The 144,179-nt window shown below is 42.9% G+C and overlaps 1 protein-coding gene across 4 annotated transcripts; it reads right to left on the minus strand.

Annotated features, from left to right (window-relative positions):
- Positions 1–1,412: 1,412 nt before the first annotated feature.
- On the minus strand, positions 1,413–94,377 carry LOC140118723 (arf-GAP with SH3 domain, ANK repeat and PH domain-containing protein 3-like). Of its 4 annotated transcripts, none has more exons than XM_072136976.1 (24): positions 93,916–94,377; positions 91,442–91,514; positions 89,879–90,024; positions 89,210–89,284; positions 89,073–89,125; positions 86,565–86,661; positions 86,366–86,451; positions 82,194–82,269; positions 81,664–81,750; positions 79,715–79,818; positions 75,078–75,147; positions 58,423–58,510; positions 57,458–57,506; positions 51,164–51,324; positions 50,916–51,049; positions 46,587–46,678; positions 45,336–45,516; positions 45,156–45,241; positions 44,931–45,046; positions 28,474–28,541; positions 28,294–28,395; positions 20,307–20,496; positions 4,449–4,620; positions 1,413–4,371 (listed from the first exon to the last, which is right to left on the minus strand). In XM_072136976.1, exons 1-24 carry the CDS (start codon positions 94,039–94,041, stop codon positions 4,287–4,289), a joined length of 2,517 nt encoding a protein of 838 aa, XP_071993077.1. In that variant the 5' UTR covers positions 94,042–94,377; the 3' UTR covers positions 1,413–4,286. The 4 variants fall into 4 exon arrangements, with proteins under 4 accessions (XP_071993077.1, XP_071993078.1, XP_071993074.1 ...); XM_072136977.1 differs by having other exon boundaries at positions 4,453–4,623; positions 93,916–94,375; XM_072136973.1 differs by having other exon boundaries at positions 1,414–4,371; positions 4,449–4,623; positions 93,916–94,372.
- Positions 94,378–144,179: the final 49,802 nt, after the last annotated feature.

The following is a 144,179-nucleotide window of genomic DNA, read 5'->3' on the forward strand; positions in this document are numbered from 1 at the left end:
TGTCAATCATGAACAGAGAGCCATGCAATGCAATGATCACTGCATTTGCAAGACCCCATTAATATCATTGGACTCATGTCACAAAGTTTACAAACAAAACTTTTCAATTAAGTATTTATTTTGGGTGGGTTAATTAGAATGGCAGATTCTCTTTAACCCCTTAACGCTCTGCGCCGTAGCTCTACGGCGCAGAGGTATAAGGGATGTATGAAGAGGGCTCACGGGCTGAGTCCTCTTCATACAGAGGTGGGGGTTTTTGCATTTTGCACAAAACCCCCACCGCTAATAACCGCGGTCGGTGCTTGCACCGATCGCGGCTATTAACCCTCTAAACGCCGCCCGCAAAGTCGCGGGCGGCGTTTAAAAGACGGCGGCGCGCGGGCGCCGCCATCTTTTTTTCGATCGCCACGCCCCCGAACGTCATCGGGGGGCGGCGATCGGTTACCATGGTAGCCTCGGGTCTTCTCTTGACACGAGGCTACATGGTTTATGCAGGTTCGTTACAATGAGCCAGTGGCTCATTGTAATGTAAGACCTGCAAAAACGCCATATATTGCAATACTGTAGTATTGCAGTATATGGTAGGAGCGATCTGATCATCTAGGGTTAATGTACCCTAGATGGTCTAAAAAATAGTGAAAAAAAAAAGAAAAAAAAAAGTTTAAAAAATAAAAAAAATTAATAAAATATTAAAAGTTCAAATCACCCCCCTTTCCCTAGAACGGATATAAAACATAACAAACAGTAAAAATCACAGACATATTAGGTATCGCCGCGTCCCAAAATGCCCGATCTATCAAAATATAAAAACGGTTACGGCCGGCGGTGACCTCCGAGGCGGGAAATGGCGCCCAAATGTCCGAAATGCGACTTTTACACCTTTTTACATAACATAAAAAATGAAATAAAAAATGATCAAAATGTCGCACAGACCTCAAAATGGTAGCAATGAAAACGTCGCCTAATTTCGCAAAAAATGACCCCTCACACATTTCCGTGCGCCAAAGTATGAAAAAGTTATTAGCGTCAGAAGATGGCAAAAAATTTTTTTTCTTTTTTGTACACATTCGTTTAATTTTTGAAAATGTATTAAAACACAATAAAACCTATATAAATTTGGTATCACCGCGATCGCACCGAACCAAAGAATAAAGTAGGCGTGTTATTTGGAGCGAAGAGTGAAAGTCGTAAAAACTGAGCCCACAAGAACGTGACGCACGTGCGTTTTTTTTTCAATTTTTCCACATTTGGAATTTTTTTTCAGCTTCGCGGTACACGGCATGTTAAAATAAATAACATTACGGGAAAGTAAAATTTGTTACGCACAAAATAAGCCCTCACACAGGTCTGTACACGTAAAAATGAAAAAGTTATGGATTTTTGAAGTTGGAGAGTGAGAAATGAGCCGAAAAACCCTCCGTCCTTAAGGGGTTAAAGGACCTCTACCATCAGATTACCTGATGGTAGATGACCATTACGTACCACCCCATCCCTTCCCTTTATTTCTAACATCTTTGCATGGCCGCATTTCCGTAAAGAATAAGTTTATAATGGATGCAAATTAGCCTGTGGTGCTCTGCAGAGCCCCATCAGGCTCCACTGTAATATAATTTATGCTTGCCCCAGGACCGTGCCAGACGCATTCTAAGAGCTGGTGAGATTTGAAAAGAGAGCCAATGACTTCACCGGCTCTCAGTGGCTGGCATTATATTATGGTGGAGCCTGATGGGGCTCTGCAGAGCACCACAGGCTAATTTGCATAACGTACAGAATGTGGTCATTTAAAGATATAAGAAATAAAGTTCAGGACACAGGGGGATGAGGTACGTAATAGTCATCTACCATCTGATGGTAGATGTCCTTATAGCTTATGGTAGATGTCCTTAAAGCTTATCTGCACATGCAGCGGAATGGCTCTGGAATTTACATACAGGTAATTTGTCTGCAAAACCATCTGCTGATCTGAACTCAATGGGGCACACTTACTAACAAATTTGATAGTTCATTAAAAGTGCATTGTCTGTCCATAATGCTCTGTGCGATGATTCACTAAGATCGAAAATCATTAATCTGGCGCTTCCCCACACTGGTTCGAAAGAGTTCATCATCTTTTTTGTGGTGCAGTCTGTCAGACCACTGCCAGAATAATGATTTCAGCATGCATAGGGTGTGCAACATAATTTAATAGTTAAATATGGTGCTCGGACCGATTCAGCCGGTCGTCCAACGGTGCACGTTCTTCAAGGCTAAAACCTTCAGCCTTGAAGAACGTGCATGGTCAGACAAAAGTGCACCCTGCGACCCTTAGTAAATGTGCCCCAACATGTCAGCACACACTGCAGACTCACAGGATTACTCTATTATGTAGTCAGCAATCAGCTAGTCTAAAGTCACACCTCTGCATAGAGCATTTGCAATGATTTTTAAACTCTTTTTAGTGGAAGAGATATTTACAATGAGCCTTGCAACAATTCAGAACGTAACACATACTTAAAGTTAGTTGATACACCAGTACTGATAAATCTACTCAGTGGGGGACATTTACTATGGTGTTTCCGCCAGTTTTGAGGCGCTTTCACCGCATCTTCTGCTCTCCTACCTATTTATTAGCTGTCGGGGACAGAAAAAATGACTTTTTCCGTCTGCTCCGACTCTTCTCCGAAAAGGGGCGTGGCTTTGGCGGAGTGGAAACTCAGACACAATTAATATGTGTCGCAGCCCTTTTTGGGCGCTGTAAACTGGCGGAAAGTAGACCAAAAGAAAACTGGTCTAGCAGGGACTGTTGGACACATTTCTGGTGCTCGGGACAGATTTTGGTCCCAGGGACAGAAAATGGTCTCGGCGCCAGAAATGTCTCTGCACAGCTCCACAATATTAAATGTGTATCTTCTTTCCCAGAGCAGGTCGGTAACAAAGCCAATGCAGACACCGACACTTTAAGTAAATGTCCCCCACTGCGTATAAAGTAAACCCACTAAAATGACTCCTCAAGAACTTCAAGGAACAAAATTTATGTTGTGGGTTTACAGGAGAAGATAGTGATCAGTCTGATGGTGAGAAACGCCTCTAAAACCGCATTACTGGATAGATTTATAAGAATCTAAATGAAAAAATGACTTTGTTGCCTACAGCAATGAAACAGCACAGTTTTTATGGTTTTAACAGCAGAACTCAAACTAACACTGTCATGCACTGTTGCTATGGGTAACAAGACCGGTTTTCTTTACTTCATTATAAACATATATGAGACTCCAACATGTAAAAGGGTTATAAAGAGAACATTTAAAGTCTTCAGGTGATATGTTTTAAAATAAAATAGACAAACATATACTTCTCTATCAAAAGTGCCAGGGGTTTACAATCCCATTGCACTGGAATCGTTCACATTCACTGTACATGTTGCAGTTCAGCCATTCCCTGGCCTCAGCATCAGCCAATATGAATGACAGATGAAGCCAGCCATTGGCTCAGCAGTGATATAATGCACAATGGAAGTGGCATCAACACTTCTGGTCCAATGGGACTGGCAGTACTGTAGACCAAAAGTTATTGCTGGGGGGCTCTTGATAAGTGTGCTTTTTTAATCTTGTCCCCTACAATTCTCAGAATACACCTTCAAATGAATGCAACAAGAACCAAATAAGTCTAAGATTATAAAGTACATACATGTATAACATTTGGTGGTAACTTGAATCCACAGCATGTGGAAATGAAAATAAAATTCATTTGCAGCAGTCAGTGTGCAATCTTCACCAAAGTTTCCAGCCTGTAGGAAACATCATTTACTGATCAGAAGTGCATATACTAAAATTGTTATCCATTTCGGTGTCTTAAATTTTCCCTTTTCAAATGTCCTAGAAATGTGTCTACAGCTTATAAATAAAGGATAATAAAACTTTCCCCCTGCTGCTCATATCTTATTCTCCACTGGAGCATAGAGTTGTCTACTGGGAGGAATTTGGAGCGATGAAGCTGTGATAAGCTGATATCTTCATGATGAAGTCAATCTTAAGAGGCTGCAACTGAATACATTAAAAAAGAACCATATGATGCTGTAAAAGCAACATGCAGAGCATACAAAAAGATGCAAATATTAGATACTTTCTTTCATAGTCCCTTTTATAAAACTGATCCATCTGTTTTCGTCCCATAAAATACAGCACTCTGCATAGATTGCTCCAAAAAAACAGGTTTTTTTTTCCCACCGCTGGGTCCATGAGGTCCATTTTACAAGTCTTTACCATCCATACCTGTAATATATCCAAAATACTGCGAAATGATGGTGTCTATAGTAACGGATGTCTTGCTTGTGCTGAACTTTCCAAATTTTGAGAACATCTCACCCTTCTGTAAGACTTAACGCCATCCATGCTTAAAATAAAACCAAATATATGTGAAAAAAACCCCTAAAAAATCTATTAGTAAAATATTTTTAGTATGAACCTTACCTACTGTGTGTTTGGCTATAGGAATGTTCAGCTGTATATCGTGGAGGCTCAGATGACCGACGCTGCAAACCTACTTCTGATACTCCGTCCCAATCCTCTCCAGTAGTAGGACAAGAAGAAATGCTCAGAGGACGGTCCAAAGTAACAGGAGAAAGCAAAGAAAACTCATGACCTTCTGGAAAAGATGGAATATGACATGACATATTCATTAGAAAACCACAGTAAACCAATAAATATACAACAGGGTGTAACAAAATAATCACTGAATATACACAGCAGATAGAAAAAGATATACAATACCACTCAAAAGTTTGTAGTTACCGTATATACTCGTGTATAAGCCGAGTTTTTCAGCACAAAAAATGTCCCCTCGGCTTATACACGAGTCAATATACAACTTAAAAAATACTTAAAAAATAATAAACTTATAAACTCACCCTCCGGTGGCCCCGGTGTGCAGCGCTGCTCCCCCCATGTCCGCGTGGCTTGTCTTCAGGTTTCCGCGCCCGTCTTCTTTCTTCTGCTGGGCGCAGAAGACGGGCGTGGAATCCTGAAAACGAGCCGCGCGGACATCGGGGAAGCAGCGCTGCACACCGGGGCCACCGGAGGGTGAGTATATAATTTTATTATTTTTTAAGTATACTACTGGGGGCAGTGCTGTATACTATTTGGGGCAAACTGGGCAGGCTGTATACTACTGGGGGCAAGCTGTATACTACTGGGGGCAGGATGTATACTACTAGGAGCAGGCTGTATACTACTGGGAGCAGGCTGGCTGTATACTACTGGGGGCAAGCTGTATACTACTGGGGGCAGGCTGGGCTGGCTGTATACTACTGGGGGCAGGCTGGGCTGGCTGTATACTGCTGGGGGCAGGCTGGGCTGGCTGTATACTGCTGGGGGCAAGCTGGGCTGGCTGTATACTATAGGGGGCTGGTCGGCTATATACTGGGGGGGTCTGTGACCAATGCATTTCCCACCCTCGGCTTATACTCGAGTCAATATGTTTTCCCAGTTTTTAGTGGTAAAATTAGGGGTCTCGGCTTATACTCGAGTATATACGGTACTTGGAAATTTCCTTATTTTCGAAAGAAAAGCACATTGTCTTTCAATGAAGCGAGCATTAAAAGAATCATAAATACACTCTATGCATTGTTAAAGTGGTAAATGACTATTCTAGCTGCAAACATCTATTTTTTAATGCAATGTCTACATAGGTGTATACTGGCCCATTTCCAACAACCACCACTCCAGTGGTTTAATGGTACAAAGTGTTTTTCCAAGATTTTAGCTGAGTTGCCTGGAGTAGCTCCAAAGTGCAGGTGCATGGAGAAGCTGAGCAGAGTCAGTAATTGAAACATGAATAGAGAGGAATCCAGCATCCAAATAAATTTTAAAAAATGTTGTTCTTTAAAACTTCTGTTTATTTCATCTGGTTAAAAAAAAATATATTATACCATTTGCCTGGACGCTGGATTCCTCTCTTCATGTGTAAGAAGGCTAATGGATATTTAGAAAACCATTGTTCAAGTATGCTAACACAGCTGAAAACAGTTTGGCTGATTAGAGAGAACTTCCTATGAGCTGGTTGAGAATCTGGAGCATCTTTCACAATCTTTGTTGATGAGGGGGTGCTCAGGTGGTGGTTCTGATCATTTTGGTATCATGAAACACAACAGTCTTCTCTTGTTCTTAGAAATGAAGGCCATTCCATACATGTCATGCCATACCCTGTGGACAGCGCTTGTTTAGAGGATTTCATCTTACAATAAGACAATGACCCAAAGCACACCTCCAATTTATGCATGAACTATTTAGGGAAGAAGCAGGCAGCTGGTATCTATCTGTAATGGAGTGGCCAGTCCAGTCACCAGATCTCAACCCCACTAAACTGTTGAGGGAGCAGTTTTACCGTCAAGCCAATCCAACCCAACCTGTGGGAGGGGCTTCTGGAAGCATGGGGTGAGTTTTTATGGAAAACATTAAATTGTCTGGGTGACCCCAACACTGAACATTTTTTATATCCATTTGGATTTTCTGCAACAGCGCCATCTCTCAATGAAAATGACTTGTAAAATGGATTGAAACTATTTAATTTTTAACTGGGGAATTCAAATCTTCAATAAAAATGGGATAATATACTGTTAAACACCATTTATATAAATATATATATTGTAAGGGCATTAGGTAGCGGGGTCGTCGTCTCCTGGGGTTGACGGACACAGTGCTAGGCACAGCAATGACACAGTTCGTTTGATTCAATATATAATATATATATATATTAATTATTAATCTTAATAATTTTTAGTTATCAAAATTTGGGTTTTTGCACCACTATTTCAGTTTGATATATCTAATAACTGATGGACAAAGTAATATTTCAGGATTGAAATGAGGTTTATTGTACCAACAGAAAATATGAAATATGCATTAAAACTAAATTTCAAAGGTGAAAAAGTATGGGCACCTCAACAGAAAAGTGACATTAATATTTAGTAGATCCTCCAAGAGATATGGCTCTTTTGTTTGCTGCATCTGGCTCTCAGACAGATCTGACAAATAGTGATGGCTGCTACATGTCTTAGACTGATCACTGGACACAGGCATCGATGTTACCGCTGCCTACGTCCTTTGTATGACCCAGGTGCCATCGCCGCCATCGTCTAGGCCTGGGTCAAAGAGAAGAGCATGGGAGCAATGAGGATCTGGCTGCAGGGAGTGCTGGTAAGTTTATATTCATTTTTTTTGCCTGTGACTACCTATCTACTGGGGAGCGTGTTGTTGTGGCTACCTATCTACATGGGAGCATGTGCTGTGGCTACCTATCTACAGGGGGCATGTGCTGTGGCTACCTATCTACTGAGGCATGTGCTGTGGCTACCTATCTACTGGGGGTATGTACTGGGGCTACCTATCTAATGGGAGTATGTGCTGTGACTACCTATCTACTAGGAGGCATGTGCTGTGGCTACCTATATACTGGGGGGCATGTGCTGTGGCTACCTATATACTGGGAGTATGTGCTGTGGCTACCTACCTACTGGGGTTATGTGCTGTGGCTACCTATATACTGGGGGGCATGAGTTCTGGACCACCGCGGACTATGATGTAAGCAGACACCTGGGACCGGAATCTAAGTGGCACCCGGTCTTCACCAGAGCCCGCCGCAAAACAGGATGGTCTTGCTGAAGGGTGGTACTACCAGGTCGTTCCACAGGCGCGACTTGTCCACTGTGGCAGCCAATGTTGAGGTACAGGATCACTAGGCACGCATCACTCGTGGTCATGAACAGGCATTGATGCAAGGTTGGGGGCGGAGCAAGAAGTCAGGGCTGGCAGCGAAGGAGCAGAATCAGGAACAGATCCAGGGCCACAACGGTAGGTCAACACTTGGGAAGGAAACACTGTGGCAAGCTTCCGCATGAAGCACTTAGAGCCTTCGGGGAATGCTGGAAGCCGCCAGTCTTTATAGGAACCCGGTAAGTGGGTAGCGGCAAGCAGCGGCGCACTGGCAATTTAAATCCACGAGTGCCAGCGCACGCGCACTGGCCAGCCGGGGTGGGAGCAGGAACGTGGATAGGTGAGTGAACTCGGAAAGGGGCGCTGCCACGGAGAGAGGCACAGCGGTGCCTGCGATCCGAGACGTAGATCACAGGGGTACCTGTGGGGGGGGGGCATGTGCATATTGTATGGCTCTTACAGAATAACATTTTAAAATATGTGGCGATCATGGCTCTCTCGGCCATAAAGGTTCCTGACCCCTGCTCTAGTCGCTTCCTGTAGCTTTTAATGAGTTCCTGGATGAAGATATTTTTGACTATTCTTCATTATAAAACAATTCCAGTTCAGTTAAGTTTGATGGTCGCCCAGCATGGACAGCCCGCTTCAAATCATCCCACAGATGTTCAATGATATTCAGGGACTGGGTCTGGGGACTGGGATGGTTCCTCTGCATGAATGCCTGGGTAGATTTGGAGCTGTTTTTTGGATCATTGTCTTGCTGAAATATCCATCCCCGGCGCAACTTCAACTTCGTCACTGATACTTGAACATTATTCTCAAGAATCTGCTGATACTGAGAGGAATCCATGCGACTCACAACTTTAACAAGATTTGTGGTGCTGGCATTGGCCACACAGCCCCAAGCATGATGGAACCTCCACCAAATTTTACAGTGGGTAGCAAGTGTTTTTCTTGGAATGCTGTGTTTTTTGGCCGCCATGCATAACGCCTTTTAGTAGGACCAAACAACTCAATCTTTGTTTCATCAGTCCACAGGACCTTCTTCCAAAATGAAACTGGCTTGTCCAAATGTGCTTTTGCATACCTCAGGCGGCTCTGTTTGTGACGTGCTTGCAGAAACGGCTTCTTACGCATCACTGTCCCATGCAGCCTCTCCTTGTGCAAAGTGCGCTGTATTGTTAACCTATGCACAGTGACGCCATCTGCAGCAAGATGATGCTGCAGGTCTTTGGATGTGGTCTGTGGATTGTCCTTGACTGTTCTCACCATTCGTCTTCTCTGCCTTTCTGATATTTTTCTTGGAATGCCACTTCTGGGCTTAACAAGAACTGTCCCTGTGGTCTTCCATTTCCTTACTATGTTCCTCACAGTGGAAACTGACAGGTTAAATCTCTGAGACAACTTTTTGTATCCTTCCCCTGAACAACTATGTTGAACAATCAGAATTTGAGAATTGTTTGCTTCAAGTATTAAAATGTTGTTGCTATAATAGTAAGTTAGTTAGAAAAGTAAAATAAATAAATATATCAATGAGTAAATGGATAAATATATGATAGAAGGTGATGAAATTCATAATGATGCCGGTAAAGAGTTTTACATGTAAACTTATTAGATTGGTTGATGGATAATAATGAGAGTAAAACTGATCTTTGATACATGGAAATACATATATGGATTAATAAAAAATAAAATAAATATATAGAATAATAAATAGATACATCAATCTTGATAACAGGTTCATATAGCAGGTTCATACAGTAATGCACAAATAATGATTGCAGTTGGCGTATCATTCAAATAATAGATAGATCATTCAAATAATAGATTTCATTGTAGGGATGTCATGTTTTATGGGCAAAGATTTTCTTACCTGCAGCGTGGGAGAGTCATTTCCCAGAGCTGACAGGCGGCTTGATCGCAGTGGTGTTAATAAGTTGTGGTCAGTGGGCTTGGCTCGCGCCTGAAACTAGGGTTAGCACATGCGCAGTGTGAACTCCAATAAAATGTCAGCTGGGATTAGTGGCGACATAGTGATGTGAAGCGTGTACAGTACAGCTCTATGTTTGTTCGGAGGAGATGTGGAATGTAGAAGTGGGGATGAAACACGATTATTAGGGTTACAATTGAGATATCTGTACATAGGGGAGAAGTAATGAGTGCTGATTGATAGTATTAGTGGAATGTATTGAAGGGGGAGAGGGATGGGCATTTGGTGTGTGTAGTGGGGGGTAATACAGAGGATGGGGAGGGGGATGGGTTTGATGGCAATATTTTGTGCATATGGTGGGGGGGGGATTTATATATGAAAAGGGGAAATGAACTGGTGAATCTATATATTTATATATGTCTACTTACAGGTGTATATGGAAAAGATTGTGTGGATATGGTAGCGGAAAATGTAAATAATTGCATAATAATTACAGTAAGTAGTTTATTGTAAAATGAAATATGTGGGGTCAATATGAGTATGAATTACTAATGGAATGGTTGATGTTAGAAATGGTTTTCTGGGGGGCGTGGCCAGCAGCCAAGGAGAGCGGTCGAATGTAGCCTGAGCTCCGCTCCCGCCAGACACCTGCTAACCAATCCTGCTGAAAATATACGGTCATCCTACTGGGAAACAAGGTGGGACGCCGATTGAACCGCAGGAAGACCGCCATGAGCAAAACCAGAGCATCAGGTGCCACTGCAAAGCTCCGAGAGTTCGCGTGGCATGGCTCACAAGATAGCACCAGCACCTCCACCATATCCACGCCTGAAACAGCGCCTGAATCATCACCTGCAGCTCAGGAACCGGAGCCCACATTGAAACGCAATACAAGCCTCTACTACCTCCCTCACCACCAAAATTGAGGAGATACGTGTCGATGTAGGCCTGCTGCGACATGATTTTCAACAACTGCGAGAACAGGTCAAAGAGACCGAGACCCGCACCTCTGAGGTAGAGGACACGCTAGCTCCAGTACCTGAGAGGCTGCAATCCCTAGAGAAAGCGGCTGCAATGTGGGCCCAGAAATCCGATGACTTGGAAAACTGGCTCCGCTGGAATAATATCCGCATCTTAATCCTACCGGAAAGAGCCGAAGGCAACGATCCTGTGGCGTTCTTTGAAAAATGGTTGCGTGACACCTTGCCGGCCGCCACGCTTTCTTCAGCATACTCCGTAGAGCGGGCTCACAGAGTTCCCGCCAAACCTCTGCCACCGGGCGAACCAGCAAGACCTTTCTTGGCCCGGCTCATTTGCAGCAAAGATCGAGATGCCTTATTGCAAGGAGACATGGCACCATCACTTACCATAATGCGACTGTTTCACTATTCCCGGACTTTTCTGCCTCTCTACAGAAGTCCCGAGCCTCATTTATGGGAGTGAAGCGACAGCTGCGTGAGCTCCAGATTTCTTACTCAATGACATACCCGGCGAGATTACAAGTGATCTTCGAGGAAAAGACTTTGTTTTTTGACAACCCCAGCGAGGCTGAAACATGGCTAAACACCCGCAAGCGCCCGCCACCGCGTTGACATCATTGCTGGACTATGAGCAATGGATCCTGTCCTCTATGCCGAAGTCTCGTTATCATTACCTGGTTTTGATAAGTATAACCTTCCTTCTGTTTCACATAGATTATAAGTTATGCAGTTGGCATACAGTATTTGCCTACCAACACTGTCTTCCTTATTAACGATTTATGTATGTGTGACACTAAGGGGTGATGTTACCCACATACCCACCTTCCCCCTCAGTCCATTTATCTTTCTTGAGCGGATACACCCGCTCTGGTTATAGGATACATGTATATGATTTGTAAATGGTGCTGGTCTGGAGGAGCAACAGTCCGCTGAAATTACACCTACACGCGCAGACTTCACCCGTATACTTAGATAAAGCAAAGCGGTGCTGGACTAACCACTTGCTGTCCGATCAGGTCCTCATTGGTTAGGAGCCTTCAGTGGGTTTCACGACGTGCCCCCGGGTGGACTCCTACTTTTGGAGAACCTGCCTACTTACGAGTGCCCGAATTAATACGGGCTTTGTCACCTCTTAAAACCCCTTCCCCCCTTTTCCCTTCTAGATTCTTTGTTACCTAGTTGTTGTTATTTAATCTATCTGTACCTGAGGCGGTATGCCTTTCACAACTATCACATGGAATGTTAGGGGTATGAACAGTCCTCACAAGCGCAACGTGGTATTCTCAAGACTGCATAAACATAATCCCTCTGTCATATGCTTGGTAGAAACTCACAATGTCTCCTGGCTGCAGAAACCATGGGTACAATGGTCTGCGAATTCTACTTACTCCACGCACTCTCGCGGGGTATCACTGCTAATACACAGAAGCCTAAGATGGGAGGTAACGGAAAAGGTGGTGGACCCAGATGGGAGATTTCTGTTTGTTAATGGCGCTATAGATTGCCAACAATATGTTTTTCTATGTTAATATGTACCTCCCCCCGGGCACCCTCACCATCCTGTATGAAGCTACTCAATTTGCAACCCGTTTCCCCAGAGCCACCATAATATGCATGGGCGACCTTAACTCAGTGGTAGACCATGTACAGGATAGAGACCCTGGATGCTCCCATCACAGCGGCAGAGCTTGAAGAGGCCCTTGAGGATCTATCCAAGGGAAAGGCCTCTTGACCAGATGGCCTGCCCCTTGAAGTATATGCTAAGTACCAGGAGGAGATGCTACCGGCTCTGCTTAAAACCCTACAGGCATCCTTTGAAAAAGAGGAGCTCCCTGCCTCGTTCTATGATGCCAACATTGTAGTTATCCTAAAACCCGACAAAGACCCCCAAGATTCTGCCTCCTAAAGGCCTATTTCGCTATTAAACACAAACTACAAATTACTCACTAGGGTCATGGCGACTAGGCTAAATAAGATCATCACGACACTTATACTTCGAGACCAATCTGGTTTTATACCTGGTCGTAGTACAGCAGATAACTTGAGGAGGACTCAGATCCTTATGCAGGTGGGTAAGGAAAGAGGGGAGGAATGGGCCTTGGCCTCATTAGATGCAGCCAGGGCGTTTGATTCCATTGAATGGCCGTTTTTACTGGGGGCTCTACGCCGATTTGTGTTTGGCCCATCATTTATTAAATGGGTATCCAGTATTTACAAGAGGCCAACCGCTGGTATAGCACTTAATGGGCAGCACACAAATAGGTTCCACCTTGAGAGAGGTACCCACCACCCCTGGCGGTGCAGATTCGTGCAGACGAGGTATTTAAAGGATTTCGGCATGGAGGAGTGGAGGATCGTTTGGCATTATATGCCAATGACCTCCTGCTTTACATGTCAAGTCCGGAGACTTCCCTACCCAGAGCCATGCAACTTATTGACAGTTTTGGCGATCTCTCAGGACTACGCATGAACTGGGACAAATCCTGTATTATGTACTTGCCGCAAGCTCGGGTACCTGACGCGCAGCTCCAAGGGGGACTGAGGGTGGTCTCACACTTCAAATATTTGGGCATAATTTTATCCTCAGACCCGTTAACAATGCAGGACAACAATGTGACCCCGCTACTTACTCTTTTTAGATCTAAATTTGAACTATGGGCTAAACTACCCCTCTCAGTGGCCGGGAGAATCAATCTTATTAAGATGGTCATCCAACCCAAGTGTCTATATGTCACCACCCACTTCTTCTACCCCATACCCAGAACTTTTTTTACTTCTCTAGAGTCACTCATGATCCCTTTCATATGGGGGTCTGGTAGATTAAAGCTCCAGCTGGCTAAATTACAGGGACCCAAATCTCTACCCGACCCTCACCTTTATTACCTTGCTGGCCTGCTGAAATTCTTGCAATCCTGGCTATCTGCGGGAACCCCACAATACCCCGAAATCCACCTAGCCTCATACTTAGGAGTAGACTCCCTATGGCATGCCTTGACCAATCCTACTTGGAAAGGCCCTAGACTCTTACCGGCCTACACAGTTGCGCGGGTAGCTTGGAGACCACATCAGTTCCACTGGAAACCCCACTTTGGGGAAATCCAGACCTCCCACAAGTGACAGATGCCCTTGACCCTCAATTCTGGATAACACACGGGGTCCGTACTATTAAAGATGTTTGGGAAGACTCCTCCATACTCCCTTATGATCGGATGGAGAGTAAGTTCCAATTACCTCGACACAGCTTCTATAGATACCTACAATTGCGCCACACACTTCAAACCCAATTTCCCCCAAATGAGACACCTCTATCAGACACCCCACTAATAGGAGTTACCCGTTCACAGGGCCAAGGTGGTTTAATTTCACTTATTTACTCTCACTTAATCTTCGCCAGAGCGGAGTCTGACCCACAACGGGCACTAGAGGAATGGAAGGTATTAATTCCATCCTTGAGCGAGGACGAGCACACAGAGCTCCTATAATCACACAAATATGTATCCCCTGCAATTAATAATAAGCTTATCCATGTATATATTATTCATCATAGCTATTTGACTCCCATTAGACTACATAAGATGGGCCGCCTCCCTGATCCGGGTTGCCATAGGTGCAGACACCTACTGGCAGGATTCTGGCACATGATTTGGGAATGTCCTGTGATACATGCATTTTGGGGTGAAGTAACCTCCTTTCTATATGATATAGCAGAGTGCCTACTGGCTCAAGACCCAAAGATTTGTCTATTTGGGATACACGATGAAGAAACCTGGCCTCATTACACCAGAATATTCCTGAGGGAAACATTGTTCCTCGCCCGTAAGGCCATAGCGCTTCGATGAATGGACACCCGTTCACCCTCCATTAACCAATGGAAATCCCTGATTAATACTATTGTACCACTTGAGAAGGTGCTATATAAGCACCGTGCTCGACCAGACAAATTTGATAAGATTTGGGGTAAATGGTGTGATTCTCCTCTAACTCAATATAGCTCCACTGCGTTCTCGTCTTAGCCCGTTAACCCCTCTGTCACCGAATGATACCATACAAAAGTGAGAAGTGACCTTTACAAACTAAAGATGCCCTGGCCCGATGGGTGATCATATCTGATCAACACCAATGTATATGTATGACTGGATACCGTCCTCAGGTGACAAAGTTTGTTTACTGTTTTATTTTCTTTGGAATAAGATATAACATGTCCAACTGTGTAAAATCATGGCTCGCCTTAAGGTTGGGCGGCTATCTAAATGAGCAAGTTTCAAGGCTGCGGGTTGGTATATAAAATGAGACTGCTGGGAATAGAAGAAATTCTGTGTATTTGGGTAAGTAATTGGCTTAGTGATAGAAAACAGAGGGTGGTCATTAATGGCACATTCTCAGATTGGGTTGATGTTACAGGGGTCAGTATTGAGGCCACTTCTTATATTTTTATTAATGACCTTGTAGTGGGTTTACACAGTCAAGTTTCAATATTTGCAGATGATACTAAGCTGTGTAAAGTAATAAATACTGAGGTCAATAGTTTAGCATTACAGAGGGATTTGTGGAAGCTTGAGGAGTGGGCAGAGAAATGGTTGATGAGGTTTAATGTAGATAAATGTAAAGTTATGCACTTGGGCCATGGAAACAAAAAGTATAATTATGTTCTAAACGGTCAATTACTTAGTAAAACTGGAGCTGAAAAGGATTTGGGGGTATTGGTGGATGGTAAACTTAATTTTAGTGACCAGAGCCAGGCGGCTGCTGCTAAAGCAAATAAAATTATGGGATGTATCAACAGAGGAATAGATTCTCATGATAAAGACATAGTTTCGCCCTTATACAAATCCCTGGTCAGACCACACATGGAATATTGTGTACAGTTTTGGGCACCAGTGTATAAAAAGGATATAGTAGAGCTGGAACAGGTGCAGAGGAGAGCAACCAGGATTATTTGGGGAATGGGGAACTAGAATACACTGAAAGATTAAAAAATTTGGGATTATTCAGTTTAGAAAAAAGACGACTGAGGGGAGACCTCATTACAATCTACAAATACCTGAACGGACAGTACAAGGATCTCTCCAAAGATCTTTTTATACCTAGGCCTGTGACCAGGACAAGGGGGCATCCTCTCCGCCTACAGGAGAGGCGATTTTACCATCAACATAGACAAAGGTTCTTTACTGTAAGAGCAGTGAGACTATGGAACTCTCTGCCGCAGGAGGTTGTTATGGCGGACTCTATGTACATGTTCAAGAGAGGACTGGATGCCTTTCTGGAATTCTTAAAGGTTGGACTTGATGGACTTGCGTCTTTTTCTAGCCTTATATACTATGATACTATCTGTGCCCTCCTTCCTTAAAAGAATAAGCCAAATTTCCATGTGTAATCCTTATGGTAATGTATAACAACTGCACTCTGGAATGACTTTGCACACTGTTTGCCCAAACCTTGTACATTATGTATGGATATGTATGTTTTTACTTCTCAATAAAACTGAGTTTCAAAAAGAAATGGTTTTCTAAGGATTCATTAAGGCCGTCAGGAACAAGGCAGTTGATCTTATAAATCCAGAACATTTCTCTTTGGCATAGTTTGTTTAGGCGGACTTTTCCCTCTGGAATTTGTTCGATGGTGTTATGGAGAAGGTTGTGAAATCCTTTAGGTGATGTGTAAGTCCATGCCTTGAGACATTGGGGCACATGTATCATAGTTTTAGCTAGGCAAATTGTCGTTTTTTGCGACTTTTCTCGTTTTAGCGACTCTTTTTTGTGACTTTTGTTGGCGCTCTTCAAGTGCACCTCGGTCTTCAACTTTTGCAGTGTCCCTCATGTATCTTAACTTTCCAGATGTTCCGTGCGACTTTTCGCCTTTTTTGCGACTTTTTAGGTGCAAATCTGCACCTGGTCCAGGGCAGGTGCAAAGGAAATTTTTTTTCAGGGACCAGATTTTAACGTTTAAATAGGAATCATTTCACATGCTTTAACGGTTTAACATTTTGCACAGTAACCTCTTTCGACATAATTCTTCATTTGTTGCATTTTTTTTAAGCGGTTACTTCTAAGGGTGAGGTCACACTTAGAGGTCTAATTGCGTTTTTAATGCATTTTGAATTACAACAGCTTAGGAGAGGTGATTTGCCTTATTTCATTACTGTAAACATTTGTGTTTACAAAACGCAATTTAAACGCTGCGTTAATGCATGCGTTAACATTGCGTTTACTATGCGTTTTATAAATTCAAATGTTAAAAGTCATGAAATAAGGCAAATCATCTCTCCTCAGCTGTTGTAATTAGTTTCAAAATGCATTAAAAATGAAACATGTTAAATCCCAAAAATAACAGTAGTGTCCACTCCTGTATATAATCCCCCTCACATGACTTATGTCCATGTGGATTTGAGACATTTGCAACTAAAGTCTCAAAAAGAAGCCAAAATTTGCACCTGCCAGGATAGGAAAAACGGAACATGTATGACAAGTAAAAAGACAGGATCATACATAAGGTGCAAAAACTAGCAGCCAAAAGTCTCCAAAATTTACCTCGAGGAGGGACAAAACTATGATACATGTGTCCCATTGTGTTTTGTTTACCGATTTGTGGTATTGCTTAAGTTATTGGAGGCATTCTAGCAGATATATGACGTAAATCGAGGAGCAATTCATAAAGCTCTTAATGAGGAAGACCTTCTTGCTGGTGCATGTAAGTGCATTGTCTTGCAACACAATTAGAATGTTAACCCCTTAATGACCGCCCTATCGGGATTCTACGTCGGTCATTAAGGGTACTTCTTCTGATGCGACGCCTTTCTACGGCGGCGCATCAGAAGAAGATTTCGGGACATCGGGTTATTATAGTGCCGGTGTCGGGCTGTGATATTACAGCCCAGACCCGGCACTAACACCCGGGATCGGAAAAACTCCGATCCCGGGTGTTTAACCCCTTGCACGCCGCGGTCAAGCATGACCGCGGCGTGCAAGTGTGTCCCCCGTGGATCGGACCCCCCCCCGGTGTGCTTACCGGGGGATCCGATCCCTCCTGCCGCTGCCCCGGGTTCCGACGAGTGACCCGGGGCTGTCGGCTCCTCTTCTCACCGGGTCCTGCCTTCCTGGCAGGACCCGGCTGTAAGTAACTGAGCATGCGCGGCATGCTCAGTTACTTACACTATACACTGCAATACAAGTGTATTGCAGTGTAAAGGCTTGAATAAGCGATCGGATGATCGCTTATTCAAGCCAAGAAGTAGAAAATGTAAAAAAGTAAAAAAAAAAAAAATTAAATCTTTTTATAATATAATTAAATAAATAAATAAAATAAAAGTCCCATAATCTCCCCAGTAACACATAAAATGCAAATAAAGTATATAAAACACAAAACACGTACATATTTGGTATCACCGCGTCCGTATTAATCTGTACAATAAATCTAAATCAATATTGAACCCGCTCGGTGAACTACGTAAAAAAAAAACTCGAAAAACTTCCCATAGTATACAATTTTTCATCAAACACCATCACAAAAAATGTTCTAAAAAGTGATCAAAAAAAGTTACGGTACCTAATATGATACGACTGAAAAGAACAACTGTTTTCGCAAAAAATAAGCCCTCAACCAGATCTGACAACAGAAAAATACAGAAGTTATGGCCCTGAAAAGTTGTCAATAGTAAAAACAATGCGATTTTCTCCAATATTGGTTTTGCTCAGGAAAATTGAGCAAAATAAGAAAAACTATATAAATGAGGTATCACCGCAATCGTAGTGAACCAGAGAATAAAGATAAAATATTATTTTTACGTTACGGTGAGCGGGGGGGGGGGGGGGGATGCTCACAATCCAAAATAAAAATTGATGATTTTGTTTGTGTCCCCCTTGAAATAGTTAATAAAATCTCATGAATAAGCTTTAGACTCCCAAAATAAATTATTTATACATTGTATCTCATCCCATAAAAAATAAGCCCTCATATGATCGCATTACCAAAAAAAATAAAAATTTATGGGTCGTACAATGTGACAATACAAATCTGCTGTGGACGGCGCCTCCATTCATTCTATGCTCGGCCGTGCGCCCGTACAGCAGTTTACCACCACATATGGGGTATCAGTAAACTCGGGAGGAATTGGGCATCAAGCGTTGCAGTGCGTTTCATCATTTAATTTATTCTGAAAATGTCAGTTTTGGCCTAAATGAATGTATTTCCAAAAAAATTCCATAGTTTCTAAATCGCAGGTCCATATTTTTTAACCCATGTGAAACACTTAAAGGGTTAATGAACTTAATAGAAGTTGTTTTACATATGTTGAGGGGTGAAGTTTCTATAGTGGGGTAATTTATGAGGTTTTACTATTATTTAGGCCTCTCAAAGTCACTTGGAAGCCGAGTTGTCCCTCAAAATGTGAGTTATGGCAATTTTCATGAAAATAAGAAAAATCGCACCTAAAGTTCTGCGCCTCATAACATCCTAGAAAAATGACCGGAAGCATAAAATATCATCCCAACATAAAGCAGATATTCTGTAAATGTTAATTATCAAACTTTTTGGGTAGTTTTACTTCCTGTCTGGAAACCAGAACATTTCAAACTTGGAAAATGAAGAATTTTTACAAACTTTTGCCAAATTTTCACTTTTTTTCAGAACGAAACGCAAAACTTATCACTTAAATTTTATAACTAACATGAAGTACAATGTGTCACGAGAAAACATTCTCAAAATCACCAGGATATGTTAAAGCGTTCCGAAGTTATAACCAATTATCGTGAGACATGTCAGATTTGAAAAATCGAGTCTGGTCATTGAGCTGAAAACTAGTGTCGGTGATAAGGGGTTAAATACCACGCTCAGTCCAAATCAGTCAGACTGTCCAATGGCACGCCCTCTAATCTGTGTTGCATGGAAGCAAGCGCAGCTGTGCCACAAAAGTGTCACGTGCACCACGATCCAAGCGCACACACTTCGTAAATACCTGTGCAAGCCATTTCAGCCCAATAAAAGGTGCGCAGTCCGACAAAGTGCACAGTTTGACCCTTTGTAAATGAGCCCCATTGTATATCAAAACGACTGAAGCAAAATAGAGAATTCATTAATAATGCTCATTTTAAGTTAATTTAAAAATACAAAAAGGATATGTGCACTAAATTACACTCAAGCCCCTTAGTCACTAAGGGGTTGAAGGAGAAGTCCAACACCATATTAATGTTTTAATCCTGAAATTATATCTAAAAGCAAATATTGTCCCTAGAGGCTTACGTATCCACTTCAAAACAGATTCCCTTTTCTCTAAAAATTGGGCTGATTTTCTTCTCTCATGCGCCCATGGTCTCATGGAATGCATATAGGCTAAAAATGAGAAGATCATTAGAAACCTCACATTTGACATCAACACGTCACAACCTTGTTAGTCATCACCATAACCATCTAGAGTTTTTGAAATTTGACAGAATGGTCACAAGCAGGATCATCAATTTTTACATTGTCACTGAAAGAGACGGTCAAAGACAGACACTGAAAGAGACGGTCAGAGAGACACCCATGATAGGTAGTTTGCATTGTATTGTAGATTATTCAATGATAGAAATGTTGGAATGTTTTAGGGCTAGCCACAGACATTAAAATCTGAATGCTGATTTCATCAATATCTGTCAACTATCTATAGTATGAAGCTGAACACAGTTCCTATATCTACTATAAAACCCTTTTTAATAAAAAAAAAAAAGTACTCACTACGATTATGTGTTTTGGCAGGTAGAGGTGGTGGCATCTCATCACTCCAGGATCTATGAGGGGGCGGTGGTTTAGCGTGAATAAGAAAGGTCTCATAGGTTTTGTTCGTGATGTCCACCCCCATGGACGTCTGTCGTTGGTAGGATCTTACTGCTGCGGGTAAAGTAGGATTCTGGGGTAATGGGCTGAGCTACAAGAAAAAAGGAATCAATAGCTAAGAAATCCACCCAATAGAATTTTCTTACACTTCTCATCATAGAAACAAAATCGGAAACATGATGAAAGGTTCCCATTTTTATTTGACTACATTATCATTGTATTACTGAATGCCTTTTATTGGGAACCATTGTCACTAAAAGGACTCAATACATGCATGCTATAATAGAGGTCCTACTGTATTGCCTGCAGATTACTTTGGGAAGTAAATAATAATGCAGACAAAAATGCACAAACAATGTTCTAAACATCATAAAACATTTGCCAAGGACAATGTTATTGTTTAGTTAGAGTTAAAGGAAACCTACCACTTCTGATGATAGGTATTAGAGCTGGTGCCGGAGCTTACCTTAGCTAGTGTTTTAAACCACTATATCGCGGTTTAAACACATTTTGATTTACAGCCCCGAGGTAGCTTCGGCGCTGCGCGCGGCCATGCGCACGTGACGCCTCCGGCACTTCCTATGGAGGCGCGCGCGTAGCCGAAGCTACCTCGGGGCTGTAAATCAAAATGAGTTTAAACCGCGATATAGCGGTTTAAAACACTAGCTAAGGTAAGCTCCGGCACCAGCTCACCCTGAGCTGGTGCCCGGTGTTTACATCTAATACCTACCATCAGAAGTGGTAGGTTTCCTTTAAGAGAGCCTTGTATGCAGAGGTATTAGCAGAATATTATTTCCATTATAATACAGTAATACATACAGCAGAAACCACATGAAATGCATTGTGTTGCAACCATACAAATGTTTTTTATTGATATTTTGATATTGACATTTTAGGTTGGATGTAGGAAGACAATACAAAAATATTAAATGTATATTTTTAGGGTGCATTCACATCATGCATTTGCATTGCATTTTGAACACATTGCAAATACATTGGGCAAAACATGTTTTAAGACACATCATTGTTAAGCTCTTAGCGCTACGTGCCAAACTATTACGGTGTTGAGGCCCGCTAACGACGCTCCACACTGTAATAGCACGTCATGAAACTGATGCCGATTCAGCTAATAATTTTTTAGCAATAGCAACCTCAAAATAGTACCACTGAAAAATTCATCTCAACCCACAAAAAAATAAGCCTTAACAAATAACAAATTTTAAGATAGGTTTTTTATTTTTGTCTTTTATGAATGTGTATATTTAGGGTCTAAATGAACATATTACTGATGGAATCAGACTTTTCTAAATTTCACCTCCATTTTGTTTTCATTGCTGTGAAAGGGTTGAAAATCTTCCTAAAAGCTGTTTCTGATGGTTTGATGGGTGCAGATTTGAAAATAAAGTGATATATAGGGGGTTTCTATTTCAAATTAAAAACAATAATGATCCCCCAAAAAGTCTTAAAATTACACAATGGTCAATTTGTAAGATGTAATATAAAATATCCAGACGTTTTAAAAATTATTGAAACAAGCTTTATTGACATTATATATCGTAGCAGCTAGAGCTTAAAATGTGTACAATTAAAGATGTTTTTCCTCATCAGGTATAACAATGAACCTTTTCATATGTCAATAACTTTACAGGGAACCAGTTAACAGTTGTGTCCCTGTAAAACTGCAGATGGTGTAAAGGAGCAGCGCGGAGAGCTGTGTATCCATACCTTAGTGAGTATTGTTAGCAGCAACAAGATCAGTTCACTGAACCCTTTCCCTGAGTAACTGCTGTAGTATTTAAACAGAAGCTGCTACAGCTGTAGCTTAGAGGGAAGGGGCTGTGCTTTGCTGTAAGATCTCAAATACCAGTGCCCAATAATGCTCCAAATATAGCTACAATCCTGGAATCCTGGAAAGTGCACTTATTAAAGTCCTGCTGCCAATTAAACACACACCAAGGAATGGTAACATAGAACTTGAATACCGAACAATGGGGGTCATTTACTAAGGGCCCGATTCGCGTTTTCCCGACGTGTTACCCGAATATTTCCGATTTACCCCGATTTTCCCTGAATTGCACCGGGATTTTGTCGCACGGGATCGGATTTTGGCGCATTGGCGCCGACATGCACGCAACGGAAATCGGGGGGGCGTGGCCAAACGAAAACCTGACGGATTCAGAAAAACCGCTGCATTTAAAAAAAAAAAATGTGTCGCGAAAATTGCACTTACCTTCACTCAGCCCGGCTCGGTGTTTTCCAGTGCGTTCCGGGGAACTTCAGCACAGCAGCGCCACCTGGTGGACGGCGGAGGACCTACCTTAATAAATCCCGAATCCAGCGCAGAGGACGCGCCGCTGGATCGCGAATGGGCCGGGTAAGTAAATCTGCCCCAATGTCTGCAGGAAGCACAGATCACAGCAATGTAAGAACAAACGCCCAGTATAGATGTGTTTAGGATGTGACACGGAAATTAAAAGTACCAGGCTGATTTTGCTGCCACAATAAAATTAGCCTTTTTTAGGAGCCTCACTTTTCAAAATAGCATTATTGTTGTCATCTCATCGCCCTTGCTTGTTTGTCATTGCAACTGGTGGCATGGGGTTGCTCATGAATGTCAGCAGAGGAGACGGCACTTTGGGGTTTTAATTGATGCGGGAAAGCATAAGCAGAACATTGTTGGATATGAAGTATTACAGTGAAGGGGCAACCAGTCTACCAGTGGGCAAACACCAGCAGATATTGAGACCCCTGTACAAAATCCTAAAAAGTATTAGTAAATCAAACCCTGTATATTTTTATTGTACACAGGAAAAAATATTTGTTGTTATTTGTAGCAATATGGTACCTAGAGTAACTGGAAACACCTGAAGAGATTGTAAGGTGGAGCAGCACCACGGTATAAGGGTTTAAAACCCAAGTCCTGGTGCAATCCTCAACATTCCCGGCTCACAGGAAAGCATATGGAAAATCCAATGAAATACTCATGAGGCATCACTCCTCAGTGGAGCTATTTTCATGAAAATAAGTACGGTTATACTTTTTAGTATAAGCTTTAGTTTAAGCATGAAAATAAGTACTGTTATACTTTTTAGGGCAAAACATACACATGATACCTATAGCATGAATAAATCACTACTGCAACACACACACAAAAAAAAACGACAAGGAATTATCATGAAGGCAGCAGACTCATGGATAATCCATTAGCATTCAGTCAGGTTTGAATAGGCTGGCATAGTTTCTAATCTTTCTCCTCATTTGATTTGACCCATTTGTTTCCAGCTTTTTGTTTGCCATTACTAATTCTATTTTCATCAATACTTTAATAAAATGAATGAATCATCGATAACTTTTCTTTCAGCGTAAACAAGAGACTTTTTTTTACATGAAAGACCGCAGCTTCTATTATACACTTTGAGAACATTCTCTATCCCATTGTATTTTCCATATAAAACATGCTATCTGTGTTTCAGTAAAAACAATTCACTACCGGTATGTGTTTTAGTGTGTTTTTCACCTACATCTCTTAAAGGTCTCTTGGTGAAGAAAAGCTATTGTACACAGGTATCCATGACAACACGACTATGAAAAAGACTGATACAAAGATTCACCAGAATCCAGGAATTAAGTAGTCAAACACTCAAAACTTTTTTTGTTGTCCCCAGCATGCATTGAAAGGAGTGAAAACTTACCCTCTGGAGTTACTGCTGTCTGTTTGCCCAACTTTAAAAAGTAACTCCATGCAAAACATATAAATGGCCTATACATATGACAGGTCATTAAAGCGGTATTCCCTCAAAGACAAGATTCTTAAATATACACAGGATAACAAAATAACACATTCTCTAATTCACTGTTATTAACAAAAATGCACTATTTCACATATATAATTCCAACCTGTCTCTATCAGTCCTGATGTTTATATTTTGGTTGTCCCTGGATACGACCATATGGTGGGGCAGAATCCTCTGGCATCAATAGATTCTTGTGTACTGCAGGGGGAGGAGCAGGAGGTAGAGAGCACTACAGACAGAGGCACTTCCTATCCAGCAGCAGCAACGTTCAGAGACCTGCTCTACAAACTACAGACAAGATAAGCTCCTGATCCAAGGGGAGGGTAGATAACAGTGCAGATTGTGTGTTTTATAGGTGAGGTAGCAGAGCTGAGTGTGTCATTGTGTCCTATTCCCATATCATGACTCTGATTGGTCTCATCTCTCTATATGTTCCCAACTCAGAACAAGGAAGAGCCCTGTTCTCATTTAATGACTGCCGGGGAGAACTTTAGGAGTGGGTAATGGTCCTTGAGGGATATCTCCTCTAGGGTCTCTTAGCTTTCAGGTTTGGCCATAACTTATATTTGCTGCACATTACATGACCATAAACTTGTTGATGTCAGGCAATTAACCCATCAATTGGTTAAACACTATAGTTTTACTAACCTCCCCATGACATATCTTCATGTTCAGATAGTTTATCAAGCACCAGCAACTTACGGTGTTCTGGGACTCGGAGACTGACAAAATCTCGTTCTCTGACCATGCCCTTACCACTGCTACCCTCTCATTGTATATCTCTCAGTAGTGGCAATTAGGCTTAACCCCCTGATACTTGAAGATGCCCTAGCTTTGGCTGATATGAAACAGGATGCAGCTGCCCACTTAGCTCAGAACGCTGATGACCCTTCCATTGCAAGGGAGGCCTATAAGATTTTGAGTCGGGACCCTTATTAGTCGCAGCACCAGGCTCACAAAAGGAAAAGGCAACCAAATTTGTGTCCTTGCTCAAATGCATCCGGGGCCTAGAAACACGCTAAAATCATACTCTAGACTCTGAGCTACATGCTCAGTTGATGCAAAACCATTACAACTGTCATAAATTATGGGTCCAGATAAGATAACGTAATTAGCACTTGGAACAACTCCTCCTACCCCCCTCTGTGATTCCCTTTATTCCCTCTTATCAAAAGAAATGTTAATTGGTTTCCTGTGTCACTTGAATGGAATATTTGTTCGTCTACAGAGAATGCATTGGGCAGGACTTTCCATGTTTTTTTCATCAGTTTTCTCCACCACGGATCTCTATGCCAATCCAATTAGTAAGAGTAATGTTTGCTGTTATGTATGTCTGTTATTTCAACATTTTTGTAATTATTAAGCACTGTGCCTTTTTTGTACATGAAATAGTCCTTTGATAAGTTTTTCCTTGTGCTCTATACATTCCCTTAACTCTGGAGAGGTGAAATACCGCCAAGCCTTGTTACCTTGTGTGTGTTTATATGCTAAGAGAAGATACAGATAGTGTGGTTACAGGTGATATGTACGGCATCTAGAAGAGTGTGTATCTGGGTGTATGTGTGCGGTCCTGGTGTGGGCGTCTCATGAGTTATAGTTACGAATGGTGGCAACGACAAGTTGTATGGAATAAACGGGTGTCTGTATCAGGGTGCGGAGTGGCTCTGTGCAGTAGCATTCCATAGGTACGTAAGTGGTAGGGGGGTACATAGTGTGGTTGTGCACCCCCTGGGCTGTGCGTGCTTGGTGTGTAGTATCTGGGATTCGGATGAGTTTGGTTTCGCTGACATGTGAATTGAGTTGTACTGTGTGCTAGGGGAGTAGGCATTTTGTGTGAGTGGGTGGAGCCTAAGGGCTAATTTGTATGGTGTAGGTGTACACTGTGTTTGAACTCAGGTGAGTGGGGTTCTAGCCTCTTATGAATTTGGCAACAAAAGCAACAGGGACCTGGTGAGAGCCCTTTGGGCTCAAAGATCCATTACCAATGTATTCAGGTCTTCCTATGGATATTGCTGTGGCATTCCATGAGTATTATGCCATGCTATTGTCAGTAGATAGGTCTAATCAGACACTTTGCGACAAGATTTTGACTCTCGGGTTCAGGAATACTTTGCAACCTCTGGTCTCCCCACCCTCCTAGATAGCGACCTTGATTTGCGGCAAACTTGTCCTCTAATATGTTCAACCCACTTACTTACGCCTCTGCTCTGCCCTTCAAGCTAATAATAATAATTCCTTTATTAATATAGTGCCAACTTATTACGCAGCACTGCACAGAGCTTGCCAATTCAGTCCCTGTCCCCGTGGGGGCTCACAATCCAATAAACCTACCAGTATGCTTGGAGAGTGGGAGGAAACCGGATCACTTGGATGAAACCCACGCAAACACGGAGAGAACATACAAGTTCTTTGCAGATGTTGACCTGGATGGGACTTGAACCTAGGACCTCTACGCTGCAAGGCTGTAGTGCTAACCACTGAGCCATCTTGGTTCTCCCGAAGCCTGGTAAACATCCCGCACAGTGTCTCAGCTACAGACCCATTTCACTTAAAGTAGACACTAAATTATTTGCCAAGATACTTTCTACCCGTCTCATGCTTTTAGTCACCAAAACTGCATACATGCTGACAATACATACTGACTTCCTTATTGTTTGCAAGGCCAGAGACAACATCACAAGGGCTATAAGTCCGATTTACTTTGCCATTACACATTCTAAATAAAAGACATTGATAGGACAAATGGGTCTTCCTGGTTGAGAGACTTCATGGTATAGGCTTGAAATCCAACATGATCCAACATGTCTATCTACTCCACAACCCCTCGGGCATGGTGTGTGTCAACGGAATCCTCTCTAACGACTTCCCAGTTTGTAACTGGAACCTGTCACCCCTGATTTTCGTCCTCTTCCTCGAGCCTCTGCTCCATCTTATCAGAGCAGATTCTGATATCTCTGGTGTGGCCCTGTAGGGCAGAGAATTGAAGGTTGCGGCTTACACAGATGACCTTTCATTACCCACAGATCAAGTCTCCTCATTTGCTCACTTTGCCTCCTACTGACTCTGGGACATGGCCTTTCTCTCATCTACAGTATACCACAGAGACCAGATACTCAAGCCCCTCCTCAATTTCTCTCATAGTGGGAATTACACCTTCAGTTGACGTGTGTTTACTCTTGCCCACAAAATTTCCATTAGCTTCTGCTTTCAGGAAGGCAACTAGAAAATGTTGGCTTCATTCTATATATTCCCCGAGACTGTTCCGAGTTTCTGGAGGTGTGCTTTGGAGGAAGGAATGTTCTTCCCCATCTTTTGCTCCTGCCCAGTGTTAACACCTTTCTGGGATGCTGTTCAGTCCATCATCAGGCAGAAAGTTGCCCGACTACACCTGGCCTCTTGCCAAGGTCCTATTCCTTCTTCAGCATTTTGATGGCAGTATGTTCATGTATTCCACAATGGTGGTGTCAAAAGAATGCTCTCTGCACTTTTGAAAGATTTCACTCAACTTTTCTCCCATGGACCCAGTTCAAACAGTGTAATGCATATATGAATTTGCATATGCTCTTTTGACTCACAGATTCACCTGACCTTTCACACCCTTCTGTCTCTATCACATGGACACTCTAGCTACACTGATGGTCCCCCCCAATCACTTCCATCCTGGGGTGAGAGAGGGGTCACCTGGAACTCAAAGCCCTCTTTTTGTTATTTCTTTCTCACCTACATTTCTGCTCCACTCCTCCCCTTCTTTAGCTCTGTTCCATTTTCTTCCTTTTCTTTCACTGGCTTTTGTACCATCCAGTGAAAAAGGACTGGGTATGTTGAATTTCATCCTAACATCTGCCAAACAAATGTTGGCTGGACACTTCATACACTTTATATTGTGAGCCAGTCCTATTGAAACCTTACTTTTTAGAAGACTGCAATACACTATTAAACATAAGGATATAGTATCAGAGAAAAGGTTAAACTTTTTGCAGGAGAAACACCTGAACACTTATTACAGATCTATTTTCTATGTATAAAATGTAATGAATGCATTCTGTAGATTCATATATGTTTCATTTTTTGAAGAATTTTCACATTGTACTTACTTTCTCTCCATCTTCTTCATCACTATTGCTTACTTCTTCTTCTATATGAAACCAGTCAAAATCCAATTCACTATTAAAATTGCCATCTCCTGCTCTTTCCAGCTGTAACCAATTAAAAACATGCTGTAATATGAGTTATTTCTGACAGAAATAAAAAGATTAACTCTTGTGACAACTTACCAGCTCTTCACATTCTAAGTGTCTAAGACTCTGAGCCAACATCAAAGGAGTTAATCCTGCTTGATTGACTGCCAAAAGACAACAGGCATATGAGTTAAGCAATTTAGTAAATATGTTGATAAGGTAATAATTACTACTTAATACTCAGAAAGCAACATATAGTCAAGTGTTCTGCAACCACCTTGTCAGCCTATCAATATGCAGTTGCCAGCTCCCAACTAAAATTGTTGTACTACAGATCTGGTCAACACACATCTTGGGTTAAAACCTTGAAAAAGTCTCTTCTAGCCTCTTTAACAGTTCCAGACATGTGGGCCTTAAAAAATTTTCACACAGCCATGTGCTTGGCCAAGCATACAGCTGCACACTATTGGTATCCATGTAACAGTAAATACAAATGCTGCAAAAATCCAAAAATAGCCAATAAGATTTACTGGATAGATGGTATAGTGCCAATTTGGCACCTCTTGCAGGTCCTGGACACTTACTACATTAAATTTAAGGGAATAAGAAAAGGTAGAAGACAAGCTGAAGCACTCTTAGAATCTTCCTGCAGTTCCAAGCAACTTAAAAGATGCTGCTTTCAGTCATATATTAAAGTGATACGTACTTCGCTACTTTGGGTATGTAGGAAGAGGGAGAATGAGTAGACAGTCACAAATTATCTTTGGAAGACCTTCTGCTGGCCCCACAATTCTCTGTGCACAGAGGGACACTGGAAAGAAGCTTAAATTATGCAAATTATCCATCTTGTCCTCAGGAGGCCAATTTGATCGAACGTTGTTGAAGAACAGTAAGCAATAAGTTACTGCTTTAATTTTTAGTTGGCACCTGGCAATAAATAAGGGGGGGTTTGGGTTGCAGTTTGGGCACTCGGCCGCTAAAAGGTTCGCCATCACTGCCATAGGGTGTTGCCCTTCAAATGGATCATCAGAATTCAGTAGCCAGGCTGGTGTGGATCTCAATATAGTAGAATAGAAGTCGGTCTTGTTTGGCGCACACCAGTAATCAGTAAAAAGTACGTTAAACGCTTGTTTTATTTGGAACAGTTTTAATTTTGTCTCAATGTCATAATGCATTTTGGGGTCACTTGGGGCCTCTTTTTCATGTGAAAGTGATGCCCGATGTATCCTTACAACGTAGAGCTAAAACAAGGTCAGAATGTAGCACCGGTTAAAATGGATTTGGGGAAAACAAATTCTATGTAGCAGAAGAAACAGGTTAACTGTGGCTCATTCGAATGGAAACCTGTGGGTGGTATAGATATAAGGGTGTACAGGAGGTGGCTTAGGAGGGTAAGTTGGAGATACTGGGAGAAGAGGCTATGTAGCTACATTCTGCACTGATGTAGAGGAGCATTCTCAGCTGAGTCCTATGTGTACCAGGCACATTAGCAGCACACATCTCTCTGTATGTCTAAAGAAACAATAGATTTCTACAGTAGAAAAGTCTAGTGCCCAGGTAGTTTAGCTATGACAAAAAAAATATAATTTATTTCAAAGTGGATTTAGTTAAAGTGATTGGGGCACATTTACTTACACGGACCATTCGCGATCCCAGGGTGCGTTCTCCGACGTTGATTCGGAGCTTGCCGGGATTCACTAAGGTCGTGTGCCCGATATCCACTAGGTGTCGCTGCTGCGCCGAGGTCCGCCAGAGTTCACCTTCTTCGTCCCAGTGTATGTGAGTGCTATTCTAGCGACCCTTTTTTTTTTTTTTTTTAATTCCGCGGGCTTTCCGAATCCGTCGGGTTTTCCGGCGGCCACGCCCCCGATTTCTGTCGCGTGAAAGCTGGCGGCACAATCCGATCTCGTGCGCCAAAATTTATAATGACTGAAGGGGAATAAATAAAATAAAAAACTGGGAGCGTATATATAAAATGGAGGAAGGAGGGGACTGTATATATAAAAGTAAATGAGATGCTGGCTGCATATATGAAATTAAATGAATGGGGAGGCTGTTTATATAAAATTAAATGAGATGGGGGTGATTGTATGAAACTAAATAAGTAGGGGTATACATATATTAAATGAGGAAGTGGCTGCATATATTAAATGAACAGGGGCCTGTATATATTAAATGAGGAAGGGGGTGCATATATTTAATGAACAGGGGCCTGTACATATTAAATGAGGAGGGGGCTGTACATATTAAATGAGGAGGGGGCTGTATATATTGAATGAGGAGGGGGCTGTATATATTGAATGAGGAAGGGTCTATATATATGAAATTAGACGAGGAAGGGGGCTGTATATATGGAACTAAATGAGGTGAGGAGGGGACTGTATATATGAAACTAAATGAGGAGGGGGGCTGTATATATGGAACTAAATGAGGACTGGGCTGTATAGATGGAACTAAATGAGGAGGGTACTGTATACATGAAACTAAATGAGGAGGGGACTGTACAGGCAGTCCCCGGGTTAGATATAAGATAGGGTCTGTAGGTTTGTTCTTAAGTTGAATATGTATGTAAGTCGGAACTGTATATTTTATCATTATAATCCCAGCCGGAACTTTTTGGGGTCTCTGTGACAATTGGATTTTAAAAATGTTGGGTTGTCATTAGAACCAGGATTAACAATAAAGCTTCATTATAGACACATGTGATAACTGTTAGAGCTGATTATTGTAGCCTAGCACTAAAGTACAATAAATTACCAATATCCAGTGGTCCGTTTGTAACTAGGGGTCGTATGTTAGTCGAGTATTCTTAAGTAGGGGACCGCCTGTATATGTGAAACTAATTGAGGAGGGGACTTTATAAATGGAACTAAATGAGTAGGGGGCTGTATATATAAAAGGAAAGGAGAAGGGAGTGTATATAAAATGAAGGGGGGGGCAATGTATTTTTAATCATTTGGAGGCACATATACATTCAGGGTGCGGTTATTTATAGTATAGATTGTTACAGACGTGGCAATAGCAAATGTGTGGTGTTTGGGGGGACTTTTAATGGGTTACTGCATGTATGTAATGGTGGTGTTGAGGGAAATTTATCTTTCTTTTAAAAAATATTTTTTAATTCACTCAGTTACCTCTCGGCTTTGTGTTGGCACCATTTTGGCTAGCAAGATTGGTAGTATTCTCCTCTGCCATATGTATACACTGCTGAAGCAGGAGTTCGAGGGTGAATACCGCTGCAACAGATGTGCCCATATTTTTCTACTGGAAGCTCGTGTTAGAGATCTGGAGGAAGATATTGCATGTCTGCAAGCAATTGACAATCTTGAGAGGAGCATGCTGCTCACTGAGCAAGCAATAAGCAAGATAGAAGTGGAGGGTGGAGAGGAAAGCCAGCAGGGCCAGGTGGGTGTAAGTAGAGGGGGTAGAAAGGGGTCCAAGAAAAGGAAGGCCAATTCCGATTTTGAACATCCAAGCAAAATTGCAAAATTGTGCAATGATGTAAGGACATCAGTGTCAGAAATGGCAGCCCTAGCGGATCCTGCTCTCCCTCACAGCTGGGGGAGCAGACCAGCTAGTAGTAGGGTGGATGGGAGTGCAGGTAAACCAAAGCAGCTAGTGGTTGTAGGGGACTCTATAATCAGGAAGACGGATAGAATAATTTGTCACCAAGACCGCCTTAACCGAATGGTTTGCTGTCTCCCTGATGTGGTGGAAAGGTGGATAAATTACTGGGAGGGTCTGGGAATGACCCAGCTGTCGTGGTCCATGTTGGTACCAATGACAGAATAGATGGTAGGTGGAGGAGCCTGAAGAATAGTTTTAAAGAATTAGGTTCAAAGCTTAAAGGAAGGACCTTCAAAGTAGTATTCTCCGGAATTCTACCTGTGCCATGCGCTACACAGAGCAGACAGCGGGAGCTCAGGGAGTTAAATGCATGGCTCAGATCCTGGTGTAGAGCAGAGGGATTTGGGTTCCTAGAGCACTGGGCTGACTTTTCATAGATAATTTCTGCAGATAATTTGCACCTAAATGGAAGGGGGGCTGCTGTTCTGGGGAAGAAGATCCTAGCAGGGGTGGCATAGTATTTAAACTAGGATCAGGGAAGGAGGAAAAGGAAGACACAAAAGGGGTAGACAGGTTAGAGAGGGGACAGGTTATGTGAAGGTTAGGTGAAGTGGGCAGCGTATGGGGGGACAAAACAATAGTGCGGATATATATGCTGGTAAAATTACTTTAAATCAGATAAATAACTGTGGTAAAATTAAAGTGTATGTTCACAAATGCCAGAAGTATCACAGGCAAAATGGGTGAGCTTGAGACTCTGGTATTAGAGGAACAGTTAGATGTTGTTGGTGTAGTGGAGACATGTCTCGATGCATCACATGATTGGGCTGTTAATATTCAAGGCTTTACTCTCTTCCGGAAAGACAGGGCAAATAGGAAGGGAGGTGGTGTATGTCTGTATGTCAGAAGATACTTAAAAGGGTATTCTCGTCTGGGCATTCACATTCAATTTAATTAATCTGAAATATTTAAACATTTCTTCAATTAGATGTTATTAAAAAAAATGTTCCTGTGTGAAGATAATTTCTCATAAATGTTGTGATATGGTCCCTTAGAAACAAGAATGTGTCCCTGGATACAGCCACCTCTGGTGGAGGGATTGCACAAATAGAAAAAAGTTTTTGTATATGAAATGTCCAGGAGTTACTTCAGGTCCCACAACCGTCCTGTAGAATGAACGCTGAAGCCAGGAGGTCCGGCAGGACTCAATAGCACATGTCTGGCCACTGCTGCCAAAGTGTGAGGTGGTCGTAACCGAGGAAGCCATCTCGTTTCTAAGGGACAACATAGCTACATTTATGAGAAATTATCTTCACACAGGAACATTTTTTTTAATAACATCCAATTGAAAAAATGTCTATATATGGCAGATTAATGAAACTGAATGTGAATGCCCAGATGAGAATACCCCTCTAAAAGCGATCGTGAATAAGACAGTGGCCTCAGAAGAGTGTGAGGAGGCTGAAACTTCTTGGGTTGAAATTCAAAACCAGAAGAGCGTTGAGAAAATTATTTTTGGTGTAATTTATAGACCCCCTAACATCTGTGAGGAAATAGAGGGTCACCTATGTAAACAAATGGAGTGGGCTGCAAAGGAGGGGACCGTAGTGATAATGGGAGACTTTAACTTTCCAAATATAAATTGAGGTCAGGGATCTTCTTCATCTGTGAAGAGGAGACATTTTATCAACTTTCTACAGGATAATTTTATGGTGCAGCTTGTAGAAGTACCCACAAAAGGTGATGCATTGTTGGACCTTGTGATTTCTAACAATGCGGAGATTGTCCAAAATGCCAGTGTCCGGAAAACCCTTGGGAACAGCGATCATAACATAATAATTTTTCTCTTAAACTGTAAAAAAGCCAAAACAGGTGGGAAAATAGAAAACTTTGAATTTTAAGAAGGCGAATTTCCAGAAATTCAGGGCTGCATTACAGGATATAGACTGGGATCAGATACTGTCATGTGATGATACTAATGTTAAATGGGAGAAATTCAAATCTATCTTAGGTCATTATACTTCTAAATTTTATTCCAATAGGTAACAAGTATAGACGGGCTAGTTTACACCCCATGTGGCTTACAGATACAGCCAAAAGAGCAATTAATGATAAAAAGAGGGCAATCAAAAAATATAAATCTGACAGTCTAAAATCTTCAGAGATCCCGTAATGTCTGGTGTGGTGCAAGGCAAATGAGGTGCCAATATATAAAAAGGGCTCTAGAACTTCACCAGGCAATCACAGGCCTGTAAGCTTAAAGGGGTATTCCAGGAATATGAACGTCTGACACAAAAAACCATGATGATATAAATAAATGAATACAATAATACTCAATGTCATTAGTCACAAAACGGAGCTAAAATAATATGAATTTATGATTTACAAAATTTATGGCCTCTCTAAAGTAGGTGGAGTTATCACTAAGATGGCCGCCACTGGAAACTACAAGTTCCATGATCCTTTAATTCTCAGTAACTCCTCCTACCACTTATGCTCTGCTAACAGTGATGATGTAACAGGTTTTCTTGCTCTGTTACCATAGTAATGATGTGTAACTGCCATCACCACAACACTGGCCATACTGGATGCACTGCAACCAACCGACTACAGCCAAACGTAGTGGTGATCACATGACCCTGCCCAGGCAGGTACAGGACATGTGATGTGGACATGTGATCAGCGGCCATCTTCTTTTCTGCAATGGACCGTGCGGAGGAAATTAACGGACTGATTAAAGGGCCAGTAGCATTTTAATTCTTCATTACAGTCTATGTCATCAGCATTTTCTGCTAAGGGGAGCAAAATTTTAAATAACAACTAATTACACATTAGCTTATATTTTGAGTGCCCACTTGTATATGAATTATGCTGATTCCTGGAATACCCCTTTAACTTCCATTGTGGGGAAAATACTGGAAGGGTTAGTAAAAGACTATATACTGGAGTATGTGACAACAAATAGTATAATAAATGACAGCCAGCATGGGTTTACTAAGAATAGAAGTTGTCAAACTAACCAGATCTGCTTTTATGAAGAGGAGAGCAGATGCCTGGATGGAGGAGCAGCTGTGGATATTGTGTTCTTGGAAGGTATTTCACACTGTCCCTCATAGAAGCCTGATGGGTAAAATAAGGTCTATTCATTTGGAAGGAATATTTTGCAATTGGAATGAAAACTGGCTGAAGGATCATATCCAGAGAGTTGTGGTCAATGATTCCTACTCGGAATGGTTACCAGTTATGAGTGGTGTACCTCAGGGTTCTGTGCTTGGCCCACTACTATTTAATAAGTTATTAATGATATAGAGTTAGGAATTAATAGCACTGTGTCTATTTTTGCAGATGACACCAAGCTGTGTAGTGTTATACAGTCTATGGAGGATGTTCATAGGCTGCAGGGTGACTTGGAGAAACTGAGTGTTTGGTCATCCACTTGGCAGATGAGGTTCAAGGTGGATAAATGTAAGGTTATGCACCTGGGGGGATAATAATTCACAGGCAAAATATGTCCTTGGGGGAGGAAATCTGGCAGAGTCCCTTGCTGAGAAGGACCTGGGGATATTAGTAGATCATAAATTGAATAACAGCATACAATGTCATGCCATGTATCAAAAGTGGTATGGACTCTCGGAATTGTGATGTATTATTTCCACTGTACAAGGCATTGGTTTGGCTTCACCTGGAATATGCCATCCAGTTCTGAGCACAGTTCCATAAAAAGGATGCCCTGGAGCTGGAGAGGGTTCAACGTAGAGCCACAAAAATGATAAAGGGTATGGAGGACCTCAGAAAGATTGAAACAACTAGATTTATTTAGTCGGGAATACAGACAACTGTGAGAGGACATGATTAATTTATATAAATATATGAATGGTCCATTACAAAAAATATAGTGGTAAGTAGCTTCAGTTTAAATCAAATCAAAAGACGAGGGGGCACTGTCTCTGTCTAGAGAAATCAAGGTTTAATCACCAGAGGTGACAGGGCTTTCTTACTATGAGAAATGTCAATCTGTGGAATAGCCTGCCTCAGGTGCTGGTCAAAGCAGGGACAGCAGAGCGCTTCAAGAAGGGTCTAAATGTTTTTTTACACCTAAATAACATTGATGGTTAACATAGAAGTTTCCCCTAAATCCCTTCCTCATCCAATCCCTTCCCTTCCTTGGTTGAACTTGATGGACATGTGTCTTTTTTCAGCCGTATAAACTATGATACTATGATTTTAAAAGTGTCCTTTTGTTTTATTACGAAGCTAGAAAGATCACAAATCGAACAGCAATTTTCAAGAAAATTTTAGAGCTAATTATTTTAGGGACCATTTTATTTCTATAGGGGTTTTTGAAGTCGTCTTAATAGGAACACCCAACAAATCACCCCATTCTAAAAGCGTTACCCCTGAAACTGTTCAAAACAGCACATAGAAAGCTTGTTAACCTTTTAAGTATTTTATAGAAATGAAAACAAAATGGGTTGAATGGAATTTTCTAATTTAGCCCTAAAATGTAACCACTGAAATAATGTAGAAAATGTATGAGTATGAGTATACCCACCTAGGTGAACCTGCAACCTGGGTACATGGTGGATGCAGAAGGGGAGCACTATTGAGCTTTTGTAGGGCAGATGAGCCCATGGAGGTACCAGAAACCCATTCACCCCAGTGAATGACAGCACTTTGTAAACTTTTTATCAAGGGGTATAGGGCGCATTTTAACCCCTTGCTGCCAATGGACTTTTTACATTTTATGTTTCTATTTTGTTCCCTCCTTAAAAAATCCATACATTTCTATTTTTCTGTGTACATAGCTAAATAAGGGCTTGTTTTCTGTGTAATAAATTGTTCTTCCTAGTGACATAGTTACATAGTTTATACAGTTGAAAAAAGATATATGGCCATCAAGTTCAACAAAGGAAGAAAAAGATTGAATGAGGAAGGGATTTAGGGGAAACAATTCTATACAACATAACCATCAATGTTATTTAGGTGTAAAAAGTTATCTAGACCCTTATTGAAGCTCTCTGCTGTCCCTAGTGTGTCCAGCGCCTGAGGCAGGCTATTCCACAGATTGACAGTTCTCAAAGTGACGGTATTTTATATTCCATGTCGTGTACTGGTTAGTGGGAGAGAATTCCAAACGCAGTGAAATTGACAAGAAAATGCATTTGCCTCATACTCTTGGTTTTTCAGCTTTCACTGTGCACCTCAAATGACACATCTAACTTATTCCAAAATTATACAAAATAACCAAATTTATATAGGTTTTATTATGTTTATGATAGATGTAAAAAAAATGTAAACAAAATCTTCATCAAGTTATGCCCTATCCACAGGATAACCTGCTGATCGTAGGGGTCATGAGACCCCCAGAGATCAGAAGAACGGGGGTCCAAGGTACCTCCGTTGGACCCATCATCGCTCCCTGAGATGAGTGGAGCATGTCTGTCCTGCTTCATTAATCTCTATGGAGCTGATCTCTAGGAGCGATGAGGGGCCCGAAGGAGGTACCTCTGACTCCATGAGACTCCCCGTTCTCGTGATCTGTGGGGGTGTCATCACAGACCCCTACGATTAGCAACTTAGGCCCTATCCTGTGGATAGCCTTACTTGTTTTGTGGGAAAACCCCTTTAATAATCCAGATCGGCAAGTTAGTGGATAGGGCCTAAGTAGCTTTGTGGGAAAACCCCTTTAAAAATCCAGATGTGGACGTCTGAGAAAATTGCTAATTTTTGCACAATCGCAGTGAAAAGTTGCACATTTTTGCGCAAATAACCTCCAGTCCACAGCAGGGATAGGCAAGGGGTTGCTTCAACATTTGTGCGACTTTACAGACTCATGGGATAGAGCCTAAGAAAGGGGCATCTACAGTGAATCTCCTTTTCCAGCCTCTATAGGGACTTATTCAAACGCTAGTGCTTTATAAGTAAAGCACCCGATTTCACTTCTAAGACGGAATGCTAGAAAAGGGTTTTCATACCCTTCCTTTGGGTATTGACAATTTAGTGGATTAAAGTCTGGTATACGTCCCTTTTAATAAAGGTCAGTTAATCTACTTTGTGAAAGGAAAATGGTGAATAAGTACATAGCAAACAACCACATATTTCCATAAACCTGATACTTCTATTTGCTTACAATTTTAACAAGCAATCCACCCATCAAGTTATAATACTCAGCTATCTTTACAGTCTGGTTATTTACATAGGTTTCATGCTTAGGTGTGCATACCTGTGTACTTTTACCTATGTGTGATTAGAAATCTGTTTCCTAAGGCACAAGCTAAAGAGCCCTCTATTGCTTCTATATAATATATGCCAGAATTGCGGAACATACTAAATCTATAAATCCCTGCCTCTTGCTGGCATTATCACACCTTCACAGGCTAACTTTATCAGTTTTTGGACATGTTCTGGGATTATAAGCATAGTTGAAGACACTGCTGGAAACCAAGATAGAGATGGATCCAATGTTGCTTCCTCAAAGGCTCCCATCTGATGGACTTGGGAAGTGGAGGGCAAAATTGTTTCTTCAAACCCTTGTGGCAAATATGCACACAATACTGCCGCTTTACATGGCTGGTTGGAACACATCAGTATCAGTGATACTGATATAATTATACTGCTGATATAATGATACTTATAACTGCCCTGACCCCGGATCCCTGGGAGTTAACCTTTATTCCCCATTGTTGTATTTTGCTTTTAGGTTTTCTTTTTTTCTATTCTCTCCTTCATTTACACATTTTCTTTTTCCAAGAAAGTACAAGTGTTGCAATGTTATGTTACCTCCTATTGTGCTGGTACTACATTGCTATATTCACTCCATAATCGGTTGTGCTCTACCTTTGTCTTAACTATACTACCTACATTCTTTTTAGGGCCCTGCATGGTCTAAATTTAATATGAATTTTGTTTTTCACTTTATTTTTTTTTTATTATTTCTTTGGTTTAAGGTTGAAAACTTTGATAAAAATGTAAATTGAAAAAAAAATGCAGTGGACTTGACTAGACAGCTGTGGCCAAGGCAAATACCATATGTACTCGAGTATAAGCCTAGTTTTTCAGCACAAAAAATGTGCTGAAAACCCAAACTCGGCTTATACTCAATTAAAAAATATATATATCAAAACTCATTCGGCTTCCCCCGCTGCTGGCTATATACTGGGGCAGGAGGCTGGCTATATACTGGTGCAGGGGGCTGGCTATATAATGGGGGATATGGGCTGGCAGGCTATATACTGAGGGCCGGTGCTGGCTATATACTATGGGGCAGGTCCGGCAGGCTTTATACTGGGGAGGCTGTGACCAATGCATTTCGCACCCTCGGCTTATACTCGAGTCAATAGGTTTTCCCAGGTTTTTGTGGTAACATTAGGAGTCTCGGCTTATATTTGGGTCAGCTTATACTCAAGTATATATGGTACATTTTGAGTAATTATCGAGGGATGCTCATAATGAGGTCTTCGTTTACACCAAACATGGAAAATTGTGTACAATTTTGGGCACCAGTTCATAAAAAGAATATACCTGAAACAGAGCAGGTGCAGAGTTGAGTGGCCAAGAAAATCAAGAAAATGGGTCATTTAAAATAGAAAAGATAAGTTATCAAACCGAAAGAAATTGCTAATTACTATGTACAAATGCCTAAATTGGCTGCACAGACACATTTCAGATGCTCTTTTTAGACAAAAGCGTTAGACCTTAGCCACACATCAGTGTGCTATCCATGACCTCCAAGGACAGCATTCTGACTGTTTCCAGGCAGTTGATGTTTTGTCAGTATTGTATCCGCGATCACTTCCAAATGGCATTCTTTCATCAGTTTTATTTTACATTAACTTAATGACAGAGCCTGTTTGTAAGTTAATGCTTAGTCCTTTTTTTAAAAAAATTAACCGGAAAACGCTTTAAGATATCCTTGTGATTTTGAGATTGTTTTTATGAGACATTGTAGTTTATGTTAGTAATATCATTTTGGTGATCAGTTTCTTTTTTTGGGGGGGGGGGGGGCAAATTCAATAATTTTGGAAAAATTTGAAAAAAATGACAATGACAAAAAACTTTTTAGACGAAAAAGTCATACCACAAATTTTTTTTTTGTAGAAACCTTTTGCCATTTGTCTTCTTTTTATTTCCATAATTTGTTTTACATTTCAATTTTTTTTTACGGCTCTGAGAAGGTTTCAAGTTTTAGTAGCAACTTCAAGAGATTTGAAAAGTGCTAAATTTTTAGTGACCAATTCAGTTTGTAAGTGCCCTGTAAATGATTATGTACTATATACCCCCACAAGTAACCCCATTTTATGAACATAACATCTCAAACTATTCAAATCAGCATTTGAGAAGTCTGTTAATCCTTTAAATCTTTAAATGGATTGAAAATTTCAAAATTTAAATTAAGATTATTCTCATTGAGCCCTAAAATGGACACATTCAGAAGGAATTTGAGGTAAATATACATCCCACAATTTTTGCCCTGCTTCTTCTGAGTACAGCAATACCAGACATGTGGATGTCAACTGCTGTTTCATCGCAATGACCAGAACAGAGTTAGTGCTATTGGGTTTTTGGAAGGCCAATTTGGCTGCAAATGTTTTGTGGTGCCACAGTGTAATTGAAGAGCCCCTGAAGTAACAGTACAATAGAAAACTCCCAAAGATGTCACCATTTAGGAAACTAGACCCCTCAAAGAATTCATCTGGGTGTGTGGTGAGCATTTTAAGCCCCAACATGCTGGTCAAAATCTAATGCAAAGTAAATGGTGCAGAGCAAAAATTGCATTTTTATCTCAAAAATGTTATTTTAGTGCCTAATACATTGTGTACCACCCATGCCACTTTAGACCAGGGGTCCCCAAACTTTTTACATAGGGGGCCGTTCACTGCCCCCCTCAGACCGCTGGAGTGCCGGACTAAAGTTTAAAAATAAATAGCGGTACATGTGACCGCATCCGTAATACACTGGTACCCCCCTCAATTAATTATTTAATATACTGCACCCCCTTGTGAACCAATTTATATATTGGCCCAATTAATTAATTGGGCCAATTAATTATTAAATATACTGGGACCCCTCTACATTAATTATTGAAAATGCCTCCCCCATTAATTACTAGACTGCCCCTCATAATTAATTATTTCCTATACCCCCACCATTAATTATTTCCTATGCTGCTCCTCCCCCATTAATTATTTCCTATTCTGCCCCTCCCCCATTAATTATTTCCTATGCTTCCCCCACAATTAATTATTTCCTATGCTGCTCCCACATTATTTCCTATGCTGCCCCCACCATTAATTATTTCATATGCTGCCCCCACCATTAATTATTTCCTATGCTGCCACCCTATTAATTATTTCCTATGCTTCCCCCACCATTAATTATTTCCTATGCTGCCCCCACATTAATTATTTCCTATGCTGCCCCCACCATTAATTATTTCCTATGCTGCCCCCACCATTAATTATTTCCTATGCTGCCCTCCCATTAATTATTTCCTATGTTGGCCCCACCATTAATTATTTCCTATACTGCCCCTCATAATTAATTATTTCCTATGCTGCCCCTCATAATTAATTATTTCCCATGCTGCCTCTCATAATTAATTATTTCCTATACTGCCCCTTATAATTATTTCCTAAGCTGCCCCTCATAATTAATTATTTTCTAAGCTGACCCTCATAATTAATTATTTCCTATACTGCCCCTTATAATTAATTATTTCCTAACTATTTCCTAACTATTGTCCCCCAGTCGCCACAATCTTTTTACTGCCCTTTTTGATAAAAAATAAAAACCCTGTACTCACCTAAGTCTTCTATCTCCTTGCTGCGTCCGGACAGGAAGGGGTGCGCGGCCGCAGGATGACGTCATCGCGCGGCCGCGCAACCTAGTTCATGGAGCAATGTGCGCCGGAGTTGTCTTCCGGCCACATCGCTCCAGTAATAGTGCTCGAGCGGCCCCGGGTACATGGCAATAATCTACAAGATGGAGACATGGCAGGGTTCGGAAGAGAATGGCATTTGGAGTACCGACATCTACATTTTTTTTGCCACCAATAAACATTTGTAGATGCCCTTAGGGATCAGTACAGTAAAAACCTCTGAGAATTAGAGGTCCCTACACATCCCTCCATGAATTAATCTAGGGGTGTAGTGAGCATTTTGACCCCACAGGTGGACCCCAAGGATAATGCATAATGGGTAGTGTATAGTACAAAATATCCATTATGTGATCTTGTGCCCAGCTACTGCCACGGGAGGCAGACACCAGAAAAATCATGATCTGTCTCTTGTCCTTGTACCTAGGCACTTCAGTAGTTCCAGGCACTCCAGCACTACTATGAAAGCGCCTTCTCGGGGGTTCCTCAGAGTCGCTTTATGAGGACGAGGTGCACGAACAAAACGTCCCCACACTCGTCCCCACTAGCAGACTCCATATCGGAGGCCATATAATTATATACCTCCAAGTCAGTATATGTCTTCTGGGACATGACGGGGGGACAGTACACAACCTACACAGAACAACACCTACTCCTCCACACAACGCCCGCTCCTCCACACAACCTATGCAGAACAACACCCGCTCCTGCACACAATGCCCGCTCCTCCATGCAACGCCCGCTCCTCCACGCAACGCCTGCTCCTCCAAGCTACGCCCGCTCCTCCATGCTACGCCCGCTCCTCCATGCTACGCCTACTCCTCCACGCTACTGCTACTCCTCAACTCTTCTACAACTCCTCCTCCACGCTACTACTCCTACTCCTAACAGATCGCACTTGAGCGGTTGTGGGGGATAGGGAAAACGAACAATGGGAGGGTTAACGTGTGTTTTGGGGTACAGTAAAGAGAAAGATCACTAGCACAACTCTGTCCAACACCACCAATTGGAAAATGGTGATGTTGGAAAGCGTTGGGCTAGAAAGATCTGCCCGAAAATTGTCACAGATCACTGGCATTCTGCATTGACTGGCCAATGGCATCGATCAACGTCACAGGACCAATCAGATTGGTCCTGTGATGTCATCAGAGAGGTGTCGTCTGGCGATGCCGACACCTCCCACCGAGGTGTCACCCTGTCTTGCGACAGGGTGCCGTCCAAAATGCAAGTAGCGCTCTCATCCGATGTATCGGACGCTGAGCGTTATGTCACTGCGCTCAGCATCCGTTATATCCGAACAGGTTAATAATTGTGTGTGTGTCCTTTTAACCTTAGGGGATATTTTCACTTTCAGTTACAGGGAAATGTCCACCTGTCACTGGGGACCCGGCAGTCACGTGACCGCGAGTCTATGGAGCCGGCGGCCGCGCTGCTCAGCTCCTCTATGCATCGCGCTCATTCAGCACGATGCACAGAAGAGCAGAGAAGGGAGAAGCGGTAATGAACCGCTTGTCCCTAGGGTCTCCGAGTGTCGCATCGCTTGTCCCTAGACAAGCATCAAGTTAATTAGAAGGCAAAACGTCTGGTTCCCAATAAGTGGTAATAAAACTGAATGAACACAAATATCATCATAGACTTCTTAGGGCATATATGATAGCCCCTCCACTGCATTTTCGCCTTCCACCTCTTGATGTATTAGGGCAGCCCACTGCGCAGCGTTTATTCTTCATATGAAAGTCGCCGGCAGCAGCAAATGCGCCGGCGCGGGGACAGTAACGTAGAGAGTATCCTTTTCCTAGCACTAACTATTGATTGGTACCTATCTACTTGTTTTCTATGTGGCAATGTTGCATGCCGGTATACATACTTGTCTACATATCATATCTTTTCTTGGACATACATACTTGTTCACTTGCAGCAATTGATTATAGAGTGTTTGGAAGGAATTATTGGGCACCATTGAGTGCTTTTTCCAGGTGTTGTTTCATGTACATTACATGTTTTAAGTGATTTTAAATGTATGTCTTACTGTTTCTCTGTTTGGATTTCAATAAAATTGATATTGTACTGTGATAGATGAGCTTTATTGGTGCATCTTGTCTTCTTGTTGGTTTGCTGATTATCGTTTATGCACCAGCTCAATTGTACCATTGGTTGTGCTACCCTCCCTATCGTTTAGGAAACTTTCTTGTATATCATTGATGGTGTTTTTAAAACATTTTGCTCTCAAGTCTAAAATCCATCCTGGTCTACCAACAACAGTATGCTATTCTATTATATACCCAACTTGACAATCATTTGTTTTACATAGAAGGGGGGTTTTATAGAATGCACAATTATTAAATTTGACACCTTGTGAAAAATGTTCTTTACACTAAGGCAGCCTTTTCACAGGGCACGAACAATAGACCAGTGCTCCATTGTTTGCAGCCCTTTTTTTATTAGTAGGGGAGCTCTGCTCATGTGCCAATGACGATGGAAGAGGACTGCTCATTGTCTTGTACATAAGCCATAGAAACTAAGGCCATGTGTGAGCCCATATAAATACATGGGGGGATATTTATCATACACTGGCGCACGAGCCCCGCCGCTGCAAATTCGCAGCCCGATACATGAAGAGGCTTCTGCCTCTTGATGTATCGGGCTGCCAGTAGCGTAGCGTTTATCCTAGATAAAAACACAGCCGGCGACTTTTCACGTATGAAAAGTCGCTGGCAGCAGCGAGTGCGCAGACGCAGGGACAGTAACGCCCCGCGCTGGCCCACTCCCATCCGGCCACGCCCCCCGCTTGGCCGGCTGCGACCCCCCTTTACGCCCCTTCACGCCCCACTGGCGTGAAGGTGGCGGATTGGGGAAAATAATCGCAAAAGCTAGCAATAAGCTAGCATTTGCGATTATTTCAGGGCCTCTGCGCCAATGGCGGTGCGCAAAGGTCCTGATAAATATGCCGCATGGAGTCATGTGCTAACCATTGAAACAGTGGCTAGCACATGGCCCAAAACAATGTTCATGTGCATGAGGACTAAAACAGATGTGTAAAGATGAGATAATATTATTAATACACAGTTCTGGACTATCCTGACATTGGAAGGAAAACAGTACATGTGCTTACCAGTATTCACAGATGCCTTTGCTCTCAGGAGAAGCCGAATGCAATCTGGTTTATTATATTTGACTGCATAATGCAGCGCTGTTTGTCCATCTGCTGTAACTTTATCCAGCACTCCCCTGTGAAAGCCAAGTAAACCAAATAGTGAAACAAAGAAGCTCAATATACATCCATAGAAGCTGTATTACTGAAATGGCAGTGACATGCTTTAGATGCATATAAACATACCCGTTCTGAATTAGCAAATCCACTATTGGGAGGGAATTCCTCTCACTCACACAGACAGCAAGGTGAAGGGGATACTCCACATGATCCTTTGAAAATAAGGACACCAATACAGTTAGAAATGGTTGTTAGAGACAGATCCCTGCATTCAGTTTTAGTATTCTAATAGGTGTCATTAAGTACCTGGTTGTCCATGGGATCAAGAGGTTTACCCAGGTCTGCCCCGATCGCTATGCAATGCAGTAAGGCCATCAAGTCATGCTGTTGAATTGCTTCTCTAATTCCATGAACAATTCTGCTTCTTTCTCTGTCCACAAATCTCCGTTCAACATATTTTGTAGTGATGTAATCTTTCCTGGAAGCCCTATTACGACACAGAGATAACTACAGAAGTCCTAACTTTTGCTTACTAAAAATGTATCATTAACGATCTGGCAAAGAGCTTGGACAGTTTTCTGAAGAAAAGACACACTGGGGAACATTTACTAAGGGCTTTGCACCAGTTTTCTGTCGGACTTTGCACATTCATTCTAACGCAAACTGCTTGCAAAGGTATTTAAGAAGTGTTTGCACCACAAATGTGTCGCACACAACAGATCTACTAGGCACCATGCAACACAAATTAGGTGGTGTTCTGGTGCTCCGTCGGGTTAGACCAGAAAAAAAGTGGTGCACTCTGTCGGCCAGTTCAGGAAGTGCCAGAAATCATGAATCTGGCGCACCCTGCATTATACACAGGCAAGCCACGCAGTGCAGTTTGCACCATTCTTAGTAAATGTGTCCCACTGGGTGAGATTTATCAGGACTTTTTCCATCTAAGTCCTGAAATAATCGCAATTTCTTGCAAAACGCCAGTAATTGCAATTATTTTATCCTTTACAACATCTTATACTTAAAAAAAAGTATGAAAAACACAATAAATCCTACATATTTGGTATTGCCGCATCTACAAAAAACCTGTGATATATTTTTCATCAATACCTTCACAAAAAAAATTCTAAAAAGGGATTTAAAAAACTACATGCCCCCTAATGATGCCACTGAAAGAGAAACACTTTTCACAAAAATAAGACCTCATCCAACTCAAAGAAAATCAAAAGAAAATTACAGAAGTTGGAGATACTAAATTTGATTTCTACAGTATTGTTTTTGTTCAGTAAAATTGGGCAAGCATAAAAAGCTACGGTGAGCGGCCCCAAAAACAGTGCTAAAACTCCCCCCCAAAAATTTTCATTTTCTGTGTCCAAGCTCCCTTATATTGAGCTTATGCCCCTTTACAGAGGACACGCCCTTTTAGGCACATCAGTCACTTAAGTGTCTACAAACTTTATGAAACCTTTTCTAGTGCACGGTTTTTTAGTCAAAATTTTGGCATAAATACTGACAGAATTCTGACATAAACAGACTGATCTTGAAAGGATTACTGGTACTCACATATCACTGCTGGGTTTGGGTTTAGGACTCGGTGCTGGGAGAACTTCTTCAAAAATGTCATTAAATTTGGTATTTCCAATTGAAACTGCAATCTGAAAAAAAGATTAATATTAGGACATAATGACATTCAGAATATTAAATATGAAAACATAAAAGGACATAACATTAAAGCGGACCTATTAGGGTCAATGACTGCCGAATGTCGCGCGGCAGTCACCGCTGGCCTATGGAGTTACTTTAGTAAGCGGCTCCCTGTATACATAAAAACAGATTCTGGCAATCTCTGTATATTCTTTTATTGATAACAATATCACTCTGGCTACTCTGGTATTCTGAGATAATGCCTCATTTCAATTAATTTTATACCAAATGATGGGGTCTGAGACATATTTCAGACATCTCTTCTGTGTTATTTTACATATATTTACTGCAGCCCCAAAAAGTTTACTGTCTTTTCTGAATGCCCTGCAGACAGCGATCAGGAACGCTGTGGTTTCTAAGGTAACTAAACTCCATATTTGTCACCTCCCCATCTGCTGTTGTCATCGTACTCCAGACACACTACTTCCTTGTCTAGGAAGTGTCTCGGGGTATCACATGATTGGTCATGGGAGGAGTGACCAATCGTGGCCAACTCTGGGTCAGCATTTAGTGTGCATGCTCTGGCGTCTTTTGCCATGAATTCCGCTCCACTGAGCACTCATGTATGCCATGCAGCTCACACTTGAGCTAACGGCTCCCCAGCAGAATATATTGGCGGAGGAGTCTTTCCAATTGGTGAATGTAGAGATTTTTCACTATAGGGTTGAAGTTTGCCAATGCTTTTTATTTATACATAGTGTTCCTTCTGTTTTGTTTTTGCATTGCAGCCCTCTGAAAAGTCTGTCTAATGCAGAGGTCCCCAAACTTTTTACATAGGGGGCTGTTTACTGTCCCTCTCAGGCCGGACTATAATTTAAACATAAATAGCGGTACATGTCTACATCCATAATACACTGGGCCTCCCCTCAATTAATTATTTACTATACTGCACCCTTTTGAAATATTTTATTTATTGTTATTTAATTATTAAATATACTGGGCCCCCTCTCCGTTAATTATTGAATATGCTGCCCCCCGACCCCATTAACCCCTTAACGCCGAAGCCACATTTCACCTTCCTGACACGGCCCATTTTTTCAAATCTGCCCTGTGTCACTATAAATGGTTATAACTTCGGAACGCTTTAACATATCCAAGTGATTTTGAAATTGTTTTCTCGTGACACATTGTACTTTAGGTTAGTTGAAAAATTTTGGTGGTATGTTTTGCATTTATTTATGAGAAAATCAGATATTTGGTGAAAATTTGGAAAAATTCTCGATTTTCGAACTTCAAAATGTTCTACTTTTTCCATACATAGTCATAACCGCAAAAAAACGTAATAACTAACATTCACCGAATGTTTACTTTATGCATTTTCTAATTTTTGTAGGATGTTATGGGCTTTTGAACGTTAGGTGCGATTTTTCACATTTTCATACAAAACACAAAATCCTGCTATTGAGGGACCTACTCAGGTTTCAAGTCCCTTTGAGAGGCCTAAATAAAAGTAAAACCCCATAAATTACCCCATTATAGAAACTACACCCCTCAATGTACGTAAAACAACTCTTATGAAGTTTGTTAACCCTTTAATTGTTTTACAGGGGTTAAAACAAAATTGGATACAATTTTGAAAGTAAAATATTTTTAAATTAATGTGTTTTTCAAAAAATCTACAAATTTTCAGTGGATAAAATACCAAAACGCTGAACAAAATTTGATAAGCAATCCCTCCCGCGTATAACAATACCCCATATGTGGTGGTAACCTGCTGTATGAGCACACGCCAGGGCATCGAAGGGAAGCTGCGCTATTCAGAGCAGATTATGCATTGTCACTTTCTATTGGCTATACAATCTTTATTTTTTTGGCAATTTGGACATATAAGGGCTTATTTTTTGAGATGCACTTTACAAAATTTCATTTTTGTGGGTCATTAGCTTATTGATGAGATTTTATTAACTCTTGAATGTATGGGTGAAAAGAAAATTGTCAATTTTGGTTTCCTTTCTTTTTGTAATTTTTGGGGGTCATACACCGTACACTAAAAATATTATATTATCTTTATTCTACAGATTACTACGATTACGGTGATACCTCATTTATATAGTTTTTCATTTATTTTTACAATTTTACTGGAAAAAAAACTAATATAGAGGAAATCTCATTTGTTTTTGCATCGCCATCTTTTTGGAGACATAACTTCAATATTTTTTGGTTGACAGAGCTTGTGTAGGGCTTATTTTTTACGTGAGGAGTTGTCCTTTCAAGTGGTAACTATTTTTGATCACTTTTTAGAACATTTTTGTGAATGGATTTCATGAAAAATTTTCATTTTTGGTGAGTTTTTCGTGTTTTGTTATTACGGCGTTTACCGAGCGGGCCGAATAATGTCTCTGACTTATTGTACAGATTGTTACAGTTGCGGCGATACCAAATATGTGGGGGGTTTTTGGCGATTTTGTGGGTTTTTTACTTTATTACATGTGTATAGGGAATGTTTGTGTTTAGGGGACTTTAACTTTAATTCTTTTTATTTAAAAATTTTTATTTTTATTTAATGTTTTTAACAGTTTTTATTCCCTTTTACAGGTTAGCTTGAACAAGCGATCCACTGATCGCTTGTTCAAGCTATTCTTCACTTTACACAGTGTAATATAGAAGGCAGGGACCCGGCACCCGGAAGAGGATCGCGCAGCCCCGGGCACTGGCAGTCCTGGGGCTGTGATCGGAGCAGCGGACCCCCCGGTAAGCGCCACGGTGGGGTCAGATTCTTGTCAAATGTCCCTAACACGACTCAGTGAACGCGACCGCAGCATGTTAGGGGTTAACATCCACGATTGGAGAAATCTCCGATCGCGGGTGTTAGAGGCGGGTGTAGGCTAATATATATAGCCGACACCCGCAGCTTCTGGTGCCAGCTCTGTTCAGAAGCTGGCGCCAGAAGATTTACATAATAGTACTGCAAATTGCGGCAACACACTTCCCGCGATGCAGTACTATTACGTCAAATGTCGAGAAAGGGTTAATTACTAGACTGCCCCTCATAATTAATTATTTCCTATGCCCCCCACTTTTAATTATTTAATATGCTGCCCCTCCACCATTAATTATTTCCTATACTTTCCCCCACCATTAACTATTTTCTATGCTGCCCCTCATAATTAATTATTTCATATGCTGCTCCTCATAATTAATTATTTCCTATGCTGTCCCTGCACCATTAATTAGAAACGGTCCACAAGCCGTAGTTTTGGGACCCCTGGTCTACTGCATGACGAAACGCATCAGAGCATGCATAATAACTAAGGGACTACTAGGGCAGTCCGTTAGGGTGAGATGTAACGGGACCACCCTTTTAAGGGCGGGAGTTTATTCACATCACAGGGGGATAGGGACCTACCCCAAGGTGATCTAGGGTGAATAGTATCATTTTTGCCTCTGCCCACTTCATCCGACCATTTTTAATTATTTACAGCTACAGAAAATGGAACCCTGTCCGATCAAATAATTGCGATAACGCTACACACATGAAAAAATCATGGAAAATGAGTAAAAAACACGTGTCATGTAGCAAAAACCGAATCTAATTTTTATTAATGAAAAATATATACACACAAAGAAAAGAAACATCACATGGACAGATATAGAAACAATTAAAAAGTGATGCAGACCAACTGCACCGCTATACAAAAATCACAACAGGCTTCTGGCACCTCATAATGACCAGTACATCTGTACACGGAGCTCCTAAATGCAACACTACAAAATTCCTCAAATATAATATCCACAGCTAAGCAGATTAGCATAGAACATGATATCCATAACATATGATCTTCTCCATGTGAGGAAAACTATTATGACAATCAAATAGCAAGAACATTGGGGGAAAAAAATAAGCACAAACACGGAGACCTACATAATTGAGGATGATAAACATCTGCTAAACAAAAAAAATTCACTATCATACGAACCGTGGTGTACAGGAGTATCGCCTCAGGGGAGGAAGCCGCATTTGGTTTCTAGTGATTTTTAGGGCCACGCAATAACTTTCTAGTTTCATCACCTTATTAAACTTTGTTGGCAATAAAACTTAAAGTTTATCTCATGGCTGTGCTTTAGCTAGTATGCATTTACTCCCTTTGAGAATATATTTCATTCCTGAGCTAATTGTTTGAAAGTGGACAACCCCCTCAAGGTACATCTCTTAAAAACAGATATTTTCAAATTCAATGTGATTCTTACCAACAGTTCTGAAGTGCTCAGTAAGTCAAGAGTCAAAGACTGGACTCGTGAGTAGCGCACTCCTAAATCACGGTGAATCCCAGAACACTCAATGCAGATGACAATTCCTAAGTTTGTGGATACCCAGGATGGATCTTTAAACGGAAGAACAAAACAAAAAGTCAGAATAAAGTATACATAATAGTATGCAATATACATAAATAAAAATATTTACACCATAAAATGAGAGAGATCAGAAGGGAGATTACCGGGAGCTCCACAGTCACAGCACACTTGGTTCCCAGGTAAGGACCTAATCTCATTAATGATCTGCTTTGCCAGTTGGTTCGAGTTGTCATTTGACCCCATATTTCCACTAAAGGCTGCATTTAAGGACTCATCTTTACTGTTCTGAAGCACTGATATCCATCTAGATGAAAAAATGAAAATGAGGCCTAAAAATCTGTGTTGCAGTAGGTATAGTACCATGATCAACCCTTATTAAATTAGAAGGTGCAACATTTGTTAATTACAATATGCCGACAATGTCCTTCTGTGTGCAACTTTCTGTTTAACTCAATTCCCATTATTAGATCATGACATTGAATATAAGTCAACACATCAAAGCCACATCAACATATGCATACATTATACACTCACCGGCCACTTTATTAGGTACACCATGCTAGTAACGGGTTGGACCCCCTTTTGCCTTCAGAACTGCCTCAATTCTTCGTGGCATAGATTCAACAAGGTGCTGGAAGCATTCCTCAGAGATTTTGGTCCATATTGACATGATGGCATCACACAGTTGCCGCAGATTTGTCGGCTGCACATCCATGATGCGAATCTCCCGTTCCACCACATCCCAAAGATGCTCTATTGGATTGAGATCTGGTGACTGTGGAGGCCATTTGAGTCCAGTGAACTCATTGTCATGTTCAAGAAACCAGTCTGAGATGATTCCAGCTTTATGACATGGCGCATTATCCTGCTGAAAGTAGCCATCAGATGTTGGGTACATTGTGGTCATAAAGGGATGGACATGGTCAGCAACAATACTCAGGTAGGCTGTGGTGTTGCAATGATGCTCAATTGGTACCAAGGGGCCCAAAGTGTGCCAAGAAAACATTCCCCCACACCATGACACCACCACCACCAGCCTGAATCGTTGATACAAGGCAGGATGGATCCATGCTTTCATGTTGTTGACGCCAAATTCTGACCCTACCATCCGAATGTCGCAGCAGAAATCGAGACTCATCAGACCAGGCAACGTTTTTCCAATCTTCTACTGTCTAATTTCGATGAGCTTGTGCAAATTGTAGCCTCAGTTTCCTGTTCTTAGCTGAAAGGAGTGGCACCCGGTGTGGTCTTTTGCTGCTGTAGCCCATCTGCCTCAAAATTCAACGTACTGTGCGTTCAGAGATGCTCTTCTGCCTACCTTGGTTGTAACGGGTGGCGATTTGAGTCACTGTTGCCTTTCTATCAGCTCGAACCAGTCTGCCCATTCTCCTCTGACCTCTGGCATCAACAAGGCATTTCCGCCCACAGAACTGCCGCTCACTGGATGTTTTTTCTTTTCCGGACCATTCTCTGTAAACCCTAGAGATGGTTGTGCGTGAAAATCCCAGTAGATCAGCAGTTTCTGAAATACTCAGACCAGCCCTTCTGGCACCAACAACCATGCCACGTTCAAAGGCACTCAAATCACCTTTCTTCCCCATACTGATGCTCGGTTTGAACTGCAGGAGATTGTCTTGACCATGTCTACATGCCTAAATGCACTGAGTTGCCGCCATGTGATTGGCTGATTAGAAATTAAGTGTTAACGAGCAGTTGGACAGGTGTACCTAATAAAGTGGCCGGTGAGTGTATATATAACATATGTACATTATAAAACAAGCATCGTAAAAGAGTTTCTGACAAAATTAGACATCCATACAATGAAAATAGAACCATTTAAAAGGTGTCTGTCTGCAGAGGAAATAACTAGTTAGATATTTTCAACCAAGGTTTTAGACATGTTTTAAAAACTTTTTGGTCAATTTTAACATGTTTTCATGTTACTATTAATATGTAATAAAACAGCCGATATTCTGCTAATTTTTATTTGGGCCAATAGGCCTGATAGATGCTAATTCTATAAGGGTTTTCTATACAGCAATCACCTCATGTAAATCATAGTTACAATACAAAATAACATCTATAAAGAAAAAAACATAATTGCCTGTAATACTGATGATAGAAGATGTGACAGCTTATTCACACCTCTTATTTTCACAAAAAAATCCTAGAAAACTCTCCATAGACCTAAATAAATTGGTTCCAGAACCTTGTCTCCTATAGTCATGAGGCTGCGGTAAAGTATATAATTAAATGCTGTTAGAGCTTAGGCAACATAACAGCCTAGAAAATAATGAAAATAACATAAAACTAAATCTCAAAAAGTAAAAAGGGGATTTTAAAATGTAAAATTTTCTGAATTTAATAAGTCAAAATATCAATTGGCCATACAAATTGCATGTCTGGGGTGAAGCCCACTCCAGCATGTCAGCTAAAGACACAATCCAGGAGGAGCTGCAAAAGACACTTTGAAAACTGCATGTACCCTCTGGACCTGTCTCTGAACCTGGAAAATGGTGATCGATTGACACTGAACATATTTATAACATATTTATGTTTATATAATCTTACAGCTTCTTAACCCTTAACCCTTTACATGTGGTGTTTACATTGCATTTTGAGATTTGCCTCATTACATTGCTGTTAACATTTGATGTTAACAAAACACAAATGTTTACAGTAATGTAAGTAGGCTAATCTCCTCTCCTCAGCTGTTGCATTTCAAAACGCAATTTAAACACCACATGTGAATGCAGTCTTCCTGACACAACCCTCTGTCACTTTATGTGGTTATAACTTTGAACATTTTAGCATATCCAAGTGATTTCACTTGAGCTATTGTGCTTCATGTTAGTTGAAAAATTTGGGTGATTTTTTTTTTATTTAAGACAATGGAAATTTGGTGAAAATTCGGAAAAATTATCTATTTTCATAATTCAAAATGTTCTGCTTTTCAGACTGACAATCATACCACCAATATTACTTGCTAACTAACATTTACAGAATTTCTACTTATGATGGTTATTTGTTATGGCAGCATAGAGCAGGTTCAATCAGATGCCCAATGATTAAATTACTCTAAGGGGGAAAAAAGTTCAAATCAACCCTTTCCTTTGTACAGATTTAAAATTAAGTATACAATAAATATCATAAACATGTTAGGTATCAACGCATCCCAATCTATTAATATATTAAACAGTTATCCCCAGCAGTGAACCCTATAATGGAAAATAGCAGCTAAATGTCTGAAACGCCACTTTTTTGTCATTTTGGAAATTCAAATAAAAAGTGATCAAAAGGTCGTACAGACATCAATGTAAATGTTTTCACGTTCTGCAACAAATGGCAGTCTACACAGCTCCGTACAGGAAAGCATAAAAAAAGCTCAGAATATGGCAAATTAAAAAAAATATAATTTTTCGTCTATAAGGTTTTCCTTTTTTAAAACCTAACAAAACCTATATAAATTTGGTATCCCACCAATCGCTCCGACCCAAATAATAAAGGGAAGGTATGGTTTGAAGAGCACTGTGAAGGTCATAAAAACAGAGCCCACAAGAATATGCTGCCAAAGCAAAAAAGAACTTTGTTGGGAAGAGATTAAAGAGAACAGAACTGCAAAAATTCACCTGGACATTTAGGCCCCTTCCACACTAGCGTTTTTCACACGCAAGTTCTGCGCGTGCTTTTGACGCGCAGAACTTGCATTGCACTCTGTCCCATTGTTTCCAATGGGCCTTTTCTCATTTGCTTTTTTTTTCACGCGCGTGCTTGCGTTTGTTTTGACGCGCGTCAAAATCGCAACATGCTCTACTTTTGTGTTTCACGCGCGTTTCACGCGCCCCATTCAAGTCTATGGAGACGCATCAAAAACGTATTGCCCTCGCAAGCAATGCAAGTGCAATGCGTTTTAAACGGATGGGTTGCTAGGTGACATGAATAATTCCCCTGCTCGAGATCGAGCATTTAATTTAAAAAAACACAGTGAAGAACAGTGAAGAATAGAATAAAAACAGTGAACACAGGATTATTTAAGTGAAAAACACAGTGAAGAACACAGTGTAGAATAGATTACAGATGTTCGGCACATCTGCTTACTTGTCGGGAGATACGCGCGGAACGGTGCCAACAAAATAGCATGTGATGAACAATATATATGTGTGTAAAGAAGACATTGCAGATGTTTCCATACATCTGCTAACTTATCAGAAGACATTCTTTTTCAATTAAATAAAACATTTTATTCCTGAACCATGGTCCCTTTGAAAAATGCTGGAGTCTCCCATTTACTTAAAAAACGTGCGTGAAGAACGCACCGAAAACGCAAAAAAAACCGCGAACAACACGCGAGTGAAAAACGCAAAAACGCTAATGACTCCAAGGAAAAATGGAACAAAAACGCAGCCAAAAACGTCAGTTTTTCAATCATTGCACCCTGACGTGCAATGTGTGGAAGGGGCCTTAGGCACCAATGACCCTTGGTCACAAAGGGGTAAAACTAATTGCCCAAGGTCCCTCTAAAATGTCAAAAGAAGTTGAATATATATGAACATTTTTGTTTGCATATGGTGCTCTTTAAATGATAATAAAGGTGGTTTTCCTACATAATATTATGGCAGGTGGGGGTATGCCCATTTGTAATGATTTTATAAACAAAGCGAGTGAGGTTTTTTTATACAGCCGCCAAGCATATGGCCAAAAGTTCTACAGGAACCACAGCTCTGTGCAGGTTAATGGTGCTGTGCCACAGTTCTCTGAATATTGGCATTATGCAGGGGATAATTCTGAGAAAACCTTATAGTCTGAGGAACAGAAGGGGTTCTGTCCATCCCAGCAGCCCACCAAGAATCAAATTAAGATGGCATAATCTACCCAATGTCATTCCTCATAATAGTGGGAAACCTCTGTAAACATCCCTCCCTTGAAATTCCTCTACTTGTGCCTAAACCACACCTGGATGCTTGGGCCATAAAACCAGTATCCACTAGAACCATATCCTATCATAAAACCTAATGGTCAAAGGGGGGGGGGGAGTGTTGATTCTAGTAACATCCATTACAGAGGTAAATAAGAGCTAATTCCCTGTATGAAATAAATTTGTGGAATGATTCATATTTCAGCCACATACCTCCATCCAGGTCTCTGCTGTTACTGTATCAAAAGCAACAGGTAGCAATTAAATCATTCCCAAATCATTGCTAATGTTATCGTCATCTTTAGTATGCATGTGTGCGGGACATTATGAGGGAAAAGATGGACGCAGATTGATTGTTTTTATCTGCTTCCCTAGGCACCAGACTTATAACATCACATAATGTATTCAGTTGTTTTTATCCCTTTTATTTTATGGAACAGTTTATTTTAGCATTGCATGTCTGTTTATTTTATGATACCCTTTTGTATATTTTGTACATCAAAACTTCACTTTTATAAGAGCCTTAATGTGTTTAACCCCTTAACGCTCTGCGCCGTAGCTCTACGGTGCAGAGGTACAGGGAATGTATGAAGAGGGCTCACGGACTGAGTCCTCTTAATACAAGGGTGGGGTTTGTTGCATATTGCAGCAAACCCCCACCGCTAATAACCGCGGTCGGTGCTTGCCTTAACCCCTTCATTGCCGCCGGCAAAGTCGCCGGCGGCATTTAAAGGACGGCGGCGCGTGGGCGCCACCATCTTTATTACGATCGTTGCTCCCCCGAACGTCATCGGGGGGCGGCGATCGGTTGCCATGGTAGCCTCGGGTCTTCGTTTGACCCAAGGCTACCTGGCTTTTGCAGATTCGTTACAATGAGCCAGTGGCTCATTGTAATGAATGAGCTGCAAAAATGCCATATACTGCAAAACAGTAGTATTGCAGTATATGGTAGGAGCGATCTGACCATCTAGGGTTAATGTACCCTAGATGGTCTAAGAAATAGGGGAAAAAAAAGAAAAAAAAAAGATTAAAAAATAAAAAAAAATTATAAAATATTAAAAATTTAAATCACACCCCTTTCCCTAGAACTGATATAAAACATAATAAACAGTAAAAATCAGACACATTAGGTATCGCCGCGTCCAAAAATGCCCGATCTATCAAAATATAAAAACGGTTACGGCCAACGGAAGAAGAAAAGACCTCCTGGGGGTGTCTCAAAGGTGAGTTTTTACTTTATTTTTTTTTTCTTGACTCAAGTATGTTCTTCAGCACAATTTTTTCTGCTGAAAAAACCTGGGTTATACTTGAGTATATACGGTAATTAGTGAGTGTAATATTGTATTTGGGCATTGTCTATTTGAGCAGCTGAAATAGCTTCGGTTTTGGAGGGTGGATAGCTGTCAGAGAACGGTCCAGTGTGACCATGCAGGCTCCCTTCCTGAACCTAAGTTCATGACAAAGCATCTTCGACAATCCACTTACAAAAAGGAAACATATACACAGATAAGTATCTGCTTACACAAATGCCTCAGCTTCATCCTCTGCCTGAAAATGGTATGTTCTGTTATCTGGAAGAAAAGATGTGGAAATTATGTAGTAATGCACACTATTAGATCAATTACCATGCATGAAAATGTTACCACAAAGTCTCCTAGACAGGGCAGTGCTTGTTACAAGCTAAAAAACAGATTTGGAGCTTCATGGTCAAAATACACTCCAAACAAGGCAACCTTATACACATCTTTCTCCCCTGATTCCTAATGACTTTATTAACTTTTGAATAAATAAAGAAGATGAGATCCAGCCAGAGATCTGCATGTCTGTGTGTTAGGTTCACAATAAATGACCTGGTGATAGGTTTGACTTTGCACTGGATACAACTTGCAAACTGCTTGCACTTGTATTTATGAAACGTCTGCACCAGTTTTCAGGTGTGACTGCATTGTGTCTGCCGTGCCGAAAACTTAGGGTGTTCACAAAGGGGTACACAAAGGGGTGTTCCGATGCAGAGTCTGACCGTACACCATATTTATTATTGCGACTCAACAGAATTGTGGCGCGCGTCCATTAAACTAATTGCACAAAAAAACCCATAAGCACTCCGTTTAAGTACGACTGGCGTGTGCCAGATTATTGAAGACCTTAAGCGAGTATTCAATAATCTGGTGCACTCTGCGCATTAGTGCAGTTTGCATTACTATTGATAAATCTGGGCCATTAACCTCTTAAATCCTTCATTCTTTATTGATCAATATGGCACTTGCTGGCCTATTGTGATCAGAATGGTAACATAAACAGCACAACTAAATCTCAACAGAAATGAAAATCACCTAATTGCATTAATGAAAACCATCTCTGTAATATAGATAAAATATGTTCTCTTTTTTCCTGTGACCTTTCTACCAAATCTATAAATGTTAATGCTTAATGTCGTTTACAGGTTCATATATGCTTAGATGAATAATTCCATGTTCCATAACTCACGTGTGATTAAGAAGAAGCTTCTTTTGTCCTCTACATTTGGCCTCACTTGACATGTCAGCAATTTAATTTTAGCTGGAGGTCGATTGATCTGAAAGTAATACAGGAAAAGGCCTTTTACAACAGTGATACTTCAAGCTAATAAGATTACTAAATGCACAAATAAGAAGTATTTAAAGATTTAAAGTCCATCAATTGTTTACCCGCATCCTCTCCGCATACTCTACATCCATAGAATAAAGACAATGTCCGTGATTGGTACACAACTTCCAGTTCATGGAATCAGCAGGAATTAATGGATATGTTCCCACATAGCAAATTTAGCAAGAATTTATGAAGCTGACATTCAATTTTATGCATCTGAGTAGGGTTGTTTTTACAGAATGTTCATGGGCTTAACCCCTTAAGGACCAAGCTCATTTTCACCTTAAAGGGGCCTTCTCATGAAGACAAGATTCCTAAATATACTTAGGATAGCAAAATAACACATTCTCTAATTCCCTGTTATTAAAATACAGCATTTCAGAGATATCATTCTAACCTGTCTCTATCAGTCCTGGTGAATACAATTTTGGTTTTCCCGGATACGACTGTAAATCTTCTGACTATGGTCGGATTCTTCTCATGAGTAACTTCTCTTGTCTGCACACTAGAGTGCTCTTTGCCTCCTGCACTTCCCTATGAAAGACCAGCTCAGACAAAGGCACTTCCTGCCAGCAAGCAGCATGCAGAGACTTTCTCTACAAGCTACAGACAGATAAGTTCTTTATCCGGAAGGGAGGCATGTAGCAGAGCTAAGAGCGCCATTGTGTTTTATAACCATCTCATGGATCTCATCATCTCTCATCTATCTCATCTCTCTTTTTCTATATATCAGATACTAGTAGAATGTTCAGAAGCTAAATTAAAGGTTAGATAAAACTGTACCCTGACAATTTAAGCACATTGTCAGCACACAGCATCTTTCCCCGCCTTTTCCCCCCATGATTGCCTCCCCTCCCCCGCGCGGGCCGTCTCAGGACCCCAGGGCTGCCGGCAGGCAGTGCCATTAAGATGGTGTCTATGACGTTATCTTAAAGGCACAGTGTCAGCCTATGCATGTGTATAGGCTGACACAGCCAAAACTCTGCAATACATATAAGGAGACATACACTCACCGGCCACTTTATTAGGTACACCTGTCCAACTGCTCGTTAACACTTAGGGGCAGATTTACTTACCCGGTCCGTTCGCGATCCAGCGGCGCGTTCTCTGCACTGGATTCGGGTCCGGCCGGGATTCATCAAAGCAGTTCCTCCGACGTCCACCAGGTGGCGCTACTGCGCTGAAGTCCGCTGGAATGCCTCGAAATACACCGGCCTATCCAGGATGAAGGTGAGTGAAATTTTCGCGACACATTTTTTTTTTTAAATGCGGCGGTTTTTCCGAATACATCGGGTTTTCGTTCGGCCGCCCCCCCCCCCCCGTTTTCCGTCGCGTGCATACCGGCGCCGATGCGCCAAATTCCGATCGCGTGCGCCAAAAACCCGGGGCAATTCAGGTACAATCGGCGCAAATCGGAAATATTCGGGTAACACGTCGGGAAAACGCGAATCGGGCCCTTAGTAAATGACCCACTTAATTTCTAATCAGCCAATCACATGGCGGCAACTCAGTGCATTTAGGCATGTAGGCATGGTCAAGACAATCTCCTGCAGTTCAAACCGAGCATCAGTATGGGGAAGAAAGGTGATTTGAGTGCCTTTGAACGTGGCATGGTTGTTGGTGCCAGAAGGGCTGGTCTGAGTATTTCAGAAACTGCTGATCTACTGGGATTTTCACGCACAACCATCTCTAGGGTTTACAGAGAATGGTCCGAAAAAGAAAAAACATCCAGTGGGCGGCAGTTCTGTGGGCGGAAATGCCTTGTTGATGCCAGAGGTCAGAGGAGAATGGGCAGACTGGTTCGAGCTGATAGAAAGGCAACAGTGACTCAAATCGCCACCCGTTACAACCAAGGTAGGCAGAAGAGCATCTCTGAACGCACAGTACGTCGAACTTTGAGGCAGATGGGCTACAGCAGCAGAAGACCACACCGGGTGCCACTCCTTTCAGCTAAGAACAGGAAACTGAGGCTACAATTTGCACAAGCTCATTGAAATTGGACAGAATATTGGAAAAACATTGCCTGGTCTGATGAGTCTCGATTTCTGCTGCGACATTCGGATGGTAGGGTCAGAATTTGGCGTCAACATCATGAAAGCTTGGATCCATCCTGCCTTGTATCAACGGTTCAGGCTGGTGGTGGTGGTGTCATGGTGTGGGGAATATTTTCTTGGCACTCTTTGGGCTCCTTGGTACCAATTGAGCATCATTGCAACACCACAGCCTACCTGAGTATTGTTGCTGACCATGTCCATCCCTTTATGACCACAATGTACCCAACATCTGATGGCTACTTTCAGCAGGATAATGTGCCATGTCATAAAGCTGGAATCATCTCAGACTGGTTTCTTGAACATGACAATGAGTTCACTGTACTCAAATAGCCTCCACAGTCACCAGATCTCAATCCAATAGAGCATCTTTGGGATGTGGTGGAACGGGAGATTCGCATCATGGATGTGCAGCCGACAAATCTGCGGCAACTGTGTGATGCCATCATGTCAATATGGACCAAAATCTCTGAGGAATGCTTCCAGCTCCTTGTTGAATCTATGCCACAAAAATTGAGGCAGTTCTGAAGGCAAAAGGGGGTCCAACCCATTACTAGCATGGTGTACCTAATAAAGTGGCCGGTGAGTGTATAATGCAAAAGGAAGTCTAAATCATAACACGATCCCCCACATATATACCATCACTGCATCTGTAACTACAGTAGAATAAAAGTACATAATTATTGAACCCGCATGATGAACGCCGCTATAAAAAAAACTGTTAAAAACCCGCCAAAAATTATGATTTTTACCTATTTAATCCTACAAAAAATGCAATAAAAAGTGATCAAAAAACATATGTACTCCAGAATGATACTGTTGCAAAGTACAACATTTTTTTTGTAAATAAACGCAAAACCTATCAGCCAACATTTACCACTAAAATGAAGTACAACATGTGAGGAAAAAACAAAAAAACAATCTCATTATCGCTTTGGTAAGTAACAGTGTTCAAAAGTTATAACCAAAGCGAAGCAAGTCAAAATACAAAAATGGGGCTGAGCCTTAAGCTACAAAATGGCTGCATCCTTAAGGGGTTAAACATCTTTAAGGGGTTATTTATGTTCTGTGAGTCGGTATGATTACGCCGATAAACCATTTATATAGCTTTTTTATGTTTGAATAATTTTACTGAAGAAATGCATTTGGAGAGAAAACCACTTGTTTTTGCATTGCTGTTTTAGGGCGTAACATTTTTATTTTTTTGTTGATTGAGCTGTATTATTTCTTGAGTGATTTTTTATTGGAATCATTGTGGCGCAAATGTGACTTTTTGATCACACTTATTGCACTTTTTGTTTGGTTGGAAGCGCAACTATTCTAATTTGTGGCCTTTTTTAATAATTTTATTTAAAAGTATGCACTCTAAAGGTTTTGTAATGATTTTATTTTATTGTATGGGTTGTTACGGAAGTGGCATTATGTTATACGTGCGGTTTGTGCGGTTTCACCTTTTATTCTATGTAGGATTCTGGACATTTTGGGGGCATTTAGGGGACTTTTATTACTTTTTATACATTTTGTACATTTTTTAAAACTTTTTTTAAACATTTTTTCACTGTCCGTTTCTAAGACTTGAACAAGCAATCATTTTTGATCGCTTGTTCAAAGTAGTCAGTCTATGCCAGGGCAATCATGGCGGGGGCATACATAGAAGCCCTATAGAAGCCAAGGTCAAACATGTTTGACATTGGGCACTAAAGGGTTAAACAGCTGGGATTGGGGCTATCACCATCCCAGCTGTTACTGCAGAAGACCCATAGTCTCATATAGCCGTCTCTCACACTGCTGTCACCCTTGATAGTTGTCAACGGGGAAAGCAGTTGAAGACAAAAATGTAAATCCAGGGGCGCAAATTAGCTGCCAACCAAGACGTACATTTTCGTCCAAGGTCCTTAAAGGGGTAAAAGGAACCCATCACCATGTCACCATTGTAATCTGCAAACAACATTTGATGGAGCAGAGGGGTTATAATAATAATAATCTTTATCTATATAGCGTAATCAAATTCTGTAGAGCTTTACAAATCATTAAGCAGATTAATATATAGATTTTTGGGAAAAGATTCAATATGATTGGCATTCATTCAATTCTAAGTATCTATTTTCATCTACTGAAACATTCTGTTTCTTCCCACTTGTTCACCTCTCTCAGTAAGTTGAGTTATAGGTTTACCGGGGAACAGATTTAGACGGAATGGCAAGATATGGCCGAAAGAACAGTGAAGGTTTCTATCAATATGTGCTATTACTAGGTAATCTTAAGATGGTACATAGTACCAACCAGCAAAGCCAATATGAATTTTAACCCAAACGTTTTTTTTTACCTTTTCTTTCATTGATTTAGGATCATGCTGTCTGTAAATGCATCAAATGTCTCTGTCATGTATCATAAACTTCTCTGCATGAAATCACTTTGAGTAAATATAGTTGAACTTTTAAAACAGCTGCTGTTAATTCAACTAAATCCATAGATGTTCTCATATTCAATGCATTTACATGTAAAGCTGTCTGCAAATGTTACAGAGCTGTATGGCAAACCATATGTTTTAAGCACTCTGTTTGTAAACATAAGAATTTAAGATACACATGCTGCAAAGTGTAGGTTCACTTCTCTAGGAATCAAATCTGTAGACAATATACTCTTATAAAAAAAGATTACTCCAAATCTAAATAAAGGTTCTTATTAGAGATGAGCGAACATGCTCGTCCGAGCTTGATGCTCGGTCGAGCATTAGGGTACTCGAAACTGCTCGTTACTCGGACGAATACTTCGCCCGCTCGAGAAAATGGCAGCTCCCGCCGTTTTGCTTTTTGGCGGCCAGAAACAGAGCCAATCACAAGCCAGGAGACTCTGCACTCCACCCAGCATGACGTGGTACCCTTACACGTCGATAGCAGTGGTTGGCTGGCCAGATCAGGTGACCCTGGGATAGACTAGCCGCTGGCCGCGCTGCTCGGATCATTCTGTCTCTGGATGCCGCTAGGGAGAGAGCTGCTGCTGGTCAGGGAAAGCGTTAGGGTGTTCTATTAGCTTACTGTTAGGCAGGAGTGATTCTCAAAGAACCCAACAGCCCTTCTTAGGGCTACAATAACGTTCTACTTTTTTTATTTTAATTTGCATCTTTTACCATTTTGTGAGGAATTAGCAGGGGGACTTGCTACCGTTGTGTTTAGCTCTTAGTGGCACACATATCCATAGCAAAGACCGAAGTGGGAAAATTCAGTAGGGGTTGGATTTCTATTAGGCAATAACTCAGTGTCATCTCATCTGGCATAGTAGTGTGCTTCCTTTGATACTTGGCTAGAAAATAGCCATAGGAGAATACAAACAGCTTCTTGAAGCCTACAGTAGCGTTCTATATATTTGATTTCTGGTTGATCTGCTGGTGGCTGTAGTTTCTGCAGTGCATGTACTTGCCAATTCTGAGCAATTTGTAGTGAGACTTGCGACCGCTGTGTTCTGCGCTTAGTGGCGCACATATCCATAGCAAAGGCCGAAGTGGCAAAATTCAGTAGGGGTTGGATTTCTATTAGGCAATAACTCAGTGTCATCTCATCTGGCATAGTACTGTGCTTCCTTTGATACTTGGCTAGAAAATAGCCATAGGAGAATACAAACAGCTTCTTGAAGCCTACAGTAGCGTTCTATATATTTGATTTCTGGTTGATCTGCTGGTGGCTGTAGTTTCTGCAGTGCATGTACTTGCCAATTCTGAGCAATTTGTAGTGAGACTTGCGACCGCTGTGTTCTGCGCTTAGTGGCGCACATATCCATAGCAAAGGCCGAAGTGGCAAAATTCAGTAGGGGTTGGATTTCTATTAGCCAATAACTCAGTGTCATCTCATCTGGCATAGTACTGTGCTTCCTTTGATACTTGGCTAGAAAATAGCCATAGGAGAATACAAACAGCTTCTTGAAGCCTACAGTAGCGTTCTATATATTTGATTTCTGGTTGATCTGCTGGTGGCTGTAGTTTCTGCAGTGCATGTACTTGCCAATTCTGAGCAATTTGTAGTGAGACTTGCGACCGCTGTGTTCTGCGCTTAGTGGCGCACATATCCATAGCAAAGGCCGAAGTGGCAAAATTCAGTAGGGGTTGGATTTCTATTAGGCAATAACTCAGTGTCATCTCATCTGGCATAGTACTGTGCTTCCTTTGATACTTGGCTAGAAAATAGCCATAGGAGAATACAAACAGCTTCTTGAAGCCTACAGTAGCGTTCTATATATTTGATTTCTGGTTGATCTGCTGGTGGCTGTAGTTTCTGCAGTGCATGTACTTGCCAATTCTGAGCAATTTGTAGTGAGACTTGCGACCGCTGTGTTCTGCGCTTAGTGGCGCACATATCCATAGCAAAGGCCGAAGTGGCAAAATTCAGTAGGGGTTGGATTTCTATTAGCCAATAACTCAGTGTCATCTCATCTGGCATAGTACTGTGCTTCCTTTGATACTTGGCTAGAAAATAGCCATAGGAGAATACAAACAGCTTCTTGAAGCCTACAGTAGCGTTCTATATATTTGATTTCTGGTTGATCTGCTGGTGGCTGTAGTTTCTGCAGTGCATGTACTTGCCAATTCTGAGCAATTTGTAGTGAGACTTGCGACCGCTGTGTTCTGCGCTTAGTGGCGCACATATCCATAGCAAAGGCCAAAGTGGCAAAATTCAGTAGGGGTTGGATTTCTATTAGGCAATAACTCAGTGTCATCTCATCTGGCATAGTACTGTGCTTCCTTTGATACTTGGCTAGAAAATAGCCATAGGAGAATACAAACAGCTTCTTGAAGCCTACAGTAGCGTTCTATATATTTGATTTCTGGTTGATCTGCTGGTGGCTGTAGTTTCTGCAGTGCATGTACTTGCCAATTCTGAGCAATTTGTAGTGAGACTTGCGACCGCTGTGTTCTGCGCTTAGTGGCGCACATATCCATAGCAAAGGCCGAAGTGGCAAAATTCAGTAGGGGTTGGATTTCTATTAGCCAATAACTCAGTGTCATCTCATCTGGCATAGTAGTGTGCTTTGATACTTGGCTAGAAAATAGCCATAGCAATAGGATAGCATTGTTTGGTTTTAAAAACTCAAAAAAAAACAAAAAACACAAAAAAAAAAAAAAAACACAAAAAAAAAAAAAAAAAGTAAAAAAAAAAAAATAAAGTTATAACTCTCATTTTAAAAATGTTTAACCCGAGGGCTAGGGGTAGAGGACGAGGGCGGGGACGTGGGCGTCCAACTACTGCAGGGGTCAGAGGCCGTGGTCCTGGGCGGGGTGAGACACCACCTGCTGATGAGGGAGCAGGGGAACGCCGCAGAGCTACACTCCCTAGGTTCATGTCTGAAGTTACTGGGACTCGTGGTAGAGCACTGTTGAGGCCAGAACAGTGCGAACAGGTGATGTCGTGGATTGCTGACAATGCTTCGAGCAATTTGTCCACCACCAGTCAGTCTTCCACGCAGTCCACCCATGTCACCGAAATCGCCACTCCTCCAGCTCCTGCACCTCAGCCTCCTCCCCCCCAGTCTGCCCCCTCCCAGGAAAATTTGGCATTTGAACCGGCATACTCTGAGGAACTGTTTTCTGGACCCTTCCCACAGTCACAAACCACTTGTCCGGTTGCTGCTGAGCAATTTTCCGATGCCCAGGTTTTCCACCAGTCACAGTCTGTGGGTGATGATGACCTTCTTGACGTAGTGGAAGTGTGTAAAGAGGTGTCCGACGATGAGGAGACACGGTTGTCAGACAGTGGGGAAGTTGTTGTCAGGGCAGGAAGTCCGAGGGGGGAGCAGACTGAGGGATCGGAGGATGATGAGGTGACAGACCCAAGCTGGGTTGAGAGGCCGGGTGAACACAGTGCTTCTGAGACGGAGGAGAGTCCTCGACCTGAACAGGTTGGAAGAGGCAGTGGTGGGGCCAGACGGAGAGGCAGGGCCAGAGCTGGTGCATCAGCGCCACTGTCAACTAGTGAAGCTCCCGTGGTGAGGGCTCTTGCGGCGAGGGCTAGATCTTCAGAAGTGTGGAGGTTCTTTAAGGAAACACCGGATGACCGACGGACTGTGGTGTGCAACATTTGCCAAACCAGGCTCAGCAGGGGTTCCACCACTACTAGCTTAACTACCACCAGTATGCGCAGGCATATGAATGCTAAGCACCCCACTCAGTGGCAACAAGCCCGTTCACCTCCGGCCGTGCACACCACTGCTCCTTCCCCTGTGTCAGCTGCTAGTCAGCCCCCTGCCCAGGACCCTGGCACAAAAACCCCATCGTCGCCTCCACGATCCTCCACAGCATCCACCAGCGTTCAGCTCTCCATACCCCAGACGCTGGAGCGGAAACGCAAATATAGTGCAACCCACCCGCACGCCCAAGCCCTTAATGTGCACATCTCCAGATTGCTTAGCCTGGAGATGCTGCCCTATAGGCTAGTAGAGACCGAGGCCTTTCGCAACCTCATGGCGGCGGCCGCCCCTCGGTATTCGGTCCCCAGCCGCCACTACTTTTCCCGATGTGCCGTCCCAGCCCTGCACCAGCACGTGTCAGACAACATCATCCGTGCCCTGACCAACGCCGTTTCTGACAAGGTCCACCTGACCACGGACACGTGGACGAGTGCTGCCGGGCAGGGCCACTATATATCGCTGACGGCACATTGGGTTAACTTGGTGGAGGCTGGGACCGAGTCTGACCCTGGGGCTGCTCATATACTGCCGACGCCGAGGATTGCGGGGCCTACCTCGGTCCAGGTGTTTCAGGCCTACTATGCCTCCTCCTCCTCCCACCCCTCCTCCACCTCCTCCTCCGAACTACCATCCGTGGGCACGGCGCCATCAGTCGGTAGCTCTAGGCACAGCAGCAGTGCCGTCGCTAAGCGACAGCAGGCGGTGCTCAAACTGCTGAGCCTAGGCGACAAAAGGCACACCGCCCAAGAGCTATTACAGGGCATCACGGCGCAGACTGATCTGTGGCTGGCACCGCTGAACCTCAAGCCGGGAATGGTTGTGTGTGACAACGGCCGTAACCTGGTGGCGGCTCTGCAACTCGGCAGACTGACACATGTGCCATGCCTGGCCCATGTGTTAAATCTGATAGTGCAGCGTTTCCTCAAGACATACCCCAATCTGTCTGATTTGCTCACGAAGGTGCGCCGCATCTGTGCGCATTTCAGGAAGTCCAGCCCAGATGCTGCCACTCTCAGGGCAGCGCAGCGCCGCCTCCAACTGCCCGCTCACCGACTGTTGTGCGACGTGCCCACGAGGTGGAATTCAACACTGACCATGTTATCCAGAGTTTACCAGCAGCGCAGAGCGATTGTAGACTGCCAGATGTCAACTTCCACCAGAACTGGTAGTCAGGTCAGTCAGCTTCCTCAAGTCTACAATGAGGAGTGGACGTGGATGTCTGATATCTGTCAGGTGCTGAGTAACTTTGAGGAGTCAACACAGATGGTCAGTGGCGATGCCGCCATCATCAGCCTCACCATCCCGCTGCTTGGCCTGTTGAAAAACTCTCTGGTCAGCATGAAGTCGGAAGCTTTGCGCTCGTCACAAGAGACGGGGGAAGAATATTCCCTTGTTGATAGCCAAAGCACCCTGAGGTCTGTTTCTCAGCGCATATCGGAGGAGGTGGAGGTGGAGGAGGATGAGGAGGAAGAGGAGGAGAATGTTGGCGAGACACAAGAGGGGACCATTGTTGAGTCCTTCACTGTTCAGCGTGTATGGGCAGAAGAAGAGGAGTTGGAGGAGTTGGAGGAGGAGGAAATGGACAGTCAGGCCAGTGAGGGGAGTGAATTCTTACGCGTTGGTACTCTGGCGCATATGGCAGATTTCATGCTAGGCTGCCTATCCCGTGACCCTCGCGTTCAAAGAATTTATTCCAGCACCGATTACTGGGTGTTCACTCTCCTGGACCCACGGTACAAGCAAAATCTTCCCACTCTCATCCCTGGAGAGGAAAGGAGTGTGAGAATGCATGAATACCAGCAGGCCCTGGTGCACAAGCTGAAACAGTATTTCCCTTCTGACAGCGCTAGCGGCAGAGTGCGTAGTTCTGCGGGACAAGTAGCGAGGGAGAGTAGGCGAGCAGGCAGCTTGTCCAGCACTGGCAAGGGTACGCTTTACAAGGCTTTTGCCAGCTTTATGTCACCCCAGCAAGACACTGTCACCTGTCCCCAGTCTCGGCAGAGTAGGGCTGATCTTTACAGAAAGATGGTGAGGGAGTACGTAGCTGACCATACCATCGTCCTAAATGATCACACAGCTCCCTACAACTACTGGGTTTCAAAGCTGGACATGTGGCACGAACTGGCGCTCTACGCCTTGGAGGTTCTTGCCTGCCCTGCCGCTAGCGTCTTGTCCGAGCGGGTTTTCAGTGCAGCTGGTGGCATCATCACCGATAAGCGTACACGCCTGTCGACTGACAGCGCTGACAGGCTGACGCTTATTAAAATGAATAAAGGCTGGATTTCTCAGAATTTCCAATCTCCACCAGGTGAAGGAAGCTCAACCTGAATAATTGATCCACTCCTCCTCCTCCTCCTCATTTTCCTCCTTCTCCTCCTCTTTGTACAGTAAAGCAGAGGAAACTGGCTATTTTTTGACAGGGCCCACTGGCTCTTGCTATAGTACTTCATGCATTTAATTTTTCTGGAGGGCCACCTACCCGGTCCTCTGTTTGAAACAATTTTTGTGAGTGCCACATACAGGCACTCAATCTATTCCATTTTACTGCAGGGCCACCTACCTGCTCCTCTGGTTTGAAACATTTTTGGGACTGCCACATGCAGGCACTCAATCTATTCCATTTTACTGCAGGGCCACCTACCTGCTCCTCTGGTTTGAACAATTTTTGGGACTGCCACATACAGGCACTCAATCTATTCCATTTTACTGGAGGGCCACCTACCTGCTCCTCTGGTTTGAAACATTTTTGGGACTGCCACATACAGGCACTCAATCTATTCCATTTTACTGCAGGGCCACCTACCTGCTCCTCTGGTTTGAACAATTTTTGGGACTGCCACATACAGGCACTCAATCTATTCCATTTTACTGCAGGGCCACCTACCTGCTCCTCTGGTTTGAAACATTTTTGGGACTGCCACATACAGGCACTCAATCTATTCCATTTTACTGCAGGGCCACCTACCTGCTCCTCTGGTTTGAACAATTTTTGGGACTGCCACATACAGGCACTCAATCTATTCCATTTTACTGCAGGGCCACCTACCTGCTCCTCTGGTTTGAACAATTTTTGGGACTGCCACATACAGGCACTCAATCTATTCCATTTTACTGGAGGGCCACCTACCTGCTCCTCTGGTTTGAAACATTTTTGGGACTGCCACATACAGGCACTCAATCTATCCCATTTTACTGGAGGGCCACCTACCTGCTCCTCTGGTTTGAAACATTTTTGGGACTGCCACATACAGGCACTCAATCTATTCCATTTTACTGCAGGGCCACCTACCTGCTCCTCTGGTTTGAACAATTTTTGGGACTGCCACATACAGGCACTCAATCTATTCCATTTTACTGCAGGGCCACCTACCTGCTCCTCTGGTTTGAACAATTTTTGGGACTGCCACATACAGGCACTCAATCTATTCCATTTTACTGGAGGGCCACCTACCTGCTCCTCTGGTTTGAAACATTTTTGGGACTGCCACATACAGGCACTCAATCTATTCCATTTTACTGCAGGGCCACCTACCTGCTCCTCTGGTTTGAACAATTTTTGGGACTGCCACATACAGGCACTCAATCTATTCCATTTTACTGCAGGGCCACCTACCTGCTCCTCTGGTTTGAACAATTTTTGGGACTGCCACATACAGGCACTCAATCTATTCCATTTTACTGGAGGGCCACCTACCTGCTCCTCTGGTTTGAAACATTTTTGGGACTGCCACATACAGGCACTCAATCTATCCCATTTTACTGGAGGGCCACCTACCTGCTCCTCTGGTTTGAAAAATGTTTGGGACTGCCACATACAGGCACTATCCAAATTAAATTGTCTCCATAGCAGCCTCCACACGTTGTCTCCATTGCTACCTCCAAAAGTCGTCCATATAGCTGCCTCCATACATCGTCCCTTTATCAAACGAGGTGTGTCAGGCAGAAATTTGGGTTGTTTTCATGGATTCCACATCAAAGTTGTTAACTTTGTCGCCACCCTGCTGTGTTATCCACAAAATATACTGGCAAACTTTTACCATTTAGGGATATTATTTCAGCGCTTCTTGCGCATCTGTTTACATTCCCCTCACCCGGCATATCCTAAACTTATAAGAACGCTACTACACTTGATCTTATACAAAAGGTTCTTAGAAGTGCTGTTTGGGGAGTAGCCTAGAGACAGGGGCTTGGATTGGCGAAAGCTCGCCTGGCAGCGGAACGCCAGCTCCATGCGCATCATGCGCTTCTTGCGCATCTGTTTACATTCCCCTCACCCGCCATATCCCAAACTTATGAGAACGCTACTACACTTAACTTGGTGCAGGCTGGGACCGAGTCTGACCCTGGGGCTGGTCATATACTGCCGACGCAGAGAATTGCGGGGCCTACCTCGGTCCAGGTCTCAAAGGCCTACTATACCTCCTCCCACCCCTCCTCCACCTCCTCCTCCTCCGAATTACCATCCGTGGGCATGGCGCCATCAGTCGGTAGCTCTAGGCACAGCAGCAGTGCCGTCGCTAAGCGACAGCAGGCGGTGCTGAAACTGCTGAGCCTAGGCGATAAAAGGCACACCGCCCAAGAGCTATTACAGGGCATTCCACATCAAAGTTGTTAACTTTGTCGCCACCCTGCTGTGTAATCCCCAAAATATACTTGCAAACTTTTACCATTTAGGGATATTATTTCAGCGCTTCTTGCGCATCTGTTTACATTCCCCTCACCCGCCATATCCTAAACTTATAAGAACGCTACTACACTTGATCTTATACAAAAGGTTCTTAGAAGTGCTGTTTGGGGAGTAGCCTATAGACAGGGGCTTGGATTGGCGAAAGCTCGCCTGGCAGCGGAGCGCCAGCTCCATGCCAAGATCCAACTAACATAGTTTTAACTGCAGCACCTTTAATCTACTACTAGTTCACTGCCTCCATACATCGTCCCCTTATCAAACGAGCTGTGTCAGGCAGAATTTTGGGTTGTTTTCATGGCTTCCATGTTAACTTTGTCGCCACCCTGCTGTGTAATCCACAAAATATACTGGCAAACTTTTATCATGTACCGATATTATTTGAGCGCTTCTTGCTCACCTCCTTTGGTTCCTCTCTGCCACCCATTGGTTTGAAGCCTGAGTCCATTTAGGGTATGTCGCCATGACACTCTCTAGCCTGCTGCCGCTGCCTCTGCATGCCGTCCCCTATAGTGTCAGGGTCAATTATTGGATGTTTTAGATGCTATCTAGCTTCATTCTGTCACTCTGTCATGGCCATGCTGTTGCCCATAATTTTGGCATAATGGTGCGATTATGCAGCCTCAGAGGCATCCATGCATGCTGCCCCTGCTGTTTCCTGTCCATTTCCGTGGTGTTTCCATCCTTTTCTGAGGTTCCCAGGTGTTTGGCCAAGCTTCCCTGTGCAGAGCCTTGGTCCCCTTGAAAAATGCTCGAGTCTCCCATTGACTTCAATGGGGTTCGTTATTCGAGACGAGCACTCGAGCATCGGGAAAAGTTCGTCTCGAATAACGAGTACCCGAGCATTTTAGTGTTCGCTCATCTCTAGTTCTTATGGGTCCCTGATGTACAAAATTTAGGTCATAGTGGGTCTTGGTGTTGTGGGTTTCCACCCATCATCCTAGGCTTTTCTTAATTAAAAAGGATGTTTAAAAACAAATGGCCAAACATTGTTAGGGGAAAAAAAAAATAAACATTTAATTTAGTATTTTAGATCTGGATTGCATGTTCAAACCACATGGTATAACAATATGAACAAAGGGTAATCTTTCTCCAAAAACAGCTCCACACCCGACCCTGGGGTAGCGATAAAAGTAGGGAAACATCACAGCACTGTCTCCGACTGGAGAAAATAAGGTTTAATCACCAGAGGCGACAGGGCTTTCTTACTAGGAGAACAGTCAATCTGTGGAATAGCCTGCCTCAGGCGCTGTTCACAGCATGGACAGCAGAGAGCTTCAAGAAGGGTCTAGATGGTTTTTTACATCTAAATAACATTGACTTTTATGTTATATAGAATTGTTTCCCATAAATCCCTTCTTCATCCAATCCCTTCCTTGGTTGGAATTGATGGACATCTTTTTTCAACTATATAAACTCTGTAACTATCTGCGATTGTAATATTGTTTTTGGGAATAGTCTATGCAAGGTGTCTCGTCAGCCTTATATATGGCAAGTAGTGGCAGCTAAAATCACTTTGGTTTTGGAAGGCGGAAGCTGTCAGAGTACAATCCAGCGTGACCCGGCAAGCTTCCTTCCTGAACCTAACACATTGGTAGTGTGCGGTATTGCAACTAATCTATATTCATTTCTATACAGCACAAATTATGGTCAAGTATGGCTCTATTTTTTGAACAAAACAGCCATGTTTTTCAACACCCGGATAAACTTTGACCCCTTGCCACCTTCCTACCTTTAAAAATCCATAACTTTTTTTATTTTCCGAGTATAGAGCTATATGAGGATTGTTTTCTGCGTAACAAATTGTATTTCCTAGTGTCTGTATTTAATTTTCAATGCCATGAAATGGGAAGCTGGAAAAAAAAATCCAAATGTATCAAAACTGATGAAAAAAATTTTTTTTGTGGACTTAGTTTTTACAGCTTTCACTGTACACTCTTTTTACTTTCTTTTTTATTATTTGAGTCAGTACGATCACAGTGATACCAAATTTATATTTAATAGATTTTACACACCATATTCTGACACCAACAACTTTTTCACACTGCAGCTGCATAAGGTGTCATTTTTGCTGGACCATTGCTCCCATTTTGGGGATGAAGCAACCTTTTTAGCACTTAATTAAAAATAACAATTTTTATTAAAAGTCGATAAGTGGCAATTTAGACATTTGGGTTATGCAGAGAATTTCCATTTGAAACTTTTTAAACTTCTAGATGTATTAAAGATGTATTATTACTATTATTTCTCTGTACAGTTAAGTTCACAAATATTTGGATTGACATTCTAAATGATTTGTGCTTTGCACTCCCCCCATGGATTTGAAAATAAACTACAAAGATGTAATTGATGTCTAGTCTAAGGGGTTGAACAAAATTATCCTGTGAAACATTTAGGAATTGCAACCATTTTTCTGCAAAGAGTCGGAAACAAAACTTGAGAATGAGGCGTGGGACACTCGGAGGGACAATGAGGTAATTACAGGTTAATTTTGTATTGCTCTCACATCTATCTATTGTATCACATCTATGGAGTGTATTTACAGTATATACTCGAGTATAAGCCGAGTTTTTCAGCACAAAAACTCAGCTTATACTCGAGTCTATAAGAAAATAACACTGTACTCACCTTTTCAATGCCCCCCTCAGGTCCTTTTTTTTTATGCCTCTTCGGGTCCTTCCTCTCCTCTTCGGCTCCTCTTCGAGTCAATAAGCTCCTTTTCCAGTCACAATTCTGGCGGCTCACAAACAACGATGTTGCCAAGCGGCTGGCGTCATTCTCTGTGCTGACTGTACGCGGGGACCCGAAGAGGAGTGGAAGGACCGGTAAGAGGCACCGGAGCATTGGAAGCAAGAAAAGGACTTTCGGGGGCGTCGGAAAGGTGTATAGTGTAGAGTGTATAGTGTAGATTTTTACTTACTAGGGGGCATGGGCTGGTTGTAAACTGGGGGGGGGCAGGCTATTTACTACAGGGGCTGACAGGCTATTTACTACAGGGATTGGCTGGCTATATACTATGGCAAGCTAAAAACTGGGGGGGGCAGACTATATACTACAGTGGGCAGGCTATACACTGGGGGGATGGGCAAGCTATATACTACAGGGGCTGGCAGGCTTTATGCTACAGGGGCTGGAAGGCTATACACTGCAGGGGCTGGATGGCTATATACTGCAGGGGCTGAATGGCTATATACTGCAGGGGCTGAATGGCTATATACTGCAGGGCTGGAAGGCTATATACAGGGGACAGAGGCTGGCAAGCTAGATACTACAAAGGGGCAGGGGCTGGCAGGCTATATACTACAGGGGCTGGCAGGCTATATACTGGGGCACAGGGGCTAGCAGGCTATATACTGGGGGGGGCATGGGCTGACAGTCTATATACTGGAGGGGCAGGAGATTGCAGGCTATATACTGGGGGGGTTCGAATCAATAGGTTTTTACAGGTTTTTGTGTTAAAATTAGGTACCTCGGCTTATACTTGGGTTGGCTTATGCTCAAACGGTAAGTTTGTGGTTGTAACATTTAAAAATAAACGAAATTCGAAGGATCATGAATACTTTTGCAGTCCACTGTATTTGGAGTAAATAAGTTTAACTCACCGTACTGTGAGATATTGTCAGATATCCGTATTTCACTCCACATTTTCTTTTCTGCCATACTTTTCGAATACTAAATGAAATTTTTATAGATAAAATTGAATTATTCAATAAACTGATTTTTAAAGTATTGCAATATGTTAAAGAGAATTTAAAAAATTGTTAAAAAGTAGAAAATTAGAATTGTTCTAGAGGAGAATGAAAGGAGATGTTGCATGCTTTTAAAAAAAATAATGTGTCAGAACAAAGACAATGGGGGAGATTTATCAGTACTGTCTGAGACCAGAACTGTTCTAGTTGCTCTTGGCAACCAATAGGAGCTCAGCTTTAACTTTATAATAAACAGCTGTGGTAAAATTGAGCTCTATTTGGCTGCCAACAGCAACTAGAAGAGCTGTGCTCTCAGACAGTTTTGATAAATGAGCAGCAATTGTTTACATAGTACATGAGAATGTGCATGAGGGTTTTATTGTATCTAATATAAAATTGAGTTATTTGACAGAGATATGTTTCTGTTATCTAGGATTTGAAAGAATACAGATTTTTATCCCAAGACCAGAAAAATTACAAAAAAGATGCACACAGAGAATTATGTGTGTGTGTGTATTCCTACCAAACTGAGTTTATCTATGAACTATCATTAAATCCTCATAGTAATGTAAAGAGGTATTAGAATATACTTGCTTGGTATGATGCTAAACTCATATCCAAGATCTCTACACAACAAACCTACATGTGTATCAAGAAACTCTTTATCTTAATCAGTACAGGCAGTACCTGTTTGTTCTTAAAGGGGTTTTCCCACGAAGCAAGTATGGCACTCCACAATCTCAGTCAGCTACATAGAGATCAATGGGACAGCACTCTCATGTGTGACCGGCTGTTCTGGCCATTTCGGTGGGGTTATGAGGGGTGTGATGGTGATACATCGGAGCCCAGTTCTTGTAATCCGTGTGTGTCCCATCACTAAGACCCCTACCGATCAACAAGTTAGGACCTGACTTGTTTCATGGGAAAACCCCTTTATGTTGAATTTGTATGTAAGTCGAAACTGGTATTTTATATAATTGTAACTCCAGAAAAAATTTTTTGCCCCTGTGACAATTAGATTTTCAAAATTTTGTGCTCTTATGAAAACAAGGATTATCAATAAAACTTCATTACAGACACATACAGCTGATCATTGCAGCCGGGGACTAAAGTAAATCATCCAGAGAACTTCACTAGAGGTCACAGTGGGCAGAAAGGCCCGTCTGTAACTAGGAGTCATCTGTAAGTCAGGGGACAAGCCTTTATACAAATGGCCTACTGAAATTTATAATATTAGCAATTTTTTTGCATGTATGATTGACAGTTTTCCTTTATATAAACATTAGCTGACAACTACAGCCAGAATAGGGGTAAATTTGTGGTTCCTGTTTCTTTGGGTGTGGTATATGAATCCTGAAAAAATGATTTTTTATATTTTGGATATTTTTTTTCTTTCTGTAATGCGGGAGACGACATTTGGTATTTTGTAGAATTTATACTTCCCTACTGTACTGCGTTCTACAACTTTTCAATCCACAAATCATATAACACCTACTTAAACTGAAAAATACTTTTATTGATATATCTTTAAAATACAGTGTTACTTGTGTACATAGGACACCAGGTAAGATTCCAATAAATAAAAAGTAACAGTGTGATAACTATATGTATATACCTCTCTATAGTAAAAGTTTTTAGTCATTTTGAAATGTCCGTTTTTAAGATAATTGGGAAAACTGGATAAAAACGGATGCGTTTTCAAAAAATGCGGGTTCAAAAAACGGGTTCAAAACGCCACGTGTGCCACCACTCTTAGGGTTGTTACTATTTACACCTACACGGATTTACTATAGAGAGGAATTTCTGCCTGTTAATAAGTATCACATTGTTACTTTGGCTGTATTTATTGGAATCTTGATAATACATAACAATCAAATGCATAACAGTCCAGTCCCTTGGAGATATCTGACAGTTCAGATAAAGTTGAAATAAGCAAGTGTTACCAGCTGTTTAATTAGGCAAATCTCTCTTCAGCTGTTGGATTGCGTTTTTAAACAAATGCATTAAACGCAACGTGTGACCGCAGAAGTAAATACAGCAAGTCATACTAGTAAACTTTGTAATGTAACTCATTAACCCCTTAAGGACGCAGGGTTTTTTCGCTCATTTCTCGCTCTCCACCTTCAAAAATCCATAACTTTTTAATTTTTCCGTGTACAGAGCTGTATGAGGGCTTATTTTGTGCGTAACAAATTTTACTTTCCCATGATGTTATTTATTTTAACATGCCATGTACTGCGAAGCTGAAAAAAAATTCCAAATGTGGAAAAATTGTGGGCTCAGTTTTTACGACTTTGACTGTGCACTCCAAATAACACCTCAGCTTTATTTTTTGGTTTGGTACGATCGCGGTGATGCCAAATTTATATAGGTTTTATTGCGTTTTAATACATTTTCAAAAATTAAACGAATGTGTACAAAAAAGAAAAAAAAAATTTGCCATCTTCTGACGCTAATAACTTTATCATATTTTGGGGTACAGAGCTGTGTCATTTTTTTCGAAATGAGACAACGTTTTCATTACTATCATTTTGAGGTCTGTGCAATATTTTGATCACTTTTTATTCCATTTTTTATGTGATGTAAAAAGGTGTAAAAGTCGCATTTCGGACATTTGGGCGCTATTTCCCTTCTCGGAGGTCACCGCCGGCCGTAACCGGTTTTATATTTTGATAGATCGGGCTTTTTGGGACGCGGCGATACCTATTGTGTCTGTGATTTTTACTGTTTATTATGTTTTATATGAGTTCTAGGGAAAGGGGGGTGATTTGAATTTTTAATATTTTATTAATTTTCTTTTTTTCACTATTTCTTAAACCATCTAGGGTACATTAACCCTAGATGGTCAGATCGTTCCTACCATATACTGCAATACTTCTGTATTGCAATATATGGCATTTTTGCAGGTCATTCAACGAATCAGCAGAAGCCATGTAGCCTTGGGTCAAAAGAAGACCCAAAAGAAGACCCACGCGCCGCCGGCGGCAACGGACGGGTTAATAGCTGCGATCGGTGCACCGACCGCGGTTATTAGTGGTGGGGGTTTGCTGCAATATGCAACAACCCCCCCCTTTGTATGAAGAGGACTCAGCCCGTGAGCCCTCTTCATACATACCCTGTACCTCTGTGCCGTAGAGCTACGGCGCAGAGCGTTAAGGAGTTAAAGGGGTTGTCCAGAATTTTATTTTAATATAATAAAGAGTACATACTTTCACGTTCCCTTTCAGTTGCTGCATCGTACGTCACTGCCGGGTCTCTGTTTGTTAACAAGCGTGCAGCTGTGGTTGAGACAGCCCTGCCAGTCTCTGTAAACAGAGACCAGGCAGTGAAGCATGGCGAAGCAGCTTAACAGGAGCGGAAGAGAGGTGCCACGGCCGCACCCGCGATCCTCGGTGCGGATCGCGGGTACACCCGTGCCCTTCTATGTGGCGTGGCAACCCTTCAGGCCATACTCACATCTCCAACGCTCCTGTTTTTCCCGACTAGGCCATGGGCTCCTGTGCGCCGGCTCTTCAGGATTTAAGGGGCCAGTGTCCTCCTGATTAGTGCTTGCATTTCCCTCTCTGCTATATAATCCAGCTGCTTTAAGTCATTCCCCCTGAAGTGAAAGCCTCCTGTGTGTCTCCAGCATCTTCAGTGTATCCTGTGGTCCGTTCCAGTGTATCCTGTGGCCCGTTCCAGTGTATCCTGTGGTCCGTTCCAGTGTATCCTGTTGTGCCTTCCAGGGTTCCATCCCAGCGTTGTCTTCAGTCCGTACCAGCATTACCAGTGTTCCTGCTGTCATCCCAGGCTCTGAATATTTCCTGCGCTTGTTACCCTGGCTGACACCGCAGGTCTCATACCAACCCCCGTGGTAGTCCAGAGGGTCCAAAGAGACTTTCCCCACTCCCTGGAGTGTGACAAGAGGTAAGTATGCACTCTTTATTACTTTTAATAAACACATAAATATTATTTAAAAAAATGAAAACTTTTAGGTAAAAGTTCAGAAACGCTTTACGGGAGAGCTGGAAAACCCTTAAAAGGGTATTCCCATGTAGGCAAATTAATGTTATTGTTTTTATGATAAAAAGTTATACAATTTTCCAATATACTTTCTGTATCAATTCCTTATGGTTTTCTAGCTCTTTGCTTGATGTCATTGTAAAGCCCATGAGCCCTCTCCATGCACCCGCAGCGGACCAGTGACGTGCTATTACGTCACGGGTCGTGACAGGGTTAACCAGAGATCTAGAAGACACAACGAACTGATACAGAAAGTATAATGGAAAATTGTATAGCTTTTTATAATATAAATAATAAAATTAATTTGCTGTAATGTCAATAGCCCTTAAAGCTGGAATTGGAAAGAACAGTTGACAAGCAGACATGTTAAGTTAGAAATGATTGGAAAAGCACAATATAGTTCCTAGGATGGATATGGTGTTCAAGCATAAAATAAAACATGTTAATAGCATCTTACTCATAAGAAGTTAAAAAGTGATAGTATAAAGAAATAAAATCAAAAAGGTCAGAAAAAGAACAGCAGTAAGTGACAGAAATATTGTTCAAACCCTTCACTCTTTTTATAAAGAAATCCAGATTTTTCTGTTCCATGCTGCTTATCCCCTTGAGGTTGATGTAAACTATAGCCAGAATCCTTCCTGGTCAACGAATCCTGAGACAACAAAGTTCAAATCATACTCAGTACAGCACCAAAGCCTCCTTATAAATCCAGCGCAACGGAGGTGGGAACAGCAAAGCACAAGTTTTTTATTAATACCCTCCTCTGCGTTTCAAGGGGTCACAGAACTTTAACAGTGGATATCCAAATTTCTGTGGAACCTACAAACACCATACTGATGCAATGCTAAATGGGGATCATTAATAAAATTACAGAGGACTGTGTCTATGTGGCACGGTACAGAAGTATAAAGTTAAGTGTGCCATCTCCTTCAGCCTATCAGCTGAAAGAAGCAAGGAAAATAAGCTGCATGGAGGCAGAGCTAAGAGTCTGAATAAGTAAAAGCATCCACTGCAGTTGAAGTTGAACCTGGGGAAGGGCGATGGAATGACGCTGTAAATATTTTTAGGATAATTTGGTAAAAGTTTATTCTATGTTTATTAAAAAAATTTATGTGACAAATGACTAAAAAGTGTATATCTTTCACATTTTAACTTATTTGTCTGCTAATTCCATAAACAAAAAACATGTTATCAATAAAACTAACATATCAATTTAAATTCTCACATTTCATAAAATAAAAGTAAAAATTGTTATGATATGCAAATATTGTCATTTAAAGAAGAGCATAGCTGCAAATATTGGCCCAGATTTATCAATATTGATGTAAACTGCACTACGGGGCTCATATACTAAGGGTTGTGTGCGCACTTTTGTCAGACTGTGCAAGTTCTTCTAGGCTAAAAACGGCTTGCACAGGTATTAAAGAAGTGTGTGTGCTGGGATTGTGTTGTATGCGACCCTTTTTGTGGCTTTCATGCGTCACAATTTAGGGGGTGTGCCGTCGGATTTAACTTTCAAATTGTGTTGCACGCCCGAACATAAAGATGATCACTAAAAAGATGGTGAACTCTTTCGGACCTGTGCGGAGGAAGCGACAAATTCATGACTCTGGCCGCACGATTTTAGTGAAATGCGGCACAGTGCATTATAGAAGGACAATGCACTTTCTGTGAACTCCGGTGACCCTGTAAGTAAATGCGCCCCAATGTGTCTTAGTAATGTGTAAAGTGTGTCAGATTATTGAATACTGGTGCGTGGTCTTCAATAATCTAGCACACCCTGCACGATTTGAGTCGCTGTAATAAATGTGGAGCACCATTACGCCCCGGTTACGTTATGTCCGTTATGCCACAGACAAAATGAAGCCACTGGCGCAGACACTTCATAAGTACACGTGCAAGTTATTTCTATGTTCTTTCTTGTGCAAAGTTCAACAGAAAACTGGCGTAGCAAGTTTAATAAATTTGGGCCATAGACCTGGACATTCAGGTACCAATGACCATTTGTCACAAAAGGGTCAAAGTGGTATAATAACGGAGCTTTTGCAAGAGCTATCATTTTAGGGAAAAATAAACTAATTTTTCCTGTTGTATCCTCTCATATTCCTTATTTACCTCACACACAAGAGTGCAACTAAACAGAGCAGCTAGGACGCAGCAGAGATGCCGATGATGCAGCTGTGATGCAGCCGGGCACTTCAATTAAGTAATTGTTACCATAATTCATAACAAAATTATTATTTTATAACAGTTTCATATTAACAGTACATGAAACCGTTACAAAATAATTTCATTATGAATTATGGTGACTTAATTGATGCAACTGGGCCGCAACCCAACCACGGAAACATTCCGGTTCATTCTGGGGTCATTTACTCCACCCCCATTTCAGACATTCAAAATTAATCATTTATACTATGTCTATAACCATTTTTTGGTTGCTTTTAGATCGTAGCAATCCTCTTTTTGTAAGATGCGTTTTCAAAAAATCTCTCACCTCTTTATTTTCTATCTGTAATTGTTTTTGCAGATTATCTCGAACATCTAAGAGTTGTTTGAGGTCCTCATCCTGAGTCTGATGAATCTGAATGGCATATGAAAAATATTATTTGAGTATTATTACTCATCAGAATGCAATGGGGCTCATTTATCTTATTTCCCCCTTCTCTGCGCTCTTTTGAGCCCGTTGTTAGTCTATTTTTTGCACCTCATTTGTCTTTGTCAAATTCAGGGTTTTTTTGCACCTTATTAGGCTCAATTTGTAACACAATTTATACCATTGCCTTTCCTAAGCATGGTCAGGACTGACATAATATTGCGCAATTATTTGTGCCCATATAGGCGCAATAGTATAATAAATCGGGCGCAAACATCTGTAAAGAGGCACAATGTAATGAGAAGTAGGGCGCAACAACACGGCGAATTGAGTTGTAACTTTTCAAAAAAGCACAAAATAGGCGCAAAACACCAATGGCAAGGGAAAAAAAGATAAATGACCCCCAATATGTTTTAGGAAACAGTGCTTACAGTATGCAGGGATGATGACAGCTTTTCTATGAAAGGAAGGAGACTCTGTGTAGCATTTAATCCATCCTGGAAAAAACTGAATAACAATTATTAGCAGTATAATTTATATAAAAGTTGTCATTTTAGCAAATACAAGGAAGTGAACATACATAGATTTATATTATACTTCAAATGCATGGTTAGTGTGTGAGAGCACAACACACTTTAGTTTAGTTTATGGGAACTATGCTTATGGGAACCATCATGTTATACATACTGCCCTATCTGTGGGAATTAACGTTATGGAACTTGAGGAGCTCAGAAGATAAATATACTTTTACTTTATTCTTATTCTTTTACAAGTTTTCGCCTGCAAGTGGGGCATCTAAAGGAGCCTCAATAATAGAGGAAAACAACCTACTTCACTGCGATGCTGTGAGGAGCGGAGAAGGATGAAGCAGTAATACAGGCAGTCCCCGGGTTACATACAAGATAGGGTCTGTAGGTTTGTTCTTAAATTGAATTTGTATGTAAGTCGGAACTGTATATTTTATCATTGTAATCCCAGCCAGAACTTATTTGGTCGCTGTGACAATTGGATTTAACAATGTTGGGTTGTCATAAGAACCAGAATTAACAATAAAGCTTCATTACAGACACATTTGATAACTGTTACAGCTGATCATTGTAGCCTAGGACTAAAGAACAATAAATTACCAACATCCAGAGGTCCGTTTGTAACTAGGGGTCATCTGTAAGTCGAGTGTTCTTAAGTAGGGGACCGCCTGTATATGGCACCTTACTTCTCCCTAAGGTCTCTGGAGTTGCTGCCACTCGGAGACCGGGTCCTGCTCCCGCGGCTAGCACGGGAGCAGTAAAAATCTGCAGCAACGTCTCTGGACCTGTGCTCACTGACGTCTAAAGTCAGCAGGCGATCTGAAACAGGTTAAAGTTATAGTTGTATGGTTGTGTTCTAATACATTTTTTTTATACAGACATTGTAATATGGAGATGCTCACCAACTAGAATATACAAAGATAATTGGGTGCAATGGCAAAGATCAAGAATCAAGGGGTAAAAAAATGGAAGAAAAATAAGTGGAATATGTCTTGCAACACCAACATTTCTAGGAGGCCATATACTGATATATGAATGTATTTGTAAATGTACTAAGATATTGTATATACTCGAGTATAAGCCGACCCGAGCATAAGCCGAGACCCCTAATTTTACCACCAAAACTGGGAAAAACTACTGACTTGAGTATAAGCCGAGGGTGGGAATACAGCAAGCCCCTAGTAGTATACAGCAAGCCCCTAGTAGTATACAGCAAGCCACTAGTAGTATACAGCAGCCCCTAGTAGTATACAGCCTGCCAGCCCCCAGTAGTATACAGCCTGTCAGCCCCCAGTAGTATACAGCCTGTCAGCCCCCAGTAGTATACAGCCTGTCAGCCCCCAGTAGTATACAGCCTGTCAGCCCCCAGTAGTATACAGCCTGCCAGCCCCCAGAAGAATACAGCCTGCCAGCCCCCAGAAGAATACAGCCTGCCAGCCCCCATGTAGTATTTAGCAGCCCCTAGTAGTATTTAGCAGCCCCTAGTAGTATACAGCAGCCCCTAGTAGTATACAGCAGCCTGCCCCCACGGCCCTTAACCCCTTAACGACTTGGCCTTTTTTAGTTTTTTCACTTCCATTTTTCACTCCCCACCTTCAAAAATCTATAACTATTTATTTTTCCACATAAAGATCTCTGTGATGGCTTATTTTCTGCGTAACAAATTGCACTTCGTAGTGACGGTATTTAATATTCCATGGCGTGTACTGGGAAGCGGGGAAAAAATTCCAAATGCAGTGAAAATGGTGAAAAAACCCATTTGCGACGTTTTCTTGTGGGCTTGGATTTTACGGCTTTCACTGTGTGCCCCAAATGACATGTCTACTTTATTCTTTGGGTTGCTACAATCACAGGGATACCACATTTGTACAGGTTTTATAATGTTTTCATACATTTAAAAAAATTAAAACCTCCTGTACAAAAATTTTTTTTTTATTTTGCAATCTTCTGGGGCCAATAACTTTTTCATACTTTGGTGTACGGAGCTGTGGGTGGTGTCATTTTTTGCGACTTTTGATGGCGTTTTCATTGCTATCATTGTTAGGACTGTGCTACCTTTTGATCACTTTTTATTAATTTTTTTATATTTTCCAAAATGGCAAAAAAATGTCATTTATGACTTTGGACGCTATTTTCCGTTACAGGGTTAAACACAGTGAAAAACCGTTATTATATTTTGATAGATCGGACATTTTCGGGCCACCTTCGTGAGACCCGATGCTGTCATGGCAACGGATCACCGCTCCCCGTGACGTCATCGGGGAGCGAAGATCCGCGCCAAGATGGCGGCGCCCATGCGGCGCCATCTTTTTGAAGCCTCCGGCAGCATTTCCGGCAACGATCGCGGCAATATGCAGCAAAGACTTACCGGCTATGGAGAGGGCTCGGCCCGCGAGCCCTCTCCATGCACCGGGACCCGCGCGGGTCGGGTCGGGAAGGGGTTAAAAAAATAAACTTAAATACTCACCCTCCGATGTCAGCGTGTCCTGTCTTCTTTCTTCTCCCCGGCTCCTCTTCTCTCTTCTTTCTTCCGGCATGGACGCGGCCATGTTTTCTTCTAGCATGTGCATACTATGACGCGGCCGCTGCTGACGTCATAGTATGCGCGGCCACGAAGAAAACATGGCCACGTCCATGCCGGAAGAAAGAAGAGAGAAGAGGAGCCGGGGAGAAGAAAGAAGACAGGACGCGCTCACATTGGGGACATCGGTAAGCCGCGCTGACATCGGAGGGTGAGTATTTAAGTTTTTTTTTTTAAGTGGGTAATTTTTTTTTAATAGACTCGTGTATAAGGCGAGGGGACGTTTTTCAGCACATTTTTTGTGCTGAAAAACTCGGCTTATACACGAGTATATACGGTACATCAAAATAAATAAATAAAAAACACAACAATGTAATCATTCGCAGCTCCACAGCCCTGATACCAAGCACAACTGCTGTTTTGGTAATAAGAATAAGAAAGTGTTCATTCAAACAGTGCTCTCTCTTTAACCCCTTCCTGCCGCAGCCCTTTTTGTTTTTTGCGTTCATTTTTCCCTCCCCCCTTCAAAAAACTATTTACGGATTTTACTGTATGCCCCAAATTACATGTCTACTTTATTCTTTGGGTTGGTACGATTACAGGGGGCTACAAAATTTGTATAGGTTTTATAATTTTTTCATACATTTAAAAAAATTAAACCTTCCGGTACAAATTTTTTTTTTTTTTTGCCGTCTTCTGGGGCTAATAACTTTTTCATACTTTCGTGTACGGAGATTTGGGAGGTGTCGTTTTTTTATGAAGTTTACACTGTTATCATTTTTAGGACTGTGCGACCTTTTGATCACTTTTTAGAGAATTTTTTAATTTTTTTTAAATGGCAAAAAAGTGTCATTGTCGACTTTGGGCGCAATTTTCCGTTACGGGGTTATACGCAGTGAAAAACTGTTATGATATTTTTATAGATCGGGCATTTTCGGACGCAGCGATACCTAATGTGTTTATGATTTTTACTGTTTATTTATATTTATATCAGTTCTAGGGAAAGGGGGGTGATTTGAGTTTTTAGGTTTTTTTATTATAATTTTTTTTTTTACCTTTTTTTTATTTTTACTATTTTTCAGACTCCCTAGGGTACTTTAACCCTAGGGTGTCTGTACAATCCTATCATATACTGCCATACTACAGGCTACCATGGCGACGGATCGCTGCTCCCCGATGACGCCACGGGGAGCTACGAACCTCGGAAAGATGGCGCCGATCAGCAGGAAAACACTGTGTGATCACGGGTGTTACCGGTAAGCCTTTGCTGCAATATGCAGCAAAGACTTACCGGCTATGGAGAGGGCTCAGCCCGTGAGCCCTCTTCATGCACCCGCATTACTACGTCACATGTCGGTAAGGGGTTAAACAATTGATCCATGGGTTTGTTACTGATCGTAAGTCTTTCATAAGAATAGGTGATCAATAATTCAGGAAACACCATTTATATTTCTTACCAAAGGTGAGATATAAATCTTCCAATGGAAATAAAGATTCAATAAAATCAATAATATTAATACTAATAATGGTCAAAATAAACAGCTTCAATACATACTTGTGTTGAGCATGGAAGGCTTTAATGAGACACTCCAGAAAGTCAGGGCCCTGTTTAACTTGCAGCTCTCCTAATTTGACTAGGTACTGGTAAAGAAATTGGTAAAGAGGAATATGTTAACTTAACAGAGATAAATAATAAAACATCTATGCGGATTTCCATTCACAATTATTTGTCCTATGTTTATCTTTATTTTTACCTCACTTAGGTGAAGTTGAAATATTTTTTTTTCTCTGTCACCATCGTCTGAACTGTCAGATTCGGTTCGGAAGCCTCCAGAGCGAACTTTCTTTGTCCTAATGGAAAGAAACAAAGAGCACACTTAAATCTTGCCATTTGTACCTTGTCATATGTACCTGGTATAGCAACACACCACTTTATCTTATGAGTAATAAATAAACCCCAGAATACCCTTCAACTTCCATACACTCAGATGAGATCAGCCAGTCAGTGTTGGTTACCTGTGAGTCAATGGGGATCAGGAAGCAGAGAATGGCAAGGGACTAGTGATGAGCGAGTATACTCGTCCGAGCTTGATGCTCGGTCGAGTATTAGCATACTCGGACCGGCTCGTTGCTCGGACGAGTATTTGCCCTGCTCGATAACGAGCATTTAATTAAAAAAAAAGAAGTGAAGAACAATAAAAAAATACAACTAAAACATTTAATTTAATCGTTTAATTGAAGAAAACAGTGAAATAACACAGTGCAGAATAGATTGCAGATGTTCGGGAACATCTGCGATCTGTTCCGGAGACACGCGTGCAGAACGGTGTTCTCCGCAATAGTATTTGAAGAACAATATGTGTGAAGAACACATTGCAGATGTTTGGCAACATCTGCAAGTTGTTCTCTACACATATTGTTCTTCAAATACTATTGCGGAGAACACCGTTCTGCACAAGTGTCTCCGGAGCAGATCGCAGATGTCCCGGAGACACGCGTGCAGAACGGTGTTCTCCGCAATAGTATTTGAAGAACAATATGTGTGAAGAACAACTTGCAGATGTTTCCAAACATCTGCAAGTTGTTCTCTACACATATTGTTCTTCAAATACTATTGTGGAGAACACCGTTCTGCACGCGTGTCTCCGGAACAGATCGCAGATGTTCCCGAACATCTGCAATCTGTTCTGCACTGTGTTATTTCACTGTGCTCGGTCAGTTTGTAATTTTACTGAAAAATGCTCGGGTCTCCCATTGATTTCAATGGGGCTCGTTACTCGAAACGAGCACTCGAGCATCGGGAAATGTTCGGTTCGAGTAACGAGCACCCGAGCATTTTAGTGCTCGCTCATCTCTACAAGGGACCATTCATCAACAGTAGTGGTGGCTTTTCAAATAATTTATCCTCCAAGACAAGCCCTTCAAACCAGAGTTTGAACCCTTACAAAACTTTTAAAGTGACCAAGTGTTTATTTTAACAACGCGGTTATGAGAAAAGCAGCTTGCTAGAACAACATAGTGGTTAATATTTTTTAATTTTAGTACTGTGGTCCTGGCTCAACTGTGTCCATGGACAACATCTGCATGGAGTTTGCATGTCTTCCCAGTTTTGCATGATTTTCCTCCTATAGTTTAGAGACATACTACCGGTAATAGTGAATTTAGATTTGGAGCCATATTAGTGAGTGAAGACAATGGGGGGATTTGCATGTTTGTACTCTAGACAGACATCCATTTTTTTGGCCCCCAATACACATATCTCAGACCAGTCAAAGTTGTGATAAATCCCCCAATATAAAACGCTGCAGAATATATTGCACCAATAAAAGAGAAGTAAAATAAATAAACTAATAAGCAATTTCTTCACCATTTTATTTTATAATAACTAACATAAGTGCCGTTCCACTGATTTTAACATAGATGGTAGCTTTCACTGTTCCTGAGTAATAAGTATCATTACTTTTGGATTACTACTGTATACTGAAACTATGGCATTGGGGCTCTCTACTGTCATATGGGTAGTCCTGGTATTTATTACTCTGAAACAGTGGGGACTAAATAAATTATCCAAACTGTGCCACAATATGCCAATAAAACTATGAAGTCAGCAGCGGTGACACCGCTGTGCAGACTGCCCACTCTGCTCCCCACAAAGCATCGGGGAGAATTGGAAGCGGAGTCTGTAAGTTTCTTTTTTTATTCACTTGTGTATAAGCCAAGTTGGAGCTGCTCTGCAGATTTTTTGTGCTGTAAAACTCGAGTTATACACGAGTATACAGGCAGTCCCCGGGTTACCTACAAGATTCCGGAGGTTTGTTCTTAAGTTGAATTTGTAGGCAAGTCGAAACTGTATATTTTATAATTGTAGATCCAGGCCAAAAAATGTTGTGCCCCAGTGACAATAGGAGTTTAAATTTTTTTTCTGTATTGGGACCAATGATTATCAATAAAGCTTCATTACAGACATCTTGCAGCTGATCATTGCAGTCTGGGACTATAGTAAAGCATCCAGAGACCTTCACCAGAGGTCACAGGGGGCAGAGGGGTCTGTCTGTAACTATGGGTTGTCTGTAAGTCAGGTATCCTTAAGTAGGGGACCGCCTGTATACGCTAAATATGAACAGGTGAATTTGCAAATTCTGTAAGACGCTTACCATTAATAAACAAATACAGAGGTAGTAGAATATTTTATATCATTGTGCATCATGAAAGCCTAAACATGCACCACCATATAGTACTCCCCCAATGAGCAGTAATCTTACATTCTTATCTCACATTCCTTCCAGCTCTTGTCTGCTTGTTTCCTCAGCTCCTGCAGTGACACGAAAAGTGGTGTTAGACAGTTCAAAAATGTGTGAACCACCATTTAACAGGTTAACAGCAAATAATGTCAACTCACTGTCCGTCCATCTTTCAAATCTCCACGTAGTAATGAATCCATTGGAAAAGAGAGGATACTGTTCAGATTGTTTATCTAGCAAAACGCAGTGAAGGGTTAAAGTAATACAAATGCTCTTAGTAATCTTATTCATTTCCACCTAACATACAAGATTTACATTGCTGAAAAAGATTTGTTATGAACAACCATTGCCCTTAATGTCCCCCATCTGGAGCTTTATGCTTAAACTTTCATTCTGCTGATATCAGCAGAATATGTGCAGGGCTTTGCAGAAGAATTACATCTCTAGCCAACGGCTGTGGTTTCCCTTGGCAACTAAAGAAAACCATTACAGCTAGCGAATCAGAGAAATTAATGCAGAAAAAACTGTACAGATCTGGTTATTTAAAAGTAGAAATGTTTTACTAAGAGTGTAACTGAATAAACAACTGCCTACATGGTTTATTACACATTTCTTTGCTACAACGCTTCTTACACTTCTCCCTTCTCAGCCTCTCAAGCTCTAGCATTAGTCCGCATACTCCCACAAGTGTGATGGGTGTTTCTCTTTAATTGGAGACATATGAAGAGGAAAATGTGCTGTCAGGTCAGCAGTTACAAACAGGGGTGGGAGCGAATGTTGAAGATTCATAGGATGAAAAGGGAACTTTGTTATAAAAGTACACTTACCATGGTACTAAAGAGTGCGCCAAGCTCCCTTGAAAGGACAGATAAATTCAAGAAGCCAGTGGTTAGTTCATGGTTGTTGGATGACAGCTGGTTGGAACCTAAAGCCTGCAGAGCGTCCACAAAACTCTCCTGAGCTTCCACAAAAGCTGAAGTTTAGTAAAAAAAAATATGTTAGATTCAAAAGCACAGGGAAGGGAGTCCATCTTTATTGTAGAATGTACCTTTAATGTCTGAGTTCAATCCCTGCAATTATTGATAAGTCTTTTGCAGCCTCTTACAGGATTGTCTTATATTTAGTCCCATCCATCTTCCATCTTGTGTTGCATTTGTAAATACAGCACAAGCACCATGTGTGACTCCACCAACAGATGGTTGATGTCCCTACATAGCTTTTGCAAACTACAAATGTGATTTCTTATTTCTTGCTTTCAAAAATGCCAGCACTGCACATCCCACTTAACACACGTTTTTCCACCTTGAAGCAAAGTGGTGGTAGCAGCATCATGCTCTGGGGATACTGGTCAGAGGCGACAGGAAGATGAATACAGGGCCACCCTGGAGGAAACCCATTAGAGGCTGCAAAAGACTTTTCCTGGGAGGTGAATAAATATACAGCCCAGTCTGACAATGGGGCCTTTTTACTAAGGGTCCACGGCCTCACTTTCCTCGTTTTTTTCTGACGTTTTTTTTGGATTTGTGATGCTGGAACAGGTATTGATGTTCACAAATGTTATCCAATCAATCTAAGGCTTATTTCATTAGACTGTATCTGCTAGCCGTAGAAATGGTGGCGTGTGCTGGTCATACGATTCCCACAAAAAAAGATAGAGCTTGCCCTGTCTTCAGCCGTGAGTATTGCCTTGTGGCACTGTTTCCTATGGAGAGGGGAGGGGTGAGCACTGCTCATCTCTCTGCCTCTCTAGCCAAACATAGCACACTTTAATATGAAAGCAGCCTAAGCTATAGCTATGCTGCAAAGAATAATGAGCAAAATCATAGCCTCTAGATGAGAAAAGCCGGTAGAGACATTTGTGTTACTGTATGATATAAAATATCACATTGGCTGCAATGTGTTAAAAGGGATCAGTGCCAAGGCCAGCTATTTTAACGGACCATGTGACCAGTCCGTTAAACAGAGGAGCATGTCACAACCGTTTTTAATGGATCAGTCATGGAGAATAGTTTATGAGGTTCCTTGAAAAACGACTTGAAACTGATGCATAAAAATCTGAGATTCTGCACATTCATGGGTAGCCTAACTCTTCTAATTGCAGGATCCTTGTAATGTCAATGATAGAACCTTGTAATGTCTATGATAGAACAAAATAGATCAACTCTAAGGCTCGTTTCACAGCTTCCTTTCCAATGTTTCGTTATAAAAAATAAAAAATAGTGCTGTAGCCCACATCATATTCATCATTATAATTAATGGAGATGGATTGAAAGACCTTCTGTATTTACTTCCTCTTCTATAATGAAAATGGTGAGGTGGTGTGAATTTATAAACAAAATTAAAGCTGATCTGCGCCAACAAAGATACTCATCTTATTCTTATATACTTACAGAGACCTGAAGTATAGATGGATCTAACACTCTTTCGGATCCGGCCCAAAACTTGTAGATCAGTCTCTAAACTCTAAAAGTGGGAAGATAATCATAAGAACATGATGTTAAGGTTAAGAGGTGGGTCGGGTTCATGAGACATTGTTAAGATATGACCAAATAGGACTTGTTAGGTCATACCAAAATTGGCACAATCTCTATGTACACGACAATGTGCTCCTCAGCTGTCCCATCTGCATACAAAGACGTAAGGCTGCGCCACAAAACAGACCTCTATGGGGGGGCGTGATCCCCAATATGGTCATATGCACGGGGCCTAAGGTACAAGACGTCTCCAGGCAGGATTTATTAGAACGAACCTGGAATCACTGAACTGAACTCAGCATGTCCATTCCGTTCTATAACTGTCACTTCTTGGCAACTGGCTTTTGTGTTCAGCCTTCTGGTGTATTGAGTATACAATAAAAAGCCATTGGGGCACATTTACTAAGAATGTAGGAAACTGCACTAAAAGTGCTCTGCCTGTGCATAATGCTCGGTGCCCAGAAATCATGAATTTGGCGCTTCCCTGCACTGGCCCGACAGAGTTCACCAAATTTTTTGTGGTGCACCTTTAACATAGGGTGTGCAATAGACTTTGCATGTTAAATCTGCCGTATGGTCCGACTGAGTGCCTGAACACCCCCTAATTTGTGTCGCATGGTGGCTAGTGCAGCTGCGCCACAAAACGGTCACTTGCTACACAATTTGTGGTGCAGACACTTCTTAAATACCTGTCCAAGCAGTTTACACCTAAAAGAACGTGCAAAGTCCGACAGGAAACGGGTGTAAACGTCTTAGTAAATGTGCCCCATTGTTTTTCAAAGAGGTCATTGCCAGGGGTTCCAAATACATATACTATGACCTTGGAAAACCCCTTTAAGTTGGACACTATTGGTTGCTATTTGAAACAAAGGGGATCTCTGTCCAATATGTGACAAAGAAGAGCAGGAGCAAATATAACATAAGACTTAAAGGGGTATTCCAGGAATATAAACGTCTGACACAAAAACCCATGATGATGTAACTAAATGAATACAACAATACTCAATGTCATTAGTCACAAAACAAAGCTTAAATAATTTGATATTATGATTTACAAAGTTTATGGCCTCTCTAAAGTAGGTGGAGTTATCACTAAGATGGCCGCCACTGAAAACTACAAGTTCCATGATCCTTTAGTTCTCAGCATCTCCTCCTCCCTCTTATGCTCTGCTCCCAGTGATGATGTAACAGGATTTCTTGCTCTGTTACCATAGTAATGATGTGTAACTGCCATCACCAAAACACTGGCCATACAGGATGCACTGCAACCAACCGACTACAGCCAAACATAGTGGTGATCACATGACCTGCCCAGGCAGGTTCAGGCCATGTGATGTGGACATGTGACCAGCAGCCATCTTCTGTCCTGCAACGGACCGTGCGGAGGAAATTAACGGACTGATTAAAGGGCCAGTAGCATTTTAATTCTCCATCACATTGTATGTCACCAGCATTTTCTGCCAAGGGGAGCAAAGTTTTAAATAACAACTCATAATAATAATAATAATAACTCATATAATAAATAAATAAACATATAATAAATAATAAATAATAATAAATAATAATAATAATAATAATTAATAATAATAATAATAATAATAACTCAAAATATAAGCTAATATGTAATTAGTTACATATTAGCTTATATTTTGAGTGCCCATTTGTATATGAATTATGCTGATTCCTGGAATACCCCTTTAACTGCTGTACACACCAGTAAGATTGCAGCTCAACAATTACTGAGGCTGCGTTCATACGTGTCGTTGAACGAATGCGTTTCAAAATGCAATGGATCAGCTGAAGAGAGATTTCCCTAATTAAATGGCTGTTAACATATGCGTTTAGAAAAACGGAACCGCTGCGATTTTTAAAAGTCCTTTAATTAGATTAAGTCTCTCTTCAGCTGATCCATTGCGCTTTGAAACACATGCGTTCAACGACACGTGAATGCACCCTGAGTCTTAAGACCCTAACTTTTACATTTGGGGTCATTTGATTATCTTTTCTCCTCACAGGCAGCAGTGAAAAAATTGTGTCAACTTCTAACAATTGATGGCACTTGGTGTCTGAAACGCCCCATTTCCATTACAGATTCACTACTATGACAGTGTACAAAGGGTCTGAAGGCAGATGTTGTTCCTCAGCACCTCAGGCACGGAGAGGTATGTAAGGAGCTGTATGAGGTGGACTGGCTAGGAACTGTTGTAGCCAATGGCATGCGGAAATAGGCCCCTTTCATCTCTGTCACCTCATCCTAACCGAACACACCCTCCTCAACCACAAGGTGTGACACAAGAAGAAGACACCACGACCAAAACAAAGAAGAGCAATAAAAGCTCTGCAGGAAAATGGCGACAAACATAGCAAATATAGGACAATGCGGGGCTCACCTCCTCCAGGGCACTCACTCCCTGCCGGCACTTGTGCACTCTGGCCAGGACACCGGGCAGAGGTCCGTGGAGATGCTCTGCAGAGACCTCCTGGAATAGCGACATCGGGGTAGAGTCCGGCATCATGGCTCGTGCAGGGCTGCCGTGTTCTTATTACATGATGCCGCTACATACCTCGCACCTTCTTACGGACTCATGAGCTTACATCCAAGAACTATGCCGCCTTGTAGATTTCACTTTCCTTATGTGGGAGGCTTCTTCCTATAATCCAGATTAGGTGCTGCTACTCTCCCTGGGTGGAGATTAGGTGCGCACCCATCAAAAGTATTGTATTGCAGAGTTACTTCATAGGAGAGGGGTCTCTATTCTCCCCTTCCCAACTTCTCCCCCCTCCTCTGTCTCTCCTTCCCTCCTCTCCTCGGGCCTATCCCAGTCATGTGACTCTCGGTCTAAGGAGCAGAGTCTCAGCATGTTTTCTTCTGTACGTGTATCCTCCACAAGTATGTGACCTGTAGTGTGCGCTCACCTGATCCAGGTGACTGGGACACCAGAGAACAAAGGTGCCGCAAGTTCCTCTAGGATCATTCACTATTTATGAAATTAATACACTTCTATTAACCCTTACCCTAAGCCCTTTTTCATTTTAGTGTTTTTTTTTTTACTCCCCGCATTGCTAGTTAATATTCAATATGCAATTGGTGCTACCTTACATGTGTATGTTACTGTATATTTATTTTTATATGTATTCTAAGGAAGAAGGGGGGGGGGGGGTGATTTAAACGTTTCCTATTTACATTTATTTTGAAAGGACACCTACCACTACGGATCTACCTATTAAGGACGACCCTTTTAGGGCTAATCAATTACTCCCCTCAACCTTTTCTAATCTTTAATCAGGGTAATATGCAAATTTTCTAAAGAGGCTACTGGGGCGTGGAGTAGCCGGAGCTGAGGCTACATGGAGCGGCTACTCCACGTCCCAGTAGCCTCTTTAGAAAATTTGCATATCACCCTGATTAAAGATTAGAAAAGATTGAGGGGAGTAAAGGATTAGCCCTAAAAAGGACCTATCCTTACATATGTTAGATGCACCTACCACCGGATCTACCTTAATAGGGGGGGGGCAGTGTTCAGCCATCCAAGATGGTGGCACTCACCAGCAGCTCTGTTGGGTGCTGTGGTCGGGCAGCGATCAGTGCTAGCATTGGTCACACCAGTTACTGGCTGGCTGTCTTATACAGCCGAGACCCACTTTGTATGGAGAGAGCTTAGCCTGTAAGCGCTCTCCAAACAACCCCCCTTCTCCCCCCCGTATTAGTACATCCTGGTGCAAGAAGGGGTTATTATCTATTATGTCAAAAAAGGAATCTACAACTTTTTTGTTTAATTTCGAATCATGGAGAGCATGGAATGGTGTCTTGTGTGGATACTTTCTCCATTAGGTCTTGTGGCCATATTTTTTTGTCTGGGATGGTGGGTAGGCAAGGGGAGGCATCTACCTAGGGTGCAACCATACCACCCAGATTGGGAGCATGATTCTGCCCTGGGCTCCTACTATCCAAATAGGAGTTAACTGTATATAGCTGAGTAGGAGAGCAGCTTACCCTTTGTCCTATAGTAAAGAAGTAAAGAAGCAGGACTGATGCCCAATCACTGTTAGCCTTTTCTTCGCTTCTCCTCTGGCATTCGGCACCCTTGGCAGGGCTATGAGTGATGATGTCTGCTGCTCCAGGAAAGATCACAACTGCAGTAGGCTCCTTACCAGATTAATAACAGGGACCCCCAGTAATAAACTGGGGAACACATGATGTCACAGCCTCTCCTTTAGCAGAGCATCCCCATCTTCCAAAAACCCAAGGCTGTCTCCTTTTAACCTATTCATTAAAATGTGCTAATGAGGAAGAAAATACTGTAGTATGGCAGTATATGGTAGGATCGATCAGACATCCTAGGGTTAAAATACCCTAGGGCAGTGATGGCGAACCTTTTGGAGACAGAGTTCCCAAACTACAACCAATATCCATTTACAAGTCACAAAGTGCCAGCATGACAATTTTAGTAGTAACTTATTGTATCACAGGTTTCAATCGTATTGGCAGCCTGAGTTACCAATACCATAGAAAGATGGAGAAATTTGGATTGTAGCTTCCCTCCAGGGTTTTCTGAAGAGAAAGAATCAGGAGACCCGGAGCAGGAGCTCCAGCGATAATCCATCTCTGTCCATACCTTCACGCTCCTCCTGTATTTGGGGCAGCCAAGGATATTGCATTAAAATGCCGCTGACCATGGCACATCCTTGAATGTCTTGGACCACAGGAGGAAGTCTGGCAAACTCTCTGTTGGTATGAAGGACTGGGTGCCCACAAAAAGGGCTCTGAGTGCCACCTCTGGCACCCGTGCCATAGGTCCGCCACCACTGCCCTAGGGAGTCTAAAAAAATAGTAAAAATAAAAAAAAAAGTTTAAATTTAAAAAATTATAATAAAAAAACCTAAAAATTTAAATCACCCCCCTTTTCCTAGAAGTCATATAAATATAAACAAACAGTAAAAATCATAAACACATTAGGTATCGCTGCGTCCGAAAATGCCCGATCTATCAAATTATAATAACTTTTTTTCCTCGTAAAGGAAAATAGCGCCTAGAGCAAAAAATGGCAGTTTTTGCCATTTTGAAAAACATTAAAAATTCAATTAAAAGTGATCAAACAGTCGTACTGTTCTAAAAATGATAACATTGAAACCGTAATCAAAAGTCAGAAAAAATGACACTACCCACAGCTCCATACACCAAAGTATGAAAAAGTTATTTTTAACTATTAACTGTTAAATGTTAATATAAACTTTTTGTAAAGGAGGTTTTAATTTTTGTAAATGTATGAAAACGTTACAAATGTTCACCAGTTGCAACTAGCCCGTGGTGGCAGCCAAGGTAGCAATGCAGGAGACAGTTCGAACCCGGGGTGACAGCGGGAGAACAGCGCAGTAAGGAACAGAAGGACTCACGTCAGGAACCTGGAGCTCGCATACGGAACAGGAACGCAGGAACGGACTGGCACACAGGACAGGAACGCAGGATCACGGGAACACAGGAGGAGTACTGGAAAGCAGGATACACAGGAACGCTGGAGACACAGGAACACTGGAGACACAGGAGGGCTTTCTCTTCATAAAAATGGCTTGAAGATCCGGTGGGGAATGATGGGAGCCACTGGATTAAATGCAGACCCGGAAGTGTCCAGCAGCAATCACCTTTAAATCTCAGAGTAACGCCGCGCGCGCCTAGCTAGGTACGCTTGCGGGGCTTAGTCCAGCAGCAGGAACGTTGATTAGTAAGTCCGGGGGAGTTGGGCTGCCGCCGCAGAGAGGGGCACAGGTGCACCACATGGATCATGGAAGTGCCTGTGACACCGTCACATAGCTATTTACGTGTAAAAATAAAAATATTATAGATTTTTGAAGGTGGGGAATGAAAAATGGAAATAAAAAAACAAAAAAGCACCAGGTCGTTAAGGGGTTAATGCTGAGTTTTTCAGCTCCACTTTATTAATATAGCGTTCAGTAGCCCTCACTTATTAACTAATGCAGAGTTTAGCAGCTACCCTTAATATTGTTCAGCAGCCCCCACTTATTAACCCCTTAACGACTTGGCCTTTTTTAGTTTTTTCACTTCCATTTTTCACTCACCAACTTCAATAATCTATAACTTTTTTATTTTTCCACATAAAGAGCTGTGTTATGGCTTATTTTCTGCGTAACAAATTGCACTTCATAGTGACGGTATTTAATATTCTATGGCGTGTACTGGGAAGCGGGAAATAAATTCCAAATGCAGTGAAAATGGTGAAAAACCATATTTGTGACGTTTTCTTGTGGGCTTGGATTTTACAGCTTTCACTCTGCGTCCCAAATGACATGTCTACTTTATTCTTTGGGTCGGTACGATCATGTGGATACCAAATTTGTATAGGTTTTATAATGTTTTCATACATTTAAAAAAATGAAAACCTCCTGTACAAAATATTTTTTTTTTATTTTGCAATCTTCTGGGGCCAATAACTTTTTCATACTTTGGTGTACGGAGCTGTGGATAGTGTCATTTTTTGAGAATTTTGATGGCGTTTTCATTACTATAATTTTTTTGTATTTTTCAAAATGGCAAAAAAATGCCATTTTCGACTTTGGACGCTATTTTCCGTTACGGGGTTAAACGTAGTGAAAAAACATTATCATATTTTGATAGATCGGGCATTTTCGGACGCGGCGATACCTAATGTGTTTATGATTTTACTGTTTATTTATTTTTATATCAGTTCTAGGGAAAGGGGGGTGATTTGAATTTTTAGGTTTTTTTATTATAATTTTTTTTTTTAAACTTTGTTTTATTTTTACTTTTACTATTTTTCACACTCCCTAGGGTACTCTAACCCTAGGTAGTCTGATCGATCCTATCATATACTGCCATACTACAGTATGGCAGTATATGTGGATTTTACTCCCCATGCATTACAATGTGCAATTAGCACATTGTAATGCATGGGTTAAAACGAAGTAGCCTCGGGTATTCGGAACACCCGAGGTTACCATGGCGACGGATCGCCGCTCCCCGTGACGTCATCGGGGAGCAGTGATCCACGACAAGATGGCGGCGCCCATGCGGCGCCATCTCTTTGAAGCCGCCGGCAGCATTGCCGGCGGTGATCGAGGTGAAAGCACCCTATCGCGGGTGCTAGCACCGATCGCGGGTGTTACCGGCAAGCCTTTGCTGCAATATGCAGCAAAGACTTAGGCCGGCGCCACACAGGGCGCTTTGTCTGCGCTTGCGAGGGCTCGGCGTCGCGTCGGGAAGGGGTTAATATAGTGTTCTACAGTCGCCATTAATTAACTAATGCAGACTTCAGCAGCCCCAACTAGTTAGAGTGCAGCCCTATTATTATTATTATGATAGTACTTAACAGCCCTACTAATGAATACAAAGTTCAGCATCTCCCATTAATATATGGTTCATCAGCCCTCTCTGCTTATTAATATAATGTTTAGCAGCCTTCTCCTTATTAGTATATTATTCAGCAGCCTCTTATCCCCCCTTATTCATATAGTATTTAGCAGCAGCCTTCCCTTATTAATACAGTGTTTAGCGGCCTCCTCTCGCCCTTATTAATATAGTGTTCAGCAGCCCTTATTATTGTATATGTGATGAACAAGATGTTCATTAAGTCATCCATATCCCTTATTTCCCCCATCCGAAGCTTAACTAGCCTAATTGAGCTAGCTAGAGTGTTGTATAACACTACAAAGGCTGCAGAGGAACTCTGGGTCTGTAGGGGGTAGCTATTAACTAAGACCTTTGCAGCCACAGTGTCTCCAAAAGGTTTGAGCACATTTTACCCCATTTTCAAACAAAAGACAATGGGGCTCATTGACTAAGGTTTCGAACTCCACATTTTCGACATTTTCGATTTGCTTGAGGGGGCTTGAGTAGCAAGTTTTAATAGCAGGGTACACTATGCCAGTGTAAAACTGAATCTCAAATAATATAGGAGGCATAAAATAGAGCAGTATTGTGTGGTGTGAATGCAATTCTTCGGGTGTATGAGACATTTGGGTTTAATGACTGAGACAGGGTAGTTGGGGTATCAATTTCCACCATCTTCACAATCTATACAGTGGAATAATACTGGTCCATATCACTTGGATCCTAAGTAGGGATACAGTGTAATAATAAGAATATCCATTTAACAACCCACTTGGATAATATGGTGGATAAACCCTATTGATCTGACCAGGGAGTGTGAACTGCACTCTCCTGGACCTACTTACCTGGACAGCCTAAATATATATACCCCACGAAAAAGTCTCACCTGATACAAAAAATCCACACCCACTACTGAAGTCTGCCCCATTAATGCATATGTGATACATATCATACCTAGGCTGGCAAATTCGGTAACCAGCACTGGGACACTTATACACGTGGCATTGATGCAACCCTGTGTTTTAGTCATAAATTTTTGTTCATTGTATATTTAAATTGATATGAATAAAGGTTAAGTTTTATTCCTTGGTTATGGTGCCTTAGGGCTAATGAACCCCCTCTGTTTACCTGTAGCACCACCTTTCACTGTTTGCATACAGCAGCCTGTGGTGATGTCACAACCATAGCAATGCGCCTGCTACAGTCGGAAATCCTGCTGTGGCCGTCACGCAGCTGTGGTTGTTTCACTTCCACAGGCTGGTGTATGCAAACATACAAGAGTATAGAAGAAGAGTATGGCCAAATAACTTGAAAATGCTGGGTAACAAAATCTGTAACAGACCCTCTTACTATAATTAATCATTTATAGTACAGTACTTTTTTTCTTTTGAAAGGAGAGACATCTTATGAAACCCCTAAAATCCATTGGTATGACAGCACCATCTACAGTCCTTCAAGTTATATCCCTGATTATATTCATAATTTGCTAAAATAGGAATTTTATATTTCCGGATAGAGGATATTACTTTTACATTTATTAATAATTAGCTGTAGCTCCCAGTGTTGCCTGGCATAGTAAATAACGGCTCTTAGCTGTAATTTGTTTTTTATATGTATTTATCTCTCCTGTTGTCTCTGTGACTGTTTCTGTTTCTGTCTCTGAATGTATCTGAATGTCTGTGTCTATCTGTCTCTGACTGTCTCTGTCTCTGATTGTCTCCCTCTTCCTCTGTCTGGAAGTATTAGTAACTGTACTAACCGAAATGGCCTTATTGCACATGTCATCTTGTGATGATTGTCATGTGTGTACACAGTGAAATACTGTATTTGTCACTGACTGTCACCTTCTCTATGGGAAGATGTATGAGAGCAGAACTGTTCTAGTTGCCCATGGTAATCAATCAGAGCTCATGTTTCATTTTCCCACAACTGTTTGTAAAATTACATCTGATCTCTTATTGGTTTCCATGGGTAACTGAAACAGTTTTACCACAGACATTTCTGATAAATCTCCCCCTATCTCTGTATCCTTATCCATTTTACCTCACACATAAGCTGTCTTATACTCATTGCCTATAGCAACCAATCAAAGCTCAGAGCTCATATTAATGACCGTGGCAAAATAGCAACCAATCACGGCTCAGCTTCTGCTACAGTAGCAGCAGACAATGGCTCCTGTATATGGTGGTTTATAAGTGTATTTTGGAAAACACAGGGTGAAAATTTTGGTTCACAGTGGCGGCATACATACACAAACACACACATAAACTCAGCTTTACATGTTAGATCATTTAGAATTGTGTTTAAAGGTGGTGGCACACATGGCGTTTTGTCTGCGTTTGCGATCGGGAACGAGCCGCCGGTGTTTTGCATTAAATTAACGCAAAACACCGGCGGCTCGTTCCCGATCGCAGGCGTTACCATAGAAACGCAGATGCGATGGGCCACGGGCCGCCCCAGAGGGTGCACATGTGCCACCACCCTTAATAATAAAAATCAATCTTTATTTATGCACACCATCATAACCCACAGTGATTTACTGATCATGCACTTAAGACTATTTAAAGCAGTAAGTGGGGCGTACCACCACCTGGGGTGCCAGTGTGATGGGGGCGCTATTTAGCAAATCACAGCAGCTCTGCACATTCTATGAACTGGTAAGTGGGAGGACTGTGAAAGTGCTGTGTCCTGCACTGATACTCTTACATACTCTTATCATCTAAACACGGACAAAGGAGAGAAAGAGGCATCCACAGCAAGTACAGCCACAGCCAATTGAACAATTCAGAGTTTTAAGGTGCCCTTAGGCTTAGTGTCCCTTTGCCCCTGTGAGAGGCAGTAGGTTATGCGTTGAAACCTCCCCATCACCTCTACCCTTGGAGCTGCAGTGAAACCTGATGCAACAGCTGAGGAATAGGGGAGGAAAATAGAGTGGAGACTGCTTTGTATGATGCCAGGATTTAAAGCTGCAGACACCACAGGGTTTGTGATGACATGTATGGATGTGTATTAAATACATATAATGAGTGTATTGCATGTGTGATGATGGGCTAAATGAAGGTGTCTGCTTGTACAGAACAGAACAAAAGTTTGGACACACCTTCTCACTCAAATTGTTTTCTGTATTTTCATGACTATAAATATTGTAGATTCACACTGAAGGCATCAAAACTATGAATTAACACTTGTTTAATTATATACTTAACAAATGGTGTGAAACAACTAAAAATATGTCTCATATTCTAGGTTCTTCAAAGTAGCCACCTTTTGCTTTGATTACTGGTTTGCACACTCTTGATGAGCTTCAAGAGGTAGTCATCAGAAAAGGTTTTCACATCACAGATGTGCCCTGTCAGGTTTAATAAGTGGGATTTCTTGCCTAAGGGTGAAGACACACATGGCGTTTTTGGGCCGTTTTTACTAAGTGCGTTTTCAGATCGTTAAAAAACACATCCGTTTTTTAAAAAAGCATGCGTTTTTGTCAGTTTTTCTGAAATTGCGCAATTAAAAACAGACATAAACGCATGCGTTTTTAAAAAACAGATGCGTTTTTAACGATCTGAAAACGCACTTAGTAAAAACGGCCCAAAAACGCCATGTGTGTCTTCACCCTCAGGCCGGTCACACGTACCGCTAGGCGTCAGTACATAATGCACCACTAGCGCAAGGGGGGTGCTCCTCGGCCCGAACGCACATGTGTTTCCAGGGAAATGCATGCAATTGATAAGCCGATCGAACGCGATCCTCTGGAAATGTCCGTTCGGGCCGAGGACCGCCCCCTGTGCGCTAGCATCGCATTATGAATGGATGCCTAGGGGTACGTGTGACCACAGCCTTATAAATGGGGTTGGAACCATCAGTTGTGTTGTGCAGAAGTCAGGTGGATACGTGTCACGTGGTATCCACCAGACCAGACGTGAGCCGCGCGGGGCAGCTCTTAAAGATTTAAAGGGCCAGCGCACCGCTGATTGGCCCTGGCCGCTTCCAGGTTTTCCATATAAGCTGGCTGCTCCCATCAACCCCCGCCCGATCTTTGAGCTTCATGCCATTGAGAAAGCTTCACGAGAGTATTCCCTGTGTTCCTGTTCTGACCTTCCTCTGTGACCCCGGGCCTGACCCTGACTCTGCCCCTCTGCCTTGAACATCTGCCTGCTTCTGACCACGAGATTGCCTGCTGTTTCTGTACCTTGACATTGGCTGCCACCGCAGGCTAGTCTCACCTGTGGAACGACCTGGTGGCACTGCACCGCAGCAAGACCAACCTGCTTTGCCGCGGGCTCTGGTGAAGATGGGGTGCGACTTAGATTCTGGTCCCAAGTGTTGGATAGTATTATCGTCCACGGTCGTCCAGGGGGTTCACTGACCCCGAGCCTTGACACACAACTTATAGTCCTACTGAATAGACTGTTAGAATTTATATTATGGCTAGAAAAAAGCAGTTAAGTACAGAAAAACAAGAGGCCATCATTACTTTAAGAAATGAAGATCAGTCCGAAATAAAATTGGGAAAACTTTGAAAGTGTCCCCAAGTGCAGTTACAAAAACCATCAAGTGCTACAAAGAAACTGGCTCACATAAGGACCGCCCCAGGAAAGGAAGACCAAGAGTCACCTCTGCTGCAAAGGATAAGTTCATCCGGGTCACCAGCCTCAGAAATCGCAAGTAACAGCAGCTCAGATCAGACACCAGGACAATGCCACACAGAGTTCTAGCAGCAGACACATCTCTACACCAACTGCTAGGAGGAGACTGTGTGCAGCAGCCTCCATGGTAAAATAGCTGCTAGGAAACCACTGCTAAGGACAGGCAACAAACAGAAGAGATTGTTTGGGCTAAAAAACACAAGGAATGGACATCAGACCAGTGGAAATCTGTGCTTTGGTGTGATGAGTCCAAATTTGAGATCTTTGGATCCAACCACCGTGTCTTTGTGCAATGCAAAAAGGTGAACAAATGGACTCTACTTGCCTGGTTCCCACTCACTGTGAAGCATGGAGGAGGAGAAATGATATTGTGGCGCTTCTTTGCTGGTGACACTTTTGGGAATTTATTCAAAACTGAAGGTATAATGAACCAGCATGGCTACCACAGCATCTTGCATCGGAATGCTATTCCACCCGGTTTGCGTTTAGTTGGACCATCATTTATTTTTCAACAGGCCATTGATTCTAATCACACCTCCAGGCTGTGTAAGGGCTATTTGACCTTCATGTCTGGCCTCCACAGTCACCAGACATGAAGCTAATCGAGATGGTTTGGGGTGAGCTGGACCGCAGAGTGATGGCCAACAAGTGCTAAGCATCTCTTGGAACTCCTTCAAGACTGTTGGAAGACCATTGAAGCTCATCAAGAGAATGGCAAGAGTGTGCAAAACAGTAATCAAAGCAAAAGGTGGCTACTTTGAAGAACCTAGAATATAAGGCATATTTTCAGTTGTTTCACACTTTGTTGTTAAGCATGTCATTTCACATGTGGTAGTTCATAGTTTTGATGCCTTCGGTGTGAATCTACAATTTTTATAGTTATGAAAATACAGAAAACTATTTGAATGAGAAGGGGTGTCCAAACTTTTGGTCTATACTGTATATATGACTGCCTGTATGTGTGGATGCCTGCTGGTTTATAGAACTCAAAATCACCTCTAAATGTATGTGACAAGGAGACAGGATTCCCCCATTGACATGTGTAGGAACATTACAGGGTCAAGTATTTATATTTGTTTATATTTATGGTTTTGTATGTTCATGCATATGTTTGATCTTGTAAATGTATTGAGTATGTGATGTATTTGTGTAAAGTACTTATAGGAACATTATTCATTAGAGTAGTATATACAGGTAGTCCCCGGGTTACATACAAGATTTGTTCTTTAGGTATATACTTAAGTTGAATTTGTATGTCGGAACTGCTATATTTTATAATTGTAACACCGGACAATTTTTTTTTGCCCCGATGACAATTGGATTTTCAAAATTTTGTGCTCTCGAGGGAACAAGGATTATCAATAAAACTTCATTACAGACACCTTACAGCTGATCATTGTAGGCTAGGGCTTGTGGCACAATTTGAAATTTAAATCCTGCGCTCAGTCCGAATCAGACGGACCAACCGACGGCACACCCCTAATTTGTGTCGCATGGAAGCCAGCGCAACTGCGTCACAAAAAGGGTTGCATGCGCCACAATCCCAGCACACACACTTATTGAATACCTGTGCAAGCCATTTTATCCTCTAAATTGGTGCACAGTCTGACAAAAGTGAGTGTGAGACCCTTAGTAAAGGTAAAGGTTTTGCAGGCTGTCATTGGTTAGCAGCCCAAAACAGGCTAGACTGAGCAAATTTATAAATAAAGACTCTGTCTGGAGTTTTGGATCTTTTGTTCTGACTCTCTGGGGCATATTTATCATACGCTGTGCGTCAGCGTGGGAACAGTAACGCCCAGCGACGGCCCACTCTCGGCCGGCCGCGCCCCGCCCCCCTTTCACGATCCTTCACGCCCCACTGGGGGAAGGTGGCAGATTGGGGCAAATAATCGCAAGCACTAGCAAGCTAAGCACTGGTGTGGCACAGAGGTCCTGATAATTATGCCCCTCTGTCTCTGTTCTCAGGGGCTGTGAACTACACACTGCTGGCTGTCGTGCTGTCAGCAGTGGCAGCCAAGGTTGAGGTACAGAAACGGTAGGCAATCTAGTAGTCGGGGACAGGCAGGAGGTCAGGACAGGCAGCACAGGATCGGAGTCAGAGTCGTCGCAACAGGTCAGGGCAGGTGGCAGTCAGAAACAGAACCAGGGTCACAACGGAAATACTCAGAAACAGCGCAAGGCATCAAAACAGCTTTCTCCAAGGCTCAAGGCACAAAGATCCGGCAGGGTATGATGGGAGAGGCAGATTTAAATAGCCTTATGGGAAAATGGCCAGCGCTCTTTAAACTTTCTGAGGCTGTCCCTAGGAAACGGGGACGCATGTACATGGAGTGAGGCCAGGACTCGGGAGCGTATGTGGCGCTGCGCCTGCGAAGAGGGAGGGGCACAGGTGAGCCCGCGACCCGCGATATGGGTCACAGGACCACGCGTGACAGGAGTTCTCTTTGGAGTTTACAACATCTCCAGTCGCTGTGTGATTTTTTGGCCTGTCGCTACCATCACAGACCTTCCTTTTGGTATCTGCCAGGGATTACACCAGGATTGATCCAGCGGTGACTTTTACCATCACATGGTCTCCCTTCTTTTTGCTTCACCTTGCCGGCCTTGATGGGTGTGGATGAGGCACAAAGGAGAAGGTAGCAGTCCTGCTGTTGTTTTTTTCCCTCCTACGGCCCCCTTCGTATTGATGTGCCCTCCTGGATGAGCTGCACTAGCTGAGCGCTACTGTGGGTTGTAGACACTGCTCCATGCACAATGCGTATTATATCAGACCCTGTGTATTATATAAGTCCTGCCCACACTGTGCTGGATACATCAGGAGGTCCTTGCATAGATTTTTGTTATTACTACCAGGCAAGCCCCCTTCACACCTCTCCACGCCCACTTAGTGTTTTCCAAGAACTGACTATTTCAGGGCTCATACCTGCACTTTATCACTTGTGTACTGCTTGAGAAAGGTCCTGTTTGCCCAGAATAGTAAATAACTGTTCTTAGCTTTAACAAAATATAATGGGTTAACAAAAATACATTTTGTACATAAAATCATAAACTGAAGACAAATATTTTATTATGAAAAATCAAAAAGTAAAGGAATAGAAGTGTTTCACATATTATCAACACCACAGATATGCAACACAGATTAACTTAATGATTACCTAAGTAATGTAGCATATATACACTCACCGGCCACTTTATTAGGTACACCATGCTAGTAACGGGTTGGACCCCCTTTTGCCTTCAGAACTGCCTCAGTTCTTCGTGGCATAGCTTCAACAAGGTGCTGGAAGCATTCCTCAGAGATTTTGGTCCATATTGACATGATGGCATCACACAGTTGCCGCAGATTTGTCGGCTGCACATCCATGATGCAAATCTCCCGTTCCACCACATCCCAAAGATGCTCTATTGGATTGAGATCTGGTGACTGTGGAGGCCATTTGAGTACAGTGAACTCATTGTCATGTTCAAGAAATCAGTCTGAGATGATTCCAGCTTTATGACATGGCGCATTATCCTGCTGAAAGTAGCCATCAGATGTTGGGTACATTGTGGTCATAAAGGGATGGACATGGTCAGCAACAATACTCAGGTAGGCTGTGGCGTTGCAACGATGCTCAATTGGTACCAAGGGGCCCAAAGAGTGCCAAGAAAATATTCCCCACACCATGACACCACCACCACCAGCCTGAACCGTTGATACAAGGCAGGATGGATCCATGCTTTCATGTTGTTGACGCCAAATTCTGACCCTACCATCCGAATTTTGCAGCAGAAATCGAGACTCATCAGACCAGGCAACATTTTTCCAATCTTCTACTGTCCAATTTCGATGAGCTTGTGCAAATTGTAGCCTCAGTTTCCTGTTCTTAGCTGAAAGGAGTGGCACCCGGTGTGGTCTTCTGCTGCTGTAGCCCATCTGCCTCAAAGTTCGACGTACTGTGCGTTCAGAGATGCTCTTCTGCCTACCTTGGTTGTAACGGGTGGCGATTTGAGTCACTGTTGCCTTTCTATCAGCTCGAACCAGTCTGCCCATTCTCCTCTGACCTCTGGCATCAACAAGGCATTTCCGCCCACAGAACTGCCACTCACTGGATGTTTTTTCTTTTTCGGACCATTCTCTGTAAACCCTAGGGATGGTTGTGTGTGAAAATCCCAGCCACGTTCAAACCACGTTCAAAGGCACTCAAATCACCTTTCTTCCCCATACTGATGCTCGGTTTGAACTGCAGGAGATTGTCTTGACCATGTCTACATGCCTAAATGCACTGAGTTGCCGCCATGTGATTGGCTGATTAGAAATTAAGTGTTAACGAGCAGTTGGACAGGTGTACCTAATAAAGTGGCCGGTGAGTGTATATGCAACCACAGGGCCTAATGTGGGCCTAGAGGCAGCCGGGCCCAGAATAGCAGAGTGGTTGGCTACTGCAGCCTAGGGCACTCTGTTGTCACGGTGCTTGGTATGGGGACCAGAAGGCATGCATCCAGCAGTTGGTGTGTGCAAGAAATAAGGAGGGAAAGGCTGATGTACTGGTTTCTCCCTGGGGCAACCCCTGAGTGTCTGTAGGATGAGTCCCTGGGTAATGGATGGGGGAGCTCGTGGTGGTAAGAAGCCGTATACAGGGATCAGACGGAGGCAATGTTGTGCAAATGAACTTACAGTTCTTCATTGTACTTCAGACAGTAGGGGACGGCCAAACGATAACACAGCAACTTCTGGTTAATGGAGTGGTAATGGAGAGAGAGGGTCCGCAGGAATTGTGCACCAGCCTGATAGTAGATGCAGACTGGAATAGTTGTGGTGGAGCTGTGTCCAAATTGTGGAAGCTGAAGCTCTGGACTAGAGACTCCTGACTCATCCCATTTATCAGGTACCTGAGGCACTATCAGTTCCGGGGATTAGTATGTGTGGCAGCACTGAAGCTGTGCTGCATACACTGGGGGACATGTATCATTATTTCTGCTAGTCAAATTGTCTCATTTTTGTGAATTTTGTCGTAGTTGTGACTTTTTTGCGACTTTTCACTTGTCGTTTTTCAAGTAAGCCTTGGTCTGCACCTTGTGCAGTGTGCCTTATGTGTCTTAGTTTCTCAGATGTTCCACACGACTTTTCACTTATGTATCACTTTTTTTGCTTATTTTTTTAGGCGCAAATCTGCACCTGGTCCAGGGCAGGTGCAAAGGTAGGGTTTTTGCATGGACTCTGTTTTAACATGTAAATGGGAATTACTTCACATGCTTTAAATGTTTAAAATTTTATACAGTAACCGGGTTTTTTTTAAATTCAGAAATGTTTGCATTTACATTTATTGGTCACTTCTAAGGGTGAGGTCACACGTGGCGTTTTAATTGCGCTTTAATTGCATTTTGAAACCTATTACAACAGCTAAGGAGAGGTGATTTGCCTAATTGCATTACTGTTAACATTTGCATTTAAAAAACTGAATATAAACGCAACGTTAACGCATGTGTTAACATCGCGTTCACTATGCGTTTTGTAAATGCAAATATTAACAGTAATGTAATAAGGCAAATAATCTCTCCTCAGCTGTTGTAATAGGTTTCAAAACAGAATCAAAACGCAACGTGTGACCGCAGCCTCATATGTCGTCATCTCGCTGAGGTGTGACTAGAGCGCTTAAAAATGCAGGACACAGCCTCAAATCCAAAATAAACATTACTGTCCACTCCTGCATATAACCCTCTCACATGGCTTGTGTTCACTGCTGCATATAACCCCCTCACATGGCTTGTGTCCACTCCTGTATATAACCCCCTCACGTGGTTTGTGTCCACTCCTGTATATAACCCCTCACGTGGCTTATGTCCACTCCTGTATATAACCCCCTCACATGGCTTGTGTCCATGTGGATTAGAGACATTTACAACAAAAAGTCTCAAAAAGAAGCCAAAATTTGCACCAGGTTAGGAAAAACTGAACATGTATCACAAGTAAAAAGACATGATCATACATAAGGTGCAAAAAAGAGCTGCCAAATGCCTCAAAAAATTCACCACAGAGAGACAAAACTATGATACATGTCCCCCACTGTCTGCTTGGGATTAGACCAAGACAAAGACCATGTGCTCTCACTGAGCAGGGGTTTTATACTACCCCTGGTCAGGTGGTAGCACCTCTCCTCTCCAATCACAGTCCAGCTAACAATACAGCCAAATATATATTTATATATAGATGATAGGCCGAGGCATATCTCCGGTGAGGTTTTAGCACGAGATCCATTAACCTCTGGAATGTGGCGGGAGCCCCATGTAGCCCAAAAGGGAGTAGCACATACTGAAAAAGCCCATCAGGAGTAACAAAAGCGGTCTTCTCTTTGGCCCTGTCAGTAAGGGGTACCTGCCAATACCCTTTCGTCAGGTCAAGGGTGGAGAAGAACCTAGCCTGTCCAAGTTGTTCTATCAACTCGTCAACTCTGGGCATAGGATAAGAATCAAATTTGGACACCTCGTTCAACTTCCTAAAGTCATTGCAGAACCGTAGGGAACCATCAGGTTTGGGAATCAAAACAATAGGACTCGACCAGTCACTTTTAGACTCCTCGATAACCCCCAGGTCTAACATCTGCCTGACTTCTTCGGATATGGCAAGCCGGCGCGCTTCAGGGACCCGGTAGGGTTTTTGGTGTACCCGGATGTGGGGCTCGGTTATGATGTCATGCTTGATGACTGAAGTACGTCCCGGTAACTTAGAGAACACATCAACGTTTCGGAGCACAAACTCCTTCGCTTCCTGAATCTGGGCCCTGGAGAGGGACTCCGAGATCCGTACTTCAGGCACCTTGGCATTGGGTACACCTACCTCCGGTGTCACCTTCTTGGGGACAGACGCTTTTTCTACTCCCACGGCCATCAGAGACTCTCTTTCCCTCCATGGCTTTAGGAGGTTCACGTGGTATATCTGTTCGGGTTTCCTCCTCCCCGGCTGAGATACCTTGTAGTTTACCTCCCCCACTTTCTCCATGACCTCATATGGACCTTGCCATTTTGCCAAGAACTTACTCTCAACGGTGGGCACCAGAACTAGCACTCTGTCGCCTGGGTTAAAGGTCCTGAGTCTGGCTGACCTATTGTAGACCCTAGACTGGGCCTCTTGTGCCCTTGTCATGTGCTCTTTTACAAGGGGCATTACCGCCGCTATGCGGTCCTGCATAAGGGAGACGTGTTCAATCACACTACGGTGGGGGGGGTCCTCTCCTGTTCCCAGGTCTCCTTAGCTACATACAAAAGCCCACGTGGGGAATGGCCATATAACAGCTCAAAGGGTGAGAAACCCGTGGAGGACTGGGGAACTTCACGTATGGCAAACATCAAATAAGGCAACAAACAATCCCAGTCCTTCCCATCTTTGCTGACCACCCTCTTTAGCATCCCCTTCAAGGTCTTGTTAAACCTCTAGACCAGGCCATCTGTCTGAGGATGATATACAGAGGTGCGGAGCTGCTTAACCTGGAGTAATTTACACATCTCCTTCATTACTCTAGACATGAATGGGGTTCCCTGGTCAGTCAAGATTTCCTTGGGGAAGCCTGTACGGGAGAATACCTGGAACAGCTCCCTAGCAATGTTTTTGGAGGAGGTGTTCCTTAACGGGATTGCCTCCGGATACCGCGTAGCATAGTCCAGGATAACCAGGATGTACTGGTGCCCCCTTGTGGACTTGACTATGGGGCCAACCAAATCCATTGCAACCCGTTCAAACGGTACCTCTATGATTGGTAACGGTACCAGAGGACTCCTGAAGTGGGACACCGGGTCAGTAAGTTGGCACTCAGGGCAGGAGCTACAATACCGGTTTACCTCCTCCCACACCCCGGGCCAGAAAAATCTCTGCAGGATCCTCTCTCGGGTCTTCTCAGCACCTAAGTGCCCTCCCAGCACATGTTTATGTGCCAAATCTAACAAAAGCCTGCGGTGAGATTGGGGTACTACAAGTTGCTCAACCTCCTCACCCCGTACCTGGTCAACCCTGTACAACAGTTCCCCAACAATCACCATTCGGGGGTATATTTTGTCAGCCCCTGGTACTTGGAGTACCCCATTTATCACCTTAACATTCTCCCGTGCTTTAAATAAGGTAGGGTCCTGTAGCTGTGCAGCCCCAAAATTTTCACGGGAAACCTCAAGGTCCGTCATGTCGGCCACCTCCTCGTGGCCCTCGACCTCACCAGCTAGGACCTCTAGGGGAGAGAATTCATCACATGGGGTCACTCCTACTGCTGGTGTGGGTACATCGGCTTCAAAGGGTTCAGGGGCCAAGGCCGGACATACCTGATGTCCATTATCTGCAACAGCACCTGAGGTGGGTCTTCGTCTCCAGAGGTCCCAAAACACCGGTAAGTCTCTGCCGATAATAGCCTCATGAAACAGGGTCCCCACCACCCCCACTTCATGGGTAATAGTACCACAAGGGGTATGTAGGTTGATGACAGCAGTGGGATATTCGCGAGTGTCCCCATGTATACACAACACTCCCACTCTCCACCCACTGTATAGTCCAAGATCAACCAAAGTTCCCCGCACCAGGGTGACCAGACTCCCTGAGTCTAGCAAGGCTTCCACTGTGTGACCACCGATTGTGACCATACACACTTGGGGTTCTGCATCCGTGACAGACTCGGCTGCCAGAACCGGCCGGGCAAACAGTGACACTCGCCGGGTATGGTTGCAGTCCATTGGCTCCACTGACAGTGGACAGTTGGCAGCAATATGGCCCATTTCATGGCACCGCCAGCACTGGATACGGCCATGACCTCTGTCACGAGCCTCACTGGGTTTCTGGGTATCCACGTCCCCCAATGAACCCCCTCCCAACCTGACATGTCTCCCCTGACCCTGTCACTGGCACTGCTTCGTGTGGGAGAGGTAAGTAGAAGATCCTCCGTAGCCCGATATCTCTCTACTAGGGACACGAGTTCCTCAGCTTTTGTGGGACCGGCCTGTCCAACCCACCGCTGGAGCCCAGAGGGCTGAGAACGGGTGAACTTGTCGAGGACCACTCTCTCTACCATCTGTGCTAGGGTGCAGTCCTCTGGTTGTAGCCACTTCCGGACAAGATGGATCAGGTCATGCATTTGGGAGCGTGGGGGTAGTTTTTCTGAGTAAGCCCACTGGTGGACCCGGCTGGAACGAACTTGAACGGTGAACCCAAGACGAGCCAGAATCTCTGCCTTTAGCTGGGGATACTCACGGGCCTCCGTTTCACTCAGGTCGTGGTAAGCCTTCTGCGATTCGCATGTCAGGAACGGTGCCAGGACATCTGCCCACTGCTCAGCTGGTAACTCCTCTTGCTCAGCTACTCGCTCGAACACAGTGAGATACGCCTCCACGTCGTCGGTCATTGTCATTTTTTGTAAAGCCTTTTGTACTGCAGCCCGTGCGGAACGCTGGACAACCGGATACCCTTGCAAACCAGTATGGGACCCCTCAGTAGTCGTCGCTTGCGGTGCTGCCAGAAAAGCCAGAAAGCTTTTCCATCATCAGCTGGAACATGGCTTGCTGCTGACAGGACCTCTCCTCCTGTTGCTGGAGCATGGCTTGCTGCTGGCGGGACCTCTCCTCCTGTTGCTGGAGCATGGCTTGCTGCAGCTGCCGATTAGCCTGGGACTCTTCCTGCTGTTGCCGGAGCATGGCTTGCTGCTGCTGCCGATTAGCTCTGGCCTCCTCTTGCAGGTATTTAATAAAGTCGTCCATCTTGGCTGTATCCTGCAATTTTCCTGCTGTTTTCACCCAGGCCATGCAATGTTGCAGGATGTAGCGAGCCTTTCAGGTGTGTGTCTTTTTGAACTGCCCGCATCCTCCACCATATGTGGGGATTTGGCCCAGTAGAGACCGTCGTAGCAGGGTGCTGTGATGCAGTTCAAGACAGTGACACCAATGTTTAGTCCAAAACAGGTCTCGCCTGCGTTTATTGCAGCAGCAAAATAAAACAGCCTTTACACTCAGGCATTAAATAAACAAAAAATCCTACCCGTCAGGGTGCTAACTATACAGGTATTCCACTAACTCACCACTAAACAAAATCACTTGACTGCTCCAGGCACAGAGGTCAGGGCTGTGTGCTCTCCAGCCTCCTGTCAGAGAGACAACACTCTCAGCTCTGCTAGGCAGCTTTATGCAGGCTGATTAGGTTGTTCCCACCACCTGTGTCCAAGGTGCTGGACACCACAACCTCAGCACTAAGGCCTTGCATAATAGGAAAACCTAGGGGAAACATACCACCTATCCACAGTTAACCCCTTCAGTGTCTCACAATATATATATATATATATATATATATATATATATATTATATATATATTGTAGGGGATCAACTCAAATGGCAACTTCAGTAACAGTCCAGGTAGCTGTTTTATTTCTTTCCAAAACAGTTTAAAGAAACAGAATCGCTTGCTTCAGGATATAACAGAAAATACAGTCCATATAAACAGGCTTGACTCACAGTCCTTTGTAGGTTGTGTCTCCATCCAGCAGCATAACCAGACAATGTCACTATTGCTGATCCTTGGCTGTGTAACACCTCCAGCTCTGCATGCAGTATAGCAGAGACTTCCAGACTGCAAACACACATCCCCCAGCTCACCTGAGCTTCCTGGCTTTATCTCTCAGCCAAAACCTGGCCTGGATATGTGGGAGTAGTCACCCACCCTGCTCTTGACTACTCCAATGAAAGCCGGCCCGGATCAACTGCATTAAGCAGCTTTGCTACATTATATTTTGTCAGAAACCTAAGGTTCCTGACCAAACATTAACCGGCTCACTTTACTGAGGCCAGGCACCTCGGTGACACATATCTGCCATCAATAATGGCCCCTTGTACCTTCTCACAATATATATATATATATACACACATACAGTACATACATACATACCGTATAGTATAAGCCGAGTTTTTCTGCACAATTTTTATGCTGAATACCACCCACTCGGCTTATACTGGAGTATATTTAAAAATAAAGTTAGTACTCACCCTCCAGCGCTGTCACCCGCCGTCCTCTTCTCCCCGCACCACCTTCTCGGGTTCCTGGCTGGGCATAGACGTGCATCTGCTGGCAGAGAAATTAAGACGCAGCAGTGTCTCTGCCTGCTGATGTCATAGTTCTGTGGTGGCAGATCACATAGACGTGCATCAGCTGGCCCATCTAGAAACCCAAGGAGTTGGTGGAGGAAGAAGAGGATGCCGGGGGCAGCGCCGAAGGGTGAGTACTAACTTTTTTTTATGGGGAACTCTGGTGGACATTACACAAAGGGAGGCAATCTGCTGTGGACATTTCACAAAGGGAGGCACTCTGCTGTGGACAATACACAAAGGGAGGCACTCTGCTGTGTACATTACACTAAGAGGGGCACACTGCTGTGGACATTACACTCAGGGGGAACTCTGCTGTGGATATTACACTAAGTGGGAACTCTGCTGTGGACATTACACTAAGGGGGCACTCTGCTGTGGACATTACACTAAGGGGGCATTCTGCTGTGGACATTACACTAAGGGGGGCACTCTGCTGTGGACAGTACAATAAGGTGGGCACTCTGCTGTGGACAGTACACTAAGGGGGTACTCTGCTGTGGACATTACACTAAGGGGGGCACTCTGCTGTGGACATTACAATAAGGAGGGAACTCTGCTGTGGACAGTACCATAACGTGGGGACTTACTGTATTCATCCCCCTACAGAGGGGTGCAATCTCTATTTGAAAACCATAGGTGCTGATAGCTTTCTAACTGCTCTGCCCACTGTAGTTCTGATATTCTATTCATGATTTTCCAAGCTTGGAATAAATAGTCACTGTCCCTTAAACCAAGGCATTGTTGGAGAGAATTCAAGAAGTTATTGCAGATATAAGACTGCAAATCTGGATGTGCCTGGAATATCAAAAATGATGTAATGGCAGATTGATACTCCAGTCAAATTCAGAGCTGCAATCATCTGAGATGATAGAATGATAGATACATGATTGCAACCCTGGATGTGAATGGAGTATCAGGGATGATCTAATGTTTCTATGACAATGTGTAGTAATCAAAATCATATTAATTCACACATATGCTTCCTTATAATATGAATGGCCTTTGTTGCCTATAATAACCAATCAGAGCTCAGAGACATGTCCTATCTTTTCCTGTGCTACGGAGCGGTACGGTGCCGCACGTGTGCTGCACCGTACCGCTCCCGTACAGGGCCGTGAGCCCATAGGAGTGTATGGGGCACGTATATCGGGCGTATATACGTCGGCCGTATATACGTCCCCCATACATGTGTGTGAATGTAGCCTAACTGCCACAACAGTCAACAGACAATGGAACAAATTTACTAAGGGCCGTGCGCCAGTTTTCTGTTGCACGGCTGCACTATGCATCACGCAACATAAATAAATTGCACCGCACTGAATAGGGCATTGCGGTGCTCAGTCGGGCTGTGTACCAGATGTAACATGCATAGTCCAACAGAAATGTGTCACACACCCGATGTTAAAGGTGCACCAAAAAAAAGTGGTGCACTCTGTCAGGGCAGTGCAGAGAGCACCAGATTCATGCAGAACGTGCGCCAGAAATCCTGAATCTAAGCAAATGTGCCCCAATGGCTCCTATAGTTTGGTGGTTAGTCTACAAAGTGTATTGTGGAAAGAGCAGTGTGAAAATTTGCACTCAAAACATAGGGGGTCATTTACTAAGGGCCCGATTCGCGTTTTCCCAACGTGTTACCCGAATATTTCCGACTTGCACCGATTTTTCCTGAATTGCCCCGGGATTTTGGTGCACGCGATCGGATTGTGGTGCATCGGCGCCGGCATGCACGCAACGGAAATGGGGGGGCGTGGCCGAACAAAAACCCAACGGATTCAGAAAAACCGCCGCATTAAAAAAAAAAAGTGTCCCTCGACAAGCGCTTACCTTCACCTAGGATAGCTTGGTGAACTTCAGTGCATTCCGATGGTCTTCAGCGCAGCAGCGACACCTGGTGGACGTCGGAGGAATTGCCTTAGTGAATCCCGGCCGGACCTGAATCCACCGCAGAGAACGCGTCGCTGGATCGCGACTGGACCGGGTAAGTAAATCTGCCCCATAGTCCCATATTTATGAAAGTGTTTGCACCAGTTTTCTGTGTGACTAGAAAGAACATGCAAACAGCTTTCACTTGTATTTATAAAGTGTCTGTGGCCAGTTTTGTGTCGTGGCTGCTCTGTGTCCGACAAAACAGAAAAAATGTGCTCCTACAGGGGCGTGTTAGAACTTAGTCGCACCAAGCTCCACAATTAGTCTTAGTCTGATGTGCGCCACAATTGTGTCTGTGGGCCATAGTCTACTCCAGGGAGAAGTATGGATACCTTCAACAGACATACACACACATACACTCAGCTTTATATATTAGATATACACACATATAGCAACCTCTAGATGCATTCATATTATGAACAGCCAAGGACAATCAACTTTTTTCTATTTACAAAAACACAAAATAATATAATAACATGAAGTAATGAAATATACTCAAACTAGATTTTAGATGTTTACAATCATGTGACACAACACATTGGGGCTAATTTACTAAGGGTCCCGCAGCCGCATTTCTGTCAGGTTTTCCGACGTTTTCAGGGATCGCGCCGCTGGAACAGGTACTTAGTAGGTGATTGTGCCACGCGCCGGCTTACATGTGGCTTACATGTGTCACAAATCGGGGGAGGGCGACAGTTTCGGGCAAACCCTGGGATTTAACTTAAAAACTGTGTAGCAAGCCATGCACTTACATGCACCGGGAGGAAGATGGTGAACTCCAGCGGACCTGAGCAGGGAAGCGACACATACAGGATATCGGGCGCACAATCTTCTTGAATCGCGGCACAGTGCACTGTCGTCGGACAATGCACTTTCGGAATCTCCTCCGGACAGGGTAAATAAATGTGCCCCATTCTCTCTTACTAGAACCTATTTTTTTACAATTACCTTTGAGCAGCATTTTCAAGTTTACATATCCATAAAACCCTGCATAAAACATTGAATAAATAGATTTCATTGCTCTGCCATTGCATTAAAAACTGACCTTGACCTTCAGTCTCTAGTAGATTCCTTTCTTAATTATAGACATCTTCACAAATCAAAGCTAAAGTCCAATAAACACAATATACATGTTTGTGTCAGAATTCTGGAGGATAAAAGAAAAGAGGCGTTGCTGTACGGCCGCATTGTCATAACAGCCACATTGTCATAATGCTCCACTTCAAGGGCCCATGCCAGTAACAAGCACTCTTGATGCACCAACAAACACACAAAACAGAACAAAATGCCACCATAGAAATTATAAATACCACAGTTTAGCAATAAATATCACCCTAGCAACCAAAAACTGCATTTTTACAATAACTAATACAGACCCAGGACCAAGCAAAATATAATACATACCCAGACCAAGCAATATATAATAATAACAATAATAATAATACTAATAATAATAATAATAATAATAATAATAATAATACAAAACACATAGCAGACAATAAATAATAATTCTCAAATCATATCATAAAGAATATTGCCCCAAAGCAATCATGGTCCAGACAATCAACTTTGAAACTGTAAAAAGCCAAGGAGGAGGAGAGTTTAACACTGAAGTCAAGTAGGGGAGTTCTGATTGACTCTTCCTCTGTGATTGACATCATGCTTCTGACTTCAGGAGATCTGGTTAGTGATGTCTCTTGATGCAGGACCATCAACCGCAGGGAACTGGGCTTTCTGGGGAAGAGAGAGCTTGACTTCAGTGTTAAAATCTCTGCTTCCTTGGCTAGATACAACCAGTTTACATCTCGCTTTAAAGTTGATTTTCTGGATGATGCCACTGCACTTGTTCATTAAAGAAACAAGAATTGGAAGGTGTTCTGCTGCTTGACAACATACTGGTAGTGATTTATCAGCTCAATGTCTGCTGACAGGTTCTCTTTAAAGTATGCCGGATTTATCTAAGATGTCAAATGAGCAACACATTGATAATCTCTCCCGGTGTCTTACCTACTGTGTAAGAGAAACCAATTGAAAGGCAGGCTGTGTTTACGCATTCTGGCTGACTTGTGTTTAGAAACATGCAAATTTATTTTTTTGTACATGTTCTAGCTTTTACGACCTGTCAGCAGGTATTACCCTACTAATCTACTAACTCCACATGTAGGGTGCAAAATGTTATTTCTAGATTTTCCTCTTTTATGTCAAACCTGCTAACTGATACCCCGCCCCCCCCCAAAAAGTGATGCAAACATGACTCGTCTCCTTTGTAATATGTACATCCCCTGGAGGTTTTTTTATCATATTTGTAGGTTGCAGCATGAATGATGTAGGATGCAGTCAGTCAGGAAATCCCGCCTCTTGTAGTCAGTTTGCTCTGCTCACTCCATGCATCTGGCGTCACAGCCCTGCCTCCTAGATCTCCAGAGAATGACATTGTAATTAGGAGTCTAACACACAATGCAAATATTAGTGGTCTCAACATATATACATGATCTTAAATTACATCAATCTGATGTAGAGCTGCAGCAAAGCCTGAAAACCAGGTTATATATAGTAAACCAGATCTTCAAGTGTAACAAAATGTAAACGGAAAATGACAGGCTGTACAAATTGTGCTGCTCTTAAACACGCTTACTATATTAATTGTGTCCTTTGTGGCAGTCTATATACAAACAGAACGAGAAACTATGTGCAAAATCCCCCACCGGGGCCTAGCCTTTTCTCGGGGCCTGGAGTCAGCCGGGGCCCGCATTACCTGAGTGGCTGGCGGTTGCGGCCTAGGCACGCTAGTGTCACGGTGCTTGGTATGGGGAACCGGAGGGCTGTCCTACAGCCTGGCAGGTCTCCAGCAGGGTGGTGTTGGCAAGAAATGATGAGGGAGAGGCTGCTATAGCGGTTCTCCCTGGGGCAACCCTTTGGTGTCTAGAGTATGGGTCTCTGTGTGGTGTACAGGGTGCCCTTGATGGTGACAGCCGTAGTAGCAGGGACCAGACGGAGGCAGACGTTGAACAAAAACAACTTACAGTTCTTTATTGGAACCGCAGCAACGTGCCTTAACAGAATGGTAGATTGCTGAGATGCAGTTGGAGGGAGCCACAGGATGTAGATCATCAGCCTGGATGCAAGGGCAGGCTGGGAGATAGCTGTGTCCTAGAAGGATGCTTCAGCTTTTCCTGGGTTGCTTCAGATATCACCCTTGAAGGTAGGATGATATCCCTTTCCTAACTAACTGTCTCACTACAGTCTTCAGGCAGGGAGCTGGCAGGTGTGGTCTGGTGTGCTAGCTGCACTGACTCCTCAGAGTCTCTAATCTGAGAGAGTGAACTCTCTCCTCACTGCACTCTCTTCTGAGAGAGAACTGACTTCTTCTGGAAGTTTCCTGAACAGGGATCTTGTTACTCCCCCTGGTCAGGTGGTGGCTACTCCTCCAATTACATCTCAGCTCACAGAAACAGAGTGTAACACATGTGATTGGCTGACACATCTGACATCACACAAAACACTTAACTCCTGCCTTACCAGGCAGGTTCTACTACTGCAGTGTTCCCCTGTGTTATCTATAAGGACTATGTAGTGACATGCTGTGGGGCTAGTCAGACCCTACACAGGCTGCAAGCTACATGGTGGGACATATTCGCAAACACAGCTTTGCCTTGCATCGGCGAGAGTGTTGCATATGTACCAGAGGGGTCGAGACCGCTGATTGATTACTCCTGCCTGTCAGGGACAACACAGTGATTACAGTGTTCTAGGCGGGACAAGGCCACAGGAGCATCAGAGTCTCATTATCATAATTGTATAATAGTTTTTTCAGCACAACCACCTGGTGCAGTGCAGCTAGAGCATTCTCAAGGTATGTTTGTTTCATAAAGCATAAAAGCAGATTTCCTTTAAAGGAAACCTACCATTTCAAATGGTAAGTGTAAGCAGGGTCGGACTGGGGTGCCTGGGGCCCACCAGTGAAATTGATTTTGGGGGCCCACCTACTACTACATATAAATATTATGGGATGAGGGAATTTGTAAGCACTAGCGGGGGCAGTGAAACAGAGGATAAGCTAATCCCTTTCTCCCTCCCTCTCTGCTGGTGCTTGGCTCTTGGTTTGTGTACAGGGGCTGCAGGGGTGATGTCACCTCAAGGCATTAATGCTAGGGATAGTATAAGAGTTACCCCTGGTGTCCCGGGCTTTCTGCTGGTGGCTGGGCTATGGTTAGGGATAGTATAAGAGTTACCCCTGGTGTTCTGGGCTTTCTGCTGGTGGCTGAGCTGTGGTTAGGGATGTAAGTGTTCGCATTGCACCAACCTTCCAATAAGCTAATTCTGAAAACCTTTATAAGAACTGATGACAATAACCCTACTCTGGGGTCCCACATTACATAAACAAGTCACACCTGTCTCTCTGACCCTATAGATATAACAGTACATACTCTGAGAGCTCTCTCACACTAGAATGTAAGTCAGGGACTACAATTCTGATCGGACACAGGAAGAAGTAGCATCTTCTACCTTACAAGTGACTTGTCTTCTCCTTCACATCCAGAATCATCGTAAAATCTGGTTGCAGAATTTTCTGGCACATGTGTTCAGCTCTGGGAAGCAGATCCCCCTCACTGTGACCCTAAAAATACCACAGTTACTTACAGTATAATGTCACCTGGATAAAACAATGTCATACAAACTGCCCCTCCCCCCAGATTTTAATAAGGCTGCCCAAACAAACAGCCACCACCCCTCCATATTTTATTAAGGCCCCTGATACACACTGCCACCCCCCCCCCCTCCATATTTTATTAAGGCTCCCCGTGCACACTGCCATCCCCCCCCTCCATATTTTATTAATGCCCCCCATGCAAACAGCCACCGCCCCTCCATATTTTATTAAGGCCCCTGATACACACTGCCACCCCCCCCCCTCCATATTTTATTAAGGCCCCTGATACACACTGCCACCCCCCCCCCTCCATATTTTATTAAGGCTCCCCGTGCACACTGCCATCCCCCCCTCCATATTTTATTAATGCCCCCCATGCAAACTGCCACCCCCCCTCCATATTTTATTAAGGCCCCGCCCCATACATGCTGCCATTCCCTCCGGCATCTAAGGTTTGAGTGCGGTGCGCACACTCAGTGATAGTACTCAAGCGGCCGCTTCCGGCCGCATCTAGTACTATTGCAGCCATTGGCAGGGGCCTCCCATGCAGGGGTGAAGAATTTAAGCCTTTATGTTGCCCGAGGCGAGCCATAGAGAGACCCCCCCCATATATGTAATATATAAGGGAGTGTCAGGACCAGATCCATCATATTGGTTTGGTGTGAAAATAAAGCAATGCAAAATGCATACAGGGTACCGCCATGTAGTACAAAATGCATACAGAATGCCACCATGTAGTACAAAATACTTACAGCGTACCGCCATGTTATATAAATACATACAGAGTACCGCCATGTAGTACAAAACAGATACAGCCAGGCCCAGCAACCACCGTATACAGCTCCCCCAGCAACCACCGTATACAGCTCCCCCAGCAACCACCGTATACAGCTCCCCCACCAACCACCGTATACAGCTCCCCCACCAACCACCGTATACAGCTCCCCCACCAACCACCGTATACAGCTCCCCCCAGCAATCACCGTATACAGCTCCCCCCAGCAATCACCGTATACAGCTCCCCCCAGCAATCACCGTATACAGCTCCCCCCAGCAATCACCGTATACAGCTCCCCCCAGCAATCACCGTATACAGCTCCCCCCAGCAATCACCGTATACAGCTCCCCCCAGTAATCACCGTATACACCTCCCCCAGCAATCACCGTATACAGCTCCCGCACCAACCACCGTATACAGCTCCCCCACCAACCACCGTATACTGCTCCCCCACCAACCACCGTATACTGCTCCCCCAGCAATCACTATATACAGCTCCCCCAGCAACCGCCGTATGCAGCTCCCCCAGCAACCGCCGTATACAGCTCCCCCAGCAACCGCCGTATACAGCTCCCCCAGCAACCACCGTATACAGCTCCCCCAGCAATCAGTGTATACAGCTCCCTCAGCAATCACTATATATAAATATACACACACATTACACCTATATTTACACCCTTTACATGGTATACCTGCATATACACACATCACATGTAAAACCTGTATATACACATACCTATATATATACACACCTAATACATGTTATACCATTATATACACACATATAGAACACATTACACCTATATATACAGCTATTGCATGTTATCAGTCTATATACAAGCACATGACATGTTGTACATATATATGTATATATATGACAAAACACACATACACAGGGAAGACACATACATATACACATTACACTTACCTGATATCCGGCAGCAGGTCCAGGTCAGGCAGGGGATACATCAGGCAGTGGATGGAGCTGTCATCATCCTCTGTGCAGCAGGTCGGGCTGGTGGGCAGGGCTTCTCCTGTCAGCTCGGCCCGGGCTGCACCTCCAGGGAGACCAGCCACAGATTTGAATGTGGTGCTCCCGCTCCTCCTCCTCCTCCCCCTTGCTCCTCCTCCTGTTCGCTCCTCCAGGCTGCTTCTGTGGTAGTGACACAGGAAGCGCTAGCAAGGGCTTCCTGTGTCACAGCAGCGCCGCACAGGACGTCCTGCGCGGCGCTGTAAGCAGTAGTACTTGTATCTGAATGATGCAAGTACTATTGTTAGTAGTAGAGGAGCAGCCTGCATTAAAGGCCCATGCCATAGTGACAGGAGTCGGGGCCCACCGGGGGATTCACCGCCCCCCCCCCGGCGGGCCAGACCGACCCTGGGTCTAAGCTGTAAGTACCGAGCACCAGCTGTATCGCGGTTTTAACACTTTTTAAACTTTATAGCAGAAGCTGCTTCGGCGTTGCGCGCGACCATGCGCACGCAACGTCTCCTTCACTTCCTATGTAGGCGCGCGCACGCAGCGCCGAGGCAGCGATACAGCGGTTAATAACACTAACGAAAGTAAGCACCGGCAACAGCTCACCCTGAGCTGGTGCTCGGTACTTACAGCTTACACCTACCATTTGAAATAGTAGGTTTCCTTTAAGGAAGCAAGGTCTTGTCCCCGGTGTTCTGAGGTCTAAGAATATAGCTTAAAGGACATCTACCAAAGGACATCTACCTCTGGCGTTGATAATTTATTCAAGCCCCTTTAGCCAGGGCCAGCCTATGTAATGGAGAGTCTCAAATCTTGCACATGTGCACGGTGACTTTCCTTGTGAGGCAGTCTGCAAAATTCACAGGCGGGACATGGCTAATAGGACTTATATGAATTAACAGCCCCCTGACAAGGTATTTTTTTCTTCAACAGAGCCGTTCTAGACTATAGTACAAAGTGTATACCATAGTAAAGAAGAAGCAACTGATTTGTAAGTTATAGGAGTCTACCATCAGTATATCTGATAGTAGATGTCCTTTAAAGGTACTGTTGCTAATTTCTTACCACGTATTTGAAATCAATAGCTTTCAGCAAAAAGGATTTTTTATGGAGCAATCTTTTTGTATAAGAATGGCCACAAAGGCTGTCCGGTGGGGGATGAGTGACTATGTAGTGATAAAAGTGGGAAGATGGGAGTCTTAGATGGGAGTATTAGATTCAGGTCATATGTCAGACTTGGGGTGATTTAATGGGGGGTGCAGCTAATAGGCTGATCTAATTGTGATTTTTAATTCTTTTATATTGCGTGATGGGTCTTATTTGGATACTAAGACACTCATATGTGACGATATGGGCAGAAGTGCAGTTCAACCGTCAAAAGTTGGGGACACTGAGGTATGAAGCTTGTTGCCAGAGTTTAACAGATTTTCTCATCTGAATTTTTGGAGGAGGAATGGTGTTCAGTTGAATGCCATCGGGATTGAACTGTGGTATCGAGACTGCCTTATAAGTGTGGAAGTGTGGAGGGACACAAAGGCTTAAGCAGCCAAGCCTTTGGGTTTTCTAGCAGGGGTAGAATTTGGAAGCGTAATGTATGAACTGGGGGGGGGGGACTCCTTTTATAATCTATTTATAAAATAGACTATATATTATTATATAAATATATTTATCTGGAGGCACTTGTCTGACAGATGGTAGCATGGTATTTATAGGTTTCAGAGGGCCCGAATGGAGTGGTAATGGTGAGTAGACTTCAGATCTGTCGTTCATTTTTCGATCCTTATTTCAATATTGGCTCCACATTTGCAATGCACCAATCCTGTGGGAACCTGTCCTTAATGAATCATCAGATATCGAAAATAACAATGTATCTATTACTGTACACAGTTTGTGCAGATAGGAGGATAGTTATCATATGATGGAGCTTCATGTACCAGGGTATGATAAAAACCTCACCAGATATATCAGGAGGCTCTGGCCAGCTGCTCAAACAGGGCCTGGCATACAATTACACAATAACCTGTGCCACCAGGCATGAACCCATTCACGCAGATGGTGTATGGGGGGGAAATACTTGCAATTCTTGTAAGCCATGAAAAAGAATTGCGCAGCGGGGCACACAGAGGAACATGGGTGCGCCAGCGACCCGTGAAGGGTCGCAGGCCACCCATGACAGTACCCCCCCCCCCCTTTGGCCTCCCCCTCTTCTTGGTGTGAAGGAACCTTTGAAGAATACTAGGATCCAGGATGTTGTCTTCTGGCTCCCAAGACCTCTCTTCTGGTCCGAACCCCTTCCAGTCAACAAGAAAGAACCGCTTCCCCGTGACTGACTTCATACCCAGGACCTCTTTCACCTCATAGACATCAGAGGAGTCCGCCTCAGGAGCGGGAGGTGGTACCTGCTGGGAGAAGCTGTTCAGGATGACAGGCTTCAAAAGAGAGACATAGAAGGAGTTCGGGATGCGCAGGCTGGGAGGAAGGCACAGCTTAAAGGCCACGGGGTTGATGCATTTCAGCACTTCAAATGGACCCAGATAGCGAGGACCAAGCTTGTAGCTGGGAATCTTCAGACAGACGTATCTTGAAGACAGCCATACTTTATCAGTTGAAGACTGGAGGAGGCCTGTGTCTCTTGTCGGCCGGGGTTTTGGTGCGGGTGGACGCCTGAAGTAGGGAGAGTCGAGTCTGCTTCCAGATGGACTCAAGATCTCTGACCAATTCCTCCACAGCAGGAACATTGGACATCACAGGCAGAGGTAGAGGTGGACGAGGATGCTGTCCTTAGACAATGAAGAAGGGGCGGAGCTGGAAGATTCGGAATACAAGGAATTATAGGAGAATTCTGCCCACGGCAACAGAGCGGACCAGTCATCTTGTCGGGCAGAAACAAAATGAAGGTGGTACAGAGTGTGGTTAATCCTCTAAACTTGTCCATTGGACTGAGGGTGGTACGCTGAGGAGCAATCCAACCTTACTTGAAGTTGACTGCAGAGAGAATGCCAGAAGCAGAAAACAAACTGGACCCCCTGATCAGAGACGATGTGCTCAGGAAGTCCATGTAGCCGGAAGATGTGGGTGAAGAACTGGCTGGCAAGACGAGGAGCTGATGGCAGACCGGACAGAGGCACAAAATGGGACATCTTGGAGAAGCAGTCTGTTACCACCCAGATGACGGTATTCCCAAAGGAAGAAGGAAGATCCGTGATGAAGTCCATGGCCACGTGAGACCACGGGCAGCTGGGTATCGGTAACGGCAATAGTAGACTAGCTAGTTTGAGGCAAGATGGCTTATTATGAGCACAAGGAAGTGCAGGAACCCACAAAATCCCGAACATCTTTGAACAGGTTAGGCCACCAGTAGAAACAGGAGATGAGGGCCACCGAGCATTGCACCCCAGGGTGCCCAGCCAGTCACGAACAATGTCCCCAAGCAAATATTTTCTTTCACTTTGCCGGTCAGACATACGTCTTGCCGGGGGAAGCTGCCTAAGATCCACCGGAGCAGCAACAACCAGCTGTTCAGGAGAAATAACATGCCGATGGATAGGCTCTTCTCCAATGACATGTGAGGCAAAGGAAAGGGAATCAGCCTTGATGTTTTTTTTCGCAGGACAGAAGTGGATCAGAAGGTTGAAACATGAGAAGAAGAGTGACCAACGGGCTTGAGACGTTGGGCTGTTTAGAGATACAGGAGATTTTTATGATCTGTATATACGCAGACCATATGGTGAGCTCCCTACAGAAGATATCGCCATTCTTCCAGGGCAAGTTTGATGGCCAGAACTTCTATCTATCTCCTATGGAGTAATTCCTCTCTGCGGAGGAAAAGGTTTCAGAGAAAAAGCCGCAAGTAAGAGTTCGGCCTTTAGGCCCTTTCTGGGTGAGCACCGCCCTAGCACCTTTCCTGTATCAGGCCTAGTGAGAACTGGAGCTGAGACAAAGGCAGGTTTCAACCTTTAGAAGGCTTATTCAGCCGCTGAAGGCCATAAGCGGGGATTGAGCGCCACAATGGGGGACACAAGAGTGGAGAAATGCGGGATAAACTGCCGGTAATAGTTTGCAAAGCCCAGGAACCTCTGTAGACCCTCCAGACACGGCCATTGTAGAACAGCAGACAGTTTGGCTGGATCCATCTGGAGACCTCTGTCGGAGATAATATAGCCAAGGAGAGGAAGATTCCGCTAGTGAAATTGACATTTCTCAAGGTTGGCCTAGAGGCGGGTGGACCGGAGGCATCCAAGAACTTGCCATACGTGGGACTGGTGGGACTCAAGATCCGGGGAGAATACCAGAATGTCATCAAGATAGACTATGACACAAGTATAGAGCAGATCCCTGAAGATGTCATTGACGAATTCTTGAAATACGGCCGGTGCGTTACACAATCTGAATGGCATCACCAAGTACTCGAAATGTCCATCATGAGTGTTAAAAGCAGTCTTCCACACGTCACCCTTGTGGATCCGGATGAGGTTGTAGGCTCCACAGAGATCCAGCTTAGAGAAAACCTTGGAACCACCGAGGCGGTCCAAGAGCTTTGTGATCAATGCAAGGATAGCGGTTCTTAACCGTGACCTTGTTAAGATCGCGATAGTCAATGCAAGGACGGAGTGACCCATCCTTCTTGGTCACGAAAAAGAAGCCTGCACCAGCCGGAGAGGATGACTTGCGTATAAACCCTCTCTGCAGGTTCTCTTGGATATACTTCAACATTGCTGCAGTCTCGGGAACTGAAAGAGGATACACCGTATGGACGGTAACACATTGGTAACACATTGGTAGGCCCTCGAGAGGCTTAGGAGCTATGGAGGACACTAGGACAGGTACTGGTAGAGGCATCACCATGCAACGAGACAGGCACTCCGGACAACAAAGGATCTCCCCCGTCTTCAAATTAAGGACTAGTGCGTGAAGCTGCAGCCATGGAAGGCCCAGTAGGAGAGACGAAGTGGAGCATGGCATCATGTAGAAGGACAGTCTCTCTGACTTGCAGCGAGATAGTGCGGTACTGGATCTGATCAGAGAGGATTTGTCCGCTTACTGAGATTACCAGAGGCTTTTCGAGGCGGACTACAGGGATGTGATGCTGGGAGGTCAGAGCAGCATCCACGAAGTTCCCCCGAAGAACCAGAGTCCAAAAATGCAGTAACCTGAATTTGGCTTCCAGTGCCAAAGCTGAGGAACACGGGAATATTTAGGCACAGAGAGATTTTGCTCTCAACTAGGGACACTTCTCCCAAGAACCCTAGGTGCTGGCATTTTTCCAGACGCTGGGGGCAAACAGGACAAGCTCCAATGAAGTGTTCAGGACTGGCACAGTACAAGGAGAGGTCCTCTGATGTCGTCTGGAGCGTTCCTGGAGAGAAAGTCAGGTTCTGTCCACCTGCATAGGTTCCGCTGCAGACTGCAAGGCCGGAGGCTGGAGCGGCCTTTGGAAGGCAGGTGCCAAGTGAGGCAAACGGCGAACCCGGAGTTGCGGATGCTCGAGATGTAACTCCTCAGTGCGCTCCTTAAACCAAACATCAATCCGAGTGCCCAGTGTGATGATGCCACTCAAAGTAGACGGCAGGTCATGTGCTGCCAAAGCGTCTTTCACTTGAGCAGAAAGTCAAGTCTTTTTTTAAAGGTTGCAGTCAGGGCTGCATCATTCCAGGAGAGTTCAGACGCCAGGGTGCGGAAATGAACTGCATAATCTCCCACGGATAAGTCCCCTTGATGCAGATTCAGCAGCGTAGTCTCAGCTGAGAAGGCTTGTGCAGGTTCCTCAAACACGGACTGGAATTCCGCCAGGAAAGCTGTGTGAATAGCCGTGATTGGATCGTCTGTGTCCCAGAGAGGGGTAGCCCAGGCAAGGGCCTTCCCGGAGAGGAGGTTGATGATGAACACCACCTTGGATCGCTCAGTGACAAACTGCGCCAGCATAAGTTCTATGTGCAGGGAGCACTGAGTAATAAAGCCCCTGCACAGCTTGGGGTCCCCATCATACTTAGTAGGCATAGAGAATCTCAGCCTAGGTTCACAGGCCTAGGTAGACAAGCCGGGGTAGCAGGAGAAGTCACAGGAATCTGTCGCTGTTGCTGAGTGGCAATCAGCTGCTGCAGTATGGTGGTAACTTGTCACAGCTGTTCTCCTTGGGAAGCAATCTGCTGGGACTGCTGGACCACAACGGTAGTAAGATCAGCCAGTCTAGATAGCTGAACCTTGGCGGCGTCCATGGCTGGATCTTACTGTCAGGCTTCTGGGGTTGTGAACCCTCTGGACCACCGCGGACAATGACACAAGCCGACACCTGGTACCAGAGTCTAAGTGGCACCCGGTTTTCACCAGAGCCCACTGCAAAGCGGATTGGACTTGCTGCGGCGTGGTACCACCAGGTCATTCCACAGGCAATCTCGTGGTCGGGGATAGACATTAGGTGAAAACAGGCGGTAACGGTTCAGGGTCTGGGACTGAGTAGGAGGTCAGGGCAGGCAGCAGAGGAGCAGAATCGGTAACAGGTCCCGGGTCACAACAGGAGGTCAATACACGGAAACAGGTCACAAAGAACAGCTTTTTCTTAGGCATGAGCACAAAGATTCGGCAGGGAACACAGGAAGGGGCTGGGAATTTATCACGAACAGAGAGAGCATTGCAACAGCCATCTGAGGGATCACTAACAGAGGCTGATAGCAGGGGGAAGGTTGCTATATTGAGGTGCAAGGAGAGAGATTTGGGTAACTAATCCAATTGCAGAAGGGCCTTAAATTGTATGTCCTACAACATAGCAAAAATTTTTAGTAAATGACGGTTACTCTTAAACTTATTCATTTTCTGTTTAAACAGTATTTTGAGGGATTGTTTTCTGTTGGATAATTTGCACTTCCTTGAGTCAGCATTAGAGATGAGCAGACGTCCTCCGCTCAGCAGCTCCGTCTAACCCGGACATGTTGCTTGATGGGCTTCAGGACCGGCAATCAGGCAGCTGATTGAATCACAGCATGGTTTCTATGGGCATAAAGCTGCCTGATTACCTGCTCTGCAGCCCATCAAGGAACATGGCCAGATTAGGCACAAATGCCCGAACAGAGGACTGCAAACTTAAACTTCGGGTCCACTCATCTCTGGTAAGCATTTATTATTCCATGCAATGTTGGGAAGTTGAAAAAAAAAATACAAATGCAGTCCAATGTACTTCCATAATTTCTTAGAGGTTTTGTAATAATGGCTTTCAATGTGCAGTCCAAATAACAATAACACATGTCCTTTATTCTTTGGGTCAGTAGAATCACAGATATACCAAAAATCACATTTTATTATGTTTTTTTATTTAAAAACAGTTTTAGTTGGATCAAAATATTCTGACTTTTTTTTTTAAAGATGAGCTGATGTTTTAATTGATACTATTCTGGGGACTTTTCAAGCTAATGTTCACTTTTCATTTAAACTTCTAAGTGTGGGACAATGGCGTTATTGTCCGTTATTGGCTTCGCCTTATGTGATGATCATTTTTATATTTTGGGGAGGATTGATGCCTAACATTTTATGTTGGTTTATTTATCTTTATTTACATAAAAAGTCAGGGGATCTGAAACTATTATTTGAAGGTTCTAACACCTTCCTGCCACAGCCCTTTTTCGTTTTTGCATTTTCATTTTTCATTCCCCACCTTCAGAAATCTATAACTTTATTATTTTTCCACAGATCTGTGTGATGGCTTGTTTTCTGCATAACAAATTGCACTTCAAAATGGTGGTATTTAATATTCCATGCCGTCTACTGAGAAGCGGGAAAAAAATTCCAAACGCAGTTATATTGGTGAAAAACCGCTTTTGCGCCATTTTCATGTGGGCTTGGATTTCACGGATTTCACTGTACGCCCCAGATGACATGTCTACTTTATTCTTTGGGTCGGTACGATTAGAGGGATACCAAATTGTATAGGTTTTATAATGTTTTCATACATTTACAAAAATTAAAACCTCCTGTACAATTTTTTTTATTTTGCCATTTCTAGCGCTAATAACTTTTTTAAACTTTGGAGCTGTCGGTGGTGTAATGTTTTGCGACTCTTGATGACATTTTTAATGCTATCATTTTTAGCACTGTACGACCTTTTGATCACTTTTGGCAAAAAAGTGCCATTTTTGAGTTTGGCCGCTATTTTCCCTTACAGGATTAAACGCAGATCGGGCATTTTCTGACGCGGCGATAGCTAATGTGTTTATGATTTTTACTGTTTATTAATATTAAGATCAGTTCTAGGGAAAGGGGGGTGATTAGAATTTTTATGTTTTTTTATTATAATTTTTTTTAAATTATTTTTATTTTTACTATGTTTTAGACTCCCTAGGGCAGTGGTGGCGAACCTATGGCATGGGTGCCAGAGGTGGCACTCTGAGCCATTTCTGTGGGCACTCAGACCATCACCCCAGGACAGAGTTCACCAAATAGGACCAAATACACCAAATCTTTCTGCAGTCAGAGGCAACTAAAGAGATGCTGTTCTATTTTAAAGCGACACTTCATTGGCTATTTGGAACTGTGGGAAAAGTGAGAAGGTGTGGACTGGGCTGCATTATCTTTGGAGGTCATCTTGCTGGACCCACAATACTTCCTCTCCAGAATGAGACCCTGGAGAGAAGCTACAATGAGAGTCTGAATTTGCCCCTTTCAACTGTATTGGTGGCCTCAGGGGGTCGATACGATTGAAAGATGTGGAAGAACAGGGAGCAATAAGTTACTGTTTAAAATGTCGTGTTGGCACTTCACGTTAAATAAGTGGATTTTTGTTGTAGTTTGGGCACTCGGTCTCCAAAGGGTTCGCCATCACTGCCCTAGGGTACTTTAACCCTAGGATGTCTGATCGATCCTAAAGGGTTAAAATGAGACAGCATTGGATCTTTGGAAGACCTGGGGCTGTCATGGCGACGGATCGTGGCTCCCTGATGACGTCGCAGGGAGCGAGGATCCTCAGCAAGGTGGCAGCTCCATTTTTTTTAAGCCGCTGCCAGCTTTGCCCGTAAACTATCTGTAAACTATAAATATACCACTAGAGGGCACCAAAAGACAGGATAATATACTGCAATATAAAACTATTACAAATAAACACATTAGCTCACTTGTAACATGCCATATAATAGCATCTATTTTGTATAGCCATTATGCTTACATTCTCTTTAATATAATGGTAAATAGTATAACCAATTTGTACTAATGGAGCATAATCGACTCTATACTATAACCCCTTCAAGCTCACTAACGGATAAATCCATGAGTGAGCTATGAACTGTGTAAAAAGAGGGCTCACGGGCGAAGCCCTCTTCATAAAGACATGGGGTTTGCCACATATTACAGCAAACACCCATCGCTAGCACTTGCGGTCAGTGCTAGCACCGATTGCGGGTCTTAACCCCTTGACTGCCTCTGGGTCAGATGTTTAGAAGAGGATTTTAAAGTTTTCACAGTACATAATGATATAAAATTGAGATGTTTATCAAGATGCTGGGAAGACTTTTTTTGATCAGTGTTGGGATCACTCCGCTTGCTGCTGTTACACGCTTCAGGCGTGTAGCAACTTTGCTCTACGCACAGAGTTATCTCGCTATGCTACAGCTAGTGAGATCACTCTGTCTGATAGGTGTACACAGCTGCTTTGGTTGGTACAGAACAGAACTTGCTGTGTTCTGACCCAATGTATACAATATTAAATCCTCTGTACAGACCTAGGGGGAAGGTCTGTACACATGATTTAATATTTTATCACTATTGTACTATATTGTGATCTTGCTATACTATGACGTTAGTTGCATAATTGCTATACCAGCTTATATTTTTTGGGGTTCATTATTTTAACTAGTGGCCAAAGGTATTGGAACCCCTGGAATTCTGGAATAAACATTTTTTTCCAAACTGTTTTTTCTGATTGCAATCAGAAATTCCTTGGTATTATCTTCATTTAATTTGTCTTCAATGGAAAACCACAAAATGAATTGTCAAAAAGCCAAATTGGATATAATTCCACACCAAACATAAAAAAGGGTGTGGACAAAAGTATTGGCACTGTTTGAAAAATCATTTGATGCTACTCTAATTTGTGTAACTTACCTGTAACTTACCTGTGGCACCTAACAGGTGGTGGCAATAACTAAATCACCCTTGCAGCCAGTTAAAGTGGATTAAAGTTGACTCAACCTCTGGCCTGTGTCCTTGTGTGTACCACATTGAGCATGGAGAAAAGAAAGAAAACCGAAGAACTGTCTGAGGACTTGACAATCAAAATTGTTAGGAAGCATGAGCGATCTCAAGGCTACAAGTCCATCTCCAAAGGCCTGAATGTTCCTGTGTTTACCTGAGAGAATTAAAGGGGTATTCTCGTCTGGACATTCACATTCAATTTTATTAATCTGCCATATATATATAATGGTGGTAATGATCGCTGAATCCAGGTGGTCAGGCAGAGCTCAATAGCGCATGTCTGGCCACTGTTGAATACAAACAAACGGGGATCCTGCACAGCCAAACATCAATAGTGGGTATATGGGCACTAGGGCAAATAGTCTTCAACTCTCTATTTATAATAGCCCATAGTTATATTGTGTCAGACAGACTGGCAAATAATACAAATGTGGCTGTGCGAATACGGTACTTAGCCTCCAAAAAGACTAGTCTCAACATTTAACCCCTAGGCGCACCACGACGTTATACTACGTCCCCGGGGCTAGATGCTTAGCGCACCGGGACGTAGTATAACGTCTAGCTTCTGGGACCGGCTCACGAACGGAGCCGGTACCAGAAGCAGCGGCTGTCAGCTGTCTATCACAGCTGACACCGCGCTGTAACACCCGCGATCGGAGCCGGCTCCGATCGCGGGTGTTAACCCCTTACACGCCGCGGTCAAGCATGACCGCGGCGTGTAAGGGTGTTCCTGCTGTGGATCGGATCCCCCGTGCCGCTTACCGGGGGATCCGATCCTCTTCCGGGCAGCTCCGAGGACTGGCATGTGCCCCGGAGCTGCCCGGTCTCCATGGCAGCCAGACCCCTTCCGGGTCTGGCTGTAAAACTGTCTGAGCATGCGCAAGCTTGCTCAGACAGTTTACACTGCTCTACAATAAAATAGTATTGTAGAGCAGTGTATTGAACTTAAACCAGTGATCAGAGCATCACTGGTTTAAGTTCAAGTATGTATAAGTAAAAAAAAATGCAAAAACAGTTAACACTACACTTAATAATAAATAAAAAATAAATACATAAAATATAAGCCCCTAAAATGTCACTTTCCCATAAAAAACTTAATAAAGTATAAAAAACATAAAAACACAAAAAAAACCTGCATATTTGGTATTGCCGCGTCCGTAACAATCTGCATAATAAAACAGAATTGTTACTGGACCCGCACGGTAAACGCCGGAGGAAAAAAACGCAAAAAACGTTCCGAAAAAAGATAATTTTTAATTAATACCCTATAAAAAATGCTCTAAAAAGTGATTTTAAAAATTTTATGCACTCTAAAATAAGCCCACTAAAAAGAACAACTGTTCTCGCAAAAAATAAGCCCCTAACCAGATTTGTCAGCCAAAAAATAAAAAAGTTATGCATATGAAAAGATGGTGATGCTAAAATGAATAAGATTTTCTCCAAATTAGTTTTTATTCAGTACAATTGAATAAAATACACAAAACCCCCACATATTTGGTATCCCTGCGTCCGTAACAATCTGTATAATAAAACAGAATTGTTATTAGATCCGCAAAGTGAACCCCGTAAAAAACAACCTAAAAAAACTCTCTCTGAAAAAGATGATTTTTTATTAATGCCCTTTACAAATGCTCTAAAAAAAGTGATTTTAAAAAGTTACGCAATCTAAAATAAGACCACTAAAAAGAGCTATCATTCTTGCAAAAAATAAGCCCTTAAACAGATTTGTGAGGTGAAAAATAAAAAAGTTATACATATGAAAGACGGTGATGCTAAAATTAACAACAATTTTGCCAAATTACTTTTTATTCAGTAAAAATGGTAAAAAATAAAAAATCTATATAAATGAAGTATTTTCATAATCGTGGCGACCCATAGAATAAAAATAATATACTATTTTTATGGTATGGTTAACGGCCAAATAAAAAACACATAAAAATTTTCCTAAAAATTGATGATTTTCATTTCCTCCACCAACAAAGAGTTAATTAAATCTCACCAATTAGCTGTAGATGCCCCAAAATTACATACCAGAAAAGTGCATCTCATGTGGCAAAAGAAATAAGCCCCTATAGGTCCACATTAAAAAAAAGAAAAAAATTATAGCCTGTACAATGTGACATAGCAAATCTGATTTGGATGGCGCCTCCTTCCCTTCTATGCCCGGCCGTGCGCCCATACAGAAGTTACCACCACATATAGAGTATCCGTGTACTCGGGAGAAATTGGGTATCAAACTTTGTGGAGCCTTTTTTAATTTAATCCATTTTAAATGTTTAATTTTCCACCCAAAATGGGTGTATTGTGAAAAAATATTACAATTTGCAGACTGCACCTCCATTTTGTTTTAACCCCTATAAAACACGTAAAGGGTTAACAAACTTCTTAAAAGTAGTTTTTCATACGTTGAGGGGTGTAGTTTCCACAATGGGGTAATTTATGAGTCTCGCTATTATTTAGGCCTCTCAGTGTCAATTAGAAGTTGAGCAGGTCCATCTAAGTACGGGTTTTGGCGATTTTACAAAAAATGTGAAAAATGGCACCCAAATTCTGAGCCTCATAACATTCTAGTAAAATATGTGGAATCTTAAAAAACCATGCCAACATAAAGCAGACATTTGGGAAATGTAAGTTATGAATTTATTTGGGTGCTATGACTGTCTGCATCAAAAGTAGAGAATTTAGAACGTTGAAAATAAAGAATTTTTCAAAATTTTTGCCAAATTTTGTTTTTTTTCATAACTAAACGCAAAAGATTTCATCCAAATTTTTAAACTAATTTGAAGTACAATGTGTCACGAGAAAACAATCTCAAAATCCCCTGGATATCTCATAGCGTTCCAAAACTATAACCACTTATAGTGACACAGGTCAGATTTGAAAAATGGGACCGCGTCCTTAAGGCCAAAATAGGCTGTGTCCCCTAGGGGTTAAAGATACAGTTGTATCCATAGTGAAGTATCTATCACATTGGGTTTAACTATATTATATATATATACACTCACCGGCCACTTTATTAGGTACACCTGTCCAACTGCTCGTTGGCTTCATTTCTAATCAGCCAATCACATGGCGGCAACTCAGTGCATTTAGGCATGTAGACATGGTCAAGACAATCTCCTGCAGTTCAAACCGAGCATCAGTATGGGGAAGAAAGGTGATTTGAGTGCCTTTGAACGTGGCATGGTTGTTGGTGCCAGAAGGGCTGGTCTGAGTATTTCAGAAACTGCTGATCTACTGGGATTTTTACGCACAACCATCTCTAGGGTTTACAGAGAATGGTCCGAAAAAGAAAAAACATCCAGTGGGCGGCAGTTCTGTGGGCGGAAATGCCTTGTTGATGCCAGAGGTCAGAGGAGAATGGGCAGACTGGTTCGAGCTGATAGAAAGGCAACAGTGACTCAAATCGCCACCTGTTACAACCAAGGTAGACAGAAGAGCATCTCTGAACGCACAGTACGTCGAACTTTGAGGCAGATGGGCTACAGCAGCAGAAGACCACACCGGGTGCCACTCCTTTCAGCTAAGAACAGGAAACTGAGGCTACAATTTGCACAAGCTCATCGAAATTGGACAGTAGAAGATTGGAAAAACGTTGCCTGGTCTGATGAGTCTCAATTTCTGCTGCGACATTCGGATGGTAGGGTCAGAATTTGGCGTCAACAACATGAAAGCATGGATCCATCCTGCCTTGTATCAACGGTTCAGGCTGGTGGTGGCGGTGTCATGGTGTGGGGAATATTTTCTTGGCACTCTTTGGGCCCCTTAGTACCAATTGAGCATCGCTGCAACGCCACAGCCTACCTGAGTATTGTTGCTGACCATGTCCATCCCTTTATGACCACAATGTACCCAACATCTGATGGCTACTTTCAGCAGGATAATGCGCCATGTCATAAAGCTGGAATCATCTCAGACTGGTTTCTTGAACATGACAATGAGTTCACTGGACTCAAATGGCCTCCACAGTCACCAGATCTCAATCCAATAGAGCATCTTTGGGATGTGGTGGAACGGGAGATTCGCATCATGGATGTGCAGCCGACAAATCTGCGGCAACTGTGTGATGCCATCATGTCAATATGGACCAAAATCTCTGAGGAATGCTTCCAGCACCTTGTTGAATCTATGCCACGAAGAATTGAGGCAGTTCTGAAGGCAAAAGGGGGTCCAACCCGTTACTAGCATGGTGTACCTAATAAAGTGGCCGGTGAGTGTATATATATATATATATATATATATATATATATATATATATATATATATATATATATAGGTAAGTATACATCTCTTTGTCTAATCATAATTATCCATAATGATATCTAAGCTAAATGATTGTGGTGCCAAGAATATTAATGGCGCCAAGTGATGCCAATATATTGCATTTATCAAACCAATTAATGAAAAAAATAAAGCAAGTTCTCTTACAAGTGCTCTCTTAAAAATTGTTACATTTTCTCCAAAACTCAAATGGAGGTCCACATATTTACAAATTTTCTTTGTTAGGTTATTTGTCCCTGACACAATGGGGCACATTACTTACAGGATCACCGAAGTTCACTGAAAGTGCATTGTCCGTCTATAATGCAGCATGTGGCAATTCACTAAGATCGTGTCCAGAAATAATGAATGTGTCGCTTTCCCGCTAAGGTCCGACAGAGTTCACTATCTTTTTTGTGGTGTATCTTTAACATAGGGCCGCTGCCTGCCGGTCCCCGTCCCCCCTGCCCTAACTTACATCTCCTGGCTCCTGTCTGTGCTCCGGGTCACAGTGTGCAGGCCGCACACCTCCTGCCTCCAGGCTGCGTGCTCCCGCTCCTAGGGCGCGCGTGTGCTCTCTTCACTGAACTTAAAGGGTCAGCGTCCTTCCCATTGGCGCTGGTCACTTCCGGGATTCCCATATAACTCCTGGCCGGATCTTCAAGTCTTCCCACTGAAGTGAAAGCCTGCTGTGTCTCCCGAGGTCCGTTCCTGTGTGTATCCTGAGGTCCCGTTCCTGTGTGTATTCCGAAGTCCCGTCCCTGTGTGTATTACAAGGTCCCGTATCTTGTGGTCCGTATCCTGTGGTCCGTGTCCGGTGGTCCATATCCTGTGATCCGTGTCCAGTGGTCCGTATCCTGTGGTCCGTATCTTGTGGTCCGTATCTTGTGGTCCGTGTCTGGTGGTCCGTAGCCTGTGGTCCGTGTCTGGTGGTCCGTATCCTGTGGTCCGTGTCAGGTCGTCTGTAACCTGTGGTCCGACTCCAGTGGTCCGTATCTTGTGGTCCGTAGCCTGTGGTCCGAGTCCTGTGCTCCATCTCCTGTGGTCCGTATCCTGTGGTCCGTTCCTGTACGACTGTGCTCCTGCTGTGCCGTCCAGTGTTCCAGCCCAGTGGTGACCTCCTGCCTTCCTGTGCTTCTGCCGAGCCTTCCAGGGTCCCAGCCCAGCGATGTCTTCATTCCGTACCAGCGTTGCCAGTGCACCTCTGCGTTCCTGCTGTCATCTCAAGTTGTGACTGTTTCCTGCATCCATTGCCTTGCCGCCACCACGGTTCCCACCTTCCCATCTTACTATAAATATTGACAAGGCAAAATAGGTACCGCTGTTCGCTGTAATACCACATTCACTAATAGCCTCCTCAATTGGCACACCACACCACTGAATTTAAGAGCCAGACAAATTGTTTGACTGTGGAAGAATTTGAGAAAGAATGTGTGTTGCTCTATGAAAGATTCCTAGAGAAAGGTTAGCCAAGAAGCCTGAAAAGGGCATATAATAGAGCAAAAGGAATAGAAAGAGATATCTATTGTTTATTTTACGTAGCCCAATTTGCTTGCCCAAAAATCTATATACCGTATATACTCGAGTATAAGCCGACCCGAGTATAAGCCGAGACCCCTAATTTTACCACCAAAAACTGGAAAAACCCTTTGACTCGAGTATAAGCCGCGGGTGTAGTATAGAGCCAGCCAGCCCCCTGTAGTATACAGCCAGCCTGCCCCCTGTAGTATACAGCCAGCCTGCCCCCTGTAGTATACAGCCAGCCTGCCCCCTGTAGCATACAGCCAGCCCCAAGTAGTATACAGCCTGCCCCCATGTAGTATACAGCCTGCCCCCACGTAGTATACAGCCTGTCCCCATGTAGTATATAGCCTGCCCCAATAGTAGTATACAGCCTGTCCCAATAGTAGTATACAGCCTGCCCCAATAGAAGTATACAGCCTGCCCCCATGTAGTATACAGCCTGCCCCAATAGTAGTATACAGCCTGCCCCAATAGTAGTATACAGCCTGCCCCAATAGTAGTATACAGCCTGCCCCCAGTATGCCAAGTGAATAAAAAAAACAAACTTAATTCTCACCCTCCGACGATACTCACCTTTGATGCTCGGCACGGCTCCCGGTCCTCGGCGGTGGCTCCCGGTCCTGGCGGCGGCTTCCGAACCTCGGTAGCAGCTCCTCTCTTCTTTCTTCACTGGCGGCTCCCGGTCTCTTTGCTTACTTCGCTAGCCGGCAGTCGCGTCCATGCGATCTGTGGACGGGCGCACACTATGATGCGGCAGTGTCGCCGCCGATGACGTCATCAGCGGCGACAGCGCCACATCATAGTGTGCGCCCCTCGGCAGATCGCATGGACGCGACTGCCGGCTAGCGAAGTAAGCAAAGAGCCCGGGAGCCACCAGTGAAGAAAGAAGAGAGGAGCGGAGCCGCTGCCGAGAATCGGGAGCTGCCGCCGAGGATCCGGACACTGGAGGGTGAGTATTATTATTCTTTTTTCTTAGTTGACTCGTGTATAAGCCGAGGTGAGGTTTTTCAGCACATTTTTTGTGCTGAAAATCTCGGTTTATACACGAGTATATATACGGTAATCAAGATTTGAGAAGAAGGTTATCCTCGCACCTGAGCACTGTTTGCACAAAAAAGATATGTCACTAGAAAAGCAAGTCAGTGTAATATATGATGGGGATATAGGTCACCTAAAATTCTGGGCCATTAGCTAGCTTAAATTTGTCCCACGGAAGGGTAATATTGACAGGAACCTTACAGATGGAAGCAAACTGGAGTCCTAGAGTCCTTTAAGGACTTAACGATGGCTTTACACATGCAGCATTATTGTAAAAGCCCAATTTACTAGTCATATACCCCCTCTCCTCTTCCCCTCCACCTACTTATATATATATATATATATATATATATATATAAAAACTGGCCATCCTATTTTTCAATATATAATCTTTGAAATTTGCCGAAGTTCAATAGTATCTTTTGTGAGAGATGTCAAATAAATCTGTACCTTTTAGATGAACCCTTGAGAAATAAAAATTTTTTGCATCACTTAGTTCATGTTTTTATTAATTGGTTTGATGTATCAGTATATACTCTCTGTTTGCATCATTAATGTTGAGACTATTAATGGGGTTTGCCATGAAAGAAAATTCTCAAATTTCAATCCCCTAGTGATGTTAACACAATAAGGATCATTTTAACCACTTACTTTAATTTTACTCAGTTTTTTTTTGCTGTTTTAGCTCCTATAACTCATTAATGGTCAGTGTAAATTTCTAGGGTGTGTACGGGAACTCTCTAAGCAGACACATTATGAGCCATGAAGTTCTGTGAGTTGACAATGTGGTTAGATTATCAGGGTACAAGGTTTATCTACACTTTCATTTACCTTCTGAACATTGTTCTAGTATCTAATACATAGAAAGAAAGATGAGACAGATCAGAGATGATGAGATGCCTATTACATATAATGACATCTCTGCTATTCCACAACACACTAGATCTGATGTGCCTTCCTCCCCCTCCCTGGATAAAGACTTGTAGCTCTCCTCACAATTTGATGTGCTGTTTGCCAGGAGGAAGTCAGTGTGTGTGAGCTTGTCCTGGAATGCAGGGGGGGAAGCTAGAGACAAGGAGCTCAGCTCCACAGCGTCCACAGAAAACCAAGATGGCCGCCGATCCTAAAGTCAGAAGATTCACTGTCGGAAACCAGGGCAACTAAAATTGTGTACGCCAGGACTGATAGAGACAGGTTGGAATTATATCTGTGAAATGCTGTCTATGTACCTTTGTTGTTTGCAGAGAAAAGAAAGACGCAAATGTGGCCTCTGTTTGGATTTATTTAGAAGTGTGAACCCATGCACAGATAGCACACTAAGCACACACGTAGCTGCAGACTCCCCAAATGGTGCACTCAGAACTACAAGTTTGTATGCTGGTGCAGGGCAGGACTGTCGACAGAGGTTCACTTATAGCGATTTATTGTGATAGCTACATTTATAGAAGAGTGTGTGTTTTTTCTTGAACCTCTGTGACGATACAGAGGAATCAAATATCGGTGCATGTAAACTAAATCTACCATCAAAAATAAGCATTGATAAACCAGGGCAGCTTACCTGTAGATACAGGTTCTGTGACTGTTGTAATCTTCGTATATTTGTTATCCATGGCTTCCTTACTTCTAATATAATCATTTTTTAAAAATGTAAAATATTTTAAAATTATGCCAATGAGGCTGAGGCTTCTCAATGCTGCAGCGTCACAGGCTGTTATAATGGGCAGAACATGTCTCACCCAACTCCTTACTCAAACTCTTCTCTGCCTGTGTAATCAGCAGCAGGAAATCTGAAAAGACATCTCTGAGGGGTTCTGGAAACATCCCCTAGAGCCCCTCAAGCTCATTAGCCCCAGAACAAGAAAAATATATTACATACCCCAGACCAAGCTATATATATGTATATATATATATATATATATATATATATATATATATATATATATATATATATATGATAATAATAATAATTAAAAAATACTACAGACTGCAGACATTAAACATAGTGCTCAAGCCAAACTGAAAATAAGATTGCCCAAAGCAGATAATAAGGGAATAAGGGAGACACGACACGTCCCCCCCCCCCCCCATCTTCCTGGAGATCCCATAGTACATACTAATAATTCTGGGGCCTGCAGCCTTAACTCTTGCTCTGCTGGTGTTTAGCAAAGCCATATGTTGGTATGTTGGGTCCTGCAGCTTTAACAACTACTGTGCTTGAATGGCAGCATTATATATGGGGCCTGTAGGATTAACCTCCCCTATATTGGAGAGGTCTCACACAGGACAGAACAGCACTCGGAGAAGGAGAGGACCTAGAATTAAGGACTAGTCAGCTGTTCTCTGCTTACTGCTTCCAGGCTTGCTCCTCTCTGGGTCCTGACACATACAGCCAACATCAGGACACAGAGCAGAGCAGCAGGGGAAGTCCCAGGAGCAGCGAGTACATGTCATATGTATTCACCACTACCCGGGTCCTGCACCAATGAGTGATTTCATGAGTGATAAAAGTGCTCATTGGTGTTTTGTAGGAAGCTTTACAGCACAAATGTGTCCCGTGGGTTGTGCACCCCTGGTATAACAGGTTAATACAGTTGTTTAGAAAAAAAAGAAAAATCCCTGCATATTAAATCACTACTCACCCCTTTGTACCCATGCAATCCAATGTCCTACTGGACATGTGCAACAGTCATACTTTTCTACTTACAAAACTCTATTGGAGGGAGAATCAATGTGGCTGAAGCACAAATCACAGTCATGGAGCCTTCCCCCAATACATAGTGCCAAGGAAAGCAGTGTGTACCTTTCATCTTTGACAAGGGTTCAGTGATGTTTTATTGGTGGTACTGTGATGCATGTCAAGTAAATAACATATCCATAACAATATACTGTATATTTATAGCAAAACAGGCTGCAGGTGAGGCGAGAGTATGTCCTCATCTGATGTCCATTGGCCTGTCAGTCAACTCAACCTGGTCTTTTAAACAGATTACATGTTGAGGGTATGGCTTCCATTTAAGATCTTCATTGGCATATCCGTCAACTAATGTTGAACTTAGTTATAGTATACCACATAAGGGGTGATGGATGTTAATTTTGATAACACCAGCATCAAGGATTATAAACCAAGTACACTTCCATGGCAGGATCTGCTTTTTTTTAAGCTTCGTATGCAGAAGAGCAGATCCTGTCAGAGCCGGCGCACACCCACACGTAACTGTGCTTGGTTTACACTCCTTGATCCTGGTGGCAGATTTCCTTCAAATTAAACTTTGGGATTTTTTACTTTACTCTGTGTAAATGTTTAATCAATTTTTTGGTGTTTGCATAAAGTAAAGTAAAAAAGACTTACATTTTTTACATCAGCCATGGAATTTTTTCAAGAATTTTTACAAGCAACAATTAAAAAACTATAAACATTAAAAAAAAAAAATAAAACAAATATACAACTCGAAAAGCTCCCTAGTAAAGGAGCCCATTGAAGCCTCATACAAAGGAGGGTATCTGTCAGATGGAGGAGAGCTGGAAGGAAGCCCAAAATTAGAAGTATAGCAAATAACAATGTAGTTTGTATACATCCTCTGGTGTATGTTCCCAGCGATGTGGGAGCTGGTAAAGGTCCTCTGCCGCAATACCCACACTAGTCGGCTGCTACACGCCAGTTGCTAAACTTGAAAACACACGGGTTCCTCAGCCATTCTGTTGGAAGCTTAATTTAATCTAATTTAAAAATCTGTGTGCAAACGCAAGGCATTCCCAACCACCATGCAGAATTTACATGCATGTTCTCTGCAGAGGTATGTCATTCTGCATGTTGGAAAGGATGTTCCGCAGGACAATTGCGGCAAGTTTAAGATTATGCTAAATAAACTGTGGCACTGCTACTTCGTCACCACAGAGCCTAAGAGCACCGTTTCTTATAATTTAGTCACTCCACCTGTTCCAATACAAGTCCAACCGGGTCCCATGCGTCACCTGCTCTAAGCACTTGTAGGACTTGTATCGGGGGGAGGGAATAAATATGAAGAGAAGGCTAGAGGCTGGTTAGCAAAATCTTAATAATGCTGCATTTGCAAGCAATAGCAACAAAATCATGTGCAACATAATTCCTCAAGAACTTTTTAGTAGGACATGTTTAACATCAGTACTAATGCTAATTTTCTCCAGTTTGTACTGGTCTACACCCGATATCCATCTTTTTGTAATCGTTTTGACTGAAAAAAAGGGGGTCACATG

This window comes from Engystomops pustulosus, chromosome 2 (genome assembly GCF_040894005.1).
Source record: "Engystomops pustulosus chromosome 2, aEngPut4.maternal, whole genome shotgun sequence".
Classification (NCBI taxonomy): domain Eukaryota; kingdom Metazoa; phylum Chordata; class Amphibia; order Anura; family Leptodactylidae; genus Engystomops; species Engystomops pustulosus.

Excerpts from the sequence above, each read along its gene's own strand:
- LOC140118723 (XM_072136973.1), bottom strand. The coding sequence starts at position 94,041 with ATGATGCCGGACTCTACCCCGATGTCGCTATTCCAGGAGGTCTCTGCA. Across the intron at positions 86,452-86,564 it reads TTCAACTTCACCTAAGTGAG|TACCTAGTCAAATTAGGAGA; the intron begins GTAAAAATAAAG and ends TTTCTTTACCAG. Across the intron at positions 46,679-50,915 it reads TGAGCACTTCAGAACTGTTG|ATTGCAGTTTCAATTGGAAA; the intron begins GTAAGAATCACA and ends TCTTTTTTTCAG.